Consider the following 144,179-nt stretch of genomic DNA (forward strand, 5'->3'; position numbering starts at 1 on the left):
TATGACAATATTGCTGAGCCAACCTCACATGACAATTGAAAGATGTACTACTTTGAATTCGTCTACCTTGCTCCCAACTCCTGTGGATGGCATACCCCATAACTGCCTGCAGGTAATTGAGCAAAAGACACTGCCTAGAAAAGACCTCACGGATGTTCCCTTGGATAATGCCGAGGTGACATATTACGTGGATGGCTCATGCAAAAGATGTCCTACAGGACAGAACAGGTTATGCAGTAGTTTCTGATACTGAGATTGTAGAAGCGAAACATCTACCACATAACTTATCTGCACAAGCAGCAGAGTTGATTGCCTTGACACGGGCATGTACCTTAGCAAAGGGTAAAAGCATAAACATTTTTACAGACAGCCAGTATGCTTTTTCTACTGTACATGTTTTTGCACAACAGTGGAAGAATCGAGGAATGGTGACATCTACTGGCAAACCGATTAACCATGCACAGTTTATTTTAGATTTGTTAGATTCTATTCAGTTGCCTCAGAAAGTAGCTATTTGTAAATGCATAGCTCATACAAAACAACAAGACAGGATTTCAAAAGGCAATGCAAGAGCTGACACAGAGGCACAGTAAGCAGCCTCAGAAGCATTTCTTTTGAACGAGGAATTACAACCTTCTGAGATTTTAGACTTAGAAATGTTGAAAACAATGCAGACACTTACTACACAAGCTGAAAAACAAAAATGGAAAAGATGAGGAGCAATTCTCAAGGAAGGATTGTACATCTCCAAAGAGGGAAAACCGATATTACCGTCTAATTTATTTAGATATGCAGCTTTGTTGAGCCATGGGCAGAGCCATGTCTCAACAGGGGGGATGGTACAGTTAGTGAATCGGGTATTCGCTACGTACAGGTTTACAAACTACACTAAAAAATTTTGCCTGTCATGTCACACTTGTAATAAACATCATGCATAAGGGGCATTAAAGCCCAAGCAAGGGAGTTTCCCTACACCACCGTATCCGTTTCATACTATCTGTATGGATTTCATAGAATTGAACAAATGTGAAAACAAAAAGTACTGCCTTGTCATTGTGGATATGTTCTCCAATTGAGTGGAGGCCTTTCCGACTAGTAAACCAGATGCAGCCACTGTTGCAAAGACCCTAGTTAAAGAAATTATTCCTAGATTTGGCATACCGGAAAGGATCTACAGTGACAATGGTACACATTTCGTTAACCAAAGTATACAACAGTTGAGTCAGTATTTTGGGATTTCTTTAAAACATCACTGTGCATATCACCCTCAATCTGCAGGGTTAGTAGAGAGGCACAATGGAGTTTTAAAGAATAAGCTTAAAAAACTCATGGCTGAGACACAGAAGAACTGGGTGTACTGTTTGCCCCTGGCACTGTTGAGCATGAGAACTGTTCCGAATGCAAAAGGATTGACACCTTTCGAAAAGATTTTCGGAAGAGCTTATTATATACCTCAGTGGAAACCTCTCATGCCTGCAGCCCAGGAAGCAGATTGGGCACTTGCAGAGTATATGAGGAGTATGCTGAATAACAAACATCTTTTACAGTTTAATTCTGTTTCAGATAAAGACCAAACCAAACCCTCTGAAGTAGCAGTAGCCCCAGGCACTTGGGTCTGGGTGAAGACAATCAAAAAGAAGAATTGGACGACACCAAAGTGGGAAGGTCCATATCAAGTACTGCTGAGCATGCCCACAGCAGTCAAGATTGCGGAACATTCATCTTGGATTCATTTGACACACTGTAAACTAGTCAAAAACTTTGAACTTGATAAAACTCTTGCTAACACACAGCAGCAGTAGAATGACAAGACCCAGAGACAATAGAAATGCTGAACGACTTCAGCAGTGTTGCATAATCATCTTAATAACTGCATTAGTGACAATGTTCTTTTTGCTGTGGCTTTTGCTGTGGCCTTTCTTTTCTTCAGCCACACCAGCTAGACTGAACAAACGTGATTCAACACTCATAGACTGGCATCCGAACTTTAACACTTACCAAGCAATCAAATATGTGTATGCTGAGACTTTTAATATTTCGAATTGTTGGATTTGCACAGCTATACCAACAGCATACGGGGGATTATTGATGGCTGCTGTCCCCCTGGGGTCAATGAGACCTGGGAAAACTTGATTTTTGAGACTACACCTGTAAAATCTAGAGACAAATTGCATTAATACACAAACAGGAATTGTATGCTTTTTTAAGAATGACATGATTCAAGTAGGTTGGAACAAATGTAATGTAACTGTTTCTTATAAATGTTATATTAAACCTAAAAATGCTAAAAATATAGAAAGAATTTGTGATGCAGATTATGACTCATACTTTGAGTCCTTGCATAAAATTGTCAGTGATATACAACATAATCCTGTTCTTTTAAAGCAACTGTCTATTATAGATAAGAAAATGTTTCGTGCAGGGAAGGTGTATTTCAATACTAAGGTAGAAAACGTACAGTTGTGTACACCTACCATAAATGTAGATGTTCGAGTGTCTTCACTGTTGCAGTCATAACTGTAGGGTGCTCCTGCCAGCAGACAGCCCGAGGTCGGCCAGAATCCCAAAGTCTGGGTCCGGCGTCGGCTGTTCAAGCTAGTACCCTGACGTCAGCACGCTCTGGTACATAGCCCTCAGCCGACGCCATCTTCTCCAGCCTTTCTTGCCCTAGATGTCAGAAGTCCCCAATAAAACAAAAATGAATCCAACAAGGAAACACAAATACACCACAAAAGAGAAAAAAGAGGGGATAGGAGGGAGGGAAACACCGACTGCAACAGTGAAGACACTCGAACATCTACATTTATGGTAGGTGTACACAACTGTACTATGTTCTTCGTGTTTCACTGTTGCAGTCATAACTGTAGGGTGGAATCCCAAAGCAGTGAAAAAGGGGAGGAGGCTTTAGACAGAAGAAGGGGAGGCAAGAATACCCTGCAAAACAGCAGAGGCAAAGCCTGCCCTGGTCTTAGAATACAATGGGAGATTGTAGTGCTTGGAAAAAGTATGCACAGAACTCCAAGTGGCAGCTTCCAAGATATCCTTGGTAGGAACTGCTCTGAGGAAAGCTGTAGAAGTGGCAGCTGCTCTAGTAGAATGACTTCTCACAGTACCTGAAAACTGTTTCCCATGATGAGTGTAACAAAATCTGATTCCATAAGCAATCCATTTGGAAATAGTTTGTTTTGAAATAGCTTTTCCAGAAGAACTGGAGGCAAAAGAAACAAACAATTGATTAGATTTTCTGAACTCTTTAGTCTTGTCCAGGTAAAATCGTAACTGTCTGTGCACATGCAATGAATGCAAAATCCTTTCTCCTTTATTTTGAGGATTAGGAAAGAAAGTAGGAAGGTGAATTGTCTGATTTAAGCCACTTTCGAAATCACCTTAGGCATGAAAGTAGGATTAGTCCTCAAGGATACTCTGTCCTGGTGGAAAATAAGGTATGGTTCCACAGCCATGAGAGCTTGCAACTCTGAAACCCTTCTGGCAGAAGTCAATGCTAACAAAAGAACTGTCTTCCAAGATAAAAACTTAATATCTGAAGATGCAGCAGGCTCAAAAGGAGGTAAAGTAAGTTTTTCTAAAACATAATTAAGATCCCAGGCAGGAACAGGAGGGGTCCTGGGAGGCCGCAAATTTTTAGCCCCTCTCAAGAATTGTCTCACCAAAGGATGAGAAAAAACCGGAGGATCAGAATTGAAATGAGCAGAAATAGCAGAAGCATGAATCTTAATGGAAGAAAAGGAAAGACCTTTAGATAAAAGATCCGAAAGGTAAAGCAAAATAGAAGAGAGATCAGGTACCAGAGGATCCGAGCCTCGGTCCTGCATCCAAATACAAAACCTCTTCCATTTAGAGGCATAAGATTTCCTAGTGCTAGGCCATCTAGCTTCCAGAAGAACATCCAAAACTTGTTTGGGAAGACTAGCGGAAATCAAATTCCTTTGAAGAGCCAAGCTGCCAGGCAAAGGGTCTTGAGATTGGAATGTAGTAACTGACCCTGATGCTGGGACAGAAGAGAAGGGTTCAGAGGGAGAATCCAAGGAGGCTCCAAGAACAGGTGCTTTAAAGTTGGATACCAAAACTGTCGAGGCCAATTTGGAGCAATCAAGATGAGGAACTTGGGCTTGTCCTGTTTTATCTTCAGTAATACCCGAGGTAGTAGAGGAAGAGGAGGGAAGGCATATCCTGAAAGGCTTCTCCAGCTGAAGGACAGGGCATCCACTTTCCAAGTTGTTTTGTGGAAGGACCTGGTGCAAAAGCGAGGCAGTTGATGATTGAGATGGGATGCAAACAGATCTATCTGGGGACATCCCCAAACTGCAGTAATCCTGTTGAATAAGTTGGTGTCTAGCATCCATTCGTGAGGATCTGAAATGTTTCTGCTCAGGCTGTCTGCTAAGAGATTCTGTTCCCCTGGAATGAATTGAGCCTGGAGATGTAGATTCAAATTTAGAGCTGTGTCCCATAAAGCCATAGCTAGCCTGCAAAGGGGGTATGAATGAGAACCCCCTGCTTGTTGATGTACCACATGACCGTGGTGTTGTCTGTGCAAATTAGCAGAGGCCCTGGTTGCAAAAGGTTCTTGAAGGCTAGAAGAGCATTTTGAACTGCCAACATTTCCTTCAGATTGATGTGCCAGTGAAGATGGTCCTTTGTCCAGGTTCCCTGCTGGCAATTGTCTAGAAAGTGTGCTCCCCAAGCATAATCCGAGGCGTCCGTGGTTAGGATTTGAGTAGGTTGAGGTAGACGAAAAGGCTTTCCTACGTTGAAAGCACATGCCCTGGACCACCAGAGGAACTCCCTCTGGAGGCAGGGGATCAGAGGAATCAGAATATCCAGATCGTGGTAATGCTGTGACCATACACTTTTCAGATACCATTGAAGCTTCCTCATATGAAACCTTGCGTTTGGAATCAACAGAATGCAGGAAGCCATGTAGCCCAGAGTCTGCAGGAATTTCCTTGCAGTGAGCTGAGATAGAGTTGCCAAGGTGTTGAAAATAAAAGCCAGCTGTGTTTGTTTTTCTGGAGTGAGGAAGGCCCTTTGTAAGGTTGTATTTAAGAGGGCTCCCAAGAATACCATTTGTTGAGAAGGGATCATATGTGACTTTTTTGTGTTCACTGAGAATCCCAGTAGGAGGAGAAGACGTTGAACAAAGTCCAGATGTTGAAGTAGAAGTTCTTTGCTGTCTGCCTGAATAAGGCAGTCATCCAAATAGGGGTAAATCTGGATCCCCTGAAGTCTGCAATAAGCCACTACTGGTGCCAGGCACTTGGTAAAGACTCTGGGCAGTAGATAAACCAAAGGGCAGTACAGAGAATTGAAAGTGCCTCGAACCTGCCTTGAACCTGAGGAATTTCCTGCGTTCCTGCCTGATGGGGAATGTGTAAGTAGGCTTCCTTTAAGTCCAATGTCACCATCCAGGCGTCCTGAGAGAGCATTGGAATTAGTTGCTGCAGAGTAAGCATCTTGAATTTTGGAATTTCCAAAAAGGTGTTTAACACAGAAAGGTCCAGAATAGGTCTCCATGAGTTTTGTCTTCTTGTAACCTGAAACACTCTTGATTAAAACCCTTTCCCATCTCCGAGAGTGGAACAGGCTCTATGGCTCTCATGGCCAGAAGAGCATCCACTTGATTTAAGGCCTCTGACCATTGATGTTTTGGCAGATCTGGCCAACCGTGAGCCCTTGGCAAAGTATGAAAGTGGAATTTGTAACCTTTTAAAATCACATCCAATACCCATCTGTCCTGGGTAATATGAGTCCAATTTCTGTAAAAAAGAGACAGTTTTCCTCTGAGAGGGGCATCCAGGTGAAGGGGTCCTGTAGCCCAATCGAGAGAGTCATTGAGTTTGCTTTCTTTGAGATTGGGATCTGTCTTCTCCCCTTCTAGGTGAAGAAGCAGTCCATTGTCTAGATCTGTAAGAGGCCTGACCTTGACCACGACCTCTGGAGCGTCTATATCTTCCCCTTTGAGGCCTGTCAGGCGTGGGAAAGGACCAATTTTTAGAAGGCCAATTCCTGGAAAATCTAGGAGGCTGAACTTGCAAGAAATCTTTTACAGTCTGCATAGATTTTGCCTTTTCTTCCATCTTTTTAATAACTTCCTCAGCCTTAGATCCAAAAAGAACATCATGTTGAACAGGGGCATCTAATAACTTAGCCTTAACCTGTTCAGGTAAACTTTGTTCATGAAGCCAGGCATGTCTCCTGATAACAGTACCAGAGGCTGCAGCCCTGCAAGAAGGATCCAAAGCATCAAAACCACAATGTAAACTATGTTTGTTCACTTGTTCAGTAGCATGTAAGACATCCTGAAGTTCCTTATCCTCTGCACATGCAGGAAGGGAAGCAAGCTTTTGCTTTAAAACAGACAAAAGAAATTGCTGATACTTAAACATATGAAACTGGCAATTTAAAGCCCTTACAGACAGGGTAGCAGAAGTATATACCTTTTTTCCCCACCTGTCTAAAGCACGAGAATCCTTCTCAGAGGGAATAGGATTTTTAGAAGTAGCAACCTTAGCAGCCTTAGAGCCCTGAGAAATAGTTTCAGGATCCGCAGAAGGGTTCTTAAATAAGAATAAATGAGAGTCAGGAACCCTATAATATCTATCAGGCTTAGAAGGAGCAGGAGGCATGGAATCAGGATTCAAATTTAGCCTCAGAAAAGGCATCATCTACAATGTCCAAAACAGGAGGGATAGCTAAAGGCCTATGCTGAGGAAGAAGAAGAAATTCTCTAAGCCTCTTCTTGGAAGCAGAATACTCCTGTCCTTCCCAATGAAAATGTTCCCTCATGTCATGCAAGGTTTCCCCAAAAGAGAAATCTTCAGGCGGAGAGGCTGAGGGTAAGGAGTCCTCAGCATCCGAATCCTCATAAGGAGGAAAAGAATAGTCCTGATCTGAGGAAGAGACAGAAGATACAGAAACCTGGTCAGAGGAATCCAGAGGAACATCCTGTCGAGGCCTTTTCTCAGGAGGGGGGTGAGAACCCCTAATCATTGTAAGCAAATCTTCAGCCATCTTTAATAATTGCTTCTGTGTCCTGGGAGTAGATTCAGAAACAGCTTGAGCAGGAACTTTAGACTTAACAGGAGTCTTTGTCTTTGCCTTTGCCTTTGAAATAGTGATGTGAGTAGGCCTGAAAACCCCCTCAGAAGCCGGTACCTGCACAGCGGTTCCGGACCCATCTGAGGGAGCGACGTCCGAAGGTCCTGCAGCAGTTAAAATAGAAGGCCTTGATGGCTCCCCATGGGAGTCCGTATCGGCCATCGGTTCAGAAGTGGCGAACGGCAGGGGCTGCAAAAGCGCCTCACTGATGACAGCCGAACCGGACGCTGGCTCCAGCTGCAACGAGTCCTGTTTGGACCTCGGAGGCCTGTCTTTGCGCTTCTTTTGAATTCCGGTAGTGTCCGACGACATTCTATAATTGAAGCGTCTGCCAAAATAATTTAGAGCCCAATCGTACCTGCGCTTGATAGTACGAGAGTTGAACCTGGCACAGAACCGACAACAAGAAACGTTGTGGTCAAGGCCTAAGCAAGGTAGACAGTAAGAGTGGAAATCTTTATGAGGTATTTGTTTCCCACACGTTATACAATTATTAACTTTTTCTGACATCGGAGGAACAAGAAAAAGATTCCCCAACGGGGTACTTAGCTTTGAGAAGAGAAGTAAGAACTTCGGATGGACAACAACAAAATACGCTGTTCGAAAATCACCAACCAACGACTTGCGAGCTGCTTTCCACCGCACGGCAAGAAAGACTGGAGAAGATGGCGTCAGCTGAGGGCTATGTACCAGAGCGTGCTGACGTCAGGGTACTAGCATGAACAGCCGACGCCGGACCCAGACTTTGGGATTCTGGCCGACCTCGGGCTGCCTGCCGGCAGGAGCACCCTACAGTTATGACTGCAACAGTGAAACACGAAGAACATCTGTTATTTCATATGTGGGAAAAAGGCATACAAATGGTTGCCTGAGAATTGGTCCAGCAGTTGTTTTTTGGGTTACCTGGTCCTGGCCATACGACACACTACAGCTTTGCTTCATGGGAGAATTCGAAACGTCAGAGACGTCGGAAAAAAAACCTGAAAATCCAATCAAGAAACATGAGAATCCGGTGGGACAGATCGTAGCAGGCTGGAGAAACCATAACTCTGTGAAAGACAAAAGTAAATTAGCACACATGGACTTGAGTGACACTATCATATCCTGGGCTGGCATAGCCCCTGCATATGGTGCAGTTAAATCAATTTGGGAACTGAGAAAGCTATCCAAACTTCTCGAGGTCATGAGCAATGCAACGTTTTCTGCTCCTGAATTAATGACTGATGAACTGAATGCGATGAGAACTGTGGTGCTTCAAAACCGCATGGCTCTTGACTTCACCCTAGCGGCGAGAGGTGGTATGTGCACTTTAATCAAAGATGAGTGTTGTTTGTTCATTCCCGACAATAAACACGAGACCAACGATCATTTGGAAGTGATTCAGCAAGTGTCAGACATGACCAGGCCAGGCCCAAACCCACTGACGGACTTTTTCCAGAATTTGTTTGGGGGGGTGGGGTTCCATCCTAATGAACATCCTGACTGCCATTTGTGTGGGATTACTTTTGTTAGGAGCATGTATTTGCTGAGGTATTCCCTGCATGAAAAAAATAATCAAAGACTTTACAGACATGTCAGTTTCTGAGACTTTGTATCAAAGTACTGAAATTGAAGAACTGTTGAAAAAGGAAACACTTTCATAAGTTTAAACTGAATGACTCTCTTAGTTGCAAATCTTCAAAGGAAGAGGTTAGGAGAAGAAACAAACTGTTTATGCTTTTGAAATAGAATAAAAAGTATTAACAGGGGGGAAATGTTAGAAAAAATATTGCAATGCTTATTTTAAATGAGGGAAGATTAACACGTTTTTATTCTATAAGCAGCATTAGTTCTATTTGAAACTGAAGACATGCTTTTCTGAAATTGTGCTTTCTGACACTGCAAGATGCACTCTTACCTAGTTTGCTAGCACAGCAAAATACATGTTTATGCCTTGGAAATGTACTGGAAAGCAGGTGATTTTCTGCTAGGTCAGGAAATTAAATGGAGAATAATAATAATTTCTGTAGATCCATTCATTATGAACAATAAGCTCTGTTCGTGCTAATGAAAAAGTGCACAAGCTGCAAGAAAGTTAGATACTATAAACAATGAACTGCTTCAGAAATCTGTACTTGCATTGTGCTTGAATTAGCCATAGTACCTAGACTTGTAACATCACATAGCAAGAAAGTTATAATTGACCGGTGGTCGTCAAGGCCATCCTGTTTACTGAAAAAGTCTTTTTTAAACTTTGAAGAGTCAGCTAGAAATGTGAGAAACATCTGTAAAGTAACAGAATTGTGAACTGGTGGTCTGCTACGTCAGCCGTAGTGGGCAATGCCTTGAAAGAAAGGTATAATAATTGTGACACTTCCTGATTTAGTCAGACAAACTCTGTAACTGCATTTTTTGTCTCCTTGCACAAGAATAAAGATACCTGAACTGAACCTTATGCTTTTGGTCTTTTGAAGTATTTTTTCTTTGACACACCCATTTCTAAAGAAAGGATGGATACATTAAGCAGAGAAATTACTACTGAGGAAATTCTAAAAAGTATAGATTCGTTAAGGATTAGGGCGGCCACGGTGATGCAGCAGTTAGCGTTGCCGCCTCACAGCAAGAGGTTCTCCGGTTCGATCCTCAGCTGGGGTGCCTTCTGTGCAGAGTCTGCATGTCCTCCCTGTGGTCACGTGGGTTTCCTCCGGATGCTCCAGTTTCCTCCCACATCCCAAAGACATGCAATAGGTGGATTGGACACTCTAAATTTTCCCTGGGTGGGAGTGTGTGCATGTGTGTGCCTTCTGTGTAAGGTTGGGCGCCGGGCTGGCAACTTGACACTGTAAAACTCCACTGCCAATCATGAGCGGACAGATGATCCACTGTGGTGACCCCTAACCAGGAAAAGCCGAAAGAAGAAGAAGAAGATAGATTCGTTAAGGATTAAGTATGTACCAAGGAAAGATGGTAACTATTAGGTACCTATTACACAATAGAAAATGAAAAAGGAAGAACTGAAATGTCTTCATCAATTGATATGTGAGGGGGGAAATCGACACATAACAGCAACGGAATTGTAAAGAAGTATAATTAGATGGGTTTGAAAGAAGGGTGATAAACTATTAAGTAACTGAAGACCCATGTCAATATGTAATGTGAATTATACAACAGTCACCACAAATTTTCAAATAAGATTTAAAAGGTCATAAGAGAGATAACTGATGATGGAGTATGTGACGTCCCTTCTCTAGGCCAGTGATCATGAAGCTTCAATCCTCACCACTGACACCAGTGGGGAACATTCACTGTGAAAAAAATAGACACACACAGTATTTCCAGATGCAGCTCTCTGTACCACTTACAATTTCCCTTAAGAACACAGAGGGAATGCACACTACAGAACTGAGTCCTTTGCTGGGTGTTCCAAGCCAATTCCTTCACTATCATCTCTATGAAATCGGTGCTCTCAATGTCCCTGTTCAAAGTGGCTGTCACACACACACACTCTGAGATTTGATTTTCACACACACACCTGGGGAAAGGCTGGAACAGCTTACCCGCTCTGCCACCTCCACCAGACTATAAAGTAAATCTGCTGCCACCAGAAGCCAGCTACTTTAAGACTCTTATCAATTTACCCAATTACACTTATTAAAATTTAATACTTATAAAAATGGTTGTATTTAACCAAGCAGGAAGTCTTTCAGGAACGTAGAGTCACAGTGCCACTAAATAAAGCAAGTACTCTCAAAGGCTAAATATTGTCTAAAAGAGCAGCCACAATGAAAGGTTTAGAAATATTTAATAATAAATAATTAAAAAAAAACATAAAAACACTGAATATCTATTTATGATAAATACCACAGTTTCAATCACTGGAAATATAAAAAATAATACAGATGGAAAGACTTGGACAGATACAGAAAAAAAAAACATTCAGCTAATCTTACTATATTTTTCCTAACAGACTGAAGAATTACTGTTCCCTAGTTACTTACAAAAGCAAATCAAGATGACCTTGGATGAGTGTTTTGTCAGGTCAAAAACAGAGTGCACTTATCACATCTCACACTAATATTAAAAAACAATTTCTGTGCTGGCTACAGAATGACTTCACATCTGGTCACCTGACTATGTGGTTCCCACATTACCCCCTCACGAGAAACTGAGCTAGGATCTGGCAATGATTTATCACAATACACATATAATTTTAGCTAAGATTTGTTACAGCATCTGGAAATTGTAAAACAATTCCAACACTTCTATCCTTCCTACAGAGACTAATAAGCCATTCTCTGGCTGCATTCAGACCGGAAAGATAAAATCTTTATGGTTTAAATCAAGTAATTTAATTTCAGGCCATTTTTCTTAATGTTAGCTGGGATGAGCTTAACCCCCTTCCCTGCCAGTATTCTCTGTTAAACTATGTGCACTTCATCAGTTACAACAATGCAGTCTGAAATACACATATTTATTTTATTTCCAGCAGGACCCACTGTTGATACATTTTTAACAAAGCAATTCAACAAACACATTTTAACACAAGCATCTATACAAAATCAGTTTAACATTAAAATGACATATAATTCTTTGAAAAACTCCAGCTAGCTATGCTGGTATATGTTACACATGCACTGACCTACTCTCTCTGGCACAGCTGGCACTACCTTACATGATCACATCACTTCCCCCTTTGAAGACTCAAGCTAGATTCTCAAGTGACCCTGGAGGAACGTTGCTTGAGAGGAATAAGCCTGTCTGGGAACACATCAACCCATACCCTGTCTTGACAGCCCATCTGCATTGGCATTGCTGACTCCACAACAGTGCTGCACTGTCATGCCATATGCCTGCAACCTTAGGCTCCACCTTAATACCTGTCATTTTGCTGGATGGCTCAATGTAGCCATGTTAAGAGATTGCAGCCTGTAGCCACAGTGGATTTCCTTCCATGCAGATAGGGCTGAAGTTTTTGCAGTGCCCATATTATGGCTAGACAGCCTTTTTCTACAGCTTCATAACATTCCTCCCTGGGTTGGAGTATACAGCTAAGCTATAGAACAGGGTGCTCTTCTTCCTCTGAGGAAGCCTGGTGGAGTACAGCCCCCACCCCGTGATTTGCAGCATCTACCTGCAAAACAAAGTATCTGCTGTAATCTGGACTGGCTAGCACAGGGGGTCCTACGAAAGCCCCTTTAAGCTTATGGAATGCCTGCTAGCAGGCTTAGGTCCACATAACCTTAACTGGCCTGTTTTTCCTCATCAGGTGTGTGAGGGAAGCAGCTACTATACCGCAATTGGGAACAAACTTTCTATAGTACCCCACTGTCCCCAAGAATGCCCTCACCAGCTTTTTGTTAACAGGGCAGGCCATGCCTGAATAGCTTCCACTTTGGCAGGTTCTGGCCTGATCTTACCACTGCTCACTCTATGTCCCAGGTAGGAGACCACTGCCATACCCACTCGACCCTTACTGGGCTTAAGGGTCAACCCTACCCTTTGCAGTCTGCCCAAGAACTCCTTGACATGTCAAAGGTGCTTTTGCCAGGAATGGCCATAGATGACAATATCATCCAGGTAAGCAAGGGAATAATCTCCTGCTCCTGCCAGGATACAATCTACCAGCTTCTTGAAGGTTGCTGAGGCATTTTTCATCCCAAAGGGCATCTTTGTGAACTCATATAATCTGAAAGGAGCCACAATGGAGAATAGTTGCATGACCGCCATATCATACACCAATGCACTGTACAAATACGTACACAAATGCATGGATCTCGCCATACCCAATAGAACTAAGACGCTCTCCTCAAAAAAAAAAAAAAAAAAAAAAAAGAAGCCAATCTGGTGGTCCCCTGCCATAAACCAACTCTACAACAGAAGGAGGAAACTGATGCGGAATAAGGTGAAGTCCCAAGACTGGAAAGACTCCCTTATCAGCCTCAGCAAATAGTTGAGATCCCTCATCAAATCCTCTAAAGCTAGCTATGAAAACAGAATTGCAGCAGATAGTAAAGACAATGAAAAGGCCTTCTATAATTATGTAAAGAATTTCCATGGCAATACCCAAATTTGTTCTGAGCTACTGCACAATGGTATCTCCTATGCTGAGCCAACAGATATTCAAAATATACTGGCGAACAGATTCAGTGCTAACTTTACCCCTTCCCCCAACAAAGGACCAATCACAATACCAGTAGATTGCCAGGCACCCAGTATTACTGCTGCACAGAATAAAACAGCACTGTCCAAGGCCAGGAATACAGCTTCTATGGGACCTGACAGTATCCCTGTCTGTGTTCTACATGAACTACAGAGTGAACTGGCACCTCACCTGTGTGCCCTGTTCAATTACAGCCTCACCTCAGGCTTTGCCCCCACTGAATGGCGCACTGCTACAGGCATCCCTCTCCACAAAGGAGGTGCAACTACAGACCCCGGGAACTATCGCCCCATTAGCCTGATGAATCTGATATGTAAAGCTATGGAACACATCATCATGGACCTAATAAACAAGGATATAGAGTATCTCCAATCTCTGGATCCTACACAGTTTGGTTGTGTGAAGGGTAGATCATGCCTGCTCAACTTGGTTGACTTCTTTGAGTCAGTCACCAGAGCTGTGGATGAAGGTAAGGTGGTTCATACAGCCTACCTTGATCTGGCCAAGGCCTCTGATACCATTATCCACTCAGGAGTCATAGAAAAATTTACTAAGCTAGGCATCAACCCCTATATCACTTTGTGGGCCCTGGGTCCTCTCCTGTTTAGTATCTACTTCTCTGAAGTCCAGGCCAACATGAAGGGACTCTGGCTGACAAAGTTTGCAGATGTTTGCAAGTTGGGAGCTACTATTAACTCCCCAAGTCATGCTGACATCCTATAGAAAGGCCTCAATGAGACCAACGACTGGTATCAGAACCATGGCCTTAAACTCAATGCCAAAAAATGTGTCTTCATCCCCTTTGGGGAAAACCCGGTTCCCTTGAATTACCACATTGATGGTAGTCCAGTGAACACAGAAAGCATTATAAGACATCTGGGAACACAGGTTGACAGCAACCTCTCTTTTGACCACCACATTGCCACTGTGGTCAGAAAGTCCTTCTATGTAGCACATCTCATTACTAAGGGTTTTGCATCCAGGAAGAAAGAGGTCATTGTCTCCCTCATTATACCAATCATTGAGTACAACACCCCACTTAGCATGTACCTCACTAGACACCTGCAGTAACTGGAGAGGGTGCAAAAGTACCTCACAAAGAGGATCCTAGGCCTTAAACACTTGTCCTATACGGACAGACTCAAAAAACTCCAACTATTCTCTGTTTCATATCACCTACTTATAGGCGATCTCTGCTTGACTTACAAAGCCATGTCTGACCCAGCTCTGTTAGAAATGCTACATCTAAAGAAATCACAATCCCTCTGCACCACATGCTCCAGAGACCTCAACCTCACTACCACAATCAACAGAACATGCTGGAGGGACAGGTTCATAACCCATAGACTGTCCATGCTATGGAATAGACTTCCCATACATGTCAAGCAGAGCACCTCACTGGCCCTCTTCAAGAGAAATCTTGATGAGTGGATGGGAAATAGAAAATTCACCCCGGGGATCACTACAGTGGCTCTACTCGACAGAGGCACTAGGAACTAAAATTGGGTGGCAAGATACCAGGGTAATCCTATGGGCTAGGCGTGTAAAGTCTCCAGGGCCATTAGCCTAGTACACACATATTAACCTATGAACAAAGGTTGACCTCTCTCCCAGTGGTGGGAGTCAAGGGCACCTGCCAGTAGCCCTTGGTCAGATCAAAAGTGGTCAGATACTTAGCCCCACCCAGCTGCTCTAAAGCATCAACTGTACTAGGCATGGGGTAAGCAACTGATTCTTTGTGACTGTTTAGCTTTCTGTAGTCCACAGAGAAGCTGGTGTGCTACCATCCTTCTTTGGTACGAGCACCACTGGGGAGGCCCAGGGACTGCTGGACTCTTGGATTACTCACAGTTTCAACATTTTCTGTATTTCCTCCCTCAGAATCTGTCTGACTGACTAAGGCACCACGTAAGAGGGCTGCTTGATAGGTGTTTGTGGTCCTGTATCCACATGGCACTGCACCAGGTGGGTGCACCAAGGTTTCCCAGTGAACATATCCCCAAACTCCTGTAACACTGCTTGGATTTCCTTGAACCTGAGGTAGGGAATAGCCACTGGCACACTACTACCCCTTCCACTGAGGTGTCAATCTCAGCCTCACTAAGGAGATCAATCACCAGATCCCACTCAGATTCCTCCTGCCACCCAATGCAAATACTCAGCATAAAGGCCTCCCTATCGTGGTACAGCTTCATCATGTTAACATGGTACAGTTTGTGCCCTGCCTCCTGCCTAGCAGTTTTACCAAGTAGTTAACATCACTGACTTTCCTTACCACTTTAAAGGGTCCTTCCCAAGCTGCCTGCAGCTTATTGCATCTGACAGACCACCACAACCTGCTGTCCCACAGCATACTCTCGGGCTCGAGCACTCCTGTCATATCATACCTTTTTCTGCTGTTGGGCTCCTGCCACGATCTCCTGGGCCAAGCCAATGAGCTCCCTAAGCCTTGTCCTGAAGTTTAGGACATATGCCATAACAGACTCCTTGTGGAATTCACACACATCCTAACACTCTCACTAATCAAATCCAAGGGCCCCCCTCACCCTATGCCCATACAGCAACTAAAGGGGTGAAAAAAACTGTGGATTCCTGGGGTACATCTTCGTATGCAAACAGCAGATGGGGCAAATATTTGTGCCACTCTCTCTCAAAGTGGTCTTCAAATGTCCTTTGCATGGTCTTCAGTGTAGAGTTTAACCTCTTTACAAGATCATTAGTCTGAGGGGTGGTAGGGGGTAATCTTGGGTGCTTCACCCCAGAGCACTCCCACAAGCCTGACTGCATGTAACTGCATTATTAAAATCACTCCTCATCAAGGCATCAGTAGGGATTTCCTCGAACACACCTACTTGCTTATTTCCTTTTCCACCCTCCCAATCAAGGTGAACCATGACCAAAGGTATTTGGAATGGGGTCCCTCCTAAAGTCCTGACTGGAGTGGACTGCCCAGTCAAGTACTGTTCCTCTTTAACCACTGCAGGCTTCACAAAGGTTTATCAGAGGTGGTCTCTCCTTTTGGCAATGGCCTGTTTTCCATCCATTAAGATAGAATACAAACTCCAGTGATAGTTTGGTACCCTTGTTCTATCCAGACAACTTACCACTGACATGCTGTTATTCCCACTCGTTGGCTCACTCACCTTCTGTTCCCCATCTTGCTTCTGTGGACATGTGTATGCTACATGTCCCCCCCCCCCCCGAATACATTTCAAACATCTAAATCCTGATCCTGGCCACATACGTAAATAGTGTCTTCCTGTTTTCCTGGTGGACTCTGTTGGGGTGGTTTAGGCTGCCCACCATGGGCTTCCTTACATCCATGTGCAGCACTGAATATCTCCTTCACGTACAGTGGTGCCCTGCTTGCCAGAGAGCTCCCCTTTTCTCCCCACCTCATCTGCAGAATTATACACCTGGTATGCCAACCAGATTCTGATATCAGACAAAGTGCTAAGGGCTTGTTCCCTCACGAAAAGGTCTGCCAGCCTTTCAAAAATGGTGATCTGACACCCACTCGCCCACCTATGAAAATAAGTGCTTAACTCAGCAATCTAATCACATACACTTTCATCTGCCCTATGTCTATGCTCACAATTTTTTTTCTTTAAGCTTCAGGTGTTAACTTAAAACATTCCAATAAACATTCTTTAACCTTGTCATAATTTAAACAATCAGTATCAGACAATAGAGAAACAGCAGTTACAGCTTTAACATGGAGTAAGGGGGGTTGGGAACTGTACCCAGAGCCCTTGGTCAACATTATATAGTTTACAAACTCTGAAATATATGAATACAACTATCAAAATGATCACCTTCTGTATACTGAGGAAGAAATTTACTGACCTTTGTTCTTCCTGTTGAAGACTCAGCATGTCCCACTCATGTTGATGCTGCTTCTCATTTTCTTCAGCCTCCAAATGCTGCCATCTCTCAACCAATTCTAATTCCATACATTCTGCCTCCAGTTCAAGTCTCTTCAACTTCAGATGGGTTTTTAAGTCATCTGAGGAAAAGGTGAACTGCTGTTTCTGAGGGCTGCACATCCCAATCACCAGACTGGTTGTCTTCCTGGTTGCTGGTCTGTGCTGCAGCTGCTACCAAGGCTGAAATTGTTTCTTCTTTAGTCAGGTTGGCATGCACCAGTCCTTTAGATTTGCACACCTTAGCCAACTGGTTCACTATCAGCTTCACATATTCCTCTGCTAGCAGTTTTCCCTGACCAAATTAAATTAAAAAATAAATAAAACTGTTGTGAAAAATGAAACTCTACATGTTTACCTTGTGGCTGCTGAGAGTACACCATACCTCTCAAACTCACAGAGTAAGAAATCTGGACAAAGCCACAAGTAATGGGGTGGGGCAAAGCCCCAAAAATAGGGACACTTTCTAAACATTGTTCTTACAAGCTCAGAAAGTTGATAGAACAACAGGTTTGGCATTAGCATGAATTTTCTGAAGGATATGAAGTCTGAAGCTCAAATGTCTGCCATTATTGTCTGACATCAGCCCTCAGTGATTTGCCAGAAACAGGTCACAAATATGAGGCAAAAATCTGGACATTCTACGAAAATCTGAATGGTTCAGAGGTATGGAGTACATGCAACTTTAGTGACAACTGCTTACAGGGTACAGAAGTTCAATTAATATCCACACTGCTGCTCACCAGTATCAAACATCCCTCCCATGGGCCAGTGATCAAGGAATCTCAAACCTCACCCTCTGACACCAGTGGAGAACGTTCACGGTGAGATAAAACAGACACACGTGTATTTTCAGATGCAGCTCTCTGCACCAAGTACAATTTCCCTTAACAGCACACAGGGAATGCACACTCCAGTCCTGGGGCTGGGCCTTCTTTCCAGGCCTGAAATAAAGACTCCCCACTAACCACTACAGAGCTAAGTCCTTAGCCAGGTGTCCAAAGCCAATTTCTCCACCACCGTCTCTGTGAAATCATTGCCCTCAGTATCCCTGTGCAAAGAAGCTATCACACACACACTCTGAGATTTGATTTTCACACACGCCTGGGAAAGGCTGGCACAGCTTACCCACTCTGCCACCTCCATCCAGACTATAAGAAAGATCTACTGCCACCAGGACACCCAAAGCCAGCTACATTAAGGCTCTTACCAGGGCACCCAATTACACTTATTAAAATTAATACTTATACAAATAGTAATGTTTAACCAAGACTTTTAGGAATGTGGAGCAACAGTGCTACTAAATAAATGAGTACTCTCAAAGGTTAAACATTTTCGAAAAGACCAGCCACAATGACAGGTTTAGATATATGTAATAATAAAAAACAAGAAAATACTGAAATCTGTTTACAATAAACACTAGAGTTTCAATCACAGGAAATATAAAAAAACAATACAGATGGAAAAATTCAGACAGATGCAGAAAAAAACATTTAACTAATCTCACTATATTTTTCTAAATGACTGAATAATTACTGTTCCCTAATTACTTACTAAAGCAAGGCAAGATGAATATGGATGAGTGTCTTGTCAGGTCCAAAAATAGCTGTGTACTTATCACATCTCCCACCAGTATTCAAATACAATTTCTGTGCTGGCTACAGAATGGCATTACATCTGGTCACCTGACTCTGTGGTTCCCCACACTACCCCCTCACTAGAAACTGAGCCAGGGTCTGGCACTGATGTGTCACAATACACACACAGAACTTTAGCTAAGGTTTATTACAGCATCTGAAAACTGTAAAACAATTCCAACACTTCCACCTTTCCTGCAGAGACTAACAAGCCATTCACTGGCTGCATTCAGACCTGTGAGATAAAACCTTTATGGCCTAAACCAAGTCTTTTAATTTCAGGCTGTTTTTCTTAAGGTTCGCTTGAATGAGCTTAACCCCTTCCCTACCAGTATCATCTTTTAAAATATATACATTTCATCAGTTACAACAATACAGTCTGACATACATGCATATTTCTTTTCTGTCCAGCAGGACCCTCTGTTGATACATTTTTAACACAAGCAACTTTACAAATCAGTTTGATATTCAAATGACATACAATTCTTTACAAACCTCCAGCTAGCTATGCTGGCATATGTTACACGTGCATTGTCCTACTCTCTCTCTGGCACAGCTGGGACTACCTCACGTCATCACAGAGTATATATTATGAAAGCAAAGGATAAGCTAGAGGAGATATGTTATACTTAATGAAGTAATGAACAAAATTGTACAAAACCAAACTGAAGATAAACCGATTTACTATGACATTTACAAAAGTATATGATAATATGTCAATCGGTTATTGAATATTTCAAAACTGTATTATATTCCACATATTAATTTTTGAAAGTTATTTATGGAAATGCAACTACTACAATATTAGTAAAATGGTCAGTTAAGCAGAAGGACTGATGTTATAAGCAGGGTACTCCAGGGATGCTTAAAGAGTACTGTACTTTTCTGCTGTGGTAACAAATTATAATAAAGAAAATCTACAAAAATGAGAGGACATTTTACATGGATTTAATGAAATTACTTAAAACAATGTGCTACACAGATACTGTATAATAATTAAAAACAAAGTACGGGTAAATGTTATGAAGAATTTATATTTACTTCTGATGATGGTTGGGTTAGATTTAAGTGTAGAAAAAAGTGAAGGATTTGGAGAAATAAAAGAGATGGTATACATTTTAAATACACATTATACTGGAGTATTAGGCATTACATTTGGAGATAGATTACACAAAAGAAATGGAATGATTTACTACAAGATGTAAAGAACTTAATTGCTGTATGGCAATCATGACTTATTGTTCAGAAAAAAAAGTTTATTTAATACATTCAGTAACCGGGCTACTTAGGCAAGCGTATTTATGTTTCCATGCAGACTTGAAAAATATCTATTACAAGTTGTTTTTTCATGCATGGGCTCTATATTCCATCCTGTAAAACAAGTATAGTACGTAATAAAAAGATGGGGGAGTTAACAAACTCAGTAATTTGGGGGGGCTTTTTGCATTCATTTTGGGTATTGAATGTTATGCAAAAAGATGATGTGAATAAAATATTAAATGCAAAACATCAACACATTTCCAAAGTGATACAATCCAGGAAGTGAAAGAGAGTTGGAAAAATTGAAGGAGAAGCTGTCACATAACAGACATGACAAAACAGAAGCAACACAAGTATGAAAACATTATGGCTCAATGTTACAGCATTGACATTTAGCAAGGAAGACAGATCAAAATGAAAGAAAATACTATAAGTGGGGAAACAAAGATTTGGGTATATTAAGCAATGTGAGGATTTTTGAGGAAACTGATAACTGTTTGTACTTCATGGCTGCCTTTACTGGAAGTTTATCTGAAAGGCTAAGTTATGTGTGAAAAAAGGAAGAAAAAGTTGAGCATATTATTAAGAGTCTGAAAGAATGAAAAAAAAAGACAAGGATCATGAATAAATGGGTTAAGGAAAAAATATGCAAACTTCTTGATACATTTTTATATGAGAATTGAAAAAGGTAAGTGGGACACAGTTGTTTACATATATTTAGCATATCTACTTGACAAGATAGAATGAAATTTTCTATAATAAAAAATGCTGTACTATCCAGAGAAAACTCCTGACCTGACTGGCATGCTGAACTTCTACAATTCCAATAGACAACTTTGGTCCTCCAACAAAGCCTTAATCAAAACCATCACATGCAAAAACAACTCCAGGGAATCACTATTTGCCCATGAAATAGCAAAAATATGGAACAACCTTCCCCCTGATCTCAGACTACAAAACTCCACACCCTCCTTCAAAAGCCTACTTAAAACATACCTCTTCACCAACCATCAATGCACCTGTAATTGATCCCCTGAAGCCTCATTCACTTACTATTTCTACATCCCATCTGTCCTGGACAACACAAACAACACCATCTAACTATACCTATCCATGTGTGAGCAATAACCTATATATGAGTGTATGTACGTGTGTGTGTATACAGATTATACGTGTGTGTGTGTGTGTGTGTGTGTGTGTGTGTGTGTGTGTGTGTGTGTGTGTGTGTGTGTGTGTGTGTGTGTGCGTGTGTGTGTGTGTATACTTATGTATGTATACCCTTGCATGTATATTTGCTTGAATGTATCTATGGAAAATTTAAACATTTATATACTCTTATTCAATTGTGAAATATGTTGCAATGCTCTACCAGGTTCTTATCTACTCTACTCTCATTGTTTATTCTGTACAATTGTATTTTTAACCAAAAGAGGGAATATCCTCTTATTGTATACTAACAGCTGTAAAGTCTACCATCTGTATGCTACTACTCTGTAATGTCTCCCTTGTAAATTTTTCTTCGCTCTGTAAACTTATGGAGTTTTTCTCCCCAGAACTCCACTGAAAATGGACACTTGTCCAGTCAGACTATCCTGGCAAACACATGTTAAATAATAAATGGAGTAATTACGAGAGAAGAATAAGTGGTTATGGATGAAAAGGTGATGTGTATGTACTTAATATGCATAAATGAATATACTCTGTACTAAACTTTTATGTACAAAAAAAAAAAAAAATAAGAACCCATGACTCACTGGGACTAACTGGTTGACAAATTTAAAACAAGAAAAAGAGTAACATTTGGAGACAGACCAAGTGACTAAAACCAAAAACAATGATATCCGGAACCACTTGCGGAATGAAAAAAAATTTATTGATGCTAGCTCACACTTTTGCAATTGATGATGTTAAGTTGTCTATCTCGCCTTTGTTCTTGACTCGGCCATCTTCTATAGCTCGGGAGCTGTTTACTGGCTCGAGGCTACCCCTTATCCCATGATGCCTAGCGCTAGATACCCAGATCTCGTTTGCCGCTTCAGCTGCAAGGTGTCGTTTTTCTGGCTCAGGCTTGTATTGACTTTATTATATAACTTTTTTCTGTGAAGTAATCCTTTTCTACACTTTGAATTCTAATATTTAGTTTTTATACACATTGTGGTAGTTGAGTAAATTTTTTGTAGTCCCCCTCCCCTTCTTAGAACTTGTTTAAATTACAGAGTTCTACCCCTCCCCCTCCTTCCTTTTCTTGTCAGGTTAGCCATTTAGGTTAGAGGCTTTCCTTATACTTTCTTGTTAGGCCAGCCGTTTGAGTTAGAGGCTTCCTAAAAAAAAAAAAAAAAACTTTAGTCTGTATTATACTGTATTGTCTGTGTTTTTTCTGTAGACTGTATATTGGTTATTAGTTATTGTTGTATTTTTGGTTTCAGGATGTCTAAAGAATCCAAAGTGTCTGGGTTCAAGAAGTGTGACTCATACTGTCAGAAAATGTCTCTAACAGATGGGCACACTTCTTGCGTCTATTGCTTAGGCACTGTGCACCTGTAGGACTCTTGTTCTATCTGCCATGCATTTAGTCCAAGAGTTCTGCAGGAGCGTAAGAATAAGCTTATTATTAGGGGCCTTTTAAAGCCCCAGGATTCACCAGCCAAGACTCAGCCTGTGAAATCCCCAAAATCGTCCAAATTGTCAGCTCCAAGTGTGGAGCCGTCTTTGATTCAGACCATACCTGCTTCTTCGTTCCGGCTGGAACCAATAAGAATGTCTCCCCATCGGCTCCATCAGAAACTTTGGAGCTGTCACGGAGCCACAAGAGGCTGAGGTCACCCTCTCTGGAATCTATTAATTCGACTCCTCATTCTCCCCTGCTTCAGAGCGAGCGCAGCCACAGGCTCTCGGATCACGATGTGGAGAGAGTGGTCAGTAGGTTGCTAAAGTCACAGGCACTTGCCAAGATGTTGTTCAGCCCTTCTCAACAGGTGTCGGCTCCATCCACTACTATCGATGTTCCTCCTCTGACTCCATTGAGCTCGGAGCCAGAGTTCATTGGGGTTCGAGTAGTGGAACCGCCGGCTCCGATAACTCTGTCTCCTTCGGTTCCGTCGTCGGCTTCGATTCCCTCGATGGTGCCGTCCATCGAGGGATCTGGGCACCGGGGCTCCCTCGTCAACTCCAAGGGGGCGAGTGGCATTGGACCCTTGTCCGACCCCATTCTCCCTCTCGGAGCTTCAGCGCAGGTGAGCTCGGCTCCTACATCGGCCTCGGAGCCATCTCCCTCAGTGCGGAGAAGGATTCCGATTTCCTCGGAACTCGAGCCTTCTCTGCATTGTGGCAGGGATGCCTTCGATATCATGAGGAGTATGCTGACCTCTGAGTCAGCTCCACTATCAGCCCCATCGGCTCCGTCCCCTGTAGTGCCTGTGCCAACCTCTGCTCCTCCTCCAGACCCCAAGCGTGGGGAACTGGCATTCAAGGGCACCCCATTGGGTGTTTCTTCTTATTCAAACACCTCCCCTGACCATTCAGAGGAGCCCCCTCAAAAGAAGAAGTGCAAGAGGAAGCACATTGACTCCACTGAGTCTGTCACTTCTGATACAGACTTAGATGACTCGGAAGGGTCCCCCTCTGAAGATGTTTCCTTTTCGGACATCCTCAAAATGCTTAAGCAGAGGGGGAACTGGAATCCCCCAGCCCCTACCGAGGATAAGTCTGTATTCCTGGATGCATTCGGTTCCCGACTTTTTTTGTGGCTGCTGCTACCACCATGGCATCAACAGGAACACCTTTCGAAAGGAATTGCTTGTCCTGAGGTGCTGTAATGAATTTACCAGGTCTCCTCGGAGTTGGTTCCACTGTATCTGGAGCTGACCAAGCCTTTCGAGCCACCACTGACATAAGTGGATCGAAAGGCGGAGAAACCCAGGAGGTGGAGCTGGATATAACAACCCTGTGTTTCTTATGCTTAGTCAAACACTCTGCTTGTGCTATGCTGATAAGGTCATAACAAGGCCAAAATATGCATATCCATAGCTAGTGGGGTTTGGCTTTATTGGCCTGAAATTGTCCATTAAAACGACATCAAACATAAAAGTCATGGGCAATCAGAATCGCCATATAGCTGAAACACCGGATGTTCATAAGGGTCATTTGCATATATCCCATGTGCCTCTGTTACAGGAGATTTGGGAGGTCACTCATTGGAAGTTCTAGCTTCGCTGGAGTTTTCATTTAGTTTATACATCAGTAATTAAAAATAACTAGGGTAAGCTCTTTTGAGGGACTGCAAATTATCTGATTTTTTTTTACACAATTATACCCAGTCTGCAAACAACTGCAAGTTTGTTTACCCAGAGGTCCTGGTTATAAGTTTTGAGATCAGAAAAGTAGATGCCAAACAGGATGTGACCCAATACATGGGAGACCTATTCTAGTTACCATCACACTATTTAAAGAAGAACCTGCTAACCAGACTATGTGGGCTTGGTCTTTCAGCCAGTTAGCTATCCATCTTGCCTCATAAAGGATCTATGCTTAGGGGAAGTCAGTTTCTATACAATTCTATTATGAGGTATAGTATCCAATGTTTTCTTTTTTTAACACCTTTTATTGAATTATCACTTCTGACATAGGCAAACCTATATTTATATGAAAGAAAACAAACCATATTAACTTGTTCAAAGTTACAAACATTATAAATGACATATTCTTCTGTACAATACAACCAATCCAACATTACACAAATCTGCCAATTCCTGCCTTCCCTCTTGAACCTTATTACTCCTCCAAAACATTCTTCTGCATATATTGTCCACACAATTTCCATTTTTTCCTATAATATGTCCCTACACTTTTCTAAAGATCCCACTTCCAATTCTTTCATCTCTTGTTACTATCTTCAATACTTCAAGTACAGTTGGTTTAGACTATGATTTCCATTTCCTAGTAATTGCTTTTTTGGCAACTACCAGAATTAAACTTAACAAGGCCTTACTATGTACTTACTATGTAGGGCTGCCACCCACAAGGCCAAAATGGGGTATGGCCAGTAGGACAGGGGTATGGCCAATATGACATTGGCCACACCCCCACCTTGACATCACCAGAGGTGTTATAAGGAGATGCAGTATTACAGTTATGGGTACAACAATGACGTTATTACAGCATACTGAAAACTCACAAACCATTTAAATGAAGTGAAGCATTACTGCAAAAAACACATTACTCAGTTGTAAATGGTAAGTAAACTTTAAAGGAAGGAAAAAAACCACTCATTAAACAGACACTTGTTTATTTAAAAAAAAGTAAAAAAATATCATAAACCAACTATGATTATTCTGAAGAAAACTAAAAAATCTACATGCCACACACAAGCTAAATGTGTATAATTAAGACTATTTTATTGCAAATTAAAGCTAAAACAAAGAAAAATACAAAACTACATACTGCACACTAGTACACTAAAATCACTTTTTTTTAAAGTGTATTTTGAATTTGATTTTATGGCATGAAGAAGGGCCCGGTTTGCTACAATATTTGAATAAAAGTCACTACATTTCATCCGGTAATTTATAGTCACCATTAGTTTGGCTTTTAACAAGTCCACACTACATCGGTTTCACACATCTGCCCATTTATTTTTCACCAAAGAAAAAAACTCTTTCTGCAAATGCATTTGATGTTGGTATAGATAATACCCTAGCAATTACCGGATACAGTGCAGTCAGCTCAGGCCCTTCTCTGAAAACCTTCAGCCACTTTTCTCCTGGGGTCAAGCTTGTGTTGCATAACTGTTTGAGAAAGGGACTGATTGCCAAGTAGTCCCTGAAAAGATGATCTTCATCTACATCCTGCAGATTCAGGGCAGTGGTCACATTGAATATGTCACTGAAAGCAAAGGGCTCAGTTAGAGATTGCTTAGTGTAAACAAGTAGTTGTTTTCAGTATAATCAAACCACTGTTCTAAGTAATTTACTGCTGTCTCCAAGAACATAGTGAAGTCTCTTCAGTTTGTTAGCAGAAGTGCTATCTAATGTGCTCATAAGTGCCCTAAGTTTCCCTCCAAAGAGAGCACCTTCAGCTCTTGCCTGCAGTTTTTGTTTCAGAGAGACCATTACACAAAAAGTTTCCATGGCAGTAAGTCCTGATTTTTCTAATGTACTTATATGTTCATTGAAATCCACAAGAACAGCACAGAGTGTGCAAATAGTACTGGGGCAGCGTGTCAATGCATTCTCACCATGCTCATTAGCTGAAAAGTACTGCCATATCCGCCGGGGGGGGGGGTCTCCTCTTCTCCCTGGGAGAGGAAATAGGACTGGAGCACTGGGACATTTTTCACTACTCTTTCAATGGCTGAGAGTAGTGACAGCCACCTTGTTGGCACATGTCTTAACAGACTCTCAAATTCCATGCCACAAAACTCAAAGTAGTCTTTCAAGTCTCTGGTCCTTGTGACAGAACCTGAGAAGTGGCTGAAAAGTTTCATTACAAATACTTCCACATCATATGGTAGTTGTGCTGCAGCTTTTCTGGCTGCATTGTGAATGATGTGGGCAACACAGTTAGCCTTCTGAAGTGTTGGGCACTTTTCTTTTAATATGGTATACACACCAGATTTCTTCCCATAGTTCACACTGGCATTATCAGCCCCATATGCTGAAATGCTGTTCCAGGGCAAGGAGTGCCTTTCCATAAAGTTAAAAATTTGCTGTGATATAGACTGTGCAGATTCATCAGGGTCTTCAATGAATCCAAAAGCCCATTCACCATCCCTTCTTCTTTAGAAAAATACCTCAGAACAAGTGGAAATAATTTTATGTTCCCCTTGTTGGAAGCATCCGATGAAATTGCAAATGAAGTGCCTGGTTTTTGAAGGTCATGCAGGAGACATTCCAATGAGTGCGGTCCCAAAACATTTTCGACTGGCTTCAGCCTTGGTTCTTCCACAAAATAGTTTCTTTGCAATGTCCGAGTCACTTTACAACTGGCTGGCCACCTTTACTGCACAGTCAAAACTGTCATAGGAAATATTGTGCTTACAGCATGAAACACCTCAGAGGCTTCTGCTGCAATGATCCTAAGTTCTGGTCTCTCAACGTTTGTGTTCCTTGCCCACTTTGTCATTAGGTGACTGGATTTTGCTTGAAGAATAGCAGTCTTATGTTGTTCAGTTGCCGCATGTCATGAAACATCGTTTCTTCCACTGTGGGTCACTAGAAATTCTTTCTTGCAGTACCTGCAGAACGCTTTCATATCACATCTCTCGATCCAGTCGAATTCCGTTCTCCAAACATCCTGCCACTTGCACTTTCTCTTGCTGCTGGTCGACTGTGATGAAGCTGCTGCTCTCTTCATTCCTGAATCTGTACTTACCTGATATGCAACATATTTACCAAAACTGTGTTAGCAGGGTGCAGTAACATATTGGTACACGAATGTACTGGCTAGAAACACTGCCACACAAAAGAACTGGCTAGAAACACTGGCATGTGAAATCACTGGTTTGAAAAAAAGACTGGTACCTGTCATAAAAACATTGGCAAATGAAACATGAAGCAGTTCAACGTTCTTTCATACGCCAGTAGTTTAAAATGGGAATAGTGTGATTTAAATTTTAGGTTTTTAATGTTTAGAGGTAAATGGGGGTGCAGTACTCAGTATTTACGTCTGTGAAGTGGTTATTTTGAGATTTTCATGTAGTAGTTTTTTAAAGGTATAAAAACGGTGTGTATGTATATGTAATTATAATTGTTGTGGTTGTTGGGGTATGATTTGGAAGCATTAACCTTTTAAAGGCTGAAACGTGAAGTTTTAGGTTCATAGGTTCATACTAGGCTATCTGCCCAAGGGCATTTATAAGCCTAGCCCAGAGTTTTGTGGCTTTCGCCACCCCTTTAGTTTGAAGGAAACTATGCCCATTATTTTGCTGTGCCTCTGTCAAGCAGTGACACTGAGGTAATCCCTGGGGTATATCTGCGATCTCCCATCCATTGGTCAAGATTTCTTTTGAACAAGGCCAGCGAGGTGCTCTGCCTCACATGTACCGGGATTTTGTTCCACAGCATAGGGAGTCTCTGGGTGATGAATCTGTCCCTCCAGCATGTCCTATTAATAACTGTGTCATGGTTTAAGTCTCCCGCCCTTGTAGTTCTGAGGGATCTAGATTTTTTGAGGTGAAGCATGTTCATCAAATCTGGGTTTGACATGGCCTTGTATGTCAGGCACAGGTCACCTCTGAGTAGCGTGGCGACTGAATAGAGCTGGAGTTCTTTCAGTCGGGCAGCATAAGACATATTTTTGAGACCCTTTATCCTTTTGGTGAGGAACTTTTGGGGCCTTTCCAGCTGCTGCTGGTGTCGGGTCAGATACATTCCGAATGGGGCATTGTACTCAATCATTGGTCTGATGAGTGATGAGTACAGGGGGACGATGACCTCCCTTGATCTAGATGTGAATCCCTTCATGATCAGGTGGGCAATGTAGAAGGTCTTCCTAACTACTTTAGCAACGTGAGTGTCAAACGAAAGGTTACTGTCTACCTGGGTCCCCAGATCCCTGATAACCTCTTCTGTGCTCAGTGGATTGTCACCTATATGGTAGCTAGGGGTAACCTTGTTTTTCCCGAAGGGTATGACTATGCATTTCTTGGCGTTTAACTTTAGGCCATGGCTCTGGCACCAGTTATCCGTTTCTGTGAGACCCTTCTGAAGGATATCTGTGTCAGATGTGTTCTCGACTATGGCGCCCAGTTTGCAGTCATCTGCAAACTTTGTCAGCCATAACCCTCCTGTGTTTGCTTGTACTTCTGAAAAGTAGATTCCGAACAAGAGTGGGCCTAGGACTGAGCCCTGTGGGACACCACTTGTGACAGGCTTTGAGTCTGACATGGCGCCAGCAACTCTGACCCTGTGGGTTCTATCGCTTAGCCAGTTTGCAACCCATCTTGTGATGTATGGGTTTACATTTAAGCTGATGAGTTTTTCAATGATACCTGAGTGGGGTATTGTGTCGAAAGCCTTTGCCAGGTCGAGGTAGGCTGTATGGACTGCCTTTCCCTCATCAATGGCCTTGGTGACTGTTTCGAAAACGTCAACCAAGTTTAAAAGGCATGATCTGCCTTTGACAAAGCCAAACTGGGTTGGATCCAAAGTCTGCAAGTTCCCTATGTCTTTACTTATGAGTTCCATTATGATCCTCTCCATAGCTTTACAGATAAGGCTTGTCAAGCTGATGGGACGGTAATTTCCAGGGTCGGTGGAGGCACCGCCTTTGTGAAGTGGGACCACAGTTGCCGTGCGCCACTCCTTGGGTACGTATCCTGAGGTGAGGCTAAGATTAAACAGCTGTCCTAACTGTGGGTTTAATTCCTCATTGAGTTCGTGGAGCACACAGCCGGGGACACCATCCGGTCCCATGGATGCTGTGTTTTTCGCCTTGGAGAGAGCAGTTCTCACCTGGGCGTTAGAGATGTTTGGGGGGCTACAATCCTCTGGTATAGATATCTCTCCTTTTGGGGGGGGAGAAGTCAGCCAGTATGTTGGCAATGTCTGTAGGTTCAGTAATTTTCACATCATTTTGAGCTAATTCTGAGCATATCTGGGAGTTTCCTCCCAGGTTTCTAACATTATTTCTGGTGGGGACAGTCTTAAAGATAAATGTAGTGTGATCTATTTCTATTGTCATAGCTTTTTCAGGGTACTTTCTGTTTACATATAGACAGAAATTGTTTGAGCATTGTTGATCACCTCTGTTGGTATAATTGCATCTCTACTGAATTCACATATCCTGCTGTGACATACCAGTGGAGTTACTTATTTGCTCCTTCGTAAAATGAAAACAATCTATTCTTTCCAGTTTCTATGGTACAGCAGAAAATCTCAGATTTTCCATGCAAGCTGTGTTATCTAATTCTACCATTTTTTGAAACAACTCTTCTTGAGAAGTCTCATTCAGCCAGCCTTTTCATTTCAGCCTCTCATTTTTGCAGTTTTATCAGCTGATCTGAAAATCTGTTTAAAGCTTCTTTCATGTTTCCAGCCTTTTGTTATTTGAGTTAATATACTCCTTCAATGTTCCATTTATTTTAGTCAGCTCTGAGCCCACCTGTCTTATTTTTCCCCCTCTGGATTACTGGAAGTCATCTTGCTAGTGTTTCAGCTGATTTTTTTTTCTAAAAAACTGCAGGATTCTTCCCAGTCAGTGTTTCCTCTTGACCTTTTCTGGTTGATTTTCTTTCAAGCTCTCATACTTTCTTCTTTGCTGGCATCCAGACAGTGTATTTACTAGCCAGTAACTGAATTTACTAAAAGTGAAAGAGTTCTTGGCTGCTGAAATTAAACTGTTGATCTGTGTGCAGCCATCTTGGAAAGTCATGGTATCAAATGCTTTGGCTAGTTCAAGATAAGCTGCATGAACAAAATGAACACTGTTGACAGCTTGTCTGACTCTCTCAAAGGTTTAACAGACATGATCTCCCTTTGATGAAGCCAAATTTTTAGGCATCAAGCCTACTGAGATTCTTAATATATTAAAAAGATTAGTAATAATACATTCCATAACAATGCATATCAAACTTGTAAGGCTGATTGGTCTGTGATATTCAGGGTCCAGGGTAGGGCCACCTTTGTGGAGGAGCACAACCACGGCAGTACACCAGGATTCTCTAACATAGTTTGTGGCTAGGATCAGGTTAAGCAGTTTAAAAGAGAGGTTAGACAAGAGCATGCTTGATGCTTTTTAACAGATACCAATGTACATTGTAAAGCTCCACGGACAGTGTGTTTCTGTTTGATAACAACTTAAGAACATGTTCCTTAGTGAGGATGGATGGTGTAAGGAATTCTGGAATGAGTGATGCTGGAACACGTGTTTCATGGATGAAGTCTGTGGAGAACATGTTTGCTAGTATATTGACTACATCATTTGGGTCAGAGTCCCATGAAGGAAAAGTTCAGACCAATGCTGATTATTTCTTTGAGCCAAATTCCAAAAGAGTTCCCCTCAGTGCAAGTCTGACCTAATTCTGAATGACTTACTCTCAGTGTAAGTGACCTACTTTGGTGTAAGGCCTATCTATAAACAGGCTTACACCATGGCCAGATTTCAAAAGACCTGCTCTCAGTGTAAGTGGTCACTTACACTGACAGAAATTATTTTAGAATTGGGTCCTCAGTTTTCTAATACAGCCAAGAGATTTGCAGTTATCCTTCACTGCAGACACTTACCTCCACTCAAGGTTGGCAATACTAGTCCTTTGTAGTGCTTTTTAGTTTTTTTGGTGATATTTTATACTAACCTCATTCTGAGGAGTGATAGCCTTACTGTACAGTATTCTTTATCTTGTTACAAAGTTTATGCTGGCTGACCATCTAGGGGTTGTTTTTTAAATTTCCCATTGCATTTGGATCTAGTTTGGGACTGTTAGATCTGTGCATTTATCCAAGTGAGCATAAAACTCTTTAAAGAAGTTGGCTGCTGTGTTTGGGTTAACAGTAGTGAGGTCATGGGTAAATTTACAGATTTCATTATATAAATATATAAGGTTTGTCCATATGAAGTCCTTAAATTCAGAAACATTGGTAATAGGGGGATTTTGTGAGCAAATTTCACTAGAGAATGAGAGACTAGAATAGCGGAGCAGAGATATGCAATATTAGTGAGGGCTAGATCCAGAATATTTTGGCCTCTAATGGGTTCAACTCACTGTTTGATTCAGGCAATTCCTATTTATCAAATCCAAAAATTTCAGAGCAGAATCCATGTTAGAGGCATGGGTATTCCAGTCTAAAAGCTGAGTAAATGACGTCTGTTAGGATTATGAAGCTATTGCTTATAGGAATTGCAACATGATTATCCAGAGTCATAGAGGGTGTTATATAATATGCTACAAGCTTGCAGCTTGTTGTAACCTTGGTAAATTGAAGTTCTAGGAGCTCAGTTTGTGAGTCTCTGCATATCTGTCTAGATGAGATGCAGTTCTTGATAAATATGGAAACACCACCACAGTTTCATTCAGGCCTGTAGGTGCGGTAGGTGCAAAACCCTGGTATGGAGGGAGTACTTCCTTTACAATAAAACTAAGTCTCTGCAACTACACATACATGGAATGTTCCAGATGCAGGAGCACATCAAGAATGAGCAGTTTGCTACTGAGACTCCAGGCACTGTGAAGAGCCACTTTAATGTAGTCCAGTTTAGTGTTAGATAAAATAGTTAAGTTGGTACTTCCATTACATTGACTCTACCTAAAAAGGGTCTATGGGGGGGGGAGGGCTGCAAGAACTTTTGGCAGTTTGCAGAAAGCCTTGCAGCCTCACCCTTGTAAAGCAAGTTGGCCGATCATCTCATCTCAGACTGATACATACTAGATCTCCCCAGAATGCCACCAGCTATTAAGCTAATCCTTAAATCCAATTATCTTCTCTTAATGCCTGGGCATCGTTCCTGGTGAAGGAAAATTTTCACTCAGGACCAGAGTCTTACCTGCCTCTGTCACATGCCTAAAGAATTTCAACATGACTCTCAACATGCACCTCAGGGTTTTGCATCCCAGATAACACACTCCCATACTGATCACCACTATGTTGTAGCCATAGCTCTCTCAGCAAAGAGCCTGAAGGTCTTTGTAATGTCTGTGATTCTGCCGCCTGAAAGGCAGCTGACAGTTTGTATGCCTGACAACCACATTACTATCACCAATATATTTTTTATCAAAAGCTAGTATAGCATTATTTGACTGACAGCAGCTTTGCTTATAACTTGTCAGTATGCATGCAGCAGGGGAGTTGATAGACATCCACTTAAGCCTGATCTTACAAATTTTAGGAGACTTTGGAAAGGATTTTTATGGCATCAACATATGTCATTTTAATCAACAGCAAAAGAACAGTAGTCCACGGGTTAACGTATTGCCGTACTAATAAAGACCAAACAGTAAACTCAAATACTTATAGGCAAAACGAAGCACAGCGAGCATATAAAAATTAACCAAGTCGTAGTTTATTTAGGTAAACGCTTTCACCACATCAACGTGGCTTCTTCAGACCATAATAACACGCATTTATTCCAGTATCCACTTATATAGCATTTCAAATTAAAACATCCAATAACCCCCCCCGTTTGAGAATGTGGTAGCAGTGGCCGAATTTACTGCATGACTATGTAATGCTCACTGCATACTGTTGCTCATTGCTGGGAAGTCTCCATGTTAGCAAGGTATCATCAGACAGCATGTGGCAGTTACCACACTGCCTTAGGATTCCAAGTGCTAGGAGGCTGGCAATGGAAATGAACAAGTTTGCTAGCTTCCATGTTATCCAGTGGTTTAAATGTTAGCCAGCTAAGTGCACAAGAAAGCTAAGAGGGGCTGTGGGGAGTTCTAACAACCAAGTATTAGTGGGGTCAATAATGCAATACAAACAACGATGATCTCAGTGCAGCCAGAAGCAAATCAGAGCAGCCAAACAAAGACAGATGCAAGCTAATGCTACCCTAGACACAATTGAGCATCTGTTAATGAGGGAAACAATTAATGGTTAGGGAGAATTAATTAAGGGGAAAAACTGAAAAAAAATGTGGCCACTACCTTGGCTGTAGCATCTCTCAAAATATTTTCTTTTAACAGGGTTGGTTGTAATTCTGTATGTTCCATGTAAATGCATTTGTCTTGTGCAAATGCACTTATGCACGGTTTTCCACATCCCCTACAATCTACATAAGATTTTCATTCACCTTCAACTACAGTGATGTTTCACAGAGTGCTCAGCACTTGATTGCACTATAAACAGAAATTAATAACAAAAAAAAAGAAAGAGAGCCAAACAAACAACTTCAGAAGGGCCAAATGTGCTCTGACACTTGGAGAATGACAGCAATTAACCTTCCCTCATAAGAGTAACTACCAGTTTCCAACACCTGTCCAAATAAGCATTCCTAGCTCAAGGGGAAAACATCAGTTATACCTTAAATGTCCTAAAATGTTCTATACAACAAGAATAGCAAAACAAAATCAAGTGCAACAGTTTTTACTTTCCTGATGTGGATAACCTTGGAATATTCATCAAATAAGGCTGAAAATGACTCTAAACTAGTGCAAGGTGATACAGCTTCAGAGAAATCCCTCCAAAAGGGCAGAAATTCTAAAATATATGTGTGTGTTCAAAAGAACTTTCATGTCGACGAACAGAAGCAAAATCAACTTTTTATTTGTTCTACTGAAATGAAAAGAACTACTGCAGTGAAATCAGAAGAATCGGACCATGAATATACAGCAGACTTTCAACAAGAAATACTGAAAACGGGATCTTAAACTAGAACTTGGTGTAAAGTGCAGTATCTAGTAACAAAATAATTTTAAACAACTAAAATTAGAAAACACTGACCTATTCTGGTCAGTATGTACACCACTGGTTCAGAAACTACAGGCGTATGAGTATAAGGGAACATTTTCAAATAATTGCACTTGAAGTGAATTCTCTCAATATTAGTTTGCTAGTGTAAAACTAAACAATGCACATGGACTTTGTCAAAACCACAGTGGCATGCATTTTTCATGCTATACAGAGCCACAGTAGTGATTTCCTGGATGACTATCTGGACTTTTTTCAGGTTTACAAAGTTTGCCAGTTTTTTGACACTTTGTTACTCCCACTTTTCAGAGAAGACCCGTGGTGATATTCATATTGAGTAGGTAGTGCATTGATCAATACTGATCAATTTCAAGCCCAGCCTGGGTGAGATACAAAACATTTCACAAACAAATACAGAAATATAAATAGCATGCTCTCCTTTGATAACCACATAGCCAAAACGGTCAGGAAATCCTTCTATGTGGCACACCTGATCACAAAGGGTTTCTCACCCAAATCCAAGGAGGTGATTGTGCCCCTTTACTCCTCACTCATTAGGCCCATAATAGAGTACAATTCCCCATTTGGGATGTACCTCACTAGACACCTGCAACAACTAGAAAGACCACAGAAGTACCTCACTAAGAGGATTAAGGGCCTTAAACAATTACCCTATGAAACACGACTAAAAAAGCTCCAGCTCTTCTCAGTCACTTACCGTCTTGCTCAGAAGTGACCTATGCCTGACCTATAGGGCCATGTCAAACCCTGAACTAATGGACATGCTTCACCTCAAAAAAACGAGATCCCTCAGAACCACTCGTTCTAGTGACTTGAACCTATGTACAACAATAAACAGGACATGCTGGAGGGATAGATTCCTGTCCCAGGGACTCCCCTCACTCTGGAATAGAATCCCAATCCATATTCGACAGAGCTCCTCTCTGACCCTCTTCAAGAGAAATCTTGATGAGTGGATGGGTAATCGTAAGTTCTACCCTGGGATCACTTCAGGAGCCCTGTTGACAGAGGCCCAGGTTACTAATCTAATGGGGAGGCGAAAGCCATCACTCTGTGGCTAGGCTTATAAATGCCCATTGGCAGATAGCCTAGTACTTACCTATGAATCTATAAGAAACAACAGAGTAGTTCAGACTAACTAAATAGATAAAAATGTGCATATGCATTTGAGTGAACAAGCACAGTGCAATCTACAGAGTATAATGTACAATATATACATTTGTTAATAAAGTGGGTCAATCTTCAGTGAATTTTGAGAGGAGAAGAGACTTGTAAATGAAACAGGTTAAGTGGCGTTCTGTGTTGAAGCTGGAACATTTGGCTTAGATGAAAAAGTGCATTTTGAGATGCATTCTAAATTTGGAATAATTGCCAATTTCCTTAATGTCAATAGGGAGAGCTTGCCAAACAGTAGGTGCCTGACAGAAGAAAGCATGTGCAGTGCTGTGGAGTTTGGTTCTAGGGGTGATGGGAGGTGGTGTGGCTTGGAAGTAGTGTTTCAGATTGAATGAGGATGTTTTTTCATGAAGTCTAGCTGCAACAGAAGTAAATGTATGGAGTTGGAGTAGTCTCTGTAGAGTTGGGATCCTATAAATAGGTTAGATTTTTGTTTTATGGGTAGACATTTGGCTTTTTCTAGGGTAATACAGTGATGCTCACAGACAGGTGAGTTTGTAATGAATTAGAAAATGCTGTTAAAGATAGTCTGCAGTGTGGCAATGTTTTTCTTGGAGGCAGAAGCAAAAAAGTTGGGAGCCCATATTCAAGTTGAGAAAGGAGAAGTCCTTTGCTAATGGCTGTTTTGGCTGGTTGGGACAGAACAGGGGAGATCTTTTTGGCCCAGAAAAGGGGGGGGTTGTTTTGGTTCTTGCTTTGTCTTTGTGTAGACGGACGTTTGTTGACTGATCAAGTCATAATCCTAGGTATTTGAAGGTGGAGGTTGTCTCTTTGAAATGGCCGTGTACAAAGAAAGTAAGAGAGTTAGGTGTTTGGTGAATTTTCTGTGCAGTTCCAAAAAGCAAAGTTTTGGTCTCGGTGGGGTTGAGAAGTAGTTTATAGTTTATGAGCTACTGGTGGAGCTCATGTAAATCTGACTGGAGTTGGCACTGAACGTTGGTGTGAGAGTTACTGATTGGTAAATTACCCTGTCATCAGCAAAGAGAATAGGAAGGAGATGAAAAAATCAAAAGGCAGTTTGTTAATGAATTTGGAGAAGAGAAGACGGCCAATAATGGATCCTTCTGGTACACCTTTGCTAACGGGTACAAATTCCGATTGGGAGGATCCTATTTTAACTCTGAAATGTCTGTCAGTGAGAAAGATCTTAAACAAGGGAGATGTCAAGACTGATACCAATTTCAATTAGTTTGTTCTAGAGAAGATTATGGTCAATGAGGTCAAATGACTTTGTCAAGTCTATAAATAGGGCACCTGTATGGAGGCCACTACCACAGTTTTAGCAGGATGTGCTGTCACAGTATTTATCCAGGCCGGTATCCATGTTGTTCTGAGGAGAGCAGGTGGCACTGCTGAATATACAGGGAGAGTTGGGTATAAACTATCTTTTCAAGACGTTTGCGATGGATATTGGACAGAACTAAGAGATATTTTGAGTTGGTTTGCTTTTTCAGGGGTTTAGACAGTTTTCCAAATCTGTGGCATGATGTTTTGTGAAAGATATACATTATGTATGTGAGTAACAGGAAAATGTAGATGCTCTCTGCAGTGAAATCTGAACCAGGGTTTGTCAGACCCAGGAGTGGAAATATTTTCAGGCAGAATAGAGATTTATTTGGGATGTATGCATTTGAAATGGAAGAAGTGGTGAATGATGGTGGGGTGGGCAATACATGATCAGTGCATGGTGTGTTGTTTACTGATGGAAGATTGCTGAGAGATTCCTAAATTCTTTAAGTACATATTCTGGAGAAAGTTTTGTGTTAAATTCTTTAAGGACATCTTCTGGAGAAGGTTTTGTAGTAAATTCTTTAAGGACATCTTCTGGAGAACGTTTTGTTGTATCACAATGGATAAAGCTTGTAGACAAGGTATCCTTAGGAGGTTTTCTTCCTAAAAGCAGGTTAACCTCTATCACATACAAATAAATCCTGATGCAATGCAATGGTACAGATTCCTCAAAAATATACCAATAGAACATTGCTCCTCAAAAATACACACGATCGCCCTCAGAACTACAGAGGAACACGAGATAGAGAATGAAGAACCCAGATGTCATTAAGAACAATAACAGGCAACAGACTGGATGAATGATATGATAACTGTGGTAAAGAAAAACACGCTTCACATCTGCATCAATCCACACTATCTAAATACAGCGATTAAAAGAAAGCATTACTATCTGCTTACTTCAGAAAATATTATTTCAAGAATACGAAATAATTTTTCCCATTACTAGAAATAAAAAGTTGGCTAGATAAAGTTAGATGAAGTAAAAACTAAATATTCATTTAAAATGCATTTGGAGGGCAGATATTCCTTAGACTGTTTGGCATTAAAAAAACAGTTAATTCAAAGAGCTGTTGACAAAAAACGGAAGGCTTGGAAAGTGTTGTAAACATAACTGAAGATTTATTGGTGTTTTTTCAGATTCAAGAACAGTATGGAAAGAGACAGATACAGCTGTAAAGCAGAATGAGACAACATAATTTCAAGCCAAACGGCAAATATAAAAACAGTGTTATATGTTAAAAATACACAAGTCATATTGTAATGTCATATGATCTAAAACCTGATCTGTAAACAACAGCCAAATAACTGTCAGTGTCAAGGCTAGAAAGCAAAAAGGCATTACCAATGTTTCTAAGAATGATGCAATGTGTTGCAAAGTGTGTGACTAATATGTCCGAGATAACTCTGCCTCTGTACATGTTGTTAGAAGAAACTGCAGCTTGGGAATGGACGTATGACAAAGAATTTTGAGATGCTTAAGAAACTAGTTACAGATGCTCGGATATTAAAATACTATGATGCAAATAAGACAGTTGCAGACTGCAGTGATGAGTATAGGATTTGTGATCTTCAAAGAAAAAAGAAAAACTGCCTGTAGGTCAGAAGCATTTACAGATGCACAAAAGATATATGCTCAGATAGAAAATGAACTGTTGATGTATGGGTGTGAGGAATTCTGTGCATATGTTTATCGAAAAGAAGTTCAGGAAAAAGCAAACCACAATATTTTGCAAAGCAAATTCAAAGCAAATTCAAAGAGAACTTATACAAGGGCACATCACCAGACAACAAAAAACGTAACTGAGACGTATAGCCTGGGGTTGAATTACAGATCAGGCTAGAAACTACACATAGGCAACATTTACTACAGATTCACAGAGGCCTACTAGAACTACTAGAGAGCCTTTCTGTAATTCCTCCGTTACCAATAACCAAAGAAAAACAGTTTGCAAGATTACTGACACTGACTTAGACATACAGCTACTGAAAGCAGTACAATGAGCTTTGCAAAAACAATCAGTACATAAAGGAATTCAACATTTGCTACTTTCATTGAAGAAAGAAGGAAATATGTTGTGTATGAGGCTTAATCTTCAAAGATGACTAAATAACAGTTCCCAATCAACTTAGAAAACAAATGCTTGACAGAAAACAGACATATTTTGGAATATTAATGTGCAAAGAAATGGCAATGGGTATAACGTTCTGGCCTGGAATGTCAACTCAAGACAGTAAAGGTAGTATAAAATTGTGCTATTTGAAGTGTGTACCCAAACCGTTTTAAGAAGCAAATGCTAACATACCAAGTTCCTGACCTCCTATGGAGCAGAATAGACAAAGATCTATTACATTTCAAAGAAGCAGCTTATCTCACACATAATATTCCATGTTCCCTGAAGCAGTCAACCTGACACACAAAAGTATACATGTGATGCATGCATTAAGCCTTACATTTTCAAGCTAGGAAGTAGCTACTTTTGTCTTGTTTGGCAATGGTTTGCATTACAAAAGGCAGGAGATGAGAAGATGTGTACACAAATGGGAGTTTGAGCATGTCACAAGAGATTACACTCTCCACAGTTCCACAAGAAGAGAAAATTATCCAAACAATGAAGAATCTAATGTGAAAAAAAAATCTGTAGCATAAATTATGAGGATTGCCAACTTGCAATTTTGGAATTTAGAAATACTCCATTGCAGGGATTCAGCCTCAACTGTTAAAAGGCATAAGGCTGAAAAGCAAATAACCTACCTTAGCTACATTACTGACCTTACAAACAAAATAAAGAAAAAATGCAGGGAAGAGAACATCATGAAAAGACAAAACACTGCAATGATTAACAGACTCGGAGGTTGGTGACAAGTACTGATTCAAATGCAGAGTGTGTGCACAGCCTGAAGCTGACATTGTTGGTAAGGCAGCTGAATGAAGATCCTATATAGATTTGTACAGAAGTACATTTTCACAAGGCAAATGCATGTAAGTAGAAGACAGACAACTACAACCAATCCCACTGCAAGAAAATACTTTGAGAAATGCTATAGTCAAGAGTCAGACAGACAGACTTCTGAGGCTGCATCTCCAAGTGAAGCTGCAGAGCAGATAGAATTATATTCAAAAGACAAGGTCTGGTATTAATAGCCCTGTTATATTATCCAGATACTGAAGATGGTTGAGGAAACCAAATACATGGACTAACCCAAAGCTGAAAATGATTCTAAGGGATGAAAGTTTCAGTACTGGAAATGACAAATCCAAGAAACGAAAGTTTCAGTACTAAAACTGCCTTGTGAATATGTAGGAAGTTTAAAATTAATGCAAGTAGGTCATGATGTTTGTGGTGTAACTTAAGGATAATTTTAAAATAATCATTCCATGTAAAGTAATGCATGCTACCCACATCTATATATGTCAGTAAATATAACCGTATACATTTTGCATAGCTTAAAAAAAAGGAGTATTATCTATGTGGCGTAATGTTTTAATGCTAATGAGTTATTCACAGAATTTGCATATGATACACACTGTCTTTCAGTCTAAATCTCAGACCAGTTGGTTATGTCATGGAGGTTTCAACACACGTTTTTGTCTCAGAAATGGCTAGATGTGCTTAAATTTTTATCAAAAGGGCAGTATGTTAGCGAACGCAATGGGTTACTAAGGGGTGACGAAAGACTGCATTTTACAAAAAAGTGATAGTGACTATAAATTAACAACTGGTATCATTTCATCTAGGTAATAGCTATTTCCTGAATAACTAGAAATGTGAAATTCAACTGAATGAACTTCAAAGAGTGGATAACTGGGTATGAGAATGGAATACTTGCACCTTCATTTGCAGACACATGCATAACTCATCTAAAAGCACCGGCAGGGGTAACTATGAAAAGAAAACAGAGGTTTTTAATTATATACATCTACAAGGCCAGCCTTAGTGTTTGCAGGGTCCAGTATGGACTATTTTGATGGGGCCCATCAGTTGACCTCTACTACCTTGCATACCAACCCTCTCCCCACTTGATGGCTTCTTGGGCTACTTTAAAGTTAGACATTAGGAAGGAATACATGTTACGGTGGTGTATTAAAATGAAACAGTATATTTATTAGCCTATGTTTTGGCATAAGGCATATTACAACAGAATTAAGATAATGGATTCCTGGATCTCTCTTGGTATGCGTAACTTACTCAGGCACACTATAGAGAGTCTGAGTGTCTACATCGAGCTTCAACAGGTGGGTGCACCCTGGCTCATCAGTAACCATGGCCCCAAACTCCTGTAGCCTTGCCTTCTTCTGAACCTGGGTGGGAGATAGCTGAACACTTCGCTATTATGTCGCTCCCGACGCTTTCCATTTATTTTCCTCTTTTCTGTCTCCCTCCTTTCACTTCTTCATTTCTTTGACTCATGCCTTATGTTCCTTCATATCCCAATCCCATCAACAGTACATATTGTAAATACTTTGTTCTTTGTATATGATTTTCTTCATAGTAAAGTTACACTATATGGTAGCATGAAATTGTACAGGTACACTTGTCATCTATTTATTTTACTTACTTATTATTTAATTGGATAAGTGGACTGGCCCAGAAAGTGCGTGTCTCTGTTCTTGCTGATTTTACTGAGAATTCTTGTATTGTCTTCTTATGATTCTGTTAATTTATAATACACAATTTCACTAATGCCTCTCTACATCTTGCTCTTACATTAACACTGTTATACTGATATTGATTAAAATTAATTAAATTAATGTTTCCTTGGTTGTATTTCCCCTGTGCTGAGCATTACAATGGTCTAGGTAGATCAGTGTTCTACCCTGGTTATCAAACTTTAAAATACATAAATAATTAAACAAAAAATATATTAGTAGGTTAAGTACTCTGTATACCCCAGCATCCTTGGAAGGTGATGCAGACAGCGCCAATACGACCATGCTGTGTTAAAATAAGTTCATTTAAAACATGAAACCTGTTGAATAACTTCTGACCCCTCACAGTTCCACAGCTCTCAACTCTCATGCTTGATGCCCTCAGATGCCAGGAATTTCTGGATAAATTAGTCAGTAGGGCTGCACCTGATGCTTTTTGGAAGACTGGAGATCCAAAAAACAGCCTCAAACATTTCAAACTATTATACATTCTCATGTCATATTATCCTTTTATATCTTCATGGGCTTCCAATCATCTCCCACACTTGCTCTAAATGGTTTGAGTTCCTTACCTAGTTAATTCTTATACCTTCTCACAGTCAATGTACTTCCACATAAAACTGTTGAACTTCCTCAGAATCTGTGTCACGTAAGGCATAACAACAGTGTCATAGCCTAATGTGAGGCCCCGCTGAAGGAGTGGGGCCCTATTAAGAAAAATAGGTCCAACTGGCCTAAGGCCTGTCCTGTATATATAAAGAGCAGCATTTTTTTGTATTTATAAATTGCCAAGAATTTGTGTACATTAATTACTGAGAGGGAGACGCAAGGAATAAGTAATATGTTTAGAACAACTTTGCCTAGATAAGCTTTATTAAGACGATGGAAAGAGAGCGAGTCTTAACAGAGAACAGATAAGAGTATGTAATAGGGAAACAAATGCATACATAAAAAAATGAAAAAGTTGAGTAAGGGATACCCACACATAACTGGAAATTGAGTGATGAAGGAACTTGCACATATCTATGAAGTCTGAGGTCTGGCACCCTAAAGGCCATGGCCAGGGTTTAAGCAGGAGGGAAAAGTGCAACATTAACCAGAATTAATGGAAATGTAATAGCTTGGACAAACATGCTGTATAAAGTTGTACACCGACGGTCAGTGTTAGAAAGATGTCACATGTTTGGGAATATCCTAATACCAAGTGGTGGGTACATGCCACAGGTAGAGAAAGGAATATATTTAGTGCTACCTCAGTGGATGCCTGATTACATACATAAAGTACTGAAGGAGTAGCATAAAGGTGTCTAACCCTGGGGACTTGATAAGAGTTATTTAAAAAGTTTGGTGGAATACTGTTATAGCAACAGATCTTTAACTAGAAAATGTTAGCAATTTACAAATGTTGCATGAAGGCATCGGTTTTGATGGGTATTTGAATGGGGAATGGTTCACAGCACTAGCATAAGGAATGGAAACAGGAGCACAAGCCAACACCCATCATGGAGTTGGAATTCTTCCTACTAATACTGTCAGTGTTCATCTGGGCAAGGGAGCTATAAAAAAAAAAGTGTTTTATTTAGGACAGATGATATGGGAATGATAAGTTTGCTAAATAACCAATTGAGAAGAGCAGCAACAGCGGGCAACTGATCACGAGGTTTCAACTGAACTGCATGCAACACTGTAACATTCACAACAGAGTAGTCAAGGAATGGATAATGTCAATGCTGACCGCTCTGTTTTTTTTTGGTGAAATAGATCAAGGAAACTGACACCAATAGCATCAAGTCCAGGCAGGATTCCAGGCGAGTTGCAGGGCCTGATGGTACATTGATTTGGAGCATTATAGAGACTAGACTGCACTGAAGAACAAGGGCACGATACAGAAATTTTATTGTATAATTCAGTTTACTAGAATCAAGGCTAGGAATGGGTGCCCCTCCCTCCCCACCTGCAAAACATACTAATTTTCACTCAGGCAATATTGTTGTACCTGTGATACCTTGGCCCACACATTTCTACCTACACATATAACATATATGTATCATATTATTGCTATTGTTTTTCTAATGCACGTTTCTTATACGTCTTATTACAAACGTATACAGTTCTCCTGGAATTATTATTTCATAAGTAACATAAACCTCTCAATTTACAGGCATTCAGCTCAGTTCCACTCATGGTTTACAGAATAAATCCTGACTTTTTTCTGTCGATTATTGGTGGGATTGAGCTAAATGACTTGATGTTTTTGGCACAAGTGAATGTAATTACTGTAATGAAAATCAAACCAGTAGCAAGAAACGAAAATGCTGTGTTTGAGGTACAGATTATTCCAGAACAATATGGATAGTAGAAGATAAGGCTTTTTTCTTACATCTTGGCAGGCAAACAGATGTTATGGGCAGTGGACAGAAGATGGGCACTGGCTCTGATTTTACAGAACATCCTTGATTTTTCCCACTATTTGTAGGTCTGACCCTCATAAAATCTATGGTCTTCTATAAATCATTGAAGCCTGAAGTCACTAAACACACATTTTGGGGTTTCAGACTTCTTATCCCTCAGAAAAAAATGGATGCTAATGCAAAATCTGTTATTCTAGCAATTTTCTAAGTATATAAGACCAATATTTAAAATCTGTCCCCAATTTTGAGCCTTTGTTCACCCCTGCTATTTTGACTTTGACCCAATTCTGGTGCTAAAAGGTTGAGAGCTCTAGTTGGAATACTTTATACTGTGGCTGGCTATTGTGTGTTTGTGTGAAACAACACCAAATTAAACTGCTATGTTCATTTTTTTTTACTACACTTGGACATCTAATGAGTGTATAGTCGCAATAATTATAACTGATGTGCATGGGGGAAGTCACTGCTTTCCTTTTTTAAGTTAAAGGGTCATTATTCTGTTATCGTAGGACTAATCTGTATTTGTTTGAAGCAAGTAAATACTTTACTGTGGAGGGCTACTGCATGCTAGTATGGATCACTGAGGCAATTGTTTTTATTGCAACTAGGAATATGTGGTTTACACAGTCAACAACATGGCTATCATTGCTGGATACAAGATCATTATTGTGGCTATTTTTATCACAGACGCCTGAGGTGTACACAGTCACAGTGTCTACAATTGCTGGATACAGGGACAGCTGGGGGATGAAAGCAACTGACCTGGCCATGTTTTTTTTTTTTTTAGTTTAAATAATCATTACTATGACTTGGCAGGACTAGTTTACACTTGTATGAAGTCAGTCAGAATACGTTACTGTGGCAACTGAGAGTCTTGAACGAAACTCACTTTAAAATATATCACTGTGGCTATTTTAGCATACCCTGAGATCTGTGGTGTATGCAAACAACAAACTGATTAAAATAGCTGGGTACAGAAGCAGTCTGTGAATAAAAGTGACTTGGCCTGCTGTTGTGTGATCAGAATTATACAGTCACTGATCTGGCTTGGTAGGAGCAGTGTCACACTACGCATTGCATTTACTGAAGTAAGAGTAAAATTATCATTAACACGACTTGTGCATTTGTGTGTATGTAGGGGAATGTTACAGTGTATCTAGGATTAACAATTTTGTGGGGGTGTTGCATGTATCTAAGTGTAAGAAGCACTTAACATGGACATAATTATTTCACTTAACATCACGCACCAACTTCAGCAATGCACATTTGGCAATCTGCACAGAATATGTGCGAAAGTAACTGATCAACAGCATAGTGGCACAGCAAATAACATTCCTATCTCACAGCACTTGATTCTCGGAGTTTTTGCTGTGGCTCTGTGTAGAACCAGAATGTTTTCCCTATCTGCATGGTTTTATGTAGGTGCTCTGGTTTCCTCTAATATCCATACACCTGCCATAGGTGAACTGGAACTCCTCCGGTTTATATAGAAGTAACTGTATATGGCGGCACTGTAACAAAGTGAGGAGCATTAGTACCACATAGCTAGGAGTCCTTTGGGTTCAGTTCTCAGCTGGGGTGCCTTATGTGCAGTCTGTACATCCTCCCTCTGTTCACATGTGTTTTCTCGGGGTACCCAGTCTCCTCCCACATCACAAAGACATACAATAGGTAGGCTAGTAACTAAGCTGCCCAAAGGTGTGTGTGTGCAGTATGTATGTAACATGGAAGAAAGGTCTAGCATTCTTCTTCCTTTCTCCACTTACCTAGTAACCCCTATGGATAGCACTAGCTCTGGATGGATAGAACCAGGCAGTGTGCATGCGTGTGTGTGTATACACGTGCATCTTAATAATGCTTGTTACAGACACAGTGCATGAGCTTGTGTGAAAAAATATTAATGCATCTTGTAATAGACTTGGCTGGTGAAGGGCAATATTTTCTGTGTGTATGTGAAGAAACAGAACTAATTTGTGGACATATACAACATTGTGGGGCGCACACAATTTCTAAATATCAGTTAAAAAAAAGCAAAAATAAGGCACAAAATGCATCGCAGAACATCTAGATCATCAGAGCTTCTGCCAGACTGTAGGTCCCCACCCCCTCCAGCTCTATAATGTACAGGATTACTACAAATCTCTCATCCTGAGCCTCTTAACTGGGCCCCATCTTGTCTATCATCATCCATTCTCAAAAATGTACAGAAAGTTGCTTCAGCGGGGCTATGGACATTACAGTCATTTGTTTTACTTTACTCGCAATTAAACCATAGATATGTGTACAAAAGTTTATATAGGTTGGCAAAATGGTTAAGGTGTTTACCTTACAGACCGAAGGTACAGGATTTGATTATCACATGGGGTAAATGGCTAGGCTTAAAATGTCCCACAAGAGCAGATGGTCAATACTAATCTATGAACCTATGAATATAGCTTGTGTGGTGCCTGGGCTCAGTGTGTTTTTTATTTCTTTAACTTTCTGCTCAGTCAAAGCTCAGAGGTGTGCACAGAAAGTTACTATATTGTATGTGGACTGGATCCGTATGACAACTGAGTTTAGCTCACAACAAACCTCAGAGGTATACACATGAAGTTGCTATAATTTGTCTAAGGGCAATGCACTCTATAGGTGCAAGAAGTTGTAATATGTTAACGTGACTATTTTTTCATTTTACTTAAGGCAATATTAGACATGCATACTGATGGCTATCTTTTGGGGGGGTAGAGGAAGAAGAACTGATGTACATATGCCTCTTGACAGCAAGAAGCTGAAAAATATAGGAATGTGGCCAAATGTTATTTCATATTCATCCTAATCTTACATCAGAGTGGTACACAGAAGGTGACTTTTCTGCAGTGGTTTAGAAGGCAGGCCCTATTCCTAGATAAGATTTAGATTTCCTCACAAACATTTACATTTGAGGTTATAAGTACTACTTTATCACCTTTGGACATAAGTCCTGGACATATTTCTTCCTTGAAAGGAAAATCAAATAAAACATTTTTTTTTTTAAAGTCATGTTTTTTGTTTCAGCCATCATTTACAGGAAAAGGTTGGGAAAAAAGCTCTGAAATACACAGTAGAGCATCTAACACCTCCATGGCTTCTGGGGAACAGGCAACTACTAAACCTCCATCTTAATTTAGTTATTTTCTCAATGATTATTACAATGCAGTGTTTGCCAATTAGGGTGTGTTGAAAGGGTGCAGGAAAAAGCTGAAGAGTACCTTTGATTTTTTTCCCTTAGTCATGACTTTTGTTCAGGACATCATTGGGTCATAATATTGGGGAAATATGTAACTCAGAACATCTAGAACTCCTATGGTTTCTGGGAAAGAGTGGCCCTCAGACTTCCAGATTAATTTAGTTTTTTCCCCCACCGTTATTACACTGCAGTCTTGTCCATTTAGGCTGTGTTGAAATGATGCAATAAAAAAGTAACAGTAAGACAAAGTATGAGAAAAAAAGAGAAAAATGTAATAGAGATGGTATGAGGGAAAGGGGGTGTGGGCATGGATTCCTTTGGCTATGAGTCCATTTAAGACCAGCTCTGCATGTAACCCTCCAGGCTGTGGCTCTGGCCAAAATGGCTCCACTCTAGACTGGATCACACCAATACCCCAATTTAATTAATTAATGAACTAACTGACATGCTACTGATGGGATTTTATCCATTGTTCTGAAGTGTGTTTACTACTATTATACGATATAACCAAGTCCAAAATCCACACACATCTACAGTAGCCAGAACTTCTGACAAGATGCGTAAAGATAATTCTTGGCATGCTGCTCTACAGCATACCTCTCAACTTCACAACCTAAGAAATCTTGGCAAATCAGAAAATAATGGGAGGGCATAGCCAGCTTTAGGCACCAGCAAGCCTTGCAGTCGCGGGGGCCCCCAACCACAGGAACTTATCTTGATATTTTGTAACATGTGAGGCAAACCAACAAAAGCTATTACAGAGATCATGTACACTTAATAAACAAAGTGGCAATAATAATAATAATGCTTATTTATATCTCCTTTAAAATTCAGAGATATCTCTGGTTATACTAACAGTGTTTCATCAAGTAACAGGTTTCACAACTCCATTAAATATTTTACCACTGACATGGTGTCCCTGGCTTGGTTAAACCCTGCTTGTGGACATTCTCTCCACTAAAACTAACAACAAAGACAGTTTTAGATGCCTGCAATACCCGTGACTGCAGGGAGCCCCTCAATCATCCTTGACTGTGTGCAGCCCCAAAAAAGCTGCTGCTAATTGGGGAAAATTAGGAGAAAAAACTGAATTAATTTCCTGATTATGCTCTTTAGCCTGAACAGGGCTGTGATATGACCCTGTCAGAATAAAGCTGATACAGAAAGAAACTACTAGGGAGATCTAGGACGTGACCCTGTTAAGATAAAGCTAATAATGGCCTCTGCTTTCAATCGCACCCATTCTAAAACCAGCCGTGCTCAAATCTGTATTTGTAAGTGTACAGAAAGTTGCTGTGGGTTATGTGTAGAGGGTGCTGGGGATTATGTAGCTATTACCTCTAATTTTTATCACAGTCAAACTTTAGAGGTATGCACAGGAGGTCATTATAGCTTGGGGACAGTGTGGTCATTGTTTCTTTCATAGGTTAACAGGTGTTGTGACGCCCCACCACTGGAACAGTAATCAAGGAGACACAATCCTCACCACTGGAACAGTGGAGACACATTCATTGGGAGGATGACCGGTACACACACAGTATTTCCGGTTGCAGCTCTTTGCATCAAGTGCAAATCCCCTTAAGAGCACACAAAGACCACAGTCAGTCCAGGCATGGTTTCTCCCTCTTTCTCCAGATCCCCAGAAAAACTCCCCACTGGCACAGCTATAGCTGAGTCCTTAGCCAGAGTTGCAAGCCAAGTCCTTCTACCTTACATTATAGTCTGGGCAGAAGTGGGTATAGCTAGTAAACATGTGCCAGCCTTTCGTGTATGTGTGTGTCAGCTACGTGGGCAGAGACACGAAGCACTGGTTGGACAGAGAGGGTGCTGGAGGTCTTGGCTTGATCACTAAGCTGAGATCTCAACCCTATAGCTGTGCCAGTGGGGAGTCTTATTGGTGATCTGGAGAAAGAGGGAGAAACTAGCCCCAGACTGACTGTGGTTTCTGTGTGCTCTTAAGGGAAATTGCACTTGGTGCGGAGAGCTGCATTTCGAAATACTGTGTGTGTACCTGTCATCCTCCCAGTGTACACCCCCCCCCCCACACACACACACACTGTTGCTAGTGGTGAGGATTCAGGCTCCTTGATTACTGATCCAGTGGTGGGATGTCACATTTATTGGTTGGCATGGTGGGATCAACCACATCACATATTAGGATTCAGTGGTTTGGATACTGAATTCCTGTAGCCTGTAAACAGTTGTCACTAAAGAAGGTGTTTGAACTCTCAGTCAGCCACACAGTGAACATTCAACAGTTTTATTTATTTTTTTTATTAGCTTAGTCGGGGAGAGCAGGCAAGCATGTCAGCAGAGGAGTATGGCAGGGTGACAAGGAGCCAGGTGGCTGAGATGTGCCAAGCCAAAGGACTGGGGCAGGACAACCTGACTAAGGCAGAAATTATTGCAGCCTTAGTTACACCTGCATCACTGTCCAGCAACCAGGAGGACAACCAGACTGGCCTTGGGGATGTACAACTCTTAGAACATGGACAGTTCAACCTTTCCACATAGGACTTAAAAATCCATCTGGAGTTAGAGAAACTTGAACTGGAGGACAAACCTTTAGAAATAGAAATCAGTAGAGAGACTGAGATGTTTGGAGACTGAAGACAATGAGAGGCAGAGGCAACACGAAGAGGAGATGCTGACTCTTTGCCAGGGTCATGGAGGTAATGGGGAAGGGAATAGCTGGACCCCAGAAGCAACAAAGTGTGAAAATGTTGATAGTTTCATTGATATGTTTGAAAGGGTATGTAAACAGTATAATGCTGACCAAGGGCTCTGATACAGTTCCTGGCCCCCCTTACTCCATGGTAAAGCTGTAATTGCTACTTCTAAATTGTCTGATATGGATTGCTTAAATTATAATACTGTTAAAAATTGTTTGAGTGTTTCAAATTAAACACCTGACCCTTAAAGAAAAAAGTTTCATGAGCATAGATGCATGGCAGATGAAAGTGTGTATGAATATATTGCTGAGTTAAGTACTTATTTTCATAGATGGGTGAGTGGGTATCAAGTCACCACTTTTGAAGGGCTGGCAGACCTTTTGGTGAGGAAACAAGCCCTCAGCACTTTGCCTGAGGACATGAGAATCTGGTTAGCAGTTAAGACAATGCAATACTGCAGATGAGTTGGGGAAAAGGGAAACCTATACTTAGCAAGCAAGGCATCACTGCACAGGAAAGGGATACATAGTGCTATCATGGGTGTAAGGGAACCCATGGTGAGCAGACTAAACCTCCCCAACAGAGTCCACCATTAGTACAGAGGAAGCCACTAGCCCAGGTACACGGCCAGGACCAAAGGCTAAATGTTTTAAATGCAACCAGTAGGACCATGTGGCATATAGATGTCCGCGGAGGCAAGGTGGGGAACAAAAGGTGGGAGAGACAGTAGGTGGGAATGACAGAATGCCAGCAGTAACTTGTCTGGAGACAACAAGGACACCAAACTACCACAAGAGGTTATATCCTATCTTAGTAGATGGAAAACAGGCCACTGTTGAGAGACACAGCCTCTGACCTAACCACTGTGAAGCCTGCAATGGTTAAAGAAGAGAACTACTTGCTTAGGCAGTCTACTCTAGTCAGAGCTTTAGGAGGGGCCCCATTCCAAATAACTTTGGATAGGGTTCACCTTGACTGAGAGGATGGAAAAGGAAGCAAGCAAGTAGATGCGTTTGAGGATATCCCTGCAGACGTCCTGATAGGGAATGATTCTAATAATGCAGTACCTTGTGTGCATGCAGTTGCATGCAAATCAGGCTCAGAGACATGCATGTGGGTCTGGTAGACTGGGGGGGACCCAGACAGATGCACACTTGAAGCCAGGACTGGTGTGGTGGTTACTTTAGGGAGGGAGCAACCCTGTGGCAGTGAGACTGAAGGTGAGCCATAAACTGCTGGTGGGTACTGATGTTCCCTTGGACAGAGTGACTGCAAGGGCAGAGATGAGTAGTAGTACCCAGGCTGACAGTGAGGCACCGCTGTCAGAGGATACCAGACTTCCTGTGGAAGGGGAACTGGTAAGAGTTACAAAGAAAGAGTTGAGACAGGCTCAGCTCTCATACCCTACATTACAAGACCTGAGAGAGGTAGCTAGTGAGGCACCTGATTCTCAAGGAAAAGGGAATCTGTATACTGGGAACAAAGGGTTACTGTACAGACAGTAAACCCCTGAGGGAGGGCTAGAGGATGACAGAATACAGCAGCTGGTAGTGCCCATAGCCTACTGTCTGGCACTTCTAAACATAGCCCATGACATTCCCTTTGCAGGGCATATGGGCATAAAGCGTACAAAGAGACATATTATGCAGAACTTTTACTGGCCCAGGATTTCCAGGGATGTAACAGGGTACTCCAGGACCTGTGAGCAGTGCCAAAAGGTAGGCAAGGCAGGAGACAAGGTGAAAGCTCCTTTGATGCCTTTACCTGTGATTAAGGAGCCATTTCAGAGGGTAGCTATGGATATTGTTGGGCCTCTGAGTACTTCAAGTTCCACAGAGAAGAGGTATATCCCGAATGGTAGTAGATTATGCTACCAGATACCCAGAGGTGCAAATTTCATGGCAGACCTGCTGGCTTGTCTGTGGGTGCACTGTGAGATGAAGCACCAAATGACCACCCTTCCACACCCCCAGACTAATGGTCTTGTGGAGAGGTTAAACTCTACAGGCATTTGCAGACCAGTTTAAGAGGGAGTAGGACAAATATTTACCCCATCTGTTTGCATCTAAGAGAATTAATATAACCTAAGAACTTACTGGCACATGTGGTGAATGAATCTTCTAGTTGTTGTCTGATCCAAGACAGAATGCTCTGTCTCACTAAGAGACTACTCAAATTAATATCTAAAATATTACTGCTGGGACAGCTTGCAGAATGATATCACTTCTTGTTATTTGATTCCTAGTTCCCAGGCAAGCCAACCATTAGCGGCAGCTGGTAGCATTTAGCATCTGCCTGTAAAAATACATAGACAAGGGCTTTCTTCAAATCTCTGGCAGATGTTGAAGTCATAAAACAACTGCATTCCTTCATGCTTTCAAGACTAGTAATTAGCTCACTCTAAAGACAATACAGAAAGTTTCCTAGTACAGATATTGTCTCTTGCAGCAATGAAAACTGAAAGATACCATATTTTATGCCTTAGACATAAAGTAATTTAATTTCAGTTATTTTTCTGAAGTTAACCTCCTGTATCACAGTTTCCACGGTTAATATATATATATATATATATATATATATATATATATATATATATATATATATATATATTTAAACAGTTACAATAGTGCACGTAGATTTCTGTTCTTTTCCAGTAGGACACACTGTGGATCCATTTTAAACACAAGCATTTTACAAATACCTTTTCAACTCACAAACGTCGGTATAGGCAGGTTGATATACACATGACATACACAGTTTGAATACATTTGTAACATATGCTCTTATATAAATCATTTTAATATTCACCAATGACATATAACTACTTACAAAATTCTAGGTAGCTGGGCTCGCAGTACCTCCTTTTGTCACAGGTGCACACTAGAATAACAACCACTAGGGCCTCTATAAACCTAGCCACGCAACCCAAATGTAACACACAAATTTAATTTATATAGAGGGTGATTTAACTGACTGCCTCTATCAGAGACATACAAGCCAAACCATGAGTGAACTTCCAATTAACCACCCATTGGTTCATGTTGCACTTTAATAGGGATAGGGAGAAACTCTGCTTAAAATGGATAGGAAGGCTGTTCCAGACAATGGGAAATTCACTGAGTAACATAACTGTATTTCCATCATGTCCTATTTATGTTACAAGCAAAACTTAAGTCTGTAGTTCTAAGGCTGTTTGTTTTGCGGATGTGCAAAAGGTTCATCAAAACATGGTCCAGGGATGCTTTGTATGCCAAGCAAAGATCACCTCTCAGAAGTTTGTATAATACTGAGTTAAGAGACAGGGCTTTGAGGTGATAAGGATAGGACATTATGTTTACTTTCTGTATTCTTTTTGTAAGAAACCTTTGAGAAAATTTAGTTGCTGCATGTCTCGAGTCAGGTACACACAGAAGGGGGCCTACTTTTCTGCAGTCACTTCAAATACATGACTGTGATGATTTGAATATCTGCCTTCATCCTGATCTAACACCAGCAGAGGCAGTGGCTGTCTTTTTTGGGGAGGTTAGGGAGGCAGGCAGTATTCCCAGCTAGGACCTGCAAATTCTCACAATAATTCTCATTAGTTTATCGTGAGCTACTGTTTTGTCAGCTTTGAGCATTAAGCCTTGGGCCCAACTTATGTCTTTTGTGAAAGAAGAAAAAATATGACTGAAATTCTTTTCTTACTCAATTTTGTTTAGGCCACAGTTGGATTAAAAGTTTGGGAAAATTCTGTATAATGCATTCCAGAGCATCAATAACCCCTATGGCTTCTGGGGGCACCGGCTTAATTGAGTTATTTTCTAAATGGTTATTTCTGTGTTGTCTTACTCAGGAAAGGTGTGTTGAAAGGATCCAAGGAAAACTAACACTGAAAAGCAACACTGAATTTCTTTCCTTAAATATAACTTCTGTTCAAGCAGTCACTGAATAAAAAGGTTGTGTAAAAAAAATCTTTAAAATGCAGTTCAGAGCATATAAAAAAGTATGTCTTCTTGAAAAAGCTGAAAGTAAGGCAAAATGTGAGAAAATAGGATCACAGAAAGTTACTAGGCTACTGGTCCTGAAGCCCTTATAAGCCTAGCCAAGGGTTTAGCCCATGTTTAGACAAGTCAGCACCCAAAGTCCCTGTCCAGCAAGGACACAGGTGGAATTCCAGGGGTGTATTTTCTGTTTCCCATCCAGTTATCCAGGTTGCACTTGGTTCATGGATTAGTACTAGGCTAAGTGCCCTTGTGGGCTATTTTAAGCCTAGCCAATTACCCCATGTGAGAATCAAACCCTGCACCTTATGTCTGTAAGGTAAACACCTTAACCATTATGCCAATCTCCCACTTAAAAAGGGATAATGTGGTACTCTGCTTGACATGGAGAGTCTATTCCACAGATGGGGGAGTCTCTGGGACACAAATCTGTCCTGCCAAGAAGACCTACTGATGTTTACAGACCAGGTTGAGTTTGTATGTACAAATTACTCGCGTGGAACTTGACTTGCGGATATGCAGCAGTTCCATCAAGACGGGGTCTGAGATTGCTTTGTATACCAGACAGAGGTCACTTCTGAGGAGTCTGTATGAAAGTGAGTAGAAGGACAGGGCTTTTAGCTATCTGTGTAGGGTGGATGTTAGAGGTCCTGGATTCTTCTGGTGAGGAACCTCTTTGGTATCTCCAGCTGCTGCATGTGATTTGTGAGGTACATGCAGAAGAGGGCGTTGTTCTCAATGACTGGCCTTATAAGGGAGAATACAGGGATGGTATGACTTCCTTGTCCCTGGATGAAATGTACTTATTTACGAGGTGTGCCATATAGAATGCTTTCCATACAACAGAAGCAACATGGTGGTCAAAAGTCAGGTTGCTATCAACCTGGGTACCCAAATTCCTCACGACTGATTTCGTGCTTAGGACGTTATTAATGTGATAATATGTGGGGACATCACTCTCCCCAAAGGGGATGATGATGCATTTTTTGGTATTCAGCTTGAAGCCATGTTTCTGTCACTAGTCATTTGTTTGGGCGAGACCCTCTTAGAGGATGCTCACATCACTTGATGAATTGATGACCGCGCCCAACTTGCAGTCATCTGCAAACTTGGTCAGCCATAGCCCACTGGTTTTGCTGCACCTCAGAGATGTACAGTGGATATAAAAAGTGTACACACCCCTGTTAAAATGCCAGGTTTTTATGATATATAAAAAAAGCGTACACACCCCTGTTAAGATGCCAGGTTTTTGTGATATAAAAAATGAGACCACAACAAATCATTTCAAAACTTTTCCCACCTTTAATGTGACCTATAACCTGTGCAATTCAATTGAAAAACAAATCTGTTCAGAAAAAATATATAATAAATAAAAAACGTACAATAAGCTGGTTGCATAAGTGTGCGCACCCTTAAACTAATACTTGGTTGACGCACCTTTTGATTTAATTATAGCATTCAGTCTTCTTGGGTACACACCTGCCATCAATTAAAGAGACTCTGATTAACCACAAATAAAGTTCAGCTGTCCTAGTAGGATTTTTCCTGACATTTAATCAGCTGCCTGCTACAGCAAAAGCCATGGTTCACAGAGAGCTTGCAAAGCATCAAAGAGATCTCATTGTTGAAAGGTATCAGTCAGGAGAAGGGTACAAAAAAAATTTCACACCATTGGATATGTCATAGAACACAGTGAAGACAGTCATCAAAAAGTGGAGAAAATATGGGACAACAGTGATGTTGCAAAGTACTGGACGTTCCTTCAAAAGTGATGGAAAGACAAGATGAAAACTGGTCAGGGAGACTGCCAAGAGACCTACAACAACACTGAAGGAGCTGCAGGAATTTCTGGCAAGTACTGGATGTGTACTACACTTGACAACAATCTCCCATATTGTCCATATATCTAGACTATGGGGTAGAGTTGCGAGATGGAAGCCTTATCTTGCACAGAAAAACATCCATCAAACAATACATCAAGTCTCCCAAAAGCATGTGGGAAAATGTGTTATGGTCTGATGAGACCAAGGTTGAACTTTTTGGCCACAATTACAAAAGATATGTTTGGCGCAAAAACAATACTTTGCTTCACCAAAAGAACACCATCCCCAAGTTGAAGCATGGTGGTGGCAGTACCATGCTTTGGGGTTGCTTTTATTCAGCTGGAACTGGGGCTTTAGTCAAGGTGGAGGGAATTATGAATGGTTCCAAATACCAGTCACTTTTGGCCCAAAACCTTCAGGCGTCTTCTAGAAAGCTGAAGATGAAGAGGAATTTCACCTTTCAATACAGCAATTATTCCAAGCATACATCCAAATCAAGAAAAGAATGGCTTCAGCAGAAGAAAATTAAAGTTTTGGAATGGCCCAGCCCTAAATCAAACAGAAAATCTGTGGGGTGACCTGAAGAGGGCTGTGCACAAGAGATGTCCTCGCAATCTGACAGATTTGGAGTGCTTTTGCAAGAAAGAGTGGGCAAGTATTGCCAAGTCAAGATGTGCCATGCTAATGACTCCTACCCAAGAAGACTGAATGCTGTAATTAAATCAAATGGTGCTTCAACAAAGTATTAATTTAAGGGTGTGCACACTTATGCAACCAGCTTATTGTGAGTTTTTTTTTTTTTTTTTAATATATTTTTTCCTCTAACAGATTTGTTTTTCAATCAAATTGTACAAGTTATAGTTCACATTAAAGGTGCGAAAAGTTTTGAAATTATTTATTGCGGTCTCTTTTTTTTACATCACAAAAACCTGCCATTTTAACAGGAGTGTGTACACTTTTTATATCCACTGTATATCCTGAATAACAGGGTACGCCACTCGTTATGGGTCTACTGCTTGAGGTGGCTTCCCCTATTTTGATTAGGTGTTCTCTATCAAGTGAGCCAGTTTATTACCCATCCAACATATGGATTGATAGCCAGTTGAGAGTCTTTGTCTACTATGCCCAAGTGGGGAATAGTGTTGAAGGCCTTGGCCAGGTCAAGGTAGGCAGTGTGCACTGTCTTACCCTCGTCCATGGCTTTGGTGACGGTCTCAAAGAAGTCAACCAGATTTAACAGACAAGACCTCCCCTTGACAAAGCCAAACTGTGTGGAGTCGAGTGTTTGGAGGTTGCCAATGTCCCTGTTAATGAAGTTCATGATAATCCATTCCATGGCATTGCAGATCAGGCTAGTTAGGCTGATGGGTCTATAATTTCCCAGATTGGTAGATACTCCACCTTTGTGTAAAGGGATGACAGTGGCTGTCCTCCACTCGGCTGGGACAAAGCCAGTACTCAGGTTTTGGTTGAATAGGATGCCTAATGGTGCTGCACGTTCATGCCGGAGTTAATGTAGGATGCAGTTTGGGATGTTACTCGGGTCCCACGGAGGCTGCATTTTTTTACCTTTGAGAGGACAGAGATAACATGTTCCCTAGAGATAAGGGGAGCAGGTACTAGGGATGTCCTGATTTACTGATGGGGGGGACAGAGGGGTGAGGTTTTCACCAAATCTGTAGGCTACAGCATTTGTGTATGTGGTGTCCATGACAACCAGTTCTGAAAAGATCTGAGTGCTTCCTTTGAGATTGCAGACATATGTGAAGAAGGCCTTATGACTGTCTCTAGTAGATGTGACCAATTTGGACTCATAGTTGGATTTACAGGATTTCACTAGTGCTCTTATTTATTTGTTCTGGATAAGGAAAGATTGTTTCCATTTGGGCACCTGCTCCTTCTTGGTCCTGGATAGTAATTACTTCCTTTTGTTATATAGTTTACTTATTGCAGATATCCACCATAGGTTTATAGGTTGATACTAGGCTATCGGCCCTAGGGCATATACAAGCCTAGCCATAACAATTCCCTGGCTATTTCTTCCCACACTATTTACTTCCCTGGACCCCTGTCTACCAGGGAGACTGACGTGATCCCTGGGGTGAATTTCCTTTCTCCCATCCAATCGTCAAGGTTCCAGAGTATGGGGAGTCTCTGGGTCAGGAACCTATCCCTCCATCATGTTTTGTTTATTGTGATGACAAGCTTTAGATCCCCTGGAGCGTGTGGCTCTGAGGGATTGGGATTTCTTTAAGTGTAGCATGTCCAACAGCTCTGGGTTTGACATGGCCTTGTATGTTAAGCAGAGATCGCCTCTGAGTAGACGATATGTAACAGAGTATAGCGGGAGTTTTTTTTAAGGCGGTCAGCATAGGGCATCTGCTTTAGGTCTGTGATTCTTTTAGCTGCTTATTGTGTTTTTTTTATAACATTTAGGTGTTTCAGATGCAGAATAACTGTTTTATGCATCTATTACATAAAATATATTTTTGTCCTAAGATCTCAGGAGATTTGCCAATTTTTTGCAGGACACAACTGCCCAAAGAGGGACTGTGTCTCGCAAAGTGGGAGAAGTGGTAACCCTAGATGCAGAACTCGCAAACCATACACATAGAAAATACAAGCAAATAAACGCATATAAATTGAAATGGAAACTGTATACCGATGGACTGCGAGAGACGATGCCCCACTGCGAAGTAAACCACCGCTGAGAGCGGTCTGTGAAAGGGCGGGGCCCACAGTACAAGCTAATGCCATCCAAAGGTCCAAACTGTAAACACAGGATCATCTCAGATGGTGTTAACTTCCTTCGTGCAAGTTCCTTAACAGTTATGTCCGGACTCACCAAGATGGAGATGTGTAAATTAACAGAGTGAGAAACACTTTTCCAGCCCAATCGCTGAAGTGCACGCTGCAAAGTGGGATACTTGCCGAGCTGCAACTGCACTAAAAAGTTGAACATCACCATTTACTAAATGGAAAACAAAGATTTGTCACCCTCTTCGTGCCCTTTATTCGACGTACTCTTCACAGTTATTGGTTTTGGAACGGTTGTGTTTGACATGGGCGCCGACATCTACCTAGCGTTTGGTTACATTAAGAATGGGGATGTATTTTGGGGTTGCATCGTCCTCACTTTACTTATCGTTACGTCGATGGCGGTACAAATCTTCAGTTACTTTTGGTTTCAGGCAGACAAAAAAATCTATTTCCCCAATCTGCGGAGTAACAAAGTAACGACTGATACAACCTACGCATGCGGACTGATGGTGTTACATTTTTTCCAACTGGGCCATGCACTCAGGTATGGAGGAGGGGTCAAAGAACTCAGTTTGCAAACTTAAGAGTAAAATGTTGAGGGAAAGAAAAATTTTTTAGTCGAGCCCTCACGTTTTATGCTAGTAATAACGTGTGATCGCCAGCTGAGGTATAGCTTTTGCACTTGGAGGACTTTATTAAAGCGTATTACAGATAGCAGTAGTAACTTTTAACAAATGCATTATCTGTAAGAATTGTTTTGTATTTAGATTTCTCTTTATTTAATTGCATGCGTTGACTGGAAATGTCCAGCTTTGAAGCTCGGTGTTTCCAATGGTACTCCGTAGGGAAATACATTAAAGTCAGCAAATGGACTCAACTTACACCCTTAACTTGAAAAGGCAACACATTTAATTAACCAACTTGAGAATAGCGAGCCTTAAGCGAAGCAACAGCCACGGGTGTTCACGGATACCGGCAGTATTTCGTCTTCGACAGATGTACGAAATAAAAATAGTCAGTCGCATTTAATAAATGTATTTTTTAACTCTCACATTTTTTCCTCTGTACGTTATTGGTTATAACTTATTTTCTCAAAGACGCACCACACTGGATGCGCATGAGCAAACTCCGAACTTCCCCATCCCATCTTATGAATAAATAAGATTAAATACCATGATGTACTTTTGTTCATAGAGTGCATATTCTGCAAAAACTTGACTTGTATAGTAAGTTTGCATGTAGGGCTGCCACCTTTTCAAATGCCCAAAGTGAGGAATTTTTTCAGAATCTTGAAAATTTGTAGGACAAAACATACCCATGGCCAATTAAAGGACAGAGCTTTACTTTTTGTCAAAATAAATGCTTATTCGTGTAGCTTTTGAGTTGTTTATGCTATTTCATATAATATTTAGATGTTTCAGATACAAAAGAACTGTTTTAAACAACTGTTAAAGAAAACTTATGAAATATTTTTGTCCTAAAATGTCAGGGCATTTGCTATATTTCATTTTTTCCCCAGGACAGAACTGCCCAAAGAAGGACTGTCCCTCGCAAGGAAGGACAGGTGTCACCCTATTTGCATGTAGTCAAGAGCAATGTACAAAAGAAAGTAACACTAAAAATGTGGGATGGAAAACAATTTATATTTTTGCCTAAATTAAGCAAGTTGTCCTAGTTACGGGGCATAAATTCTGCTTTATATATGATTTTTTTTTGTATTAGAACACTACCCCACCGGATGTGCAGTAGCAAGAGCCACCCAGCCCCCACCCAAGACCCAGCAGATGGTGATTTTTTTCTATACCGTTGAATAAACATGATGTTTTGTTCATCCGCATGAATAGTCATGCAGGAGTTGTGCAAGAAAAACACAGGATTGGATACATCTACAAACTCCGTTTTACAGCAGCATTTCTGTATGCATAATCTGAGTAACTGATGTGAATGCTGGCAGGATGTGCAGACTTTGCACAAAAAGCATCCGAGCCAAGAACCAAGTAATGTGAAACAGGGAGCTGGAAAAATGCTGAAGGAAAACCTTGGGATACATATAAAAAGTATCTGGTAACCAACAAAATTGCTTTTGCTGCACCCCCACCACACACCCACACACTCACACACACACACACACACACACACACACTCCTTAAATATACCAACTCCGAGATCCCACTACATTGACGAAAATGGTAAACTACTATTAGACAATGAATATTCACGGTCAGAGGCAAATCTGCATGGCATGTCAATCATGCCACATCATAGACAGTAGGTATGTCAATCTCTTTGGCCACAACCATTTCTGCACGAACCAATTGGTGGGGTAGTCTTCTAATGCAAAGCCATAAATTCTAGTCAGGACAAAACTGTGATGCCTGTGCCCTGGACCAGCAGTCAAGGAGCCTCAATCCTCACCACTAACACCAGAGAGGGCTTCTCATATATGAGGAAAGGATAACAAATACACACAGTAAAGTGCAATTTCCCTTAAGAGCACACACAGATCACAGTCGGTCGCTCCCTTGCTCTCCAGGTCCCCAATAAGACTCCCCACTGGCACAGCTATAGGGTCCAGATCTCAGCCAGCTGGGCGAGCTAAAATCTCCAGCACCCTCTCTGTCCAATCAGTGCTTTGTGTCCCTGCCCAAGTAGCTGACATACACACACTTTGAGATAAGAGTTTATACAACCACACAGACACTTCTGGGGAAGGCTGGCACAGGTTCTCCAGTTGTGCCCCTTCTACCCAGACTATGTGGTAGAAATCACTGCCACCACCCAGCTAATACCTATCAGTTACTCAAAGGCCATTACAAGGGTGTCCAATTATTACTGTGCAATATTATTATCCAATTAGTAAGTGTGACTAAACAGTCAAGGCTTATTTGGAGTGACTTTGACATTAAACTCTATTAATATGCAATGTACTCTAGAGCTTAAATTATCTCTACACAAAACAGCCACAGCTGAAAGGTTTTAAAATATTTAATAATAAATAATAAAAACACAAGAAATATAAACTTCTTACCTAGTCAAGAGTTCAGAAATCACAGAGAAACTTAAAATAATTCAGTAGTACAGTTCTGACATCACAGAAAACACTTAGTCTAATCTTTCTAGTTTCTAGCTATTTCTAAAAGAAAACACAAGTCTAAGATAACTTGCATAAGAAAACAGGCAGATTACTGATGAGTTGGATGGTCAAGACAAAAATGCTTAATGCCTTCTGATTCTCCTTGTTTAAATTGCTATATTCAGTCCTGATTCCCATTACATCATTTTTTGTACACTTTCCTGGTGTTCCCAGGCTAACGGATACTACATTCTTGTTATCTTGCACCTACAGGAAACTACAGCCATAAAAGACATTCCATATGTAAACTCTAGTAATTATTCCTTAAGTTAAAACAATAGGCAGGATGCTTCACTCCAGACTCATCGATTCCAAATTCTATAATAGGCAGGATGCTTTACTCCAGACTCATCGACTCCAAATTCTAACTTCAAAGGGACAGAAATGAAATAATTTTAACTTTAAAGGGACAGAAATGAAATAATTTTAACTTCAAAGGACAGACAAGAAATGCTTGATTTAGCTTTCTTTACAGCAGAGGGCAATGTTGTTACATTGTTTTAAGTCCAACGTTTCACAGCATATTCTTTCATTTAAGAAAACAAGCTTGTAGTTCAACATTTCACAGTATTTTCTTTCAATTAAGAAAACAAGTCTGTAGTTCAACATTCATATTTACAATTCTATCTGGCTAGGCTGGCAGCCTTCACAACAACCATCATCTAAACAATAGTAAGCCAAATACACATAACTAAATTTGTTAATGTGTTCGAGGGATAGATTCAAGAAATTCACCGTGAGGGTGGAACTCTAGGTGAATTTCTGAAATTTATTTTTTCACATTTCACAATTTTTATGCATGGAGATCCAGTTTATATTTCTGTGTAGTGCAAGTTGCTTCAGCTGCCCTGACATTTACGCATTTTAGAAAGAAACAAACTGTAGTAGTGTGAACTGGTGTACGGCTTTGAGAGTTGTAATACACTTTGCACCACTGCACAGATAGCAGGAAGAAGCAATATGTCCCCCATCAGCAGCACTTTAAAAGCTCTTTTAGAATGTTTTTGTGTGTTAGCATGGAGTGATTTACAGGTTTTAAAGCTGTCAAAATGCTTCCAGTGCTGCTGTTTTGTGGCAATGGTGTGTTCTGCAGCAGACTGAATAGTAAGAGCTGTCAGAGGTGTATAACAGAAGTTAGTTATGCAGCCTTTGTCTGCCAATCATCTGCTCCATCCCAACGTATTGGAATGGGAAAGGGTCAGCTGTGAGAGGCCATCATTTAGGCAACCATTAGCATTGGTTCATCTATTTTCTGTTATGCCCTATAGTCTCACTTTGCATGTTCAGATCATAAAGTAATAGAGCATGTAGAGGACTGACCACACTGAATGTCTCTCACTTCCTAAAGGTGCATCGAACATGGACAGTGGTTTTCCCATTCTCTGCCAGAGAAATCACACCTCCCATATGCTCTCTGTGCACTCTCTGAGCCACTATATCCAACCCTCACCCTGGAAAAGGCAAACGGGGTAGTCCTTCACACCACTCTCTCCATCCCTGCCTGGATCCTCTAGTGCTAGGGCCACTAACTGCAGACTGGTTGGCTATATTGTAGCCAGGACTCTCATGCCCAATCACGTCTATGGCCATTTTGGACTGTCCAGTCCACTTACTGAATGTCTTTGAAATGTGGGAGGGAATCAGAGCACCCATAGGAAACCCAAGTGAACACAGGGAGGACATGCAGACTCTGCCCAACAGGCATCCCATCTGAGAATCAAACCAGAGAACCTCTTGCTGTGAGGCAACAGCACTATCTGCTGTGCTATTGTGCAAGGAAGACTATCGGGTTATTACAAAGTAGAGATCAAAGGGAGTGTAAAGCAGGGTCGAATGGCAGGTAGACCACCACCTTGCACAACATTTTTTTTCATATTTAAGTTTACATAGGACATAGATTCAAAGAATGCTGTAAACTCTCCAACATTCACCCGATGCCTTCAATAGCATTGTCTTCTCTATTAACTGTTCTTTTTTAACTTTTATATACCTCTTGATGAAGCAGTGCAAAAATTTAACTTCATATTCCTAAACATACTGAACTCCCTTGCCCCCCTACAAACGATTAGAGTTAAATCTCTCAGTTCCCCCTGGTTATCTTAAACTGCACAGTCTCATGCATAAAAGAGACAATGCCTGGAAAATCTGGACTAAAACAAAATCCCCTTCTCACCTTCAAACTTACAAGGAGCTTCGCAACCTTACCAAAAAACACATCAATAAAGACAAAAAAAAATTCTACAACAAACCCCAAACTTTACTTACTAGTAACCACAAAACATTCTGGAACTCCATTAATCAAATAATGAACCCAACCCTTCACCTCCAAGCCCCTACAGAAACAATACTCCCCAAGAGGCTGCATCTATATTTAACTCCTACTTCATAGATACTATCAGTAAACAAATGCAAACCTCCAGTTCTATTAACTCCCCTGATCTGAACCCCCTACACCCGCTAAACAAAAGAACTCCTTCTCTCTAAAACCAGTACCTTACAAGCCAAGCCAAGTTCAGCCCGTGTTCCTAAGGGTGTCTGGTTCAAGCAGACACTAAAATCATCAGCTATTGCCCCTGTCCAAGAGGGACACAGGTGGAACCCCTGGGGTGAATTTCTGGTTACCCATCCAAACGTCCAAAGTGCACGTGGGGCAACCTCAGTGAGACAAATCTCTCTCTCCAGCAAGTTCTGTTGATGTCACATACCAGGTTAAGGTCCTTTCAGCGAGTGACCTGTGTGCCATGTAAATTGCAAATTTGCAGCATTTCCATTAAAGCTGGGTCAGAGATTGCTGTATATGCAAGGCACAGGTTGTCTCTAATCAGTCTGTATGACACAGAGTAAAGTGAAAATGATTTCAGTCTTTTCACATAAGACAGGTCTTGAAGACCCTGGATTTTCTTTGTAAGGGACCTTTGTGGTCTCTCCAGTTGCTGCAGATGTTTGGAAAGGAACATACCAAAGGAAACTTTGTACTCTTTTTATTGGCCTGATGAGGGAAAAGTACATGGGGGTTGTAACCTCTTTTTTTTTTTTTCTGTAGGCAGTGCCCTTACTTATGAGATGAGCAATACAAAATGCCCACCTTACCACTGTGGAGACATGGTGATCAAAGTTAAGGTTGCTGTCAAGCTGTGTGCCCACTTCTCTCACCACGTATTGTGTGCTTAGGGTATTGCTGTTGATGTGGTAGTTTGCAAGAACATCACCCTTGCCGAAGGGGATGATAATGCATTTTTTTTTTGCATTAAGTTTAAGACCATGACTTTGGCACCAGTCATTTGTCCAAGTAAGCCCTTCTTGCACCATCTCTGATAACCTGTCTGATCTGAACACCCTCACCCCCAAAATCCTTCAAATCTATTGAAGACTGGCTTTCTAACAACCAGTTAATACTTAATCTAAAAAAGACTAAACTTCTCCTATCCCTTCCTCCTCACCCACCTTAAACTCTCCTCTGTTTCCTTCTCCTATTCCTTCATAAATCCCTCAACCACTTTAAACTGTCCTTCTCTATTTCTTTCCTTAACAATATTACTATCATGGTAGAAACACATACTAAGCTTTTAGGAGCCATCATAGATGACCAACTCAAATTTGACCTTAATGTGCTTCAGTGTATCAAGAAAACCCACCAAAACCTAGGCCTGCTTTACAAAAATAAAAAAAAAATCCTAACTAATGAATCTCAACTCTCCCTTACCCATGTCTACTTTCTCCCTAGTCTCTTATATAGCTCCCAAATCCTTACCAATCTGCAGTCGTTCTCTCTTAACTAAACTAGAATCCATCTACAATAAAGTTGCCAGATTTGCTGCTAACCAAACCTTTAAATCTCACCACTGTCACTGTCTCAAAACCTTAAATTGATTAGAATTCTCACACCAACTGCTTCTCTCGCAACTACTGATCATCCATTCCATCCTCTACAAGCCCTCCTTCTGCCCCAATATCACCTCACTTGTCTCCCTCTACACTCCTTCCAGGACCCTCAGACACCCTGACCAAAATCTATTAGAAATACACAAACCAAAAAGATAGGACAAAATCTCTATAGATACTCTCCTTCCCTCTACTGGAATAAACTTCCCATCTATTGGAAATATAAACCATCCTATAGAATTCAAAAATGCTCTTAAAGACTTTCTAGTAAATACCTGGACATGCCACTGTAAGTACCCTCATTGAACTTAACAATATCTTCACCCAGCTTACCTACTATACTGGACCCAGCTAACACCCTCTTCTCAACTTCAACACCTTTTAAACCCTCAATTTTCCTCTCGTACCTCTGTCATCCTTCCTAAACTTCATTACTCCTTACTTCTTTTAAATTTCCTCACATGTTTAATATCACCCCTGAATACAGCATCTAAATCTTCAAACAATTCCTTTATGGTATTTAAAGTAGTTTACTGAAAAAGGTGACAGTGCGTTATGATTGTGGAGCTTTGCTCCCTGGGCCTCCACTGAAAAGGGACTAGCTCAGCCGAAGTATCCCGGTCAACAAATGTCAAATAAAATAAATATGTTAACTTTGCTCTAAAATGCTATTCCAGTCCCAGTGTACAGCTCTGGGGCGGAGCACATAAATGATTTATATTAATTCTGCCCATGGACTGCTGTATTTGCATGCAGCATTAACAATGGAAAACCACTGCAGCACGAAAACATACCACTGTAGTCTTTGATAGTTCCCTAATAGTGCAGTATGTTGGTCAACATCCCAGTTTCTTAATTGTTTCAGTTGTGTGACTGTGTATTTAGATATGACGGAGATATGAGGATCAAAGCTTCCTACACAAACCTATTTATGATTGTACTGTAAGATGTGAAACAAAGTAAGTGATTGGCTAGTACATAAGTTTTGATATTTTGTTTTTTTCTTCCTTTGCAAGTTTGGAGATGTAAAGCTAGTGTGCTTTTATTTATTTTTTTAGTTGTGCAGTCTATATGATATTGGAGATGTTTTGTAATATATTGGCTTACCATTTCATGCCATTTTCTTTTGGTTGAGTTCACTTATTGCATTATTGAAAAAAACATTAGACAATCTCTCTCTGTCGCACACACACATATAGATAGATACACACATATCTATAACTATATGTATGTCTTTGTGTGTCTAATACATATTGCAGTTACTTTAATGTTGTGAACATCAGGCTTGTTTTAGGCTTTGTTTTTCTAAGTATGGCCAAACAATCTGATGTATTAGCTGTCCCTATTTTCAGGCCTGACTTACTCCATCACAGGATGGTCATATTTTTGGTGGTATGTCCCTGTTTTCAGGCTTATCACGTCTTGCAATTCTCTGAATCCTCATCACATATGATTTTTGAAGCTGTCTAGTACACAGAAAACTACTTTACATTCCCAACATCCTAGTGACAACAATTTAAACAAAGAGGGCATACCTCTCGCTCCTCCTTTTTTCTGAAGCAAAAATAAATTAGCTTCTGTGGTAGAGCTTTGCAAAACAATTGATCAAAGTCTACCTATTTTGCCATTTCCCTTTGATAATGTAGTTATATCTTTCATCATTTTTGTCATTCTCTGTTTTTAAACACATTTTTGGGTAATATCCCACATTCCTACTGGAAGCAGGCAGAGTTGTGTGCTATTTTATATTTAAATGTTATGCTATTTTATGGCTTTACTGGAAAGGCTCTGCGACGGTTTGCTGTGAGGGAAAGGTTGGTTTGCTTTTTATTTCTTGTATTTTGTTTTACTTTATTGCCTTTTTTCTGTTTTGTATACTGTGATTTGTTTTCTTTACACTGTGTTTTACTTGTGTTCTGCTTTTAACTGCATATTAAAACTTGAAATGAGACCACAGCTCTGTCTCTTGTGAGTCTTGGCTCTGTCACTTGTGAGTCTGACAGAAATTACAACAGGTCAATTAAGGAGTCGCACATAAGTTAGAACAGGTCATTTAAGGTTAATCATCTGTTAACTGACGGGATGGAGCTAGGAACTAAACCTTCTATTTAAGGGGTAAAATAAAACATTTCAGAACTTTACTGGAAAGGCTCACCCAGACTCTGACAGCTTGCTGTGAGGGGAAGGATGGTTTGCTTTATATTTCTTGTATTTTGTTTTACTTTATTGCCTTTTTCTATTTTGTATGTTGTGATTTGTTTTCTTTACACTGTTTTACTTGTGTTCTGCTTTTAACTGCATATTAAAACTTGAAAAGAGACCACAGCTCTGTCTCTTGCGAGTCAGACGGAAAATTTTTCCCACAATCCCACCCTGTTACTGTCGTGTTCTTAAAGACCATTGTATTTCTAGTTGCCTGCCCCTTATGTTAATTTGACCATATATCTTGTTTCCTGTCTGCTTTTCCTGGCTTGTATGAGTAAACACAAAATTACCATTTTGTGAAATCACTCCCCTTCAACTATTTAAATTTATTAGCCATCCTACTGTATTTCATACTACCAGAATACAAAAGTGCCCATCCCTATTCGGTCTATCTTGCTCTTTTAAAAATAGTGGCTGTCCACTAAAACTTAACTTTTTAGACAAGTTACCCACTTTCGTATCTAACTGCTTAGTGCACACGACGGTGTTTAGGATAAACCATTTTTTTTTCATCTTACCTTTAAGCATCTGTTGCAAGACCAGGAGTTATTGGAGAGCTCACATTCTGCCTCTCCGTAGTCAGCTTGGAATCTATGTTTATATTCTGAGCATGGTGAGAGTAGGAGCAGAGTGCATTGATTCCTGACTGTTTCTGGTTGGAAAGTGAGTGTCTGTGTTTAACGTACTTGATTGGCCTGGTTGCTATTAGAGGCATCTACCAGAAAAAGGCTACAAGCCATCGTCTGGGACAAGACTGTGGCTCATAAAACAGGCCGTGTCCTTCTTTTCTTGGGACTGGTGCTAGCATTTTACTTCTGGTGAGAGAAGAAGCAAAGGAGCATTGTATCCCAACAGAGTGAAGCTGTGCTGAGACCAGCATTAGTAGTAGGCAGGCAGTAGCCATTCATGCAGCTCCCCTCTTTTCATCATTCTTGACAAGCTAATTCTTTGTTTTCAGTAAGTACTGCTTGATTTCTTTCTAACTTCAGAATATCTGCTGTCAAAGGAAAAAACTTCAAAGACCAATACATGTAAGGTTCAGTTAAGGCACTTTATTTACTTGCAGAAAGGAGACAAAAACATGCAAATACAAGGATTTGTCTAACTACTAACAGAAAGTATGTTCATTCTTATACTATTTTACAAGACATGGCCTTCTAAGCTGACGTAATCAAACACAACTTTAAGCATTGTACTACAGAAGGTGTTACTTCAGATTTTCTGCTGACATGACTAGATTTGTGAGAAACTTTTCAGAAAAACAACCTGGCCTTGATGACCAGTACTTCGCTTACAAGCCTCTATTGTACAGTGTACATTTCAAGATACTCTTCTAATACAGATACAAGCAAATGCTGATTGCAGTTCATATTTTCAAGCAGGCTTTGTCGTAATTATCTGTTACTTCTACAGCTGTGTATATTCTCATAGCACAGCGGAACTTCTTGTCTGAGTTTCATATAAGCAGTATTGTTCTATTCATTGTTTTCCTAACGCAAGCAGAAATCATCTGCTTCTCAGTAAATATCCAAAGCACAAACAAGATTTTAGCTAACAGTACAAGGTCAGAAAGCAACTGCAGTTTGTACAGATTTATGCAGTATGAAGTAGAATAAATGTGTTAACCCTTTTCTAGCTCTATATGCACTAAGCATATTGCTAATACACAGATTAATACATATTTTTCTAACATTTCCTCCCTATTAATACTTTTATTCTACTTTCAAAATAAGCATAAACAGTTTGTTTTCTTCTCCTAACCTCTTCCACTCAGGATTTGCAGTTAAGAGAGTCATTCAGTTTAAACTTATGAAAGCATTTTTAGTCTTTTAACAGTTCTTCAAACTCAGTACTTTGATATAAGGTTTCAGAAACTGAAATGTCTATTAGGTCTTTAACCAGTCTTTTCATGCAGGGGATACCACAACAAACACATACTCCCAGTAGGAGCATTTCTACACAAATGGCAATCAGGATGTTCATTAGGATGGTACCCCACCCCCCAAACCATTTCTGGAAAAAGTCAGTCAGTGGGTTTGGGCCTGGTTTGGTCATGGCCGACACTTGCTGAATTACCTCAAGATGATTGTCTATCTCATGTTTATGGTCAGAAACATACGAACCGCATTCTTCTTGGATTAAAGCGCACGTACCACCTCTCGCCGCTAGGGTGAAGTCGAGAGCCATGCGGTTTTGGAGCTCTACAGTTCTCATAGCATTCAGTTCATCAGTCACCAATTTGAGAGCAGAAAAAGTTGTGTTGCTCATTACTTTGAGAAGTTTTGACAGTTTTCTCAGCTCCCAGATCTATTTCACTGCTCCATATGCTGGTAATATGCCTGCCCACGATATAACGCTATCACTCAAGTCCATGTGTGTCAGTCCTTTGCCTAGAGAGTGATGGTCTTTCCAACACGCATTGATTTGTCCCACTGGATTTACAGGTTTCTTGACGACTTCTCAGACATTTCGAATTTTCCCATGAGGCAAAACTGCAGTGTGTCGTATGGCCGGAACCAGGTAACCCAAAAAACAACTGCCGGACCAATTCTCAGGTAACCATTTGTATGTCTTTCTACCACACACAAAATAACAGTCCTCTGATTTAGTAGTAACCTTGCTATGAATGTACACTCACCCTGCATGAAACATTTTTCTATCAGTTATAGACAGCTGTTTATAAAGAACAGAATTATGTTTTACTTCATCAAGTGTTTTATGCATCAATCCAAGAAATGAATCATAGTTTGTATTACAATAAAGATCTACTTTGTTTCCTTTAGTATAACATCTATAAGGAACAGTCACATTGCAATTGCTCCAACCCACTTGAACAGTATCATTTATATAAAAACACACAGTTCCCTTTTGTGGAACAGACAAGTGCAATGCTATTTTATCTTGCGCTGTAATGGTTGAGGTATCATAAATCAAGTTTTCCCAGGTCTCATTGACCCCTAGGGGGACTGTAGTCATTAATAACCCCCATATGCTGTCGGCAAAGCTGTGCAAATCCAGCAATTCGAAACATTGAAAGTCACAGCATACACATATTTAATTGCCTGGTAAGTGTTAAAGTTTGGATGCCAGTTTATGAGTAACGCTTCACGTTTATTCAGTTCAGTCTGTGTGGCTGGGAAAAGAAAAGGCCACAACAAAAAGATTATTGTCATTAATACAGTTAACAGGATGATTATGCAATACTCCTGAGGAAAGGGTTGTTCTGCATTCCTGTTTCTTCTGGACTATGTCATTTTTGCTCTTGGCATGTAACAAGATTTTTGTCCAGTTCAAAATTTTTAACTAATTTACAGTGCGTCAGGTGGATCCAGGAGACATGCTCCGCGATTTTGACTGCAGTGTGTGTTGACAAAAGCACTTGATATGGACCTTCCCACTTTGGAGATGCCCAGTTCTTTCTCTTAACTACCTTCAGCCAGATCCACGCTCCAGGGGGCACTGCCACTTCTGACAGTCTGGTTCGTTCTTTATCTGAAACAGAATTTAACTGCAACAAATGTTTAGAATTTAATAACTTACGCATATACTCTGCTAATGTACTGTCAGCTTCCTGGTCTGCGGGCATGAGAGATTTCCACTGAGGTATATAGTAAGCCCTTCCAAAAAGCTTTTCAAAAGGAGTCAATCCTTTTGCATTCAGAACAGTTCTCATGCTCAACAGTGCCAGGGACAGACAGTACACCCAGTTTCTCTGTGTTTCTATCATTAATTTTCTTGGCTTACTCTTTAAAATCCCATTATGCCTCTCTACTAGCCCTGCTGATTGCGGGTGATATGCACAATGATTCTTTAAAGAAATGCAAAAATGTTTACTTAACTGCTGTATGGTCTGATTCACAAAGTGTGTGCCATTGTCACTGTAGATCCTTTCCGGAATGCCGAATCTAGGGATGATTTCTTTAACAAGAACTTTGGCTACAGTCATAGCGTCTGGATTTTTAGTCGGAAAGGCTTCCACCCATCTGGAAAACATATCTACAATGACAAGACAATACTTCTTATTTTCACATTTATTCAACTCTATGAAATCCATACAAATAGTATGAAACGGATATGGTGGTGTGGGGAAAATCCCTTGCTTGGGCTTTAACGCTCCTTGTGCATGATGTTTATTACAAATGTGGCATAAAGAACAAAAAGTTTTAGAGTAATTTGAGAAGCCATATGTCGTGAACACTCGGTTCACCAGCTGTACCCTCCCCCCTGTTGAGACATGGCACTGCCCATGGCTCAACAAAGCTGCATATCTAAATAAATTAGACGGCAATATCAGTTTTCCTTCTTTAGAGATGTACAGCCCCTTTTCGAGAATTGCTCCTCGTTTTACCCATCTTTGTTTTTCAGCTTGCGTAGTAAGTGTCTGCATTGTCTTTAACATTTCTAAGTCTAAAATCTCAGAGGGTTGTAATTCCTCATTCAAAAGAAATACTTCTGAAGCTGCCTGCTTTGCAGCTGTATCAGCTCTCGCATTACCTTTTGAAATCCTATCCTGTTGTTTGGTATGAGCTGTGCATTTACAAATAGCTACTTTCTGAGGTAACTGAATAGATTCTAAAAGATCTAAAATAAACTGTGCATGATTGATTGGTTTGCCAGTAGTTATCATTCCTCAATTTTTCAACTGTTGCGCAAAAACATGTACAGTAGAAAAAGCATACTGGCTGTCAGTAAAAATGTTTACACATTTACCCTTTGCTAAGGTACATGCCCGTGTCAAGGCAATCAATTCTGCTGCCTGTGCAGATAAATTATATGGTAAAGATTTTGCTTCTATGCAGATAAATTATATGGTAAAGATTTCGCTTCTATAATGTCAGTATCAGAAACTACTGCATATCCTACTAGGTTCTGTCCTGCAGGACCCCTTTTGCACGAGCCATCCACGTAGTATGTCACCTCGGCATCATCCAAGGGAACATCCGTAAGATCTTTTCTAGGCAGTGTCTTTTGATCAATCACCTGCAGGCAGCCATGTGGTGTGCCATCTGCAGGGGTTGGGAGCAAGGTTGAAGGGTTTAAAGTCGTACATCATTCAATTGTCATATGAGGTTGGCTCAACAGTATAGTCCTACAGGAAAGATGCCTAGCAGGGGAAAGATATGCTACCTTCTCTTGCAGTAAAATAATTGCGACTGCATGAGGCACTCTCAATGTGAGAGGGTGGAACAACACTACTGAGGCCGAAGTCTGTACTGCCATTGCAGCTGCAACTACTGCTTGTGCACAGTGAGGTAAAGATCGTGCCACTGGGTCCAGTTGTTCTGCATAATAAGCAATAGGGCGTTGCTTGTCCCCATGCTGCTGTGTTAACACTGATGTCATATAACCTTGCTTACAATCTACAGTTTGGAAAAAACGTTTATGATAGTTTGGTAATCCCAAAACTAATGAGGACGCTATTAACTGTTTCAGTTTGCAGAAAGCAGATTCTGCTTCTGGTGTCCATTGTAACAAATCCTGTGCTGCCATAGGCTTTTTATAAATCAGGTTAGTCAATGGTGCAGATTCCAAAGCATAGTTTGGAATCCAACTCCGACAAAAATTAGTCGTACCCAGGAAGGACATAATTTCCTTCTTGGTAGTGGGTTTTGGTGCTTGCAAAATCTTTATTTTTCTGTCCTCATCTAATGTCCTACCTTCCTTGGATATCACATATCCTAGGTATTTAACTTGTTTTTTCCAAAGCTGCAGTTTATTTTTGTTTACTTTATGTCCTTCAGTGGCTAAAAATTATAATAGCGCTATAGTGTCTTCTTTACAATCTTGTTGGGTGGGGGACGCCAGCAGGATATCATCAACATAAAGCAAAATCTGACTACCTCTTGGTGGGGTAAACCCCACTAAGTTGCTTGCCATTTCTTGTGAGAATATTGTTGGACTTTCACAATACCCCTGTGGTAGTCGCGTATATGTATACCTTTTCCCCTGAAATGTGAATGCAAACCAGTGCTGACTGTCAGGGTGTATCTGTATCGAAAAGAATGCATTGCTGATATCTACCACAGAAAAATATTTCTGTTTAGGTTTTAAATCATTAAACAGGGTGTGTGAGTCTGGCACCGTAGGTGCCCTTGGTATTACTGCGTCATTTACAGCTTGTAAATCTTGGACCATACGCCACTCTCCATTCGCTTTCTTAACAGGAAATAAGGGTGTGTTACATGGTGAATCAGGAGATTCCACCAGCACCCCTTCCTTAAGTAAAGCTTCTATAATAGGTTTGATTCCTACCTCTGAATCTTTTCTTAAGGGATACTGTCTCTTTTGTGGTCTAAATGCTGACTTTGGCGTAATAGTAACTGGTCCCGCTGTAGAAATAAGTCCTACATCTGATTTTCCTGTTGACCAGAGATTTTCTGGTATATTCTGTAAGGCATTCTCTTCCTCCTTCAATAGGAGAGCTAATCAGCTGTCCTTGCTAGACTGCAAGTGTACAGCTGGGTGGGTCTGAGTTATCCAATTCAACTTCTGCATTTGTATTCCTTATTCTGACCGTTCTAACTGTCTGTTTTTCCCATCTTGTGACTTTTTCTCCTAAGTCTACCCATTTTACATTCTTGTCCTTAGTTAAGCTAACATGTGGTAATCGATTAGATTTACAGAGTGCAAAGAACTCCTGGGGCAATGAACAGCTGGCTACACTGTTCCCTTCTGTGTCCCAGTGCAGATTACGTAATATCAATCTGTTTGCATGATTTCTAAACAATTCTTGCTCATATTCCTTATCAGGTCCTGGTGTATTACAATAATACAGAGTACAGTGCAACAAATGCTGTTTATCATTGTCAAGGGAGGGGAACTTGCTGATGGCTACGTTCATCAACTCTTCGGTCACTGCCCCTGGACCAGTCGTAACCAAGTCCTGGCTGTACCAATAATACGTTTTACCCTCCGATTGCACTGCAAAGGTATCAGTTTGCCGCTGTGCTTCCAGACCCTGCATAGTCGGAACTACTGCTATACCAAATAGCTTTATAAGGTCTCTGCCCAAGAGGTTTACTGGGCATTTTGCAGAAACAACAATTTTACTTTTCTGGGTCAATCCTGAAACAGGATCAGTTATCACAATATTATGGGAGAGGGGCTCCCGATACAGCTGTCCATTAGCTGCTTTCACTAATATGTAATCAGGTGACTCTGAATTCTCTGGCAGTTTGTAGGGATGTACCAGGGTTCGTGATGCCCCTGAATCACAAAAGAATCTGACTTCCCTCCCTTCTACCAGGAGTGTAACTTCTGGTTTCATGTCTGCTAAATAGAGCTCTAAGCTCAATAAAGCCAAATCTAATATTTCATTTTCTTCACTATCCGTGACTTCTTTCACTTCCTCTATTTCTTCTGTCACATTCTCTACTCCCTCTATCACATACTCATTTGTCCTTTCTCCGCTATCCCCTTCTAGTGATTCCTGACTACCATATAGTCAGTCCTCACCCTCCTTATCTTCCGTGGTTGCCTTCTTGTTTTTCTTGCAATCCCTTGCCAAGTGTCCTTTCTTACCACATTTAAAACCTTCACCCCTTTTCTTTCGCCCTTCAAAGTCCTCTGATCGTTGATCAGATTGTTTGTTTCCCTGGTCATTGCTCTTGCCCTTTTTCCCAGACTGTACTACATAAACTTCTGCTCCATCTTCTACAGAAAATACTTGTGCTTTCTTTTTCTTTTTGCTATTAAAATGCCTTTCGGCATGTCTAGCATATTCAAGTAATGACTGTAACCTACTTGTACGATGATCTACCATGTGCTTTGTAATAAAGCTGCTGATGGGTCCAATACTGCCTTTCAAAAATGCATTCTTTAACTGCTGCTCATATGGTGAATCATGTGTCTGATCTTCAGGAACCTGCATTCCACAATGGTTATTAAAACATTCTAATAGTCTGGCATAATACCGGTCAATAGCTTCACCTTCCTGTTGGATGCATTGATTAATGCAAGTCCAGTCTGCCCTAGGCTTCCATTTCTCAGAGATTCGGTCTGTAAGACCTTTCACTCTGTTATCTAATTCTGCGCTACTATGTGGGAGGGGCCTGAGCGCAATATCACGGCGATTCCAGTCGCCACTAATCATGTGCCAATCTGGTCCCACAATTTGTCTGACTACTTTTTCTACCTCTTCTCCATTTAAATTGTAACTTAGCCTCATTCCTTGCAAATCTTCTAAGAACTTTCTAAAGTTAACTTTTGGATGGGGAATTCCCTCAGTGGCTTTCCGGATGTCTTCCAGAGTCCAGGGTCTATACACTAGAATAGTTGGGTCCTGTCCTTCTTGCCCTGCCTGAGGATTAGGCACTTCTATAAGTGGGCATATTTCTTCTTCACTCATATATCGTGAATTTCTACCCATTTGATATAACTCAATGTCCCCTTTTGAGTTTCCTGCCTGTATTCGAGACTTGGTCTCGACAGGATCTCTAATAAACAGTGTTGCTTTTGTAGTGTCTCTACTTACAGTGACCGCAGGATATCACAGGGGTGGACTAACTTGCTCACTTGCCTCATATTCTGGTAAGGGAGGTGGAGGGGCTGATGCTATTACTAAATTATTGTCCTCATCTAAAAACATTGCTTTTGAATTATTATTCTTTTGTTCCCTTCGGTTTACTTCCTCAATCCACCTGTGTGCCTGAGGAATTCCTAATTGACGTTGCTTTTTTACCCGACCTTTAGAATCGGTTTTAAGCTGTCTGACAAGTTTGACAAGCGAGGATTTTTCTAATTTACCATCAAATTCATACTTATTAACCCATTTTGAGTAATATTTAATATTATCAGCACGCTGTGACTGCATGTATTTCGCGTCTTCGGTTAACGGCAGATTTTGGGACCTTTTTGTACAATTATTACCCATTTTATTCTACCCTTTTAATCATTACGTAACTCCTTATTTTTAACGTGGTACCACGGATATTTTTATAGTCTCTTCAGAATGACTGCCTACCTGCTCTGTTTCCCTGATCTATGACAAGACAGTAATCTTTCTGTCCCTGACTTATAACAAAGTCTCTAACAGAACAAATACAAATCTAGTCCCTGATCTAAAACAGAAGAAAAGACGGTGGATTCACCTTACCTGAGCCTTCGTGATTGATCACCTGGTTCGAGTAAACCCGTCCTTCAGTCGTAGATCAGAAAGTGGCTGGCCTCTTTTGTATGACAATTCAGTCAGAGGACTTTTCAAGTAAGAAGAACCGATGTGGTTTCTTCCCCGTACGGTTTCAAGCCACGTGGCCTGTCTGATCCGAGGCGAAGTGAAGGTTTCCGGTCCGAAGGACCAATCTGTCAAAGGAAAAAACTTCAAAGACCAATACACGTAGGGTTCAGTTAAGGCACTTTAATTTACTTGCAGCAAAGAGACAAAAACATGCAAATACAAGGATTTGTCTAACTACTAACAGGAAGTATGTTCATTCTTATACTATTTTACAAGACATGGCCTTCTAAGCTGACGTAAAACACAGCTTTAAGCATTGTACTACAGAAGGTGTTACTTCAGATTTTCTGCTGACATGACTAGATTTGTGAGAAACTTTTCAGAAAAACAACCTGGCCTTGATGACCAGTACTTCGCTTACAAGCCTCTATTGTACAGTGTTGCATTTCAAGGTACTCTTCTAATACAGATACAAGCAAATGCTGATTGCAGTTCATATTTTCAAGCAGGCTTTGTCCTAATTATCTGTTACTTCTACAGCTGTGTATGTTCTCATAGCACAGCGGAACATCTTGTCTGAGTTTCATATAAGCAGTATTGTTCTATTCATTATTTTCCTAACGCAAGCAGAAATCATCTGCTTCTCAGTAAATTTCCAAAGCACAAGCAAGATTTTAGCTAACAGTACAAGGTCAGAAAGCAACTGCAGTTTGTACAGATTTATGCAGTATGAAATAGAATAAATGTGTTAACCCTTTTCTAGCTCTATATGCACTAAGCATATTGCTAATACACACATTAATACATATTTTTCTAACATCTGCCTAAATATTTCATTCTTACATTTTCAGGGTCTACATATTAGTTTCCCCTCAAGGGTTTGGCAGTGCTCTGTACAGACTCATAGTGACATTTCTCCTGTAAAAGCACAATTGACATTTCTCCAATATCTAGTTCCACACGGGACAACTAGTTTGCAGTGACAAGCACTGTCCACATAGTTGCAAACCGGATACTCCTGACAGTGATTGATATTCTTACTCCAACAATCTAATCAATACAAAAGGGTCTGTTGCCATGGATATGAACTTTCCTACAGTCTGCATTACCGGCTTGGTGGATATGGGCATCCTGAGGCAAGGAAGAAATTGCCTCATGTTTACTGACAACCAGTTAATTCTCAAACAAACTGATACAGTATGTGAGAGATGTATTTACACATCACTGGAGGCAAAGCTCTCACATAAGACTACTCCTGATGTCAATAAGGTTGTCAGCTGTACACATGCTGCACTCATCACACACAATTCAAAGCAGACATATAGACCCACATATACTGAGGCACTTAACCTTCCTAAACCACAAAGACCTACAAGACAAAGTACACATAAGAAGTACCCTCAGCAGCCCCAAATGCACTCTTTCAAAACAACACCCACATCAACACATAGAGGTACATCTCATGGAGCCTCTGCCTCTAAGCCCATAAGGCAAGTCACCATACAATCCAACATTCTGGTCATTGGAGACTCCATTATGAAACACACTGATGTCCCTCGCACTAGGCTGAGTAAGGACAATGTTACGGTTAGTTGCTTACTTATCAGGGGCTAGGATCTGCCATATTATGCATGCACTCAGGTCATTGGATCACAATTACTAATATGACTCGGTCATAATCCACGTGAGAGTAAATGACCTGAGACGTACCTCCCTAGACTGTATGAAAAGAGATGACCTATAGCTTTCAGAATATGTATCTCAGGCTGGTATGAGCCTAGCATTGAACAGCATTTTACCTTCTCCAAGGATGATGCCACAAAATGAACAAAAGATGATTGACTGTAATAATTGGCTTAGTTTCTGGTGTCATTCTAAGGGGGTGCAATATTTGTCCGCATGGAAGGAGATGGTCAACAGGCCACTCTGCTTTGCCAGGGATGGTCTGCATCTCTCCCCTCTAGGCTTTCGAATATTAGCTAAAACATTGTCTTTCCCCATAGTGCCTTTTTTAGGCATTGCCAAACTGAAAGTACCTCCGACATAGCAAATCAAAACCAAGAAAATCTAAGGGTAGAACTGCTCAATGCTAGGAGCCTAAACAAAAAAACTCCACTCCCTGGAAGCTCTCTTTACCCTAGAGAATACTGATGTCTGTGCGGTCACTGAGACATGGTTTAAAGCTGTTTAGAGCAGTGCAAGGTTATAATGCCTTCCATACATTTAGACCAGCTACTTCACAGGCAGGGACTAAAGGTGGCGGTGTCTCTGTTTTCATCAAAAATAAATATACTTCAAGGCTGGTCAAACAGGACAATGCACTTGAGCTGCTCCATGTTCAAATCACCATAGGTAAAATCCAGTACCACTTCCTTGCAAGCTATAGGTCCCCCCTCTATGACCCAGGAAAGCCGTACCATGTATTTAAACATATTAGAAACACTAACCATCCAACCCAATACCATATTCAGGCATGACTTTAATTACCCCACTATTAACTGTGAATCCTATACAACATCAAACGTACATGCAAATGTTTCCTGGATTTTGTAAACGCAAACTACCTGGACCATATAGTCAATACACCAACCAGGGGTGCAACCATACTGGATCTGGTCCTCACTAATATGGGAGAGTGCTACACACCCCCTACTGTAATCCCTTTCCTGGTAAGGTCAGACCACAAAATGGTCTCCCTTGAAGTAAAAATAAAACCTGGACCCCCAGCTAAACTGGGAATATTCAGGAACTATTCTAAGGCTAACCTTCTGCAATTAAGTGAGAACCTGGCAAAATTTTAAGTCCCTATAAACCCTAATAACACTTCTGCCTATGCAAATGTTCACAGAAACCCTGTACAAGCATGTTAATAGCTGTATAGCGGCAGCTGTACCCACCAGGAAGAAATACAGAACTAAGTAAAAAAAAAAGTCACCCTGGTGGAATCACAAAATCAGTCAGCTGTATAACAGGAGGAAGAATATCATGGCAAAAATTAAGAGGTGCAGCACCCAGCAGGATAAAAGCATGCCAAGTAAACTAAACAAACAACACATAGGATAAATAAAGTCTACCAAAGCCATATTTGAGGTAAGTTTGGTCTCCCAGGCCAAGGACATCCACAAAGCATTCTTTAGCTATGTCTGCAACCTCAAAGGAAATGCACAGTTGTGTGCAGAGCTCATTGTAAATGGAGCCATCTATACTGAACCAGAAGATATAGCAAACCTCCTGGCTGATAAATTGAGCTCCAACTTTACTCCTCTCTCCCCCTCAACCTTCCCTCAGGAAATGTCTTCCAATATAGCTCCCCCTACAATCACTAGGGAACAGGTCCTTAATGCTCTCTCTAAGACCAAGAACACTGCATCAATGGACTCAGACAATATCCCTGGATGTCTTCTAAATAGCATGAAACATGACCTATCAGGCCATCTGGAATTACTGTTTAACTGTAGCCTCCAAACAGGATTCATGCCTCATGAATGGAGAAAGGCAGCAGTCATACCTCTGCACAAAGATGGGCTATCTACAGACCCTGAAAACTACAAACCCATAAGTCTCACTAGTCTTGTATGTAAAGCCATGGAAAGAATTATCATGGAAATGATCGATAGACATATAGCAAACCTCCAGCCACTGGACCCAACCCAGTTTGGTTTTGTAAAGGGAAGATCATCCCTACTCAACCTGGTGAACTTCTTTGAGAAGGACACCAAAGCAATGGATGAGGGCAGAATTGTTCACACTGCCTACCTTGACCTGGCCAAGGCATTTGACACAATACCCCATTCAGGCATTGTTGACAAACTCAAGAGGTAAGGTACAAATCTGTATGTCACCCGGTGGATAGCCAACTGGCTCACAGACAGGACCCAGGTAGTTAGAATTGGAGACTCCACCTCTACAAAGAAGCCAGTCACAAGTGGAGTCCCTCAGGGATCAGTCCTTGGACTGCTCCTTTTTGGCATTTACTTCCCAGAAGCCAAGGTCAATGTCAGTAGTCTCTGGTTGATTAAATTTGGAGATGATTGCAAATTAGGAGCTGTCATTGAATCTCACAGTGACACAAATGTTCTCCAGGAGGGGCTGACACAGACAAACTACTGGTGTCAGAGTCATGGACTAGAACTAAATGCCAAGAAATGCATAATAGTATCCTTTGGGAAGTCATCCATCCCTGGTAACTATCATATTGACAACACAACCCTTAGAGTTGACCCAGTAGTCCGGGACTTAGGGACACACAGATCATCATGTGTCTACAGTGGTGAGGAAATCATTGTATGTTGCACAACTTATAAACAAAGATATGACATCAAAGTCCAAGGAAGTCATTGTTCCACTGTATTCAGCATTCATCAGACCAATCATTGCGTACAATGCCTCCTTTGGTATGTACCTAACAAGGCATATCCCAACAACTGGAACATCCAGAAAGGTTCCTCACTAAAAGAATACAAGGCATAAGTAATATGTCCTATGCAGACTGCCTCAAGGCCCTATCCCTGTATTCTGTCTCCTACAGGCTTTTGAGGAGAAATCTGATCATTGTCAGACCCCAGTCTAATGGACCCCCTGCATATCCACAAAACAGTACCAGAATTACCCATTCTAAAGACCTTGCCAGTGATATAAATAGGACCTGCTGGAGAGATAGGTATGTATCCCAGAGACTACCCCATCTATGGAACAGGCTCCCCATCCATGTTAAGCAGAGTTTCTCCCAAATCCAATTCAAGTGCAACTTGGACAACTGGATGGGAAACCTGAAATTCATCCCTGGTTTGGCACCTGTGTCTCTAATGGACAGAGGTAACCTGTAAATGGTTCATCTCTCAGGCCCATGCTTACACTTATCAAGGGTATCAGCACTCGTCAGAGATTTGGGATGCATGGCTAGGCTTAAAAAGGCCCTTGTGGTCTTTAGCCCAGTAAACACCTATGAATATGAACCTCATTAGATGCCCAGATTTTTAAATGGATTTAAGTGCTTTTTAAGGGCCTATATTCCTGTTTTCAGTGTCTGTACAAACAATTCACTTATACTGTCCTGCAAGTCCAGAAAAAGGGCAAAACGTGGCATATGTATAGGTAGTGGGGGTGTGGCTAAGGACTATAAAACAATTTATTGAATTATCACTTGTGACATAGGCAAGCTTGCATTTATATAAAAATAATCAAATTATATTAACAAGGTCATATTTATAAACGTTCTACATTAGATACATTAATATATATGATATACTCAAAGCAACATTACATAAATTATCCAATTCCTGTCTTCTCTTCAATCTCTTTCCTCCTCCAAAACATTTTTCCACATCTATTTTTCCATTTTCTACATAATTTATTCCTACCCTTTTCTAAAGATCCCACTTCCTGTTCTTTCATCTCTGTTACACTTTCCCACTTCCTGTTCTTTCATCTCTGTTACACTTTTGACTACTTCAAGTATAGTTAGTTTAGATTTTGATTTCCATTTCAGTTTCATTGGGGGGCACAGTGGTGCAGCGGCTAAAATTATCTCCTCACAGTAAGAGGTTCACTGGTTCAGTTCTCGGCTGGGGTGCCTTTTGTGTGGAGTCTGTATGTCCTCCCTGCATTCGCATGGCTTTCATCCAGGTACCACCGTCTTTCTCCCACATTCCAAAGACATGTATCTGGAGTGTTTTCCCCTGGGCCTCTGCTGAAAATAGGTTTTGTCCTAGTCAGACTTTCCCGGTCAACAAATGTTAACTAAATTAAATAAACACATTTTCTAGTAACTGCTTTTTGGCAACCACAACTTAACAAGTCTTTACTATGTATAGGCAATTAAAATTCTGTATCCCAGCCTAAAAAAGTCATTTCCTTAGTTACACTCATTCGCTTGCCCAGTGTTTCTGAAAGAGTACTCTATAGGGAAATTTTAAAGTTTGCCAACACATTATTCTATGGAAATATATGCTCCTAAGTACCCATTTCTTCCCCATTACACCTCCAACATTTGCAATCTACTGATCAAAAATTCTTTGGGGTCTGCTTGGGGTATAAAAGTATCCATTGCAAATATGTCTAGATCAGAATCCCACAGTTTCTAGATATTGTTACATATCTGGGAGCCTTACATATGTCCTTGTATTGTTTCTGTGGGAAGAGAGATTAGATATGTAATTCACAACTTTTCTGGCCTCCTCTTATTTATTCCTGTAGCTATTGTGCAGTATTTTATATGCCCTTCTAATTCTCCCCTTCTGTTTTAGATTCATTAAAAACTCAACCAGTGCAGGTCTGTCATTTAGGATTCAACTATCCCTTTCTCTTTGCTGTACTTTGCCTTCCTTATCAGGGATTGATATCAGTCATTAGCCTGCCATCCAAATGTCTTTTTGACCTCTTCCCATTCTGTTATCTTTCCCTGGCTAATTATTTGTTCCCAATACCTTTGTTCCTTTGCCAGCTTCCTCCAGTAAATTCCAGACCCCTCTTGCCTATTCTCTGTACCCCTAACTGCAGTCATCCCTAATGCAGAATCTCCTGTCTCCATTTCCATATTAGTGTAGTTCTTGGTATACTTTCTGCTACTTTATGAATGTAATATTCTGTATGACTGTTATTCTCCTTAAGGATCTGTGTCCAAAGTACCATTCTTTCCTTATTTCTCAAATTACCCCCCCCCCTTTCATCATAATCCCTTTCCACTTTGAATTGTAGCTTTCTGTTTGTGTTATGAATGAATCTAAACTGTGTAGCTCTAAAATATCTATTCAAATCTGGTAATCATAAACCTCCTTGTTCTTTTGGGAAGATCAACTTATCCCTTGTTCTCTTCCCTTCCCAAATAAAATCCTTTGACTTTTTATTAGTTACTGTCCACAGCTTCTCCTCTAGTTGATAAAAATACGCCTGGCCTGTACATAAAACTAAAGGAACTAAAAACATTTTTACTGCTTGTATCTTGCATCCACATCTGTAGGCAAATGCTTAAATTTTCTCAGTTTTTGTATTATCTGTTTAATCTCTTCCCATGTATGTTTAGCTGCCATGACAGAATCCTTTTTAATCCATACTCCTAAAAACTTCATTTTATCATGTCCCCATAAATATGGGTATTGCTGAACCAATTCATGTGTGGGTACATAGTTTATAGTTATAGCCTTTGTTCTATTGTCATTTAAATTTATATGTCAATAAAACCCAGAACTGCCTCAGAATATTCTACAACACTGCAATATCCCTTTCTGGCTCCATCAGGTACAAAATAATATCTGCAAATAAAGCCAACTTTTTGAACACCATACCAATTATATCCTTGAATTTCTGAGTCCCTATATATATTTTTTCTTGCTAATGGTTCTAAATATGTCAGACCCCTGGGAATCTGATAAGAGGCCATACTCCTTAACTGTCAGGATTGATACTGCAGTTTCTCTCCAGGTGAAACTTTCCCAGGCTGTCAGGAACCCTCCCTCTCCCCCATCATACACCACACATGCCTGTCCGTCCAAATTATCTCCTAATTTCGAAGGAGAAATTGACCATATGCTTCATTTACTAATTTTTGGTGAGATTTTCACTTTTACATGACTTTATCTTGAACAATTTTTTCAACATTTTCTTTTTTCTGCTGTTCATACATATCTCTCTGTTGTTCAGAATTGTCTAGAATGTCCATATTTTGGCTTTTTGTTTGGTCTGTTCCTGATAAACTTTGTTTTTCTAGAAAGTCATTGAGGACTGAAGTCAGTAAATGATGGACATTTGAGTTTCAGAAATCATATCCTTCAGAAAATACTTATTCTAACAACTAAGTTTATAAGAGCAATATCTAAAATCTGTCCCTGATTTTTGGGCCTTTGTTCCCCCACTGCTTTTGGCATAGTCCAGAATTCTTGCTCAGAAAGATTGAGGGGTATATAATAGTTCACCTTCATCACATATTTGTTGTTCTGTTAAACTTTGCGTTCAAGAAACTTTTCTTTCTTGGAGACTTACAGTTCAGGCCACTTAGTTCACGTTTTCTACAAGTATGTCTGAGATAGGGCTATTCTGCTTACTGACAGGCACACACCATGCTGTTTTGTTTAGCGAGTCCCATACCTTTATACATGTGAACTCTTTCAGTGAAAGTACAAAGAAAAACTTGGGATTCACTTATTAGAGAAGTTGTTGCCAGTACATCCATCTGATTCAGGCGATTTTTCTTTTTTCTTCTCCATCTTTGAACTGTTTCTAGTTCTTCCTCCTAAACATTCTCCCCAACAAAAAGACAAACCACCAAAATTTATACAGGGAGTGTCTTCTTCCTATCCTTAAAAGCAAAGAGGAGATTTTCAAAAAAAAAAAGTTTGTCACACTGTCTGCTGTTTACTTTTCTGTCACTGAGTTGGATTTGTTTGGCCATAACAAAAAAGCTAAAGTTCAGTAGTGGCTCATTTGCTTTTTTCTGAAATGAACTCAGTGCAGTTGGACCAGCTGCATTCCCTCAACCCACACAAGCTTTTGCACAGACATCTACAGACACAGACAGCCCAGAATTGTGGCACTTGCCTCTTGTGGTAATAGCATACCCGCTGCTGCATAGGCAGCAGTGGATGTTCACTATCAAATCACTATGTTCTTTCCTCAATACTGTGCTTCAGTATAATGAGGCAGAGTTTGTAGTTTGTCTTTGAATTGCTCTGTCATGCTATTTTAGTTGCTATGTACAGCTCTTGGGCAGAACATACAGCCAGTTTACAGTGGACTGCTGTATTTGCATGCAGCGTTATCCGTCAAGACTACAGCAGTGCTACAGCAGTCTTTGAATCATTCCCTTGTAATGCACTAAGCAGGCTTGCTAGAAGCAGAATAGCATAGTGCATTATGGGTTCTAGTATAACCCTCAGTGGCTTTAACAGAAAGAGCTCCTTAGACTATTACACTTTTCTTCACCCAGTAACATCACTGCATTTGGCAGAATGGCATTATATAACTTTGTTAAGAAGTATACATTTGTTGAGTGCGATTCTTGTCTAGCTGTTAGTTGTTATCCAGATGAACTGCAGATGGTTTGAGGTAATGCCAGTTTCATGTATTGCCCATTGTCAGCCATGCTTCATCAGAATGACTAATATGTTACTTCATACCGGTTGACATTAATATGCTGGAAAAAAGCAGTCTTAAAACTGGTTAATAAAGCTAAAAAAAATCTAGATTCTATACTGCTGCAAGAGTGGATTTTTTTGAAGATGTACCATTACCTTGAGTACTCACAATTATACTTCATGACACTGTTGTTCATGTACCGGTTGACATTAATATGCTGGAAAAAAGCAGTCTTAAAACTGGTTAATAAAGCTAAAAAAATCTAGATTCTATACTGCTGCAAGAGTGGATTTTTTGAAGATGTACCATTACCTTGAGTACTCACAATTATACTTCATGACACTGTTGTTCATGTCTCAGACTCAATATTTTTCTTACTATGTGAATTTGTGTGATAAAAAGACTTATGACTAGAATAGTGCAGCACATTGAAAAAAGTAATTTTAGCAGCATTTCACTATACTAACATTTGACTGAGACTATAAGAGTTCTTTGAAAATTTCTGGGAATGACCATCAGCTGCAGAATCTTGTCCAATGTGCTTCATTGTTGATGTGTAGTCTGTAAGTTTCTTATTTTTCAAGATATTGTAGTGGGTTCTGTTCCAATTTTCTCCCCATTAAACTACAAACATGTATTGGCATAGTGCAGGTTTCAGTCACAGGAAATATTAAAATAACATAGATGAATAGAGTCACACAAATACAGAAAAGCAGTTCTTAACTAATCTTACTATATTTTCCTGACTGATTTAAAGAATTACTATTCCTAGGTTACTTATTAAAGCAAGGCAAGATGAAGTGAATGAGTGATCCTTCTATGTCAGGTTTCTAAAACAGACTGCTCTGAGACTTCAATCTCATCTAGTATTAAAACATAATTTTTTTGTGCTGGATTACAGAATTACATCACATACATCTGGTCATCTGATTTTTGGTTCCCATACTATCCCCTTTACTAGAGGCTGCCAATATTTAACACCAATGTGTTACCTTACACACCTAGAGTTGTACTAAGATTTGTTGCAGCTTTTGGAAATCATAAAACAATTTCAAACTTCCACCCTTCCAGAGTAGCAATTAGTTCACATCCAAGGACAATACAGAAGGCTTCCTACTAGAGACTTTTTGTCTCTAGCTGCATTGAGACCTGTGAGATATAATCTTTATGGCCTAAATTAAGTAATTTAATTTCAAACTATTTTTCAAAGTTAGCTGAACTGAGATTAACCTCTCCTCTTCCAGGATCCTCTGTTACAATAGTAATCTGATATACATGTATATTTCTTTTCTATCCAGCAGGACACACTGTTGATACATGTTTAATACAAGCAACTTTACAAATACATTTTCAACACAAGTATCTGTATAAATTAGTTTCATATACAAATGACTTATAATTCTTGACAACACTCCAGCTAACTATGCTGGTATATGTTGCACGTCCACTGCCCTACTCCTGGCATAGCTGGCAATACTTCACATCGTCACACATACAACCCACCTTAAATGAAAAAAAAATGCCCCATGTACATGATTTTCACCTAGTACTTAGATGATTAAGCATTACTTATAGTGCTTCTTTCTGAAGATTTTAAACTGAATAGTAACATTTGGGTTTATTCCTATATCTATGTCTGTCTTCTTCCAGCTTGAAATTATAAACAGAGGTTTCCATCTTTGTAGGTACCAACGTAGGTGTCAGCTGCCTCAAAGGCAAATGGGTCTCTAACGATAAATGGTTTCCTGAGGTCCAATAAATCATACTTATTTGAACTGACTTATGTTCCTTGCATGTTGTCACTTAAATTGCTATTTATTGTTTTAATCTGAGCATTTGATTGTGCTAGTCATTTTAGTACCTCTAATTTATGTAAAATGCCTTATCACATGAATTTGAACACCATAGAATGGACAGACCAAAGTATATGTGTGAATCTGTTCTATATCCCAAGATTCTGCACGATTTCTTCAATCATTTTTGCTGTTTTTGGGTGTCAAACATCTCCTACTTAACCATAAGAGATATTTTTCTACGTAGTTATTAAAACTTCACTATTAGTGGCTCTTTGTTATTATATTTTTTGACAAAGTATCTGTATGACATTTCTGGTTTTAGTTATGACTAAATTGGTCAACAGAAACAGTGCTGGTAGAAGAAAGTCCCTGAAGGGTTTCACATGCCATGATTTTTCTGCTTATGCCCTCATCACTGTACTTACAAGTGCAAACATTGTTTGTTTGAAGTTCAGACAGGCTACTGAAGTATACAAGTGAAAAGTGTTACTATTTATCTAGTTACAAAAACAAATCTACATTTTTTTGTCTTTTTCCAAAGTACCACTTTCACGCTTGCAAAGTCTGAGAATGTTGGAATATTTGTTAAAAAATAGGACAGAGTATCTTTAGAAGGTCTCGTTGCCCACATGTTGTGGAACTTTTTCAGTGTTCTCATCTGCTTTTGCTGATGTATCTCTATTACTAACTCTCAATATCAAGTATCACACAGGTTTAATGGTACCAGCGGAGTCTCGGTTGATATTCTTTAAGCTCAGCTTCAGACAAGTACTTCTGTAAGTGTAGATTTCAGGTCCACAAGTACGTTTTCCCTGTGGTAGCATTTGAAATTTAGAAGCCTGAGCTCCAGGTCACCTTGGGGAAGAGCCTAAAAGATCTACAACCACCAAGACCATCACCTTTCATATTTCACAGTGAACTTCGCCCTGTCTGAGGTAGATCAAAAGGTTGGCAGAGGAGATGCTTTCTGTCTTTAGTGCTTATGCTGTTGCCTTATGGTGACCAGTGTAGGGTGGATTTCAGGTTTCCAGGCCTTCAAAAATCTAAAAAGACAGGAGTCCTATTTTTATAAAAGAGAATTTTTTAATTTCACATATCCTTTTCTTCCTTATATTATGTTGTATTATGAATATTCATCCTCACAATCTTTAGGCTCTCATCTATGGTTCATAGGTTCATACTAGGCTATCTGCCCAAGGGCATTTACAAGCCTAGCCCATAGTTTTGTGGCTTACGCCACCCCTTTAGTATGGGGAAATATACCCATTATTTTGCTGTGCCTCTGTCGAGCAGTGACACTGAGGTAATCCCTGGGGTATATCTGCGATCTCCCATCCATTGGTCAAGATTTCTCTTGAACAAGGCCAGCGAGGTGCTCTGCCTCACATATACCGGGATTTTGTTCCACAGCATAGGGAGTCTTTGGGTGATGAATCTATCCCTCCAGCACGTCCTATTAATAGCCGTGTCGAGGTTTATGTCTCCGCCCTTGTGGCTCTGATGGATCTAGATTTTTGAGGTGAAGCATATTCATGAAAACTGGGATAGAGATGGCCAAGTATGACAGGCAAAGGTCACGTCTGAGCAAGCGATGCGACTGAATAGAGCTGGAGTTCTTTCAGTCGGGCAGCATAGGACAGATTTTGAGACCCTTTATCCTTTTGGTGAGGAACTTTTGTGGCCTCTCCAGCTGCTGCAAGTGTCGGGTCAGATACATTCCGAATGGGGCATTGTACTCAATCATTGGTCTGATGAGTGATGAGTAGAGGGAGACAATGACCTCCCTTGATCTAGATGAGAATCCCTTCATGATAAGGTGGGCAATGTAGAAGGTTTTCCTAACTACTTTAGCTACATGGGTGTCGAATGACAGACTACTATCAACCTGGGTCCCCAGGTCCCTGATAACTTCTTCTGTGCTCAGTGGATTGCCACCTATTTGGTAGCTAGGGGTAACCTTGTTTTTCCCGAAGGGTATGACTATGCATTATTTGGCATTTAACTTTAGGCCATGGCTCTGGCACCAGTTATCCGTTTCTGTGAGACCCTTCTGAAGGATATCTGTGTCAGATGTGTTTTCTACTATGGCCAGTTTGCAGTCATCTGCAAACTTTGTCAGCCATAACCCTCCTGTGTTTGCTTGTACTGGAGAAGTAGATGCCAAACAAGAGTGGGCCTAGGACTGAGCCCTGTGGGACACCACTTGTGACAGGCTTTGAGTCTGACATGGCGCCAGCAACTCTGACCCTGTGGGTTCTGTCACTCAGCCAGTTTGCAACCCATCTTGTGATGTATGGGTTAATATTTAAGCTGATGAGTTTTTCAATGATACCCGAGTGGGGTATTGTATCGAAGGCCTTCGCCAGATCGAGGTAGGCTGTATGGACTGCCTTTCCCTCATCAATGGCTTTGGTGACTGTTTCAAAAAGTCAACCAAGTTTAAAAGGCATGATCTGCCTTTGACAAAGCCAAACTGGGTTGGATCCAAAGTCTGCAAATTCCCTATGTCTTTATTTATGAGGTCCATTATGATCCTCTCCATGGCTTTGCAGATAAGGCTTGTCAAGCTAATGGGCTGGTAATTTCCAGGGTCGGTGGAGGCACCGCCTTTGTGAAGTGGGACCACAGTTGCAGTACGCCACTCCCTGGGTACGTATCCAGAGGTAAGGCTCTGATTAAACAGCTGTCCTAGCTGTGGGTTTAATTCCTCATTGAGTTCGTGGAGCACACAGCCGGGGACACCATCAGGTCCCATGGATGCTGTGTTTTTGCTTTGGAGAGAGCAGTTCTCACTTGGGCGTTGGAGATGTTTGGGGGCTGCAATCATTTGGTATAGATATCTCTCCTTTTGGGGGAGGGAGAAGTTTGCACTGAACCTGTCAGCCAGTATGTTGGCAATGTCCGTAGGATCAGTAATCTTCACATCATTTTGAACTAGTTCTGAGCATATCTGGGAGTTTCCTCCCAGGTTTCTAACATAGCTAAAGAAGGCCTTATGATTGTCTTTTGAGTCTTTAGCTATTTTTCTCTCAAAATTTGCTTTGGATGATTTTATGAGAGCTCTTAGTTTTTACTTATAGTGATCAAGGGTGTCTTACCTTTTAAGGATTTTGCTCTATCTTGTAGTAGCTTCCTCCTTTTGTTGTAGAGTTTGTTTATGGCTGGGGTCCACCAGACTGGACGCTTGCCTTTGGTACAGAGAGTCTTTGTTTTGCTTGGGATTGCCTTATCCATGCAGTCCTGCAGGTGCTGGTAGAAGGCATTTGTAAGTGATTCAGCGGCATGTGTACTGTTTTCCATGCTCGGGGGCCTTAAAGGAGACCACACTAGTCTTTAGAAGTGTGAAGTCGGTTTTCGAGAAGTTCTTTACTGTGGTCTTTTTTATTTCAGGTGGGGGTGGGATGAGGACCTCCAGCGAGATTAGTTTGTGATCTGATCTCACCAGTGAGGGGTATACTTCCGGTGTTGAACATTGTGCTCCCATGTTCGTGATGATGAGGTCAAGTATGTTATCTCCTCTTGTGGGGATGGTAACTAGTTGTTCCATGGCATTTGAGTTTATGAATTCCAGGAACTTTTGGGCTAGGGTGTTTGGGCTTGAGTAGTGTTCCCAGTCTATATTAGGGTAGTTGAAGTCACCTAGTATGATGGTGTTTGGTGATACATTTATCCCCTCTAGTGTTTTCAGGAAGGCCATGTGAGGTTCCTGAGTTTGTGAGGGTGGCCTGTAACATGCTACAATTTGCAGAGCAGTCTTGCCTATGGTTAATTGCACCTGAATACTGCACTATTTTGATGAAAGTATAACTAAAATGACCAGTTAAATCTGTTCCTCAACAGCTTAATCATACATTGGTATTCTTGATTTCTCTGGTAACGTAATCTAACCATCTTATATATTCCTTTGGCACCTAAAAAACTAGGATGCTGTCAAGAAGACACAAATATGGGAATTAACCCAAATGTTATACTCTGTTATAATGTAAGATTATTCATTCTAGTAGTTGTTATTGTCTTACCTCAGAGATTTGCTCTGCTAACAGGAGGCTGTCTCATCTGTACTTAGGATCTCTCACCACAGATTCTAGGACTTTGTGGTGACTGTCTGTAAAGAAGATAGTACAGCCATGTAAGCCTACCACCTTCCCCAAGTTATTTGCTTCAGGAATGTCTTAACTTCTATAAATACTGCACTATTTTGATGAAAGTATAACTAAAATGACCAGTTAAATCTGTTCCTCAACAGCTTAATCATACATTGGTATTCTTGATTTCTCTGGTAACGTAATCTAACCATCTTATATATTCCTTTGGCACCTAAAAAACTAGGATGCTGAGCTACCATTTCTCTCATTATACTAAGGCTTAACTAGTACCTAATTTTTAGATCTATCTCTCTTGTAGCCCTTGATCATAGTCCAGGTACAGATTTGCTGTATCCAGGACTCTTTGTAAGCTTCTGATCCCCCCAAGCCTTTCTGTGTTGGAGGGAAGCCTTCTAGCTTATCAGTGGGAGGGGTAAGCATTAGGTAGCCTATCTACCACAAGAGGAGTGGTTCCTGGCCCAGAAATTGTAGCTATTGGCCGTTTGGGCAGTTTTTTTCCATCTCTTTCAACATTCTGGTTTAAAAGCCGCACTTGAGCTTGTTTCCCACCTTTCCTGTAACTAGCCTAGTCCAGATACAGAGTTGCTGTATCCAGGACTGTTGATAAACTTCTGTGCCCTGCAAGCCTTTCTGTGTTGGAAGAAAGCCTTCTAGCTTATCAGTGGGAGTGGTAAGCACTAGGTAGCCTGTCTACCATGAGAGGAGAGGTTCTTGGCCCAGAAATTGTAGTTTATTGACCATTTGGACAGTTTGTCCGTCTCTTTCAACTTTCTGGTTTAAAAGACCACATCTGTGCTTGCTTGCTTCCCATCTTTCCTATAACTAACCTACTGGGTAGCATTAGAAAGCCTTAAACTGATACAAGCCTTCTAGCTTAGAAGAGAGACTTTGGAGTGATTTAAGTATCAGTTTTCTGTACTTTCTTGCTGTACTTAACTGTTTTCCGCCAAACACAGATTTTCCAGCATTTATTGTGATTTAAAAGCTTATTATTTCATGTATTGTACTTGTTTGACTGCTTGCACTTTTAAAAAGTTGTTTTTTGTTTAAATAATTTAACTGTTGTAGGCTACACACTAAATTGCAATCGCCTTTTCTGATCGTTTGTAGTCGTTTAAAGCTGTTTTAAATGTATTTTTTACTGTTTTTGCCTTATCTTTTCAAAAAAACAAAAAAAACCCCCAAAAATTCCTTGTTTCCCGCCTTTCTAAGCTAGTATAGTCCAGTTTTCAGGCTAGTGCTGAATTCAGGGCTGTGATACTAGTTTTCTGAGTTACCCATACCTTACTTGGATAGAAGGAAGTTTCTCTGTTCACCTGTGAGAGAGGGGAGCTTTGAGCAACCTATCTGTCCCTGGAGGAGTCGTTCCAGCCCAGAAGTTAGTAGTTTATTGGCCATTTTGGGCTAATTTCTCTCTCTTTCATTTCCCTACTATAAAAACCACGTTTGCACTGTTTTGCGCACCGGGCAGTGCCAGTTAGCTATGGTTAAATTATTCCCGGCTCCACTAAGTCTCCTCTTCAGTTTTTCCTTTGAAACTAGTCTAACATTCAACCTAAGCACTCAAAAATCATCTTACAGCCCAGCACTTGCTCAGACCTAATAGCAAACACTAATATACCCTGACACTGATTGCCCAGCAGGGCAAGGCTCTTTATTCACCCCTCACCAACCAAGCGACTAAGCAGCTCACCCTACTATTCAGGCATGACAAAAGGGCAACTTCAGGTGCACTCTCCAGTCCAGCTGGTGAATCTGGGTATCCTGAGGCAATGTTACAACTGCCTCATGTACACAGACAACCCTCTTCTCTTACCACAAAACACTAACATATGCGAGAGATGCAATTATACAGCCAAACTGGAAGCTAAACTGTCTCCACCCAAGACTGGAACAGACAGTCAAGAGGAGAAGGTTAACACTTGCACCACACCTCCAGCCGCACACAGACCTACTAAAACAGCACTGGCAAAAAATACACACAAATTCACAAAATCATACTCGGAGGCTCTAAATAAAAACCTGCAAAAGCATCAGAGACCTCCAAAGCAGACACCCAAACAACCTGCAGTACCCATCACAAACCAGACAACACATAAAACACAAAATCAGTGTGCCACACAGCCACAGCCCTTAAGGCGAAATAACATACCTAACACACTAGTAATAGGTGACTCTATAGTCAGACACACTTGACGTCTCACTCACTAGGCTGGACAAGCAGAAGGTTACTGTTAGCTGCCTGTCGGGAGCCAGAATCCGCCACATAACACAAGCACTCGGGTCACTTCAGAACAAGTACAGATATGACTGTCATTGTTTACGTTGGTGTGAATGACCTGAGACGTACCTCCCTGGACTACATGAAAAGAGACATGGAAGAGCTCTCTGATCATGCAGCCCAGGCTGGTATGACCCTGACCCTGAGTAGCATCCTGCCCTCACCAAGAATGATACCTCAGTATAAAGAAAAAAATGATCAATTTCAACAATTGGCTAAGCTTCTGGTGTCATTCAAAGGGGATCCAGTATCTGTCAGCCTGGGACGACATGCTCAACAAGCTGCATTGCATCGCAAGAGACGGCTTGCACCCGTCACCCCTTGGCTTTTGAATACTGGCCAAGGCTCTTGCTGCTCCCATAGTGCCTTTTTTAGGCAAGGATCAAAAGTCAAACCCACCTCCGTAAACAGCACAATTAACAAAAAACTGAGTGTTATGCTACTCAACGCCAGGAGTTTAAATCTCAAAATGCACACGCTCGAAGCTCTCCTCAGTATGGAGAACGTCGACACCTGTGCAGTAACTGAAACGTGGTTCAAGGCTCCAGAGAGCACCCCAGCACTACCAGGCTACAACTCGTACCACACGATGTTCTTCATGTTTCACTATTGCAGTCATTACATTTGGGTAATCTGCTGGCAGGTTGCCCTCAGTCGGCCTGATTAACAAAGTCTTGGGTCCTGTGTCGGTTGCTGTCCCTTCTTCCATGACATCAGGTCATCAGGGGTATAAAACATGCAGCCGACGCCATTTTCATCAGTCTTTCTTGATGCGTGGTGCCCGAAGCAGAAGCAGTTCACAAGTGCCGGTCAGCCGACTCCTGAAATTTTTCATTTTCGAGTTTCAGAACCGAAGTCTTCAACCTAAAGCTAAGTACCCCGTTGGGGAAACTTTTTCATGCTCCTTACCGATGTCAGTAAAAGTTAATAATTGTATTACTTGTGGGAAACAAATACCTCATAAGGATTTTCATTTGTACTGTATTCCTTGCCTAGGCCCCGATCACAACGTGCCTTGCTGTCGGTTTTGTGCTAAATTTAATCAACGCACTATTAAGTGTCTGTATATCTTTCCATCAAAATATTTTGGCTCAAGATTTTAATTATCCAGAAATGTCATCGGTTAGCAATCCGACTACTGGAATACCTAAAAAAACGCAAAGAAAAAGACAGAGACAGACCTTCGAGGTCCAAAACCGACGATGAAGCTTCTCCTAAGCCAGTCGTCGGTTTGCCGGTACTCAGTAAGGCTCTTTCACAGCCCCTGATACCTGCTACTTTTGATTCGCAGGCCTCTACTGAGACCCATTCGGAGTCCAGTATGCCGCGAGGCACTTTTAAGTATTGAACCCGTGGATGTCTGTACCTTAGATGGGTCCGGAGCCACTGAGCAGGCACCGGCTTCTGAGGGTGTTTTCAGGCCTAAACATTTGTATATTAAACCGACGCCATCTTCAAAACTAAGGCCAAAACCAACTTCTATGTCTACAAAAACCGATGCTTGGGCCATGTGCACCGGCCCCTATGCCTAAAAAACAAATGATCAAAATGGCTGAGGATTTAATTACCTTGATCAGGGGTACCCAACCCCCTCCTGCTAAGAGGCCTAGGCAAGGCACTGACTATGAATCATCAGATCAGGTTTCTGTTTCTACTGATTCCTCTTCTGATCAGGAATTATCTATTCCACCTTATGAGGACTCTGATGCAGAAGATTCCATCCCTTCTGCTTATCCTCCTGAGGATTTTTCTTTTGGAGAAATGTTGCATACCCTAAGGGAACACTTTCACTGGGAGAGTCAGGATTTCTCAGAATCTAAAAAGAGGCTTGGGGATTTCCTTCTTCCTCAGCATAGGCCTTTGGCTATACCTCCTGTTCTAGACATTATTGATGTTTTCTCAGAATCCAGCATGGCTCCTGATTTCCTGCCTCCGGTTCCTAGTAAGCCAGACAGATATTACAGGGTTCCTGACTCCCACAAATTCCTTTTTAAAAACCCTACTGCTGACCCTGAAACCATTTCTCAGGGTCCCAAGGGCGTTAAGGCTTCTACTGCTAAAAATCCTACCCCTTCAGATAGAGACTCCAGGGCACTGGATAGAAGGGGTAAGAAGGTTTACATGTCTGCAACCTTGGCAATCAGGGCTTTAAATTGTCAATTTCATATGCTTAAGTATCAGCAGCATGTCATGGGCTTACTTAAACAGAAAATTATGTTGATTTCTGACGTTGTGGAAAATAAAGAGTTGCAGGATTTATTGCATTCAGCTGAACAAGTTGGAAAGCATACTTTGCAATGTGGTTTTGATTCCTTGGAGGCCTCTTGCAGGGCCGCTGTAATTGGATCTGTGATAAGAAGGCATGCTTGGCTCAAGGAGCAAAAATCTGCCTGATCATGTTAAAGCAAAATTGTTGGATGCTCCTTTACAACAGGACAGTCTATTTGGTAGTAAGGCAGAATAAGTTTTGAAAAAGATGGAAGATAAAGCTAAATCTATGCAAACTGTAAAAGATTTCCTACAAGTGCAGCCACCCAGGTTCAGTAGGCACTGGCCTACTAAGAACTGGTCCTTTCCAGTACCCACCAGAGCCGCTCAGGCCAAACCCAGACATTCCAAAGGCTCCAGGTTTCAGTCACAAGGAACTTCTAGAACAAAACAATGGGGTGCCTCCACCTCCAAATCTGGAAGTAACAAGGCACCTTCCTACAGTAAACAGTCTCAATGATTTTCCAAACACTTATCTTTTGGCCGCCCCTTGAGGGGAAAACTGGCACTTCATGCACGAAACTGGCAACTAATTACCCAGGACAAGTGGGTTTTAAATATAGTATCCCAGGGATACAGATTTAATTTCCACACATTGCCAATCCCAAACAGATGGCCAGATCTGCCTCCAAATCAGTGGGCAGAGGCCCAGAAACAAGTTATATCCCTCATGAATATGGGGGCTATTCAACCAGTACCAGAAAAGGAAAAGGGACAAGGTTTTTATTCAAGACTTTTCCTGGTACCCAGAAAAGACTAATCATGGCGTCCAGTTCTGGACTTATTCATTCTAAATAAATTTCTGGACATTCCAAAATTCAAGATGCTGACTCTACAACAGTTACTACCTATGCTAGGCAAGGATGCCAGGTTGGTAACTCTAGACTTAGAAGAGGCTTACCTGCATATCCCAATCACGGAATCTTGCAGAAGATACCTCCGCTTCAAAGCAGGCTACTTGCATTACCAGTTCTCTGCACTGTCCTTTGGCTTATCTACTGCGCCCAGTGTCTTCACAAAGTGCCTGGCACTAGTAATTGCATTTTGCAGACAAAGAAACATTCAGATTTATCCTTACCTGGACGATTGTCTAATTCAGGCAGCAAACAAGGACACTCTTCTAAAACATCTGGCGTTTGTAAAAAGACTTCTAATTTGTCTAGGGTATACCATAAACGAAAAGAAATCAAAACTGGCACTCTCTCAAATAATTACATTCCTGGGTGCAAGCTTGAATACAACTGCCCAGATGATCTACCTTACACCAGAAAACCAAATTCAACTGATGACTTACTTCAAACAGGTGGCCACAAAAACCCAGCTATCTGCAAAACAAATTCTGCAGGCCTTGGGGTTCATGGCCTCCTGCATCCTAATAATTCCATATGCAAGACTGCATATGAGGAAACTTCAATGGTACCTAAAAAGCTTATGGAGTCAACATTGTCACAGCCTGGAAACAATGATTCCTATCATTCCTTGCCTGCAGTTAGAGTTCCTATGGTGGGCAGAAGCTTGCCACCAAAACAAGGGACTGTCATTCACTTTACCCCCTGCTGCCCAAACCCTGACTACAGACGCATTAGATTATGCTTGGGGGGTGCATCTGGCAGGGAGATGCATTCAGGGCCAATGGAGCCTAAATCAAATGCACCTACATATCAACCAGAAAGAAATGCTAGCTGTACAGAATGCTCTGACAGTCTTCAAGGACTTTCCTCATCCAGGACAACTACTGATAAAGACAGACAACACCCACGGTCATGTGGTACATAAACAAGCAGGGGGGTACCCATTCCTACCCCCTTTGCAAACTAGCCATGGCACTGTGGAACACGGCCCTGACTTACCAGATACATCTACAAACTCAATTCCTGCCAGGAAAGCAAAATACTCCACCAGACGCACTAAGCAGAAATTTTATGGACCCACATGAATGGAAACTGGATCCACAAATCTTCAGCATGTTGACACACAAATGGGGGAGCCCAGACATAGATCTTTTTGCCTCACCCCAGAATCATCAGTTGGACAAATTCTGCATAAGAAGTCATCACAAAAAAGCTTGGAAAGTGGATGTTCTGTCCTTCAGCTGGAAAAACCTATATCAGTCTATGCCTTTCATCCTCTGCCTCTGCTCTCCAAGGTCTTACTAAAAGTCAGACAGGAAAAAACAAAAATGATACTGATTGCTGCAGACTGGCCTCGCCAACACTGGTACCCACTCCTACGCAGTATGTCATGCCTTTCTCCGTGGTACCTGCCTCTGACACCTCACCTACTGTCTCAGCAGAACTACCAAATTCTGCACACTCGGCTCCAAACTCTGAATCTTGCAGCATGGCTAATCGACTAATTTCACCAGTTACATCTCTCAGCAAACCTGTGATGGATGTCATTTTGGAGGCTAGAAGGCCTAGTACTAGAAAATCTTATACGGACAAATGGAAAAGATTCTGTGCCTGGAACCAAGCACAAGAAATAAGCACAGCCATGCCCAATATTCCTCAGATTCTGCAATATTTAATGGAGAGGCTTCACAAGGGCCTATCTTTTTTGTCTATAAAAATCCATGCTTCTGCCATTTCAGCTCATTACAACACAGAGCCTCCCCTCTTTTCTCATCCTCTGCTAAAGCAGTACCTCAGAGGGGCCAAAAATTTAAGACCTCCCAGGAGAGCACCAGCTCCTGCATGGGACCTCAATTTTGTTTTGAAAAAACTCACTCTACCTCCTTTTGAGCCAGCTCCTGCTGCAGATTTTCTTTTAGCAGTTACTTCAGCTAGACAGATTTCAGAATTACAGGCTCTTATGGCAGTGGAGCCTTTCATTATTTTTCATCCGGACAGGGTGGCTCTCAGGACCAATCCATCTTTCATGCCTAAGGTGGTATCCAGTGTGGCTCTTAATCAGACCATTCATCTGCCAACTTTCTTTCCCAATCCACAGAACAAGGGTGAGCGGAATCTGCATTCATTGGATGTGCACAGACAACTCTACTTAAACAGGACAAAACCTCTAAGAAAATCTGAGCAACTATTGGTGGCTTTTGCTACAGGGGCAGAGGGAAAACCTATTTCAAAGCAGACTGTTTCTAAATGAATAAGCCATTGTATTCATTTCTGCTATGTGCACCATGGTAAACCTATCCCCAAGGGGATCAGATCTCATTCCACCAGGGCTGCATCTAATTCTGCAGCCTTTCTCAGAGGGGTTCCTACAAGAGACATTCTAGAAGCTGCTACCTGGAGCCCAGTTCATATGTTCACCAAACATTACCATTTACCTCTCTTCTCTAAATCCAGAGCTGGCTTTGCCACTGCTGTCCTGCAGGGCCTTATAGCTGCTCCTAATCCTGTATAAATCCATCCTCCCAACCATAGCTTTGGGAATCTACCCAAATGTAATGACTGCATCAGTGAAACATGAAGAACATAGTACAGTTGTGTACACTTACCATAAATGTAGATGTTCGAGTGTATTCATTGTTGCAGTCCAGGTTACCCACCCTCCAGCCCCCTGTTATTTCTCTTACTATACCTCTTCTTTCTTTTAATATGCTTAAAAGCCTTTTTGGTGTATTTGCTTTTGATTGGAGGTATATTGTTTATGTTCTAAATTATATACATACATATATATTGCTCCCCATTTGGGGGGCACCTGACATCTGGTGCAAGAAAAACTGATGAAGATGGTGTCTGCTGCATGTTTTATACCCCTGACGACATGGAAGAAGGGACAGCAATCGACGCAGGACCCAAGACTTTGTTAATCAGGCCGACTGAGGGAAACCTGCCAGCAGATTACCCAAATGTAATGACTGCAACAGTGAATACACTCGAACATCTACATTTATGGTAAGTGTACACAACTGTACTTTTTGGCCACAGAACACGGACCGAGACACAAAAGGAGGAGGTGTATCCACATTAATCAAGGATACCTACACCTCCAGGTTAGTGGCGCAGCATGATACCTCTGAGATCATCCATGTGCAACTAACATCGGGCAAATCTGCAATGCAAATTGTGGCCTGCTACAGATCACCCTCCATGACCCAGGACCACCACTCCACCTTGGAGACACTGGAAAACATGAAGTTCCTACCGAATACCCTGATATTGGGCGATTTCAATTACCCTACCATTCACTGGGAAAACTAATAGAGTACAAATTCCCAGGCCCAGCTCTTCCTGGAATTTATCAACTCAAACACCCTGGATCAGCTGGTAAACTCCCCTACCAGAGGTAAAAACCTATTGGACCTGGTCATCACCAACATGGGTGACAGGTGTTCCACACCGGAGGTCAACCCGTCACTGGTTAGATCAGACCATAAACTAATCACTCTGGATGTCCACACCCCACCACCACCCCCAACTAAGGAAACCACAGTAAAAAAAACTTTTCTAAAGCAAACTTCACCTTACTTAAGACAGAGGTGGTAAGTTTCACAGCCCCCCACACTAAAGGGTAATGCTGCCCAAGATGCAGAAATCTTTACAAATGCACTCTATGAGCACCTATAAGGATGCATGGATCATGCCATACCTAGCAAAACCAAGATTCACTCCTCTAAGAGAAGGAAACCAGTCTGGTGGACCCTTGCAATAATCAGGCTATACAATAGAAGGAGGAAATTAGTTCAGAAAAAATGCAAATCCCAAGAAGGAAAGACATCCCTGATCAGTATCAGTAAGAAACTAAGGTCCCTCATGAAATCATCCAAGGCTAACTTCGAAAGAAAAATAGCCAAGGATTCAAAAGATATCCACAAAGCCTTCTTTAGCTATGTTAAGAATCTAAGTGGCAACACGCAGATATGCACTGAACTAGTGCAAAATAGCAGAAAATATACTGAACCTACTGATATTGCCAACATCCTGGCAGATAGATTCAGTGCAAACTTCACCCCCCTCTCGCCTCCAAATGGGCCCACAACAATACCGAAAAAGTGTAGTGTCCCAGAAATCACAGACGCACAGGTGAAAACAGCCCTTTCAAAAACCAAAAACACAGCGTCAATGGGACCAGATGGTATCTCAGGCTGCGTCTTGCATGAACTACAGAACGAACTAACCCCCCACCTAAACACGCTGTTCAACCTCAGCCTCTCCACAGGCTACGTGCCCATAGAATGGTGTACAGCAACAGTTATTCCTCTCCAAAGGCGGGGCCACAACTGACCCTGGTAACTATCGCTCCATAAGCCTGACTAGCCTGGTCTGCAAGGCTATGGAGTGCATCAGCATGGAACTCATTAACAAAGACATTGGGAACCTCCGAACACTTAACCCGACCCAGTTCGGCTTTGTTAAGGGCAGATCATGCCTACTAAACCTGGTTGACTTCTTCGAGACAGTCACCAAGGCCATAGACAAGGGAAAGGTGGTTCACACAGCCTACTTTGACCTCACCAAGACTTTCAACACCATTCCCCACCCGGGTATTACAGAAAACCCCCCAGCCTGAACATAAACCCCTACGTCACGAGATGGGTTGCCAACTGGCTTACAGACAGAACTCACACGGTAAGAATAGTGGGCTCCAGGTCTGACTCTAAACCAGTCACAAGTGGTGTCCCACAAGGCTCGGACCTGGGACCCCTACTGTTTGGCATATACTTCTCAGAAGTACAGGCAAACACAGGAGGACTATGGCTAACCAGGTTTGTCAATGACTGCAAACTGGGAGCTATAACTGACTCTCCGGCTGACACTAACATCCTCCAAAAGGGCCTTACTGAGGCGGGCACCTGGTTTCAAAGTCATGGCCTCAAGCTAAATGCCAAAAAATGCATAGTCATCCCATTTGGGAAAAACAAAACACCCACAAATTACTACATAGGTGGCAGCCCCCTTAATACAGAATAGGTAATAAGAGATCTGGGGACCCGGGTAGATAGTAATCTCTCCTTTGACAATCATATTGCCAAAGTAGTTAGGAAATCCTTCTATATGTGGCCCATCTAATTACTAAAGGGTTTGCATCTAGAAATAAATAAGTTATAGTGCCCCTCTACTCGTCACTCATTAGACCCATCATAGAGTGCAATGCCCCATTTGGGATTACCTCACAAGACACTTCCAACAGCTGGAAAGACCACAAAAGTACCTCACCAAGCGGTTTACTGGCCTCAAACATATGTCCTATGCAGCCCAACTGAAAAAACTCCGGCTGTACTCAGTGGCATATCGCTTACTCAGAGGTGATCTCTGCATGACTTACAGAGCCACGTCCAACTCAGAATTGATGAACATGCTCCACCTAAAGAAATCCAAGTCACTGCGAGCCACGCGCTCTAGTGACCTAAACCTTGCCTCAACAACAAATAGAACATGCTGGAGGGATAGATTCCTGTCACTGAGATTCGCCATGCTTTGGAACAAAATTCCAAATTACATCAGGCAGAGCCCCTCACTAACTCTCTTCAAGAGAAACTTTGACGAGTGGATGGGTAACAGAAAATACACCCCTGGGATCACTTCATTGGTTCTGCTTGACAGAGGATCATTTAATTAATCAATGGGGTGGCGAAAGCCGACACACTCTGGCTAGGCTTATAAATGCCCTCGGGCAGATAGCCTAGTACCTACCTATGAACCTATTAACATTATTTAGTCGTCTTTTTTTTTTGTTGTTGTTTTTTTTTTTCACTTTATCAAATGTGAATCTGCTCATGGAAGTAGAATATAGCCATATTTGCTATGATTTTTGTTGTTTCTAATGTATAGATAGCTGTATAAAATCTCCAGTTATTTCCCTGAGTAAAGATGCAGAAAATAAGTAAAATATGGAATCCCCACCACAGAACCTGCAGTTGTTTTCCCAGTAAAATTGCGGTAGAAGTAAAATGCAAGATGATGTATAATATCTTGCATATTCCTGTTTCTCTTAATGAGGGGGAACCTTAAAGGAAGACGCCATCTTAGTGGCAGAGGAGCCCTGCAGTCTCAAAGTTTCAGAGACTCATTCTCTGGTAAACCCTGTTAGTGCTCTTGAAAGGAGGCCTGATTTCCCCCTCTGGAGGCAGTCAGGGTTCACTTATCCTTGCACTAGAGAGCCTGGCTACTAATTTCTTTGGATACATGGGTGCAGAGGATCATTTCCAGAGGTTATATGATACCATTTTTCCTTTCCCCTCCCTCATAAAGGAAATTCCCAGATGTCCCACCCAGTCAGAGGAAACAAGCAGCCATACAAATACAGAAGCTGCTAGAAAAGAAGTCATCCAGGAGTTCCCACCAGACCAGAGAGACTCCAGATTTTACTCAAGATTCTTTTTTAGTGCCAAAAAAGATAGTGGACTGAAGACCAATTCTGGATCTTAGCAACTTGAACAAGTCTAATTGAAAAAACAAATTCCGGATGGTCACGGTTCAGTCCATTCTTCCCTTTCTGGGAAAGAACGATTTGATGTGCTCGATAGACCTTCAAGATGCTTACTATCACATAAAGATAGACAGATGCTCAAGAAGGTTCCTTCACTTCTGGTTGGGGAGCCAGTCACTACCAATTCAAGGTTCTGCCCTTTGGCCTCACCACAGCCCCCAGGGTGTTCACCAAATGGATGGCAGTAATAGCAGCTCACTTGAGGCTGCAGAGATTCCATGTGTTTCCATATCTGGACCACTGGCTCATCACCGCCACCACCAGGCACCAACTGTTGGAGGCAAGAAAAAAAGTTCTACAGCTATGCTGTTACCTGGGCATTACAATAAACTTCGAAAAATGTCTGCTCAAACAAAGTCAAACTCTAGACTTTATAGAAGCGTCCTTGAATATGAGGACCATAATAGCCGCACTTCCACTTCAAAACTGGAGACAATCAAGAATCAAGTACTAGCCATTATCAACACCCACAAAGTTCCAGTGCATTCTGTTCCCCAAGCATTGGGGTCCATGGCAGCATCTATAACTCTGGTTCCCGTTGCCAGGTTCTGTATGAGAATTGTATAGTGGTTGCTTGCAACACAATGGTCCATTTTTCACCATCCTATGTCGATGCTTATCTCTATCACCAGTTCATACAAAAGGGATCTCACCTGGCGGATTCACTCGAATCAAATTTCTCAAGGCCATCTGTTCATTGTCCCACAGCCCAAAGCCACAGTGACCACGGACACTTCCCAGCTAGGGTGGGGACGGCATTGTCAGGGGAATATAGTCCAAGGCACTTAGTCCACTAGAAAGGCCATTCTGAACATAAATATTTTGGAGATGAGAGGTGTGCTATTGAAGTTGCAGGCTTTTCAGGATGCTCTTCTCTAGGAACTGTTGTGATTCATTCAGACAGCATGTCAGTAGTCTGGTACATCAACAAACAAGGGGGACCAGATCCTACCCTCTATGCCAAGAAGCCCTCAGGGTGTGGCAGTGGGTGATCTCATCAAACTGCTTTCTGATAGTGGTGCACATTCCAGGAAAGGCATATGTGACAGCAGACAAATTTTGCAGGTGCATGCTGTTACTTCACAAATGGTCCCTCAGTCGAAAAGTGTTGAACAAGATTTTCCAGACTTGGGGTCAGCCTTTCTGCAACCTGTTTGCTTCACCCCTAAACAACAACTGCAGCAGCTACTTTGCTCAGATTCTTACAGAAGGGGAGTTTCCGAGGGATGCTGTTCTGCACAGTTGTCCCCCTGGTCTCCCATATGCCTTCCCGCCATCTCCATTAATCCCCAAATTCTTAAGTTGAAGAGCAAGATCATCCTCATTGCCCCCAGCAGATTTGGTTTCCCTTTCTTTGGCCTCATCTATTGCAACAGCCTTGGATTCTGAATCCAGTTCCAGATCTTTTGGCACACCTGACGGGCATTGTTCACCCAGACATTCCAAATCTCAAGTTGATAACTTGGCTTCTCCAATTCCGCTAGTAGCCAGACTTCCTATGCTCTCTTCTCCAGTCCAACACATTCTTTTGTCTTCTCATAAACCATCTACATAAAAGATCTGCAATAGTAAATGGAAACGGTTTGTTCACTGGGTGCACCAAAATAAGGTTAACCCTTTTACAGCACCAGTCCAGGAGAGTCTTCAATTTTTAGCCTTGCTTTTCAATGATGGAGCTTTGGCCTCTACAGTTAAAGTCCAATTAGCAGCTATGTCTAATTTTCACATTGGTTTACAAGGATCTTCAGTGGCATCTCACAAACTTTGTAAAGCCTTTTTAAAGGGCACCTTCTCTTAAAACCCCCATATAAGGATCCTACCCCTCCTTGGGACCCTAATATGTTACAAACAACTGTTCACCCCCCCCCCCTGTGAACCTGACAGTGTTTGTGATTTGAAGTTTTTGTCTTGGACAACGTCTTTCTTGGTAGCAATTGTTTCTGCTAGAAGAATTTCAGAGATTCCCTATAGTCTAAACCACCATGTCTGGTTTTCCATAAAGACTGGGTTTCACTTCATAGCAATCCACCCTTTCTACCAAAGGTAGTTTCTGAGACTAATCCTAATCATTACATTAATTTTCCAGTGTTCTTTCCCAAATGTTCAATAAGGGTGAATATTATTTGCATCTGTTAGAATCTTAATTGTCTCTGAATGTCCATCTTCACAGGACAAAAGGTTTCAGAAAATCTAATCAATTATTTATTTCCTTTTCATATACAAAGTTAGGAAAGCAAGTGAACAAGGTGATGGTGGCTAAATGACTCGCAGGTAGGTGTCACTTTACCAAAAGCGTTGAAAGCTCATTCGACTAAAGCAGTATCAACTTCATCTGTTTATCAGACTAGAACATCCATGGATGGCATTTGTGCAGCAGCAACTTGGGCATCTCCACATACTTTTATTACTCATTGCAAATTGGATTTGGTCTCTCAGGATAGGGAATCATTTGGCTTAGTGGTGCTCAGGAATATCCTTGAGTCCACCCAAGACTATAGGTACCTGGGGACTTTGTCCCACACGTTGAGGAGAAAACGAAAATTGACAGCATCAGATAAAGAAGTTGTGTCTTACCATACAGTTCCATGTGTGTTGTCCATTTTCATTTTTCCTCAACTCCCCTCCCTCATTTCCTCTTCCCAGGTTTGGCTTCTAGAAGAATGTGCCTTTACACAGATTACCATTTTTTGGGTGTATTTCTAGTTCCAGATATGGTCTACCTAAAAATTTACTCTTTCTATTCTGTTTTCTATCAGCAAACTCAATCTGAGGTAATATAACTAAGTACATTGTGGGTAATGACTGAGCTTGAGAGGTTTTGGTTTCCATGAGCTGTAGAAGCGGCTGAGTCGGTTCCGATGGATCAGAACCGAACCCACATGTTGAGGAAAAATGAAAATAGACAACACAGATGGAGCGTTATGGTAAGGACATAACTTCTTTTTTGTAATTTCAGTTAGAGGTTGAGAGTATTTAGATAGTACCGTACGGTAAGCACAAAGTCTTAACCTGGTGATGAGTATGTGCAAGACCACGACCGGTTAAGATGTTGGTTAAGCAGTCGTTTAAAACTTTTTGAGTTTATCAGAGAGTTTTATTTGTATGGGGATACTATTCCAGAGTTTAGCAACATACTGGGAGTAGAGCGAGTCTCCTGAAACGTTATTTGACTTATTTGTGAGTAGTAAGAACTTGTTACTAGAACAGAGATCCCTTGCTGGAGAGTAGGGCAGTAATAAGCTTTGTAGTGCAGGACACTTTTCTGGATGACGAATGAATTTGCGTGCTGTTGTGAATATGTAAGATAATTGTGTAATTCAAGTCAGTTTAGTTACTTTACGCTTTGACAATGGTGGGTCCTATGAGGGAGATTGGTGGCAAATTTAGCTATTCTGTTGTAGCAGGAGGCAAGTTTTCTTTCTCTGAGTACTGTTTAAGTTTGTTGGGATAGGAGCAGCATATAAGAGATGGCAGTAAGATGGTGGTGACTAGAGTTTTTCTTGGAGTATCTGTAAGGAATCCATTGAACCTATAAAGGGAGCCTTTTAAAAGACTTTCAAAACGTATAAAAAGGAAATGTGGACATGGGAAAGAAAGAGAGATCTGATATGGTGCAATATTTATGCAAAAGAGAAAGATAAATTAATCAACACAAAAAAGGCAACTCCAAAGATATTTGAAGAGAAATACAGACAGAGGCTTCCAGATATGGAAAAATTCACAATAATAAAAAAAAAAAAATAAGATCACAAAGAGGGGACAGAACAAAAGATTAGTAAAGCAGAAGTTAAGAAAATTGAAGGTGAAGTTACAGAATACTGCAGAACGTCTAACACAGGTCACTTCACAGCATGATGAAACGTGTCCCCAAAGTAAGGAGAAACAGGAGGAGCAGAAGACATCTGAAGAAGAAATGTGGACATGGGAAGGAAAAAGAAATTTAATATGGTGCAATATTTATGCAAAGGAGAAAGCAAAACTAATCAGTACAAAAAGAGCAACACCAAGGATATTTGAAGAAAAATACAGCCAAAGGCATCTGGACATGGAAAATTTTACAATACAAAAAATAGGAAAACAAAGAAGAAAAGCAGAAAAGAGGATAAGTAATGGAGAAGTTAAAGAAATAGAAACTGAAGTTATGGATTACCTGCGAAGTGAAGGATTTAGTGCAGAAAATCTAACTCGGATAACATAACAGCAGGATAGAGCAATGGATCCCCAAATTAAGGAGAAACCAGTGGAGTGGGAAACATTTGATCAGTTGTCATATGAAGATAGTTTAGAGCCTTTCATAGGAAACCAGTACAAATGTTAAATTGAAGTTGCACAGCAACAGAAGGAACAGAAAACTGTGGCAACTCTGATGCAGTCAATATTGTGGAGTGACAGGCCACTGAGCTCCCATATGAAAGAGCAATGAATGACAGGATGAAACTAAAAGAATGTGGCACGGGAAGATGCTCTGGAACTTTCTATAGAATGCCCAAAGGAAATTGAGAACAAAGAATTTGCCCCCAGTTTAGAAGAAATGATCTAAGAGAAGAGTTGCTTGATTTAATAGAAATGGACAGACATATTAAGATCATTGAAAGAAATACAGAAAGTCAATAAAATCCAAAAAGTTAGAAGTTTGATAAAACAAATGAAAACAGTAATTGGGACTGTCCGTAGTGATTCATGGGATATTACAGAAGTAAATAAGATATGTTACTGTGCAGCTAAATTAATAACAGATAAAGGCTTACCACAAAAACACAGGGTAGTAAGGGAAAGGAAGGGGATAAATCGAATGCCATCCTGGAAGTATTGAATAGAGAAAAACTATAAAGCAATTAAGACAAGTGTCACTGTTGGAGTATAGAAGAGGGAACGGATCAACAAAAATACTCAGAAAGATAAACTTGATAAAAGCAGTGTACAGTATCGAACGGATCAGGATCTATCATGTACTATCAGAAATAATAAACTAAAAATATCGGCACATGCAGAAAAACTTAGAAGATATATAGGTAAATATAAAGGAAAAGTACAGAATAACCAGTTTATTGATGATCCAAAAAAGTTTTATAGAAAATTGGGAAAGTAGGCAAAAAAAATTGAATCACCAACAAAAAAAGGAGAAATAGATATATTTTGGAGAAATATCTATAAAGATCCTGTGGAACTTAACAAAGACGCTAGATAGATAGAAGAAGTAAAAGAAAGAATAAAGTTCAAATGTACAGGATATGAAATGGGATGAAGTAATGGCCAGAGAGATTGAAACAAAAGTTTAAAGAAAAAAGGCTCTTAATTGAAAACCCCAGGCCCAGCTGCACTACCTAACTGCTGGCTAAAAGCATTAACATCTTTACTTGAAATAGGTGCTGCGGTAGCATTGTCGCCTCACAGCAAGACGTTGTCCCGTTCGATTCTCAGCTAGTGTGTCTTTTATTTTATTTATTTATTTATTTGCAGTTGGTTTACCAGGATAGTCCATTGGGCCAAAAGAACCCATTTTCAATGGAGTCCTGGGGAGAAAAGCTCCAGCACAGACAAAACTTAGTTACGTACACAAGATTGCTAAATATAATTAAATTATACAAGTAGTGGATAAAACATTTAGCTCAAAAATTCAAGAAGCATTCAAAACAATACAATAAATGGAGATTAATGTGAAGTATGTGAGATGAGACAGTAAGGTGAATTACATAGCAGAGTTGTGTTGGAGAAGGAACACAACATTACATTACCTAGTATTTATTCTGAAGGGTAACAAGCTTTGTTAGGTGAAGTTGAGTCTCAAAGCATAAAGGAGGTAAGATGCCATATATTTATGAGGGGTGGGAGCAAGAACAATCCCATTGGGACCTGAGATGTGAATGGAGAGATTTTTTGAATATGTAGTGATTAGAGGTGGTACGGATGGGTGGTGGGAGGGAGTTCCAGAGACGGGAAAGGTTAGAGGATAGTAAGTGTTTACCTGGGGGATAAGATGGTTTATGGACTTCAAGTAGGTTTTGATTGTTGGACCTTAAGACTCTATTTGGTTGGTGCATTTTGAAGGCAGAAGACAGAGAGGGACAAAGAGAGGGGTTGAAAATGAGCTTATGAGCTAAAGTCAGCTGTATATAGATAAGATGATTGGGTAGTTCGAGACAATTTAGTTTTTGGAGAGAGGAACAGTGGTGGGTGGAGGACCTATGGCTATTAGCGAATTTGGCAATTTTGTTATAGCAGGAGGAAAGCTGGCTTTTTAGAGAGGTCTGAAGATTAGTCAGTAATGGAGCCCCGTAGAGAAGAGAGGGAATGAGAAAGGAGGAAGCGAGAGTGGTTTTGGAGGAGCTAGTAAGTTACTGATTTTGACGGTAGAGCATACCTAGTTTTTGATGAGTTTTCTTAATATTTAGTTGTAGATGGGAGTTGAATTTAAGTTGATTGTCAATTAGAACACCTAGTAGCTTAGTTTCAGATACCAGTTCCAAGGGTGAGTTGTTTTGGCTGGTAATTGAGAAAGAGTTTATGTCAAAAGAAGTAGATTTGGAGGGGGTAAATACCATTATTTTTGTTTTGGAGGCATTGAGTGCCAAGTGGTTTAATTTCATCCAATGCTCAGTAATTGAGAAAGCTTCCTGAGTGAGTTTTTGGAGCAGAGAGGGGGAGGTGGTAGAGCAGATAATTGTAGAATCGTCTGCATATTGGATGATGTTTGCAAATGGTATGGATTTGTGGAAGTCATTTATAAATATATTAAAGAGGAGGGGACCAAGAATAGATCCTTGGGGAACTCCAGTGGGGGTACTAAGGAAAGAGGAAGTGGCCTTCTTCCATATTACGGCTTGGTATCTGTTTGATAAATAACTGGAGAACCAATTTATGGAGGAGGGAGAGAGGTTAAGTTCTGACAGTTTGGATAGGAGCAGGCTATGTGAAATAGTATCGAAGGCCTTGGAGAGGTCTAGTAGTAAGGTGGAAACAATGTGGCCGGAATCGCGTGCTCTATTAACAGTCTCAAGAAAGGACAGGAGGGCTGTCATAGTGCTATGATTTGGCCTGAATCCGTGTTGTGTAGGGGTTAAAAGGTTGTTATCTAAGAGATGTGGTAGGAGTTGAAGCTGGATACACTTTTCCAGGAGTTTAGATATAGGGGAGAGGATAGCAATAGGACGGAAGTTATTGACATTGCAATTGTTGCCTCCTTTATGGAGGGGGATGATGAAGGCTTGCTTCCATAGTAGGGGCACTGTGCATTCATGGATGGAGCGGTTGATTAGAATGCTGATGGGATAGGCAATTGCTTCTGCGGCTATACTTAGGAAATAAGAGGGAATGTTGTCAGGAGCATTGGTACATGGCTTCAATTTCTGAAGGAGTTTCTTTATGGTGGAAGTGGGGATAGGTTTAAATGAGAATAGAGAAAAGTTGGGAGAGAGAGAACTTGAGGAAGATAAGGGTGAAGAGGGGGTTAGAGTAGTGGAAGAGGTGGGAGATAGACAGTGAGAAGATGAGAATGTGGTGGAAGTGGTGATGATGGGAGGGTTGTTTGCAGGAGAGATTGGGGGTGTATTAGGTAATGAGGAGGGGTGTGTGAAGGAGGATGTAAGTTTGCTAATAGAATCGATGAAAAATGAGTTGAACTGTGTAGCTAGATCTAGGTCTGGGCTATTTGGGTCTGGGGTTGGGGTGTGTGGTTTGCTGGGGTTTAGGAGGGTGGAGATCCCCTTCCAGAATTTTTGAGGGTTAGTTTTATTGTTGTTTTGGAGTGTAAAGAAGTATTTTTGTCTATCAGAGATTGTGAGCTTTTTTACTTTATTTCGAAGGGTTTTGTAAGCAATATGTTGTTCTGGGGTCTTATTTCTCAGATAGAGTCCCCAGGCTTTGTCTCTAAGGCGCATGGTTGATAGTGTGGTTTTGGTTAACCAGGGGGCAGAGTTTGTTTTTATTCTTTTTGTTCTTATAGGGGCTTGTGAATCAAGTATTTCTAAGAAGGTAAAGTTGAAGTGAGCAACTGCGTCTTCTAAAGGTAGTGTCTTTAGATTGTTCCAATTAACTGCTTTTAGAGAATATATGAAGGTTGATGGGTTAAAATTTTTGTCATTGCGGGTAGTGATGAAATTATGGGTGTGGTAAGAGATGCAAGGGAGACGGCGAGTGAAAGTAGGCAAGTGATCACTAAGAGGGTCGGGAAGGGTACCACTGTTAGAGAAATAGTGGGGATGTGACACTAGAATCCAGTCAAGGATGGTGCCACAAGAGGGGTTTGTTGATGGGTGTGTAATAGTATTGATTAGCTGGGAAAACTTAAATAGGTTGATGTTAAGAGGGTTGTTTGAAGACTTGATGGAGGCCCAGTTGATATTTACGTCCCCTAAGATTATGGTTTCATTGCTGATCTTGTTAGAGAGCCATGAGAGGATGTTTTCAAGTGTGGAAGTATTATCCCCTGGGGGGATATAAAGGGATGCTAGACAGATGTGTTCATGCTTGTTAACTTGTAGGAGAGTGAGGAGTACTTCAGCATTGTTAAATTTTGGAGTAGGTTTGTTATAGGGGGTAACTAGCAAGGAAGAAGAATATAGGAGAGCAACTCCACCACCTTTTTTCTGGGTCCTGTCTTTTCGAATGATTGAATAGCTAGGTGGAGTAATTTCAGAATCTTTTATAGATGGTTTTAACCATGTTTCTGAAATAGTTAGTATGTCAGGTTTGTTATACATGAGCCATGCATGGAGGGTAGGGACTTTGTTGACAATACTTTGTGAGTTTAGAGAAGTAAAATATATTGGCCTGTGTGAGGAGGAAGAGGTGGAGGGGCCAGGGTTGGGATGGATGTCACCAGATAAAAGGCTGGTGATGAGATGAAGGATTGGGTTAAAAAGGTGATTGAGTAGAGTAAAGAAACGATTAGGATCTGTAGTGATGATCAGAGGGTCATTAGCTACTATGGGGATAGGGTTTCTCAGTGAGGGGAAAACTTTGAATGAGAAGGTTAGAAGTTGTGTTATTGGGTATAGATGGGGAGAAATAGGAGAGTGTAAGGGTGAGAGAGGGGAGTTTAGGTGGTAGGTTGTGTGATAAAGTTGTGAATGGTAAGAAGTAGGAGGTTGGGTAAGGTAATAAAGATATGAAAGTTTAAGAGATAGTAATAGTAAAATAGAGATAGATGGGGGATTTAAAGGCATGACTGAACGTTACTTGGTGTTAAGTGTTATGGTTGTCTTATATATGTTGTATGTTTATTGCGCAGTGGATAAAGAAAGTATTACAGGGTTGAGTGGAGTAAAAAGTAGTAGGAATAGTGCTAGGGGTATGAGTTTAGAAATGAAGTGTAGTATTATAGGTTAGCTGTAGGTGTGGTTACAATTGGATGATAGGCTGATAGGGGGTGTGTCTAGGGAGTTGTGGGTGATTGGTGTAGGGAGGAAGTGGGAGTGGTAACAAGAGGGATATAGCTAGAGGCACTAGGGGCGGGTGGGATTTGGGGGCAGGGTAGGGGAGCGGAGTGAGCCCGAAGGGCGAACGGAGCGGGAAGACAAACCAGGAGAGGATCGAGAGCCAATCAGTCAGTGGAGCATAGGTTTCAGGAGTGAGTAAGTTGTAACAGGGTAAGAAGAGTACAATATTTAATAGGCAAAGTGGGCAAAAAGAATGGATGAGAGAGTGGGGAGTGCAAGTCTTCTGTGTGGAGACATGCGTGAATGGGCTGGTAACGCGGCATGTAAAAATCCACTACCAAACATTAGCGGACCGGAGTTCCGCTGTGGCGACCCCTAACCGAGATAAGCCGAAAGACACAACAACTTGAAATATGAACAAAGATGTAGAACACAGCACCACAGCAAACCAATAAAAAGCAGATGGAAAAGAGCAGTATAAAATCCAAATAGACTTTTATTCGAACACAGGTGAGCGCTTTCGCGATAAAATCACTTCTTCAGACCATACAAAAAATCAGCAGCATTTCAGATATTTAAAATGCAATCAATTAAATATCTACCAATAAAAACCATTCAAGTACAATAGCCATAGAAATTTAAAGGTACAGCTTTCTTTTAAGACAGAAACCATAAAAGGCTATTGCCATAAAAACACACATAGCAGTAGACTTGCTTAAGAAGCTTTCTTTCTTTCAGAACTGGCTTAAGAGGTACTGATTCATTCAGACATGCACCTCTATGCACTGATACTTTGGCACAATAATAATTCTCTCTAATTCATTCCTTAAGTCGCTTATTAGTTTTTCCTATATAAAATTTTGAACAAGTCACACACTGTGCTAAATAAACTTAGGTTTTTAGTGTCACAATTAGCTTTAACTTTAAAGACATAATGATTACCATTGTTTGGTTGTATAAATGTATTGGATACAGCCATGTATTTACAAAAAGTACATTTTCCACAGATAGAGGTACCAAAACTAGTTGTTCTAATACTAGGTTGCTGTAGTTTACCTGTATTAGGAAAACAAAGCTTGTCTTTTCAACGAGTTTTTATTTTTATAAACAAAATTTGGGGCTGCACTAACAAACTCACATAGAATAGGGTCAGAAGATAAAATATGCCAATTGTTTGTAATATTATTTATATCTATGCTGTCAGTACTAAAAGTCCTACAGTAAGCTACATTGCTTTAACTATTATTATGGGCAGTCTTATGTTTTATTTATGTGAAAAAAACGGGCGTCCACTACAAATTAGAGACCATTATTATTGTGCCAATAAGGGCCATAGTTATAGTGCCTTAGCTAAACATATACTAGAGAAAGGCACTAACCATTGGTTTAAGTTTATGGCAGTAGAAGTACTGTATGAAAGTTTTAGTTTGGGTGCTATAACTAATGTCACAGAAGGGAAAGAATTAAGATGGATTCTTAAACTATCAGCACATAGAGGTGCAGGTTTGAATGAATCAGGACCTCTTAAGCCAGTTCTGAAAGAAAGAAAACTTCTTAAGTAAGTATTCTGCTATGAAACAATACTGTGGGTGATCAAGTGGTCAAAATAAACAACAGAAAACACAAACCACTTGAAGGCAAAATCCAAAACAGCACTCAGATGGAAGATGTTCGTAGAATAAATAGTACTTTAATGCTTCACACAACAAAAACACATAAAGCAGTAGATAAACGCTTTCGTCTGCATACATCCAGGCTTTATCAAATCTGAAAGTGCTTTTCAACACAACATTTCAATAACTTGTTCAATTCAATCAGTAAATACATTTAAAGGAACCCTGTCCCTTTTTAACAATTCGTAAAATGTATGTAATAAATAAAATAAACACTTAAAATTCTTTTCTTTTCACAATTTAACAGCCTTTTCCACTAAAATTGTCTTTAAGGACAAATGGTCATTAAGGCCAGGATGGTGGCAAGCATTTAATCTAAGCTGCCATTTGAGCTCACTTTTCTCTATTAAGTTGGCCCAATTACCCCACTGACGTTTTTCACAACCACTTTCAAAATGGCAAATTTGAAGCCAGAAAATGTAGTAAAAATGAGAGAATGTTTGTATAGGGCATTGTTCATATTCTGGGTGTTAATCGCATATAAGTGTTCATAGACTCTTCTTCAGGGCCCTCTCCATCTTACCCACATAATATGCTTTACAACCGGAACACTTAACTACTGGTATCGCATTTACCCCCTACTAGTCTAACATTATAAATAGGGTCTCCCAAAGTGATTTCTTTTGCATTCAGTACATAAGGGCAATAGTTACATCTCCCACATGGCCTTGTGCCATTGTCATTCTTTCTATTGATTGGATTCTCTAACAGAAAATTTAAATTGTCCCCTACCTTAAAAGAAAAAGTTGGACCTGACCCCAAAACCTGAACTAGCTCATTATTACACTCCATGATCACCCAGTTCTTCCATAAAATATCTTTCACCTTATTACCAAAGGAACCAGAGTGGATGGACATGGAATTCGAAAAATCAGGTGTGTCAAGCAAGTTCGGGTCACTCAAGGAGGCACCATGACTAATTCTTATATCCTTGCAATCCTGACCTAACAATGGCAGAAACTTGTGGCCCCAGCCTTCCAAAACTTCCATACTCATCTGTTGCACCAAGTGGCTGGGGTATCCCCTTGCTGTAAACATCTGTGTCAATGTCCTTAGTTCTCGTTTGATGTTTCCCATAGTTGAACACATTCTTGCGCCCCTTATTTGTCACCTGACCAAGTTCCTCATAACATGATAGGGGTATTGACTACTGAACCTCAAAAAACAGTTGGAATAAGTGGGTTTGCGAAAAACCTTAGATGAAAAATGCCCTGACTCAAGATCCCGAGTTATGTTGACATCCAAATAATCTGTAGTTAATCTATTATAAGTGTGAGTGAATTTAAAATAAGTACATACCCCATTAATATATTCTATAGATTCATCCACAATGGGTTTGTCACATCTCCATAAAATAAAAACATCATCAAGATATCGCCCATAGAACAACCATTCCTGTTTAAACCTAGTGTTGAAAATAAGCTTTTCCTCCCAATTAGCCATTACGAGTTTAGCATAAATGGGGGCACAACTGGCCCCCATAGCCACACCCCTTACCTGTTTAAAGTATTCTTCCTCAAAGGAAATAAAATTGTTGTAGAGTATCTTCTCCTTCAGTTCCATAACAAAATTTATCATTGTATTACTCAGCCTTGAATATTCAGTTAAGGCTTTGTGGAATAACTCAGGCCTTCTTCATGTGGAATTGAATTAATTAAATCAACGATATGTATCATTGAAAACCCTGTAGTGTCAGGAAAAACATGTGACTTGATCCTGCTTAGGAAGTCCCAAGAGTCCTTAATAACGTGGGTGACCAAACTTATAACCTCCTTAATCAACCTATCCACGAATATCCCCAAGGAATAGATTGAACTGTTTTGTCTGGCTACTATAAGCCTGTAAGGGGGGTGGTCCACATTTTTGTGGACCTTCGGGATTCCAAAAACTGTGGGAATGAAAGGAAAATCATTTTTTAAAAAGGACAGGACATCTTCATTAATTACCCCTTGGTATAAACTATCTTCTGAAAAAAGCTGTAATCTCCTATGCGCAATGTGTATTTCATTTAAAGAAACTGGAGAATATTTCTCCGTGTCATACAAAATGTCCATAATATCATTAACATAGTCCATTCTCCCCACTAATACTACCCCCTTATCAGGCTTCATAACATGTATTTCATTCATTTCTCTAGGGTTATTTAATAATGTCATCTCCTCATGAGTCAAATTGTAAAATTAATTCCTATGAGTCTTGTGTTCACTGAAAATATCTCTCATACAAGTTTTTTCATAATGGGCCAACACTGGGTGCAAGGGGGGTTATAAAGACTCTTTTTCTTCAAATTCAAACACCCACTCATTTGTTCACGTTTGTCCTTGAAAAGAAATTGAAAGTTGAGTTTTCGAATATACAACTTAAGGTCAATAAGTGTGTTGGAAATATCTGGTTTCTTTACCGGTACAAATTTAAACCCCTTGTCAAACAGGGAGAAATGTGCCTTTGTTATGTTCTCGTTTGTATAAGTAAAAATATTGTACCGATTCATACTAAGTAATTGTCCTCCAAAACTGGACAAAAATACCTTCTAGTTGTTTCCCCTGGTTTGAAATCTGTTCTGTTTCCGGGTATTCTGATAATTCATTCTCCCTCTCTGGGGTCTTCCTCTCGGGGTATATTGCCCCTGTAAAAATTTCTGCCTGTTCCTGTTTTGATTAAAGATCTTCTCAGATCTCCTAAGTGGGGGATAGTCTTGCCCGAACTCATCTTCCACCTCAGTATCAAAAAACTCATCTGGTGGGTTGTCCTCCCCCCTCCCTGAATCATAACCTACTAAATCCAGGGTCCTGTTCATCAATCCTGTCTCTTGTCATTATTTGTGTTCAACCCATAATAACTCTTTGGTAAAGGGTAAGCCTCTTTGTGTTTATACTCCATCTCATCTCTTTTAAGTTTTTCCATCTTCCTGTTCACATTATCTTTAAGTTGTTCCTCTATCTTGTTAAAAATCATATCATATCTGGCTTCAAAATTAGCAAAACGCACATTGTTTAAAATTTCATTATTTAAAACACTAACCTCGTCCAACAGGCTTTTAATTTTGTTGTTATTAACTTTAACAATAAAATGAAGCAATTCTATACCGTGCCTATCAAACATTGCTAGTAAATCATTAGCTTCTTGTTGGCCCACAGTCAAACCATTAGGAAATTTGTAAATTCTAAGGCCTTTTGGGACCCTCTGTAACTTAATACATTCAGCAAGGTACACGTTGTCAGTTTGTAAGTTACTTACCTTGATCATTTTAGTTTGAAAGTCCCGAAGCTGAAAATTAATGTCCATTGGTTGTTTGATTTTTGTCTGGTTAAAAATAAAACGGCTCATTATTAATCCACTATTATTAAAACGAAATACCCTAGATGATTCCTGTGAGTTAACTCCTCCCATTAACTGTCCGCAGGGAATACTGTCTTGTGATGTAGAAGCCACCGGCTGTTCCACCATAATGGATGTTCCATTTACCAACCCGGAAGTCATCATCAATCCTGGGTGAACCTGCATCCCCGAGGATCCAGGGGTTTGCAGTCTATCCAAAATCCACTGCATGTGCTGGCATTGTTGTTCCAACAGCTTAGTAAGCTTTCCAAAAGCTGCACAATTATCCTCCTTTTTGACCGGTGAAATGTTTGTCACTAGTACAGAGTTATCGGTACTGCCAAATGATCCGTTGTCATCCATCTTAAAGTGCTGTCGTTTCTCAAATGAGAATAACAAAATATGCCAAAACCCACAACCAAAGAACTTGAAACAATACTGTGGGTGAACAAGTGGTCAAAATAAACAGCAGAAAACACAAATCACTTGAAGGCAAAATCCAAAACAGCACTCAGATGGAAGATGTTTGTGGAATAAATAGTACTTTAATGCTTCACACAGCAAAAGCACATAAAGCAGTAGATAAGTGCTTTTGTCTGCATACATCCAGACTTTATCAAATCTGAAAGTGCTTTTCAACACAACATTTAAATAACCCATTCAGTTCACAACATTTAAATAACCCATTCAATTCAATCAGTAAATTCATTTAAAGGAACCCTGTCCCCTTTTAACAATCATAAAATGTGTGTAATAAATAAAATAAACACTTAAAATTATTTTCTTTTCTTTTCACAATTTAGCAGCCTTTTCCACTAAAATTGGCTTTAAGGACAAATGGTCATTAAGGCCAGGGGGGGTGGCAAGCATTTAATCTAAGCTGCCATTTGAGCTCACTTTTCTCTATTAAGTTGGCCCAGTTACCACCCCCCCCCCCGACGTTTTTCACAACCACTTCCAAAATGCCAAATTTGAAGCCAGAAAATGAAGTACAAATGAGAGAAAGTTTATATAGGGCATTGTTCATATTCTGGGTGTGAATCACATATAAGTGTTCGTAGATTCTCTTCTTCAGGGCCCTCTCCGTCTTACCCACATAATATGCTTTACAACCGGAACATGTACTCAAATACACTAAACCACTGGTATTGCAGTTACCCCCTACTAGTCTAACATTATAAATAGGGTCTCCCAAAGTGAAATCCATCTTAATTCTTTCCCTTCTGTGACATTAGTTATATCACCCAACCTCAAAGTTGCATAAATTATTTCTACTGCCATAAACTTAAAACCAATGGTTAGTGCCTTTCTCTAGTATATGTTTAGCTAAGGCACTATAACTATGGCCCTTATTGACACAATAATAATGGTCTCTAATTCATTCCTTAAGTCGCCTATTAGTTTTTTCTGTATAACATTTTGAACAAGTCACATACTGTGCTAAATAAACAAAGTCTTTAGTGTCACAATTAACTTTAACTTTAAAGACATAATGATTACCATTGTCTGGTTGTATAAATGTATTGCATACATCAATGTATTTACAAAAAGTACATTTGCCACAGATAGAGGTACCAAAACTAGTTGTTCTAATACTAAGTTGCTGTAGTTTACTTGTATTAGGGAAACAAAGCTGTCTTTTCAGCGATCTTTTATTTTTATAAACAAAATTTGGGGCTGCATTAACAAACTCACATAGAATAGGGTCAGAAGATACAATATGCCAATTGTTTGTAATATTTTTTGTATCTATGCTGTCATTACTAAAAGTCATATAAAAAGCTACATTGCTATAACTGTTGTTATGGGCAGTCTTTCTTATGTTTTCTTTACATGAAAAAAACGGGCGTCCACTACGAGTTAAGAGACCATTATTATTGTGCCAATAAGGGCCATAGTTAGTTATAGTGCCTTAGCTAAACATATACTAGAGAAAGGCACTAACCATTGGCTTAAGTTTATGGCAGTAGAAGTTATTTATGAAAGTTTTAGGTTGGATGATATAACTAATGTCACAGAAGGGAAAGAATTAAGATGGATACTTGTTGTCGCCTCACAGTAAGATGTTGTCCTGTTCAATTCTCAGCTAGAGCGTCTTCTGTGTGGAGACATGCGTCAATGGGCGTACCTTCATTGAAGGTTGTGCATCAGAGCTGGCAACTCGGCACGTAAAAATCTACTACCAATCACTAGCAGACCGGAGTTCCGCTGTGGCAACCCCTGACCGGGAAAAGCCGAAAGACGCAACAACTTAAACTGTCAGCACACAGAGGTGCAGGTTTGAATGAATCAGGAACTCTTAAGCCAGTTCTGAAAGAAATAAAGCTTCTTAAGTAAGTATACTGCTATGTGTAACCAACAGAACACAGATGCAGGCACCACCAAGAGGCTGGTAAAATCACAGTAAAGGCAAAAGCTCAGAAGGTACAGCCATTTATTCAGTTACATAAAAGCAACACTCCCCACAGTGTTTTCGTCAAACAAGACTTCTTCAGATGTATAAATGAATCACAAGCTGCTACTCTCCTTATATACCCCCATGCTCTCTTAATTGAATAATTATTTAATGAATTAATAGCACAAACATGGTTTAAAAACACAATTTAAAAACAGCTTAAAAACAAGCATAAAATATTTCTATGCAAATGCTGATACACTAATTAATTAATATATATAAAAATATATATATAGGTATATGTGTATAAAATACATTGTAAAATACTTTCATTAATCTAAATATATAAATATCTATGTACTTATATACATAAATTCACATTTGCTAAAAATACATAATAAATAAGATGAATATATGTTATAAAATCAAAAATATCATTAATTGAAATGCAGTGCAACGTTATAATAAGGTGGTATGAAGACCACCCCCATTGTCAATATAACCCTCTTACCTGAATCCTGGTCTCCCAGGGGCCTCCCCTCACATCCTTATCTACCTTTTCAAGAACAAAAAACCTGTTTAGCCTGTGTACATGATAAAGTATGTTTATAAAGTACATTGTTGTTATCTTGTATTCTTATAGCATTAAGGAGCTCATAAATCCTTCTTTTTAGTTTACATGTAGTTTTTCCAACATAAAATGCTGCACACTGTTTGCACATAGTTAAATAAATCAAACCCTCACTGCAGCAGTTGGAAAAACTATCGCCCTTCACCGTATAACCCCTAGCCGGGATGCACACTGATTCCTGATTTAAAATAAATGGACACTGGGCACATGATCCACACTTGTAGGTGCCTAATCTTTTTCTATGAACTGACTTGTGATTTCTTTCCAATAGTTCCTTCAGGTTCCTTCCTTTGTTATATGTAAACCCAGTTTTAAACAGTGCGGGTGGAATACTTAAAGACTCTTGGGATTTCCTTAGGAGTATTAAGAAGGACCTGTACTCGGATTTCCTTATTTTTATAACATTAGACATACAGGACATGTTTAATGTAATCCCCCACAAAATGGGTATGGAATGGTTCCAAGAGCCAATTAACCAATGTGGGAACCTAGACCATAATACTTTTTAGTAAATATAGAACATATGGATCTAGTTTTGGGGCACAATTTTTTATTCTTTGAGGGTGAGTTCTTTAGGCAGATTCAGGGTATAGCTATGGGGTCATGTTGTGTCCCCATCTACGCCAATATTGTACTCGGTATGGGAAGAAAAGTTTGTCTTTCACTCTGAGTATGCCCAGTATTGGGTCTACTACAAACGAAGCTTGGGTGGTCTTTTTTGGATGGGGAGTGAAACGAAACGTATAGAATTTATACAATACTTGAATTAAACTACAGAGTTTTTAAGGTTCACCCACCATATTTCCCACCAGGAGATTAATTTTTTGGATGTTATAATACAAATTCCTGCAATTCCACATCTTTTTTTTATCTGTTATAATAAAAAAAATGTGGAATTGCGGGAATTTGTATCACTGGTGTACAGGAAGGAGACCTTCTCCAACTCCTACCTGTATTTCACTAGCTCACATCTTCCAAGCAGAAAAGAAGTATTTTAAAGGGGCACTTCATTTGTAGTTGTAGAATGATGTCTAAGGATGTAGATTATGAATGTGAAAAGTACTAAAGTTAGGGATATGTTTCTTGCTAGAAAATACCCTAGGGAGTTGGTTGAAGAGGTCATGGCGGAGGTGAGGGAAGGAAGATCTGGCAGGTTTAGCCCTATTTTAGGTGGTGACAGGGTGGATACATACAATGGGCAGATTTTTTCTGTGGACATAAATGTTACACTGAACCATTAGGTGTTCAAGGGGAAGGTGGTTTTGGGGGTAAAATTGTTATGTTTTACAATCAGGATGCCCCTAACATTAGAAATATTTCCAAACATTGGGACAAGTTTGGTTGCTATTCCGAATTGGAAGTGCTGTTTAAAACCCCTTTAAGGTTTATATATAAGAAAGGAAGGAACCTGAAGGAACTATTGGAAAGAAATCACAAGTCAGTTCATAGAAAAAGATTAGGCACCTTCAAGTGTGGATCATGTGCCCAGTGTCCATTTATTTTAAATCAGGAATCAGTGTGCATCCCGGATAAGGGTTATATGGTCAAGGGCGATGGTTTTTCCAACTGCTGCAGGGAGGGTTTGATTTATTTAGCTGTGTGCAAACAATGTGCAGCATTTTATGTTGGAAAAACTACACGTAAATAAAAAAGAAGGATTTACGAGCTCCTTAATGCTATAAGAATACAAGATAACAACAATGCACTTTATAAACATACTTTATCATGTACACAGGCTAAATGGGTTTTTTTTGTTCTTGAAAAGGTAGATAAGGATGTGAGGGGAGGCCCCTGGGAGACCAGGATTGAGGTAAGAGAGTTATATTGGCAATTGGTATTAGAGGCAAACAGGACACCGGGGCTTAATGAACATTTATCTATTGCCCCAATACTCAAAATGAGGGCTGCAAAACTGTAATTGGGGGTGGTCTTCATACCAACTTATGATAACATTGCACTGCATTTCAATTTAATGAAATTTTGATTTTATAATATGTATTAATCGTATTTATTATGAATTTTTTGCAAATGCGATTTTATGTATATAAGTACATAGATATTTATATATTTATATTATTACATTAACGAAAGTATTTTACAATGTATTTTATACACATATATTTTTTATACATTAGTGTATTAGCATTTGCATAGGAATATTTTATGCTTGTTTTTAAACTGTGTTTTTAAATTGTTTTTAAACCATGTTTGTGCTATTAATTCATTAAATAATTATTCAATTAAGGGATCATTGGGTATATAAGGAGAGTAGCAGCTTGTGATTCATTTCTACATCTGAAGAAGTCTTGTTTGACGAAAACACTGTGGGGAGTGTTGCATTTATGTAACTGAATAAACGGCTGTTCCTTCTGAGCTTTTGCCTGAACTGTGATTTTACCAGCCTCTTGGTGGTGCCTGCATCTGTGTTCTGTTGGTTACTGGTATTTCCAGGCACCTTGCCTCATCATTTTGCTTGGTTATACCGCTATGTGTGTTTTTATGGCAATAGCCTTTTATGGTTTCTGTCTTAAAAGAAAGCTGTACCTTTAAATTTCTATGGCTGTTGTACTTGAATGTTTTTTATTGGTAGATATTTAATTGATTGCATTTTAAATATTTGAGATGCTGCTGATTTTTTGTATGGTCTGAAGAAGCGATTTTATCGTGAAAGCACTCACCTGTGTTCGAATAAAAGTCTGCAGTCGAGTGGACATTCTAAAGACATGCGTTGAATGGGCGTGCCTTCGTTGAAGGTTGGGCATCGGGCTGGCAACTCGACACCATAAAAAACAACTGCCAATCATTAACGGACCGGAGTTCCGCTTTGGCGACCCCTAACTGGGAAAAGCCGAAAGACAAACAACAACTGCTCTTTGCCATCTGCTTTTTATTGGTTTGCTGTGGTGCTGTGTTCTACATTTTTGTTCATACTACTTGGTTTGTGGTTAGGCATAGCTTTACAGTCAGCAGGATTTGTTCTACCATATTTCTTTGCTGTGTTGTGTTGTTGCTGACTGACATGGCTGAAAGTATCACTGGAAATGCAGAAGCCATGCTACAGGCTGATTCTGTTGGCAACTCTAGTCAAAGGAGGAGACTATAAAGTTTCATAAATATACAAGGTAATCCTTTGTTAACTGAGAATATGGATGTTTCTGCACACAGTTTAATAACTGAGCATAATGAAAGTGCACGTATGAAAGACTTGTTTAAACACTTGGAAAATCAGCTATATACAAGTTCAAGAGACGTCATTGTCAGAGACTGCATTTTGAAGCCTGCTGTGTGCTGAAAGTTGTTCCTGGAGGGCTGAGGGTGTTGAATATGGCCTCATGGAACAACTTATCCAGAACTTTTAGCAAAATGGCAAAGAATTAATTTAGAGACAAGTTATTCTTATATTAAGTTGCCCATTGACTTTTTTTGTGCTTGTAGAGCAACAAATTTATGAAGATCTTAACAAATTACAAAAAGAACTGTATAGCCTTAATATTGATGCACAAGTTGATCTTTGCATGAGTGAGTGTATGAAACTAAGCTATTATCTCAAAAAAAGAAAAAACTTCAGAGACATTGTTGATTTCCAACAACAAAATGTGTTTCCTTGGCCGAGAGAGCAGTGTATAGAGCCAGTACAACATAGAATTTCTAAGGCTACTTACTCGGAGGAAGTTTCCTCCATTACTCAAAAAAATGGCTCTGTAAATGCTTCAACAGTGGTGCAGGGATGTGCTGTTTCTTCACCTAATGCTAATACCTCTACATACAGCACATCTTTGGTGGTCCCTCCCCCAACTGAGCAGCAACTTACAAGAACTGTTCTTTCTCCAGAACAGGTAGCATGGCCTAAAACACTCAATATTTCTGGTGACTGCTTTTTTGGGCTTTGCTTTACCCTGCAAATTCCAATGCAAAGAATACAAAGATGTGAACATCGAAGGAAAGAAATTCAAGAGAAAGAACTCTTTTTCAGGATCGAGAACCACAAACTCTTAGGAAAATATGGAATATAACAAACTAGTATGGAACATATCACAGAGACAGTTAACAGAAGCTGAACTTTCTTTACTTAAAAAAAGGTTTGTCTTTTATTCCTTCTCAAAGGGCTGATTTAGCTGACACTATTATAGAGCTGAAATTGCTTGTACAAAAAAAAGCTCTTAAAGAGCAGTTTGTTTTTTCTATGTCACATGAAAGTGTATGTAACTATAAAAAGCCAAGTGCTTTCTGTCCAACATTGTCTTCCACTCTGGAAGTTTTTTCAAATGTATGTGCACAACAGATTTATAATCTTTTTGAAACCAATAGTGAGTATAAACTAAATAAGTTTTGCAACTTAAAAATGAGAGGCAAGCACTTGAAAATTTACAGAGATAAAGTGACATTGCAATAAGACCAGCCGATAAAGGCAATTCTTTTGTTGTGTTAGACAGAGTATTATGTTACTACTATGAATACCATGCTTAGAGATGACAATACATATACCAGCATAGAACTTTATTCTGTACAAAAGTTAATTGAAAGGTTCACTAAGTCTCTTGTTAAAGTACAGTTGTGTACACTTACCATAAATGTAGATGTTCGAGTGTATTCACTGTTGCAGTCATTACATTTGGGTAATCTGCTGGCAGGTTGCCCTCAGTTGGCCTGATTAACAAAGTCTTGGGTCCTACATCGGATGATGTCCCTTCTTCCATGACATCAGGTCGTCAGGGGTATAAAACATGCAGCCGACGCCATTTTATCAGTTTTTCTTGCCCCAAATGTCAGGTGCCCTCCTAATGGGGAGCAAATAAAATTAAAAACACAAAAATATACCTCCAACCAAAAGCAAATACACCAAAAAGGCTTTTAAGTATAGTAAAAGAAATAAGAGTTATAGCCAGAGAAAAATAGGAGGCTGGAGGGAGGGTAACCAGGACTGCAACAGTGAATACACTCAAACATCTACATTTATGGTAAGTGTACACAACTGTACTATGTTCTTCGTGTTTCACTGTTGCAGTCATTACATTTGGGTAGATTCCCAAAGCTATGGTTGGGAGGAGGAGTTCATACAGCATTAGGGCCAGCTATAAGGCCCTGCAAGACAGCAGTGGCAAAGCCAGCTCTGGATTTAGAGAAAATTGGTAAATGATAATGCTTGGTGAAAGTATGTGCAGAAATCCAGGTTGCAGCTTCTAGAATATCCTTGGTAGGAACCCCTCTGAGAAAGGCTGCAGAAGTAGATGCAGCCCTGGTGGAGTGAGATCTGATCCCCTAGGGGATAGGTTTTCCATGGTGCTTATAGCAGAAATGAATGCAATGGCTTATCCATTTAGAAATGGTTTGTTTTGAAATAGCATTTCCCTCTGCCCCTGCAGCAAATGCTACCAGCAATTGTTCAGATTTTCTTTGAGATTTAGTCCTGTCCAAGTAGAATCTAAGTTGTCTGTGCACATCCAAGGAGTGCAGAATCCGTTCCCTTTTGTTCTGTAGATTGGGAAAGAAGGTTGGCAAATGAATGGACTGATTAAGAGCCACATTGGAAACCACCTTGGGCATTAAGGATGGATTGGTCCTCAGAGATACCCTGTCCGCATGAAAGATAATGAAAGGCTCCATTGCCATAAGGGCCTGTAATTCAGATATCCTTCTAGCTGAAGTGATTGCTAAAAGGAAGGCTGTTTTCCAAGAAAGAAATTTTAAGTCTGCAGTAGCAGCTGGCTCGAAGGGAGGTAGAGTGAGCTTCTCCAAAACGAAGTTAAGGTCCCAGGCAGGGGTAGGAGCTCTCCTGGGTGGTCTCAAGTTCTTTGCCCCTCTGAGATACTGCATGAGCAGTGGATGAGAGAAGAGGGGTGGTTCTGTGTTATAGTGAGCTGAAATAGCTGAAGCATGTATTTTAATAGTGGAAAAAGACAGGCCCTTGTGAAGCATCTCAGTTAAGTATTGCAAAATCTGAGGTAAACTGGGCACTGCTGTGCTCATTCCTAAAGATTGGTTCCAGGCGCAGAATCTTTTCCATTTGTCAGCATAAAATTTTCTAGTACTAGGTCTTCTCGCCTCCAAGATGACATCCATCACAGGTTTGTTGAGGGATGATAACGCTGAATTTAAGTGATTAGCCAGGCTGCAAGGTTCAATGTTGGAAGCAGAAGGTGCAGAATTTGGTTCTCCTGCTGAGACAGCAGGGAAGGGGTCTGAGGCAGGTGCCATGGAAATTTTTGCGACACACTGTGCAGGAGTGGGTACCATTGTTGGTGTGGCCAGTCTGGAGCAATCAAAATCATTCTTGGTTTGTCCTGTTTGACTTTTAGCAGAACTTTGGAGAGCAGAGGCAGCGGGGGAAAGGTGTAGACTGAAGGACAGAGCATCCATTTTCCAGGCTTCTTTGTGGGGAGTCCTTGTGCAAAACATGTCCAACTGGTAGTTTTGGGGGGAGGCAAATAGATCTATGTCTGGGCTCCCCCATTTGCTTGTCAACATGTTGAAAATCCGTGGTTCCAGTTTCCACTAGTGTGGGTCCATGAGTTTTCTGCTTAGTCCGTCTGCCAGTGTACTCAATTTTCCTGGCAGGAATTGAGTTTGTAGGTGCACTTGGTAGCTCAAGGCTGTGTTCCACAATGCCATGGTTAGTCTGCAGAGGGGGTAGGAATGTGTACCCCCCTGCTTGTTTATGCACCACATAACCGTGGTGTTGTCCGTCTTTACCATTAGGTGTCCTGGAAGAATGTAGTCCTTGAAGGCTGTCAGAGCATTCTGTACAGCTAACATTTCTTTTTGAATGATATGTAGGTGCATTTGATTTGTGTTCCATTTGCCCTGAATGCACTTCGCTGCCAGGTGAGCCCCCCATGCATAGTCTGATGCATCTGTAGTTAGGGTTTGGGCTGCAAGGGGTAGTGTGAATGGCAGTCCCTTGTTTTGGTGGCAGGCCTCTGCCCACCATAGGAACTCCAGGCATAGGCAAGGTATGATAGGAATCATTGTTTCCAGGCTGTGACAATGTTGACTCCATAGACTTTTTAAGTACCACTGTAGTTTCCTCATATGCAGTCTTGCATATCGAATTAGAAGAATGCAGGAGGCCATGAACCCCAAGGCTTGCATTATTTGTCTTGCAGATAGCAGGGGTTTTGTGGCCACTTGTTTGACGTAAGTTACCAAATGAATTTTCTTCTCTGGAGTGAGGAAAGCCATCTGGGCAGTTGTATTCAAGCTTGTAACCTGGAATGCAATCTGTTGAGAGGGTACCAGTTGCAATTTCTTTTCGTTTATGGTATACCCTAGACAAGTTAGAACTCTTTTTACAAATGACAGATGATTTAGAAGTATGGCCTGGTTTTCTGCCTGAATTAAACAATTGTCCAGGTATGGATATATTTGAATATTTCTCTGCCTGCAAAATGCAATAACTGGAGCCAGGCACTTTGTGAATCCTGGGTGCAGTAGACAAGCCAAAGGGCAGTGCAGAGAACTGATAATGCAAGTAGCCTGCTTTGAAGCGTAGGTATCTTCTGCAAGATTCCCTGACTGGGATGTGCAGGTATGCTTCTTTTAAATCTAGAGTTGCCAACCAGGCATCTTTGCCTAGCATAGGAAGTAACTGGTGAAGAGTCAGCATCTTGAATTTTGGAATGTCCAGAAAGGTGTTTAGAGTAGACAGGTCCAGAATTGGATGCCATGATTTGTCTTTTCTGGGTACCAGAAAAAGCCTGGAATAGAAACCTTGTCCCTTTTCCTCTTCTGGTACCAGTTGACTAGCCCCCATGTTTGAGAGAAAGTGCTTGTTTTTGAGCCTCTGCCCACTGATTTGAGGGCAGGTCCAGCCACCCGTTTGGTGTTGACAACGTGTGGAAATTAAATCTGTATCCCTGGGACACTATATTTAAACCCCATTTGTCTGGGTTATGAGTTCCCAGTTCTTTGCATGAAGAGCAATCTTTCCCCTCAGAGGGGTGGTTAAAATATAAGTGCTTGGTAATTTTAAAAAGAAGTCATTGAGACTGTTTAGCATAGGGGGGTGTCTTGTTATTTCCAGATTTGGAAGTAGAGTCCCCCATTGCTTAGGTCTGAGAGTCCCCTGGGACTGAAACCCGGTGCTTTTGGTGTGTCTGGATTTGGCTTGAGAGGATCTGGAAGGAGCTGGAAAGGACCATTTCTTGGTAGGCCAGTGCCTACTAAATCTTGGGGGTTGCACTTGTAAGAAATCTTTAACAGTTTGCATAGATTTAGCTTTATCTTCCATCTTTTATAGAACTTCTTCAGCCTTATTGCCAAACAGGCGGTCCTGATGTAAAGGAGCATCCAACAATTTTGCTTTAACATGATCGAGCAAAGATTGCTCCTTAAGCCAAGCATGCCTTCTAAGCACAGACCCAGTAACAGCAGCCCTGCAAGAGGCCTCTAAAGAATCAAAACCACATTGCAAAGTATGTTTTCCCACTTGTTCAGCAGAATGCATTAAATCCTGTAAATCTTTATTTTCCACACAGTCAGAAATCAACATCATTTTTTGTTTAAGCAGTCCAGTAATATGTTGCTGATATTTTAACATATGAAATTGGCAGTTTAAAGCTCTGATTGCCAAGGTTGCAGAGGTATAAACCTTTTTACCCCATCTATCCAGCGCCCTGGAGTCTATCAGAAGCGGTAGGATTTTTAGTAGTAGAAGCCTTAATGCCCTTGGGCCCCTGAGAAATGGTCTCTGGATTTTCAACCGGATTTTTGAAAAGGAATTTGTGGGGCTCAGGAACCCTGTAGTATCTGTCAGGTTTACTAAGAGCTGGAGGCAGGGAATCACGGGCCATATTGGATTCCGAAAACACATCATCAACAATGTCTAGTACAGGAGGTATAGCCAAAGGCCTATGTTGAGGTAGAAGAAGGAAACCCCTAAGCCTCTTTTTTGAATCAGAAAATTCCTAAGTTTACCAGTGGAAATGCTCCCTTAAAGTATGCAAAGTTTCCCCAAAAGAAAAATTCTCAGGAGGGGAAGCAGAAGGAACAGAATCCTCTGCATCAGAATCCTCATAAATAGGTATGGACAAGTCCAGGTCATTAGAAGAGTCAGAAGAAACAGAATCCTGGTCAAAAGATTCATAATCAAGCTCAGCCGTAGGCCTCTTAGAGGGGGGGGTGTTGACTACCCCTGATTAGAGTAACTAGATCTTCAGCCATTTTGATATTTGTTTTTTAGGCATTGGGACCTGAACATGTGGCCTGGGCGTCAGTGTTTTAGACATAGATCGAGATTTTGACCTTAGTAATGAAGGTGGAGTCGATTTAATATGCAAGTCTGTAGGCCTGAATACACCCTCAGAAGCTGGTGCCTGCACAGCGGCTCCGGACCCATCCAAGGTAGAGACATCCACGAGTTCCATAGATGAAGCATCTTGCAGCATACCGGACTCCGAATGGGTCTCAGTAGAGGCCTGCGAATCAGAAGTAGCGGGTATCAGGGGCTGCGAAAGCACCTCACTGAGTACTGGCGAATTGGCAACTGGCTTAGGAGAAGCGTCATCGACAGTTTTGGACCTCTGCGGCTTGTCTCTGTCTTTATCTTTGCGTTTTTTCAGAGTTCCGGTAGTCGGATGGCTAACCGACGACATTTCTGGATAATTAAACTGAGAAACGAAATATTTAGAGGCAAAAATGTACCGACGACATATAGTGCGCTGATTAAATAAAGCACAAAACTGACATCAAAGTACATCGTGGTCAGGGCCTAGGCAAGGAATACAGTACGAATGAAAATCTTTGAGGTATTTGCTTTCCACAAGTAATGCAATTATTAACTTTTACTGACATCTGTAAGGAGCAAGAAAAAGTTTCCCCGACGGGGTATTTAGCTTTAAGTTGAAGACTTTGGTTCTGAAATAAATATTTGAGGAGTCAGCCGACCGGCACTTGCGAACTGCTTCTGCTTCGGGCACCGCACAGCAAGAAAGACTGATAAAATGGCGTTGGCTGCATGTTTATACCCCTGACGACCTGACGTCATGGAAGAAGGGACAGCATCCGACACAGGACCCAAGACTTTGTTAATCAGGCCGACTGAGGGCAACCTGCCAACAGATTACCCAAATGTAATGACTGCAACAGTGAAACACGAAGAACATCTGCTTTGAAGAAACAGTTATTTCTAAAGAACTGTTCCAGTATCTCATAGTAGAACATCCTGTTGTACCTACATTGAATGGTTTGCCGAAAATACATAAAAATCTTGTAACTTCAGCTTTTAGACCCATAGTAGCTGGAGGTGGATGGCTAACCGAACCGGCGTCTTTATACATAGAAAGACATTTAAGACCCATTTTAGACACGTATGCTATTGTTTTGCGTGATACAGAATATTTAAGTGATTTTTACTCTTTTCTTGAGAGTTATGCTGAAACTGGTACAAAGATTATGGTAACTTTAGATGTTACATCTGTGTTTACGGTTATACCTAACCAAATAGGTCTTTCCTTTGTAAAAAATTTTCTTAAAGAAGAAGGCTCTCACTGATAAAAAAATAGAGTTTATTTGCTACCTTATAGAGCTGGTACTAGAATATAATGTTTTTATATTTAAGAAGCAATAGTACTTGCAGACCTCTGGCGTAGCTATGGACATGTCCTCTGCCAATAGCTACACCAATATGGTCATGGCATACTGGGAAAAGGTAAACATCTTAAATGTTGAACAGTTTAATGTGCATGCATGTAAAATTGTATCGGCATTTTGTTGATGACTTGTATATTTTTTAGAAAGGAGACCTTGAAAGTCTAATTTTTTCTAAGTGCTATAAATTCAAGTACACCCCTTCCTTAAGTTTACTATGAAATATTCTTGCACTTGCATAGATTTCCTTGATGTTTCCCTGTATAGGGGCATAGATGGAAAGCTGCACACTAAGAGATATGGAAAACCCTGTTATACACATAGTTATCTTGAACATAATAGTATGCATCCACCACATATCTTTGAAAATGTGGTAAGAGGTCAACTTTTAAGAGTTTCTAGGCTCCATGACAAGGAACAAGAATTTGAAGCAACTATATGTTCCACTAGTATGGAATTTATAGAACATGGTTATAAACCTTTTGAAGTTAGTAAAACATGTGAAAGGGTCAAGTTAGACAGACAAAGTAGTGGACGCCTGTTTTTTTCACGTAAAGAAAACATAAGAAAGACTGCCCATAATAATAGTTATAGCAATGTAGCTTATTGTATTGCTTTTAGTACTGACAGCATAGATATAAAAAATATTATTACAAAAAACTGGCATATTTTATCTTCTGACCCTATTCTATGTGAGCTTGATAGTGCAGCCCCAAATTTTGTTTATAAAAATAAAAAATCGTTGAAAAGACAGCTTTGTTTCCCCTAATACAAGTAAACTACAGCAACCTAGTATTAGAACAACTAGGTCTGGTACCTCTGTCTGTGACAAATGTACTTTTTGTAAATACATTGATGTGTCCAATACATATACAACCAGACAATGGTAATCATTATGTCTTTAAAGTTAAAGCTAATTGTGACACTAAAAACTTAGTTTATTTAGCACAGTGTGTGACTTGTTCAAAATTTTATATAGGAAAAACTAATAGGCGACTTAAAGAACAAATTAGAGACTATTATTATTGCACCAATAAGGGCCATAGTTATAGTGTCTTAGCTAAACATATACTAGAGAAAGGCACTAACCATTGGTTTAAGTTTATGGCAGTAGAAGTAATTTATGAAAGTTTTAGGTTGGGTGATATAACTAATGTCACAGAAGGGAAAGAATTAAGATGGATTCTTAAACTATCAGCACACAGAGGTGCATGTTTGAATGAATCGGTATCTCTTAAGCCAGTTCTGAAAGAAAGAACGCTTCTTAAATAAGTATACTGCTATGTGTGTTTTTATGGTAATAGCCTTTTATGGTTCCTGTCTTTAAAGAAGGCTGTACCTTTAAATTTCTGTGGCTGTTGTACTTGAATGTTTTTTATTGGTAGATATTTAATTGATTGCATTTTAAATATTTGAGATGCTACTGATTTTTGTATGGTCTGAAGAAGTGATTTTATTGTGAAAGCGCTCACCTGTGTTTGAATAAAAGTCTGTTTGGATTTTACACTGCTCTTTGCCATCTGCTTTTTTTGGTTTGCTGTGGTGCTGTGTTGTACATTTTTGTTCATACTACTTGGTTTGTGCTTGAGCACAGCTTTACAATCAGCAGGACTTGTTTTACCATATATCTTTACATGAAAATTTAGCCACATGGAAAAACTATTTATATGTGCACACCGAACAGATACCAGCCTCGTTGGCAACAAGAAAAACAATACTCCTACTTAAGACTGAACCTGCAAGTTATCCTAAAAACTATAGACCAATACTTGCCTTCCAGTGACATATAAACTGTACATTGGAATTGATGCCGACAGAGTTTATAGTCATGTAGAAGAAAACTCTATCATGGCAGTAGAAAAGGATAATTTGCTGTTAAATAAAGTCATAATGGAGAACTGTAAAAAAGGGAAAAATCTAAGTACATCATGGGTAGACAAAAAAGCATTTGACAGTATCCCACATTCATTTGTAAAAAAATTGCTTAAAAATGTATAAGATACACCTTACACTGAGCAATTTACATTACAGCGACCATGAAACAGTGGCAAACCATTTTACAGTTAAACTATGATAGAAGACAAATTATTATTCCAGGGATACAAATTCAAAGGGGAATATTCCAGGGTGACTCTTTTCTCACCACTGCTCTTTTGTCTTGCCCTTAGCCCATTACGCTGTCTACTTAACAGATTAGGTCATGGCTACAGTTTGGCTCCCAGAAACCAGCAAAGTGTTAAGACTTCTCATCTTCTTTTTGTAGATGATTTGAAACTGTGTAGCTCATCAGATGAGGAACTGAAAGTACAACTGCAAGTGGTCAAAACTTTTTCAGATGATATAAGAATGTCATTTGGTCTTGATGAATTTGCAAAAGCAACCTTTAAAACAGGAAAAGCTGCAGCACAAAGAAAACATCAGTTTGGGACAGGAATGTGATATAAAAGAACCTGAGCAAGAGGGAGTGTGTAAATATTTGGGTATTGATGAAGGATCAACAATAAAACATGAACAAATGTGAGTAAAACTTAGTAAGGAATATTTTAGAAGATTAAAATTAATACTGAAAACAGTGTTATCTATCTAGGAACAAAGTCCAAGCTGTAAACCAGTTTGTTTTCCTGTCCTAGCTTACAGTTTTGAAGTGACTGGCCCCAAAAGGTGCTGGATAGGTTGGAGAGGAAAACAAGAAGGATGCTTCATGCTCATCAAATGATTTCTAAAAATCAGTGCATATCACAACTATATATTCCATTTTATGAAGGAGGTGCTGGCCTCCTCAAAATTGATTACATGTAGAGATCTGCAAGTGTGGGACTGCATACATATATGGTGACCTCACAAGTCTCAAACATGAAAGTTTTGAAACAGTTTTGAAACATGAGGAGAGCAAGTCTTAGAAGACTTCCCTGCTTAGTTTAGCAGATGTATATCAGTGTCAAGCAGGAATGGAAATCAAACCAGTAAATAAAATCAGGCAGCAACTAAATGTGCCAAAAACAAAAGAAAGAATGCAAGGTGAAGGATCAGATGAGAAGCCAAGAAATCTGGAAAATGCATAAATATAGCTGCAAATAAAGAAAACTCTTGGAACAACCTCATGTTGCTCAAGATCGAACGCGGGAATGGTTAAGGGGGGTGAATGTTAACCAAAAGACAAAAGGTTAATATTGGCAGTCCAAGACAGTGGACTTCATACACATTGGTTTACAAAGTCCATTGAAAATGTGGGAGAAACAGACAAATGTAGGTTTTGTAAAACAACATTGGAAACTGCTGTACACCTTGTTGCTGGTTGTGATCGTACTAATGGCAGAAGAACTGTGTACTGAAAGGCATAATAATGTGGCAAGATTGTTGCATTGGGAATTGTGCAAAATTATAATATTGAAGTAGCTAAAAAACACTGGAAACATGAGCCACAAAGCATCATAGAAAATGATGAAGTTTATGTCACATGGGATCATCCATTACCAACAATTCAAAAACAGATGTGAGAAAACCAGATGTAGTAGTCCATGAAAACAAGACAAAAGTAGCATTGATCATTTAAATTGCTGCAGCCAGTGACTACAGTGTCATAAAATACCAGGATTTGCAGGCAGAAATGAGGGCAATGTGGAAGAAAGATACCCAGACAGTTCCAGTAGTAGCAGGAGCAATGGGTCTTATAAAAAAGAATTTACAATCATACTTGGATATGTTACCGATGCATGTAACTCTGTACAAATTGCAGAAGGAGACATTTGTGGGCACATTGCGAGTACTGTGAAGAGCACTTCTGGCTAACATCAAAGATTGAAACAATACTAATTTCATGAATTTTAATCATACTTTGACTTACAAACAGGGTTTGTTCCCGTCATGGTATTAGAAGACCAAAAAACACGGAGAAATTGAAAAGTGAGAAGCCTAGTTTCTGGTGTGCAGTTTATGCTGGTCATATTTCCAACTGTCATCTGTTATAATGCCTGAAAGTTTACTGTGAGTTACAGTTTCAATGGCAGCATTATTTGCTGACTTTATGGTAAAAGATTGCTTTTGATTTTTGGCAAAATTTTGGGATAAAAATCATTAACTTAGTTTTCTTGGGGTTGAGTTGGTGATTTGATTCTTTGAGCCAGGTATTTTTGAGTAATGTGTTGGAGCTTTTTTATTGTTGAGGCTGCCCATATTAATGTTGAGTCATCTGCATACTGAACTAAACTAGCATAGTGAGTGGAGGTCATTAATAAATATATTAAATAGTAGAGTGCCCAAGATAGATCCCTGAGGGACACGTGTAGTAACTGGTTAAAAGGCTGAGTAGGTTTGTTGCCATTTAACTGCTTATTGCCTTCCAGACTGGTAACTAAGTGACCGTGACAAGGAGTATTGTGAAAGTCCTACTGAGGAGAGTTGAATGAGCAGTTGCTGGTGCGAGACAGTATCAAATGCCTTTGACAAGCCTAAGAACATGGTGGACACAAGCAGGCCATTGTTTCTGTGTTTGTTTACTATATTGTTAAATTGTAGTAGAGCGGTAGTTGTGCTGTGCTGTGGCCTAAGGCCATGTTGTGTTTCTGAGAGCAGGTTATTTGAGGTTAGGTATTGCATCTGCTGCATATGGATGCATTTATGCAATATTTTGGAAAGGGGGAGAGAATTGCTATTGTTCTGTAGTTATTAAACTCTGCAGATGGCCCACCTTTGTGCAGTGGTATAATGTAGGATTTTTTCCCACAGTGATGATACATATATTTCTGCTGTGGACCTATTAATTAGTATGGACACGGGGAACGCTATGATTTCTGCGGCCATTTTTAGGTAGTCTGATGGTAGTTGGTCTACAGCTATGAAAGTAGTTTTTAGTGTAAGGAGCAACTTCATTATGAGTGAGGTAGGTGCTGGACTAAAATTGAAGACCTGTGGGTGGTTTTGATTGGGCAAGGTTAAAAGGAGGAGGAGCAGATGTACTAAAGTCTAAGGCAGATAATATTGTTTGTATAAAGTAGAAATTAAACTGTGTGGGGATAGTCTGTCATATTGTCTGTTTTTGGAGAGGGAGTGGTGGTAGTTTGTGATAACCAAAAAGTTTTGGGTTGTTTTGATGTGTGTTTTGTAGGTTGATATAGTTTGTTCGCGTGTCCTGTTTAACATGGAGTTTTGCAAGGTTTCTAAGATGCCTAAATTGCTGGAAGACATTTTTAGTTCTATTTTTATACCAGTTATTCCAGGCTTCATCTCTTTTTATCATGATTTTTTTTGTTTCTTTTGTTAGCCGTGGTGCTGGGTTGGACTTTACTCTGTCATTACGTACTGGTGCTAGATTATTTAAGGTCTGTAAGCATATGTTATTAAAGTGTTCTACAGCAGTATCTAGTGGCATTGCTCTAAATACATTCCAGTTATGTTCAGTGAAACACTAAAGCAACCAATTTCAGCTAAGATATATTGCATGTCATATTTGATTTTATATAAGTTTATCTAGGTTATGGTGAGTTCTAATGGCATATCTTAATATATGGTAAGTTATGCTGAGAAGCAGCCTACCTTTATCAGTTTGTTTGTAAGGATCCAGTCAGGATGGTTTATTTGTAAGGATCCAGTCTAATGTTAAGTGTCTCCCTGAGGTTTTATTGATCCTAGGGGGTGTGGTTATTTGCTTGACATTGTACAAGTTTATGGATTCGTTGGGCTAGGGGGTGTGGTTATTTGCTTGACATTGTACAAGTTTATGGATTCGTTGGGGGTAGAGGAATTTATGACTTGACTGTTTATATTTAAGTCTCCAAGTATTATAATTTTGTGGTTAATTTGTTGGGCTATCCAGTTCAGGATATTTTCAGCAGTATTAATGTTATTCCCTGGTGGTATATAAATTGCTGTTAAACATATAGTTTTCCTCTTGTTGATTTTTAGAAGTGATTATTAGAAGTTCAACAATGTTACATTTGGGTATTTCCTGTGGGAATAAGGTGATGGTTGGGTAGTTTTATAGATGATTGCTACACCACCTGCATGCTTATTTTGTCTGTCATGCCTGAGTATATTGTATTCTGGGGGGGGGGGTTATATCATTATCCTTTATTTCTTTCTTTAACCAGGTAGCTATGACTACATCAGGAATGTATGTGGCAAGGTAGGCATGTATGTCATGGATTTTATTGCACATACTTAAATTCATATTTAGTATAGTGAGCTTGGGTTCTGTTTTTTGTTGAGAGGGATTAGGTGACTGTTTATTTTGGGGTTGGAAGTGATGGTTTTATGAACAGTGGGACCTGGTTTTGGGGTGAATATCTTCACTAATTTTTTTGAATTGATATTTTACAGAGGGAAGAATATGGCCAGTTATAATATCTTGGACTTGATTTGGTATTTGATCATACATTTGGATACTTAGTTTTGAGATATTTATAGATAAATCAGATGTGGTTTGTCTGTAGAGATAAGGTGCTATGGGGAAAGACAGGCTGGGTAGATGTTGATATTCTTTGCAAGGACTGGCTGAAGTCCTAAGCATTTGAAGGAGTTGGCTTTGATAATTGGTAATGAGGGCTAGTGGAGTGAGGAGGAATAGTAAAATTAATGTGAGTTAATGGTATCTTATTTAACTTGGGTTTTATGCTTTCTTCTAATTTAGGATTAGAACATGTTAGGAAGGTACTGGGTTAATTGTAGAAATGTAATGTCATAGTTATAGGTGGCAAGTGTTGGACAGTTTGAAAGTGAGTCTTGGGTGGTAAACTAGAGTGGTACTGTTGGGAGTAACTCTTTTGATTGTGGAGGGAACCAATGGTATTGGTTTGAGGAATATGAGGGTGGTACTATGGAAGTATTAATGTAGATTGAAGGGTGGATGGGAACTGAGAGTATGGTATGGAAACAGAGTGAGCCCTCCCCGAAAAATCATGAAAACAATAAGAAAACTTAAGCCAGACTGCAGCTCTGGAAAAAATACTGGCTCAGAACTGAAAGTAGTTAGACAAGCATCTGGGACAAAGGAGAAATAAACTTAAGGAAGGAAGACAGTGGAGTGGAGTGCTAAAACAATCAATGGAATACAGTTGAAGGAGAAGGTACCACTGGGACTGCTGTAGTCTAAGAAAGTGGAGCTATTATAGTGGACAAAGTTCTTTAAGGTTTTAGGCTGTCATAACAATTACAATTTACATAAAATATAGAGCAGGACTGGTGTTCAAACTGCAGACTTCGCTGTTACACACATATCTATTTGCTTGCAGGGAAACTTCTATAGAAAACACACTAAAGAGACAGTTGAGTGCACTGAGTCAGTGGTGACTGTGCACAAATACAAACTCAGAGCTGAAAGTGATTTAATAACTGTCTCAGACGAGGAGAAATAAGAAGGGAAGAGAGACCAAGGGTGACTTACTTGAAGGCATGCAGTTCCACTGAAGAAAGACAGGAAGATATAAATAATGGGAGTAGCTAATCTAGAAGAAGTGAAGAAAATATACGAGAAAGAAAGAGCAGTAAGAGTAAATATCAGTGTCTGTTAGAAAGTAGAGAATAAAAGCTGACCAGCAAGGATGTCTGTGGAGGAGGGTTTACAGACTATACAAAGCTTTGCTTACAAAGTGTGACACTTAAGCATTTGTCTTCAAACTAGTCACTGTCAGGCTAAAATACATGCAGAAAAGACTGGATTCCCCCAACACGTACTTAAAACACAAGGGCAGAGGTGGTACAAAGTCTGTCCAGAGTAAATGGTGGGTGGATTGAGTGGGCTAAGACCAACTCTTGGATGAGTCTGCTGTGTGTATGCTTTAGGGATGTTTCCAGTGAACACTGTAACTCTCATGCAGACTACTAGACGGGGGTAATGAGAGTAAACACTATGGTTGTTTTATTTGAACAGGAATTGTCAGGTGTGTGCCAAATTGGTCTGGATAGTGGCAGTTTTTCTTAAATGAAGGAAGGAAATATGTGTGCGTGTGTGTGTGTGTGTGTGTGTGTGTGTGTGTGTGTGTGTGTGTGTGTGTATATAGTTAAGATATAATTACTTTTGGTAAAATGGCACTGGACACTTGGATGAGAAGGAGGTGTTTGAATTCCTGGGAAGCCAATGACTATAACTATGCTTTTTACTGTACAGTATAGAGCCTGTTTAGGTGTAGCTGGTTTGCTAATAGCCAAAGTCAGCAGTGTGCATTTGCTGCATGTTCTTAAGGCATATTACTTCATTATTATGATTATTATTATTATTATTTGGGGCACCAGTGCAGCCCAAAAGACCATAGCCTCTGTCCCTGACATATTGATTACTAATAGTGGTGTGGAGTTAAAGCTTTCCCCCTACTCAAGGTATGCTCATTAAATTAAAAAAAGAATATGCAGTAGTAGGTGGCAGCTGCCATATCTTTCTTTTATAATTGCAGCTCTGTGGCATTGGACAGTAAAGACCTGGTTGTCCTCCAGATAGGTTTAATCAGTGACTCGGGCTTTGGAAGAGCTGGCAGGGGGAGCATGGGAGTGAGTAGTGGGTGTTAGCTTGCCCATCTAGGAAGCAGCTTTTGGTGGGTCTGTCCCATTCTTTGGCACTAAGCAAGTGAAGGCTTACTTAGCACCGAGTAGAGATAGACTAAGGTTGTGGACTTGGTCTTAACAAGTCAGTGATGGTAGCAATCAGTGCATGTGAGCAGAAACACGTGCGTGTAAGGAGTGGACACTGTAGATTCCTATACTGATGTTGTTCATGTCAGCCTCAAGGTGTGAAGTTGCCATTTTAAGCAGAAAATACCTGATGCGTGCCTGGATGATGGCTTCTGCAGTCAACTGTCACCTTACAAGAGCAAGTAAAAGCCAGGAGAGTTCTCATCATCACAGAATGAGTAGGCCATCAACTGCTGAGAAGGCTGATAGTTGGCTGGCATCTTGGAACCAAAAAATATATATATATATATATATATATATATATATATATTTCTGCTCTATGTATTACTTTCCAGTTTCTTAGCAGTTATTCTTTCTTGCTACATCCATCCAGTATTGCTGTTGAGTCATAACTGACTGCTGTAGTGATTTTATGAACTGCCATTGCCATCCACAGAATTTACTAGGCAAGGAGGAAATAAAATCAGATTGTCAGGCCTTTCTTCACTTTCACTTCATATGCAGACTTACTGACAATTGCCACTCAACCTACAGCATGTTGGTGGGATCTAGGATGAATCTAGCTGGGTGGGCATGCAGACCTCACACAGAGGGCTTTCCAGTAGAGGAAACTGTTTCTGTGAGGTGAGAATGGTAATGTGCTACTGTGCCACCTACTTGTCTACAATACGTTCACATAAATGTGAAGCATTATTTGTATGCATACTTGCTCATCTTGATGTATGATGATTTCTCATCTTGACCATTTAATCTCGATTCCAGTTGTTTCAGCCTGTACTTTAAAACACTTCTCTTCTGCATCACTTCATGGGTAGATGTCAGTGCTCTTACAAAGATTTTACATTTCCTTTCCAAAGTTGTATTTTTTATCACATTTAAAGTGGGCTGTCTGCATACCACATACATTCTTCCTGCCAGAGAACTCTGCTTTGAAGAACTGAAGAGGGCATGTACAAGGGAGTCGCTTGCATAATCCCAGATACATTCCATCATGAGGCCTAAATTGGTACCTGTATAGAGGGAAGCAACTCCTTTAGAACTGAGGCCAAAACAGGCCCAAGATGGTCAGAAATAAACTCCAAATTTTACAATTTATAGTTACAGTGTCTTTTCTATGAAGATCTACTATTATTGTAAGTATACTTACAGGCAACTGCATTTGGTATACAGATCTGTGTTGTAGCCAATACTTTAGACATGTGTAGACCACCTTTACCTTTGTAGGTCATATTGCTGAGAAAGAATTCAAAAAATATACTCGTACACAACGTATGCATTATTATATCAGGTCACCTGTAATTGTCCATTATATTCAGTTACCATATAATGAAATTGACTTACTCAGTGTTCAGTGCTCTAGTTTAATAACAGTACTATTTGTGTGCTGATGGCTGGGTTATTTTACTGTCTGTCTGTATGCGAGGGATGTACTTTATTAACTTGCTCGAATCATGATATGCTCATGGTTGGCAGCGAATCAAAAAAATAGTCCCCCAGTGTGGGGGCCCTGCCTTTATACAACCAGACTATAAATGTATTGCACCGGAGGTCACACAAACTTAAAGTGTATTTTCAGACCCAGTCTGTGCATTGTAGTGTCTTATCACTGAATATTCAGACAGGCATATGAGCTGCAACCAGCCGAATGCTGAGAAGTAAAAGGTAATGATATGAGCTGCATCCTCAGTTATCTAATTAAGAGGGAGACAGGAGTACAGAAGACTGAAGAATATTGTCCTCATTGTTAATGTAAGTAAAAGCACATATTTTTGAATTTTTTTGTTTCCCACAGATATGTTCAAGCTCTGGAACTTGGGTTCAAAGTCTGGTGGAAAGGATGGAATGCTGAATATGGTGCCTACATGATTTATGTGTTCCATGATTTGAGTATGCTGCGACTGTTTGAAGCCTTCCTGGAGAGTGCCCCTCAACTTGCTTTAGTGATCCATGTAATGATCTGCACTAACAAAGCAGAAATCTACCAGTGTAAGTACTGTGGTTTAGTTTAATGGTTTAACTTTTTCTCTGTTTTGTAGATCTGTTTTCTGTATGTTTCCTTTGTTTGTTTGTTGAACGTATTTTACTGGGCAAGTGTTCAGAGCAGTGGTGAGCTTTCACTGTATTGCACAGTGGGAATCTGTGGATAATCAGGATCAGCTGTGCAATTCACAGTTCATTTCATTGTCAATAGTCAGTGAGTATAAAATATATACATACACACTTTAGGGCAGCAGTAAACTGCAGTATTATAAAGAATCTTATCCTTGGAGATGACCTCCAATGTTCTGCATTTCATCTGAAATTCTTGGCTTTCTTCTATGCTGCAAAATCTGTCCCCAGAGAGATCTACAAATTACTGTTTTGAATCCCTGGTCAAGACTTGTCAATAGATGGCCTCTCTGCAAATGCCTTAACCTGTCTGCCAGAGCTGCTCTTCTATTAATATACTGGCCAGTGATCAGAATCATAAAAGGAAGGTGCTGCGCCATCCTTTTGGAAAGAATTATTCTGGCCATTGAGAAGAGTGGATCTAATGCAGAAATAAATATTTTTGTACCCATATCACTCCTTTATCCTTGATTATAGTACCTAACAAGGTGGTGCACTGGCTAGTCAATATCATTCCTAACTTCCATGATCTGTTGTTGGACTGCCCACATGGCTTTCAAGGAGTCCAGGGAGTACTCACAACACTAACATAATTCATTGTTCATGTACTGCTCAGGCCTTAATGACTGTGTTTTGTGTCTCTTCCTGTTTGTGATTTCCATATACAGGTTATCAAGGCACAACTAGGATCTGGACAGTATCCAGTTTTGGGAGATGTGGCTTATATTGTTGTGTCTGACAAAGCTATTGTCCTCTTAGCCACAAGTGAATATGCATTGGAGTGGTTTGCTGCTGTGTGTAAAGTAGTTGGAATGAAAATCAGCACGTTCTTCTCAGATGTCCTGGCTCTATCCCACAAAAGAATAGACTGCTTTCTGCAAATGAGAAAGAACAGTTACCGTAGATGTGTGGAGTCTAAACATCTTGGAGTCTTACTCACCAATTAAAGAAGAGAGGATAGGTAGATGGATCAGTGGTGGAATATTGTGTTGGTACTACTTCAGGAATTGTACCAGACTATGGTGCTGAAGTGATAATCAAGTTATAGGATGAAGCTCTTGTTTTACCAGTCAGTATGTGTTTCCATCCTCATCTTTGGCATGTGCTTTTGTGTTATGACCAAAAGGGTGAGGTCACAGATGGAAGTAGCAGAAACAAGGTTCCTTTACAGAGTGTATGGACTTCTTCTCTGAGGCAGACTTAGGAGCTTGGCAATCCAATAGGTTCATAGGTTCATAGGTTGATTCCTAGGGCATTTTTCAGCCTAGCCAGAGTGTGTTTGGCTTTCGCCACCCCTTAAAAATGGGTTTTACTGTGCTCTTTTTAGGTTAGTGTACTGTGCCTCTGTCTAGTAGTGACACAGAAGTGATCCCCGGGGTAAACCTACGATCTCCCATCCACACATCAAGATTTCTCTTGAAGAGAGTCAGTGAGGGGCTCTGCCTGATATGGACTGGGATTCTATTCCAGAGTGCTGGGAGCCTCTGGGTCACAAATCTGTCTCTCCAGCAAGTCCTATTAATTTCTGTGTTGAGATTCAAGTCCCTTGAGGACGTAGCTCTAGTGGATTTGGATTTTTTGAGGTGAAGCATGTCCATTAATTCTGGGTTGGACATGGCTTTATACGTCGGGCACAGATCGCCTCTAAGCAGGCGGTATGCAACTGAGTAGAGCTGGAGTTTCTTTAACCTGGCAGCATAGGTCATCTGTTTGAGACCCTTGATCCTCTTGGTGAGGTACTTTTGTGGTCT

General features: G+C 40.5%; 1 protein-coding gene across 1 annotated transcript in view; it reads left to right on the forward strand.

The window, feature by feature from the left end:
* Positions 1-140,872: 140,872 nt before the first annotated feature.
* The window catches only part of XKR8 (XK related 8), a 34,813-nt gene continuing 31,506 nt past the window's right edge, over positions 140,873-144,179 (forward strand). Inside the window, exons 1-2 of the mRNA XM_044060237.1 lie at positions 140,873-140,943; positions 142,112-142,305. Coding sequence (XP_043916172.1) covers positions 140,873-140,943; positions 142,112-142,305 — 265 coding nt within the window. The remainder of the gene's footprint in view (positions 140,944-142,111; positions 142,306-144,179) is intronic.

The sequence above is a fragment of the Protopterus annectens genome, chromosome 1.part2, assembly GCF_019279795.1.
Source record: "Protopterus annectens isolate FY-2018-M chromosome 1.part2, PAN1.0, whole genome shotgun sequence".
NCBI lineage: Eukaryota > Metazoa > Chordata > Ceratodontiformes > Protopteridae > Protopterus > Protopterus annectens.